This window comes from Camelus bactrianus, chromosome 3 (assembly GCF_048773025.1).
Source record: "Camelus bactrianus isolate YW-2024 breed Bactrian camel chromosome 3, ASM4877302v1, whole genome shotgun sequence".
NCBI lineage: Eukaryota > Metazoa > Chordata > Mammalia > Artiodactyla > Camelidae > Camelus > Camelus bactrianus.
In genome coordinates, this window is record NC_133541.1 from 137,305,722 (window position 1) to 137,449,900 (window position 144,179).

Here is a 144,179-nt window from a genome sequence, read left to right on the forward strand (position 1 = left end):
ATGCTCGTATATGCTTTGCAGAATTGTGAGAATTAGAAATTATGTAAATTGTTTAGCACAGTGGGAATGTCAAAGGGCTCATAAAGCTTAGCTCCTGTTTTGTATGAAGCCATCATTTTACAGTCTTTGGCAATTACTAAGAAACAGGAAAATAAGAAAAGCTGGTTTTATGATGAAAGATATTTGAGGAGGTTCCATAGTTCCTATACCCATAATTTAGCATCAGCAAAGTCAGGACCGTTACACAGTCGCCCTGAACCAACGTTAAGCCACAGAATTTTTTGGTACTTCATATATATTGGGGCTTAAGTGGACCCAATACTTATACACATGTTTTCTCCAGCAGCCAACTGAGAGATGACACAGAAGAACAGACAGGCGATAAATGTCTCCTTTATTACTGATGAAGCCACGTTCTCCATGAAATTCAGGGCTGTGGGAAAATGCATGTCATGATACTGTGTCCCAGAATTAGAGACTCACGCAGTCCCAGGTAACTCTGGGCCACAGCGAGCCTTCCCTTAAGATGATCTGCCCCATCCTGCACAGGGCTGCCCTGCCATGGAGCTGAGCATCCCGGGTGCTTCCCAAGGGTGGCCAACACTGGAGGGAAAGGAAAGGTTTCATAAGCCCTGCTTGTCTCTCCGGACTCACACCTCAATCTGTTATTGTGAAGAGTGCTAGCCGTTGGCCAGGGGTCAGGGGTGTGAAGGGGGAAGCACTCTCCATGGACCAGAGGAGTGTGGAGGAGGCATCCCTTCTCTCAGTTTAAACAGGTGGTGAGATGCAAGAGAAGGGTGCTCTCCAAGAGTTTATAAGAGGGGAAATAAGGATTTCCTTTGGGACTCAGACTAGCCATGAAACACAGAAGATGATTAGTAGGGAGACTTGTAAATCACTTTCTTATTAAATTCACATTTGTTGAGCACCAAAAATGTGCTACATTCTTTTCTGAGCGTTTTACAGAAATGAATCCTTCAATCTTCACAACAAGTGAGTAAGGGAGATTTGATTGTTATCCCAGGTTTACAATGTGGAAATTGAGGCACGGAGAGAGTAAGTAAGTTGGCCAAGGTCACAGAGCTAGTAAGTGGCAGAGCTGGTATTTAAACCCTGGCTGTCTGGTTTCCAGGCTCCCAGGGATGGGCTTTGGGTGTTTAGAGGTATCTGCATCCCTGGATCTCTGTACCTCTGTGCATCACTTAGCCCAGAAAGGACAGGGAAAGGAGAGTTACACAGGTGCTCACAGTCGTGTCTCAGCCACTGTCCACGGACAGTGCACCGTGATTGGCGTTAAATGTCTTCTGGGCAGCAGATCTGTTCGTATAACAGAAATTTAGTCCATTGAGTTAATCTAGAAACCCTTCCTGCTCTGCTTCTGTCCATGGTTTCCATGTGACTGCCTGCCCGTGATTGGGCCGTTGAGGAGAATCTGTACTCATAGTTGAACTCTGATATTTCAGTCTGGTTCGTAGTTTCACATCTCCTGTTACATTAATAAATTCAATTTCTGGTGTCTTTGCATCAGTCTCTCATGAGTTTGGTTAATGTGACATCAGTCCATGGGAGCCTAGTGTTGCTGACGGTATATTTTCTGAGCACGTTGTGGCACTTCTACCCGTGTGGACCTGGGTGGAAGATTTCCGCCTTCCGCACTTATTTTCCCGAACAGCAGGGTCCTCTCCCACCCCCGGATGTGAGGCTGGGAGCTCTCAGAGTAGGCCAGTCAGAGGCCAAGTCCACAAATCAGAAAATAATGAAGTCCTTGGAAGTGGGTTTAATAGAAAAAAAGGGCTTCCAGGTATTCCGATGGGCTGTTCGAGTCCATTTGGTGAAAAGCTATCCACTGTTACTGGTTGAGCTGCTTCTTTGCTGTTGAAAAGTCTGGATTACATGGAGGGATTTTAAAAAGCAGAAAGGTGTGATTTCATGTGGTACATCCACACCGGTGAGTAGTGATGGATGACCGCCTGTGTGAGGCATAGACAGAGTCTTACAAACTTCATAAAACAGCTTTAAAAGCTCTGCCATCTGAGTGCACTTCATATGGGGTCCAATTCATGACTGGGCATGCTGAGAGGGCAAATAATTGATAATGGCAGAAAGGACACAGAGGCATCAAAAAGGTCTCAGTCATGTTCCCTGTTTAAAGGATGTGGCACAATGTAATATATTTGAGCTGGTTCTTCACTGAACAGTTTTGAGTGTTTTCTGGGACTCCCCAGTGCACCAAGGTTCCGTGCAGCTGGGTGTCCCCTCAGTGCAGCTCTGTCAGCGCTCATCCTGGGCTGACGTGGTGTCACGGGGAGCAGGACAGTCAGCGTCCCCGGCTCCTCCGAGCTCCGTTTCTTCATCCGCAATGCTGGGTTTCTCTTCGGTGTCTACTTAGTAGGGTTGCTGAGAATCACACGTGATGGTTGTCAGGGGCGATTTGTGGTTGTCTCTGTGATTGTCATATAGTGAATATTTGATAGAAACTCTTGTTTTTTATTAAAATTATGGCTCCTAGATTGCAGTGGTTTTTAGTCTGCATTTACTCTTTTTATAAATTTATTCTTATTTTTAAATAAGCACTTATTTTTATTTATTTTTATGAAGGAACTGGGGACTGAAGCCAGCACATTGTGCATGCTAAGCAGGTGTTCTACAACTGAGTAATACAGACCCTCCTTGTCTGAACTTAAAAATAAATATTTCAGTACACAAAATAGCTCTTAAACCCCATCATGGGCCTATTTTCTGTATAGACAATTGAATACATATGCTAATTCAATAAGAATAAATGTTGTTGGGACATAATTTCTGAATCTGTTTATGTGTTTAAAAACGATCATAGGTAGTGATAAACACGAGTCTTGGATCCACTACTTAGGGTCTGTTTTGCCATCATGGGAAATTATATTTTACAGAGAAGGCTAATTGGGTCTCGTTGATATTTGGATGATTTAGCAGATGATGAAGGCTTTCAAAAGCTGACAGTTTTGTATTTTAAACTAACTACAAAGTTATCTTCTATAAATTGGAAGTCCTCAGCTTGTGAATTGCCCAGTAATTCAGTGTGTACATGTCTGTGTCTCTGTGAACGTGTGTGTGTGTGTGTGTGTGTGTGTGTGTGTGTGTGTGTGTGTGTGTGATTTCAGGAAGGTAGAAATAAGTTCCATATAGCCTTCTGATACCTTTCTCTTCCAGTTCAAGGTGTAGGCATATATTTATACAAATAAATTGATACTCTTTTGTCATTTGGCATATTGGTGGGTATAAAAGTTTCTCATACTTGTTTCAGAAGGGTTGGGGAGAATGAGCTTAGAAAATAGGAGGAGATAGAGGCAGGAAGGTTCTTTACACTTTGTGCAGGATGAGAAACAGTAGCTTTTCTTTTTTCTACTAAAGCAAACTGGCACTGAATTGTAACATACTATTACTCAGAATTGCTTTTCTGATCAGATACGAGTGCCTCAGATTTTTCAAGGCAACATGAAAGATGATATGTGTTTTAGCAATTATCTTTAAATGTAGTTTTATTTTTTAAGTAAAAGGCTATAGCCTGTTCTTTCTTCCAGCGTTACAAGAAGTTCCCATTGATCCAGGTACATGATAATTGTGCTTAGTTTCTTCGGGTTATTGTTTTGTTTTTTTTTTTAAGTGCTTGTTTCATTGTGGTGTGAATGAATGTTTAAAATTTCTGGATTTTGATGTTTAGAACATGCTGATTTATCAGAACTGTTAAAAACCTGATTGTTGTTTGGTCCTCGTTTGGTGGGGCAACCTATTGATTTATGTTGTCTGTTAAAGAGGGAAATTCTTCCTCTAGCCTGTAGATCATTAAGTGAATGGTTTGCAGTGTGCCTTTAAAATTCTTTGAATGCATTGAGCATGTTTGTCCAGTGAATTTTGAATTGACTCATAGTAATGACTTTGTTTGATTCTGTGGCTTTTGCTCCTCTCCACATGAATTTGAATTCTCTGTTGCATTTTGTATACGTGTTCTTAACAGGGGAAGAAATTTTGCATTTTTTACATAGGTGGGTTTTCCTATCCCCTCTGAATGCCTTCTGTAATTGATACAGCGAAAATCTGTTATTTCAGTGCTTAATTATTTCATAAACTATTTTTTGGCTTAATCAGAAACAATGACAAAGAATGATAATAAAAAACATGAAAACCTTCCTTCCTTTGAAGAATAGAAATGAGGTGGTCAGGCTCACGCGTGCTTTGTACCTGACACCCGTACTTTCATGTCATTGTATATCATGATTCGGAGATGGAGTTGCTTCAGGTTTGTAGATTTTTGTTTTAACATTTGTGTTGAATTCATTCTCTAGGCTGATGTTTCCTGTTGCGTTTGTGGAAAGTGTAGGTGAAGGGAAACAGATGCTACGTTTTGTATTCAGGAGGCCTGAGTTGCTGAAGAGTATAGAGTAGAGGGTGGGCTGAGGAACAGAGTGACACTCCCTCACCTCCAGGCTGAAATTGATGAACAATGAAATCAATTAGGTGTATCGGTATTTATTTGACCAATAGAAGTCAGAGGGCCCAGACTGTCTAGTTATGCGCAATGGAAAGTACTGAATTCACCTGCAGAATTAGGTGATTTACCAAGTAGAAGCAGCTTAGAGCAATCAGAAAAATCAGTTCTATGATGAGATATAAAAAGAATATAATATCTATTATTTCTGAAACTTTTCTATGTTAAGTTGTGTAGAGCTAAAATTAAGTTCCAAGCACCAGGAGTTAAGAGTCTGGGTGGTTCTGTGGGATCGTTATTCAGGGATGTGTCTAGACCCTGCTGGAATGGCCGAAGCTGGCAGGAAAAGACGCAGAGGCAGGATTTGTCATCCTAGGGTGTCCTCCATAATGGTTCCATGTGATAGCCCATGATTGGGTTAACAAATTTAACAGACACCAGACGCATGTCAACCTTAAGAAGAAAAAGTGTGCTTAGTAACTGCTTTCAAGCAAGCACCTGTGCATCCTCACTCCTGTCTCCTTGCCATAAAAAGCAGAGACAATGCCTTGCTTGCATATTTGAGGTTTTAGATAGCACTCTGTTCATTGCACAGCAATGACCCAGGCCCTCAGCTATAAATGCTGGGCGTGCGTGCTGTTAGATAGTCTATTATCCCCAAAACACGGACCTGGCTGGACTGGTGGTCTGCTTTGTAATGAATATCTAAAGAATTTATCTTGTTCCCCTCTCCCCATGACTCCCCTAAAGGTAAACTAAGCCTTTTTACTCATTGTGGATTCTACAATCTCTGTCTCATCCTGTCTTTCCCCAAGTTCCTGTTTACTATCACACAACTGTTAAAGACTATTTTCTTTGATTATACACAATAAATATGGGAGGATTTGAGAGGCTCTTGGAGTTGGCTCCCTACTCCCTCTCGCTTTCTTTCCTTTTTCCACAGTCTTGAGTCATTCATTCCATGTCGGTAAGACTTCTGCCAGCCAGAACCCACAGTTCCAGGTGAGAAGGATGCAGACTTTATCTCTCCTACCCGAGGGAGAGAGAGAAGAGAATTGAGATCTGCTCCCCCGTGGTCCCTTCCTGCCCCAGGGCCACTCCAGTTCACCTGCAGCCTTCTGGCCTCTGCTCTCAGGGCCTCTGTCCCAAGACTGACATCAGCCTTTTTTTCCCTTGTCAATATTTCCTGTGCCTTTCAGGAGTTGGTCTCTTCTCTGCAATTCCACCCTGGCAGATATGATGGTGGTCAGCGTGCTGGTGGGCAGTCATTTGGGGACTCCCAGGAACCATTCTGATTCTCCTGAGTCTCTCATTCGGGGTTACAAAACTGTCGAGAACCGGAGGAAGCCCATTCACGTGAGGTCAACACAGTATTACATCACTTTCTTTTTATTTTTGAATTTTCAGTGGAGAAATTATTTGTAACAAACTGTTCCAGGTTTTCGGCCGCCTGCTTTCCTCACCACTATTTCCTTGTTGGCTCTGGTGCTTGTTTAAAGAACCAGGTTTCTTCTCTGGTCATTTCTAGCAGCTGGGCTTGCCGAATCCTTGATCTGCATTTGAAGCAGAATGCTTCTTCGTGATGTCAAACTGATTTTCCTTGTCATGTCTTAATATTTTGTGTACACTCAGCAACTGTTTCAAGTGAAATGCTCTTGTCCAATTTCGGTTAACTCACATTTGCTGAACTCCTGCTTTCATGCTGAGGGCAGTTTCTTCTTCCTGTAATAAAATTTAGCAATTTGCATTTACTATGGGAAAGTACTGGCCCGAGGTGCTCTCGTTCTTAACAGTTTTAATAACAATTCACCCATTAAAATGTACAGTGGTTTTTACTCTATGCCCAGAATTGTGCATCCCATTCAATCTTAGAACATTTTCATCCCCCCAACAGGAAGCTCCTTACGCATAAGCAGACATCCCCATCTTCCCCAACCTCCCACAGCCCCAGGGAGCCACTTTTCTCTCTCTGTGGGTTTGCCTCTGCTGGAAATTTCATGTAAATCGAGTTACTTCATGTAAGTGGAAGCATCTATTGTGACTGACTTCTTTCACACTGAGTAACGTTTTCAATATTTGTCCACGTTGTGGCCTGGGTCAGTACTCAATGCTTTGCTATTGCTGAATAATATTCCTCTGTATGGCTGGGCCCCTCTGTTTACCCATTCATCACGTGATAGGCATTTGTGTTGTTTCTGCTTTTTGGCTGTGATGAGTAATGGCTCCGTGAATATTCCTGTAGGAGTTTTTATGTGAACATTTGTTTTCAGTTCTCTTACGTGTGTGCCCAGGAAGCAAAATTGCCTGGTTATTCAGAAACCAAATGTTCAACTCTCTAAGGACCTGCCAGGCGTTTTTCCAAAGTGGCCAGGCTGTGTTACATCCTCACCAGCAACGGCTGCGTCCTCTGCATCTTCTGTGTCCTCATTAGTGCTTTTTACTCTTTTTTTGATTATAACCTATTGTAGTGAGTGTGAAGCGGTTTCTCCTAGTGGTTTTGACTTGATTTCCCTTACAGCTAATGATATTGAACATCGTTTCGTTGTGCTTATTGGTCATTTGTATATTTTCCTTGATAAATGTTTTTCAGATCCTCTATTCATTTTTTAATTGAGTTGCCTTTTTATTGTTGAGTTGTAGGAGGTTCTTTTTGTTTTTGTTTTGTTGTTTTTTTTTTTTTTTGGTAGATACAAATTCCTTATCAGATAAATGATTTGAAAAAATTTCTGCTGTGTGTTGTTTTTTCACTTTCTGGATGGTGTCCTTTGAAGCAAAGTTTTTAAAATTTGATGAACTCCAATTTATCTCTGTTTTCTTTTTCCTTGTCCTTTTGGGGTAATATTTAATATCTGAGGTATTTTATTTAAACTTTTATATATAAAATAACTTAATTATTAGGACCGTTCTAGGAGACGGGTGCTGTTGTTGTCCCCAGTCTATGGATAGGAGACTGGGTTGCAGAAAATTTCACTGATTTATCAGTGTCAAAGCTACCCAGTGCTGTGGGAGTTCAGACCCTCATGTTTGTCCCCAGCATCTGTGCTCTTCACCACCATGCTCCACTCCTTCCTGGAATCGTTAATGAAAAAGTCTTTACTTTTTTGATTTCTTGTTAGTTTTTGTTTTTCTCATTGGGGCCTCATCTCCTCATTTTCCTTAAAGAGATCAGTGTAGGTTTATTTTAGGTCTCATGTAGGCAGAAGCATTTTTATCAGTTAACTTTTTATTACTCACTCCCCAGTGATGGCTGTTGCTAATTGACCTAATGAAGTCTTGCTTTAGTCTTTCCTTCTCATGACACTAACAACAGAGTCATGACTTACAGAATGCTTAAAGAAGAAAGTACTTGATTGATTTTATTTTGCTACCCAATCAAACCAATCAAATAAAAACCCCAGAGTTGACACAGACGGTAAGCCCTCCAGAATAGGGTCACTGTCTTCCTTGTGTTTCATTTGTTTGGTCACAGTGTCTGGATAGTGCCTTGCTGTCCAGCAGTTTTGTTAGGATACAGTGTTCGTGAATCATTGTAAGGACAGAATTTTGACAACAGACTGTGCTGTTCATTTCACGAGGGAAAATTTAATATAGAAATACTGCTCAGATCTATTTTAAAATTAAGCTTGGAATTTTGAGAAGAGTTCAAGAAACCATACAAAGATCTTTTTCACTAATTTTAGATCTATCTTAGACACATTATGGTTACATAGCAGAGTACCTTATCAAGTAGATTTGACAAGAGGTGTGTATTATTGATTATTTGTTTTAGTTGAAATATTCTACCTGGGATAAAATATTCAGTGCCCATAAATGAACAAATATGTTTGTATTTCTATGCAACATGGGAGCAGACTTCATATGTTTCTATATAATATATATGACTGTGTGTTTTAATCTGTCTTTCAGTGTTTTTATAGTTTTTCAGCAATGTTGTAACTTTAGAATTCTTCTAAGAAAATCACCCCAGATTCTAGTGCAGTTTGTACTGTGTATCCTGTCTTATGCATGGGATTCCACTGTCCCCACAGGGAGGAATTTCCTCTTATATTGAGTTAGTATCAGAGTTAAAGGAACTGTGATTTCTAGGACTTTGCTCTCCATGTGTTTGCAGTTGGCTGTCAATCGCGATTTTCCCTTTCTTGAGTTTTCATTGTTCAATTAGAATTTTTGAAAATAACTATTAATATGTTGCATCGATCTCCCTAGAAACTTGATGTGTTTGTGCTTTTCAGTTTTCAATTTATGAAAAATGTAAATACACACTTGTTTTTAAGTAGTCTTTTTTCACTAGATATTTGGTTACCTCTTTATAGTTAAAATATTTTTTTCCCAATGTATGAATCGGTGTGCATGTTTTAAAAGATACCTTACTTTTTATTTTTCTTATTGTAACAGTTATATTCATTGTAGAGAATTTAGAAAATACGGATAAACACATTAATAACTTAAAATGGCCTCTAATCTCACCTAGACATACAGTTGTAAGGTTTGAAATTGAGAATTACAAGTCCTCTCACATTGTTCTTCTTTTTCAAGTACGTTTTGGTTACTGAGACCCTCGAATTCCCATATGAATTGTAGCAGCAGCTAGTCAGTTTCTGCAGAGGAGACCGCAGGGATTGTGATCGAGACCACGTTGAATATACGGATCGTTCTGGGGAGCACTGCCATTCCAAAAGCGCTGTCTTCTGATCCAGCAATGTGCGTGGTTTGTCCAGGTATTTAGGTATTGTTTAATTTTTTTTTAACAATGCTTTGAGTTTACAGAGTTATTATACTTTTTTTTTTTTTTGCCTTTATACTGAGGACAATTGTGCCAGGTACCGGGATCAGAAGTGTATTTGAGCCCCGCCACTTGCTGCCACCATGGTCACTGCACTCTTTCTTCACCCGCTCTACAATCTTGCACAGAATAGGACCTCAGTAACTCTCTCTCTCGAATGATTATATGCTTGTTGGATGATGCTTGAGAGTCCGTGTGATGATTTTTTTCCCCAGCCTTTCCCCACTTCTTTACTATGCCCTTTCTCTTCCTTTCCTCCAGCCTGGGTTTCAGTTTACCTGTGGCATTGATTTTTCTTGTCTGTAGACACTTCCTTTCACTGGTTCACGATAATTTTACCTGTGGGCTGTGGAAACTTGCTAGATGTCAAGAAAGAGCCAATCCATTGCATGCTAGTATTTTTAAAGTGCATTATTGTTTTATCGATTGAAATTAAATCAGGGTGACCCCCTGAGCCCTCCTGTGAGCTGTTTTTGCCATCCTACAGGTGATAATGCTCTGGCTGCTGAATGTGCCCTTTCCCCAGACTTGGTTTTGGAGTTAAGTCACCATCAGTGGAGCCCTCTCTTTAAAAGATGAAGAAAACATTTGCTCCTTCTCCCTGGTTGGGGACTTGGATGAGATGAGGTAACAGATAAAGAATGGAGCCCCACCTCATTCTAACACCCGCTCGTTCCGTTCCTTTCTCCACGGAAAAAGAGTACAATTCAACACTATAAAGATTGATTGTGAGCAAATGAGATAGACAGGACAACCGATCATTTATTAAATATACTTTCATGCCAGAAACAAATGTATTATTCACACAAAAAGCACACAAAGCACGGTAGTACCGTGATTACCAACCTGGGTCCAAGTTCGAGTCCTGCTCTGGAGTGACCAGTCCTGTGAGATGGAGAACTGGTAGGTCGGCTTAGCCTCTCCCGGGCTTGTTTTCTGTCCTGCAGAGATGGGGCTCGCTAGGCGTCCCTCCCCCATAGAGATGCTGTAGGGTGCAAATGATGCGCATGGGCAGCCCGAGCATAGCTGCTCATTCCTCGTAAGTGAAGGAGAGCATAGCTTTTGTGGTGAAGGCTTTATAACAGCCCCGTGTGGACTTTCAGTGCTCCGAAGGAATGCCTTGTGGTTTGGAGATGGGATTCTCATTTCTGTAAATACCCAAGGATTGTGTAATTGGGCCCTGCTGATTTGAATCTATTCTTTAGAAAGTACATATTGTAGATATATTTTTCAAGCATGCATGCTTTTTTCTTTTATCATTTATTGTTCTACCCTCTCTCTTGGTGGGACTTTTCATGGAATCCAGGAAACAGCCCTAAGCCACCTGCCTCTTCACACGTCTCCGTGGCGGTTTTCTTCCCTGACTAGAAGAGGGTTCTGCATAGGAAATTTTCTTTGTTCCCCTTTTCTTGGAGTCTCTCTGTCTGTCTGCCCACCTCTCACCTGTCCAACTGTCCATTTCTCTACCCACTCATTCTTCTGACTTGTTCCAAATAGCATTTCAGGCAGCTTACAGAAGAACAGATACCAAATAAACAGGTGAGATAATGGGACCAAGTTCAGACAGTGAGGCTAGGAGGCGAGCCTGTGTGAGGGTGGCAGGCATGAGAGACACGCGTCTGCCCTGTGACTTATAAGATCAACAGCAAGAGTGTGCCTGAGGCTCCCAGCAGACACAGGTTAACAGGGTTTGTGGGAGATGCTCACTGGCTGTGAAATAAATAAGTGGCTGAGGAGAAGCCCAGCCTTTCCAGCTACTAAGGCTTAGGAGAATATTTTGAGTGTCTTCAACATCAGAGTATTTCATCTTTTCTTTTGTCAGAGTTCTACAGATAGATGGTTACATTCTGTACCTGGAAATTTCTACAAAATTTCTTCCCACTTGAGTCCCATGACTCGGGAATGGGGTGGTTCTGCTCATTGACTGGGGTTGGCCAGAAACCAAAAATGACAGCTTCAAAGGAGCCTGGGATTTGTCAGTTATGTTTTGTCAGTACTGTAGAGTTCAAAAAATGCTTTCACAGTATCTCTCCATCTGAGGCGGCAGCGTGCTCTCTTACCAGCATCAGGAGCTCAGGGCCATGGGATGGTGGGGGCTGACTGCTTTGCCGTCAAGACAGCTGAGCTAGTCACTGCAGGTTTGATTCTTTTACGTAAGGCCTTTCATGTTCTTTACTTGAATGTTTCAACAGGGAGTTAATTAACTGAGTTAATTAACATTTAATAAATATGATTCTTTGTTGAAAAGACAGTTATAGACAGAATATAAGCTCTGAAGCCTTTAAAAACGGTTTCATTACTGAAATTTCAGTAGGGGAGATACACAGTTTATCTTATTTATGCCTGTCTTTTAAAGTAACAAAGAAACAAGACAGAAAAGGCAGAGGATTGTTTCTGTTCTTCCTTTCTGCTTGCAGGTGCCCTCACCTCCAGTAGCATCCATCCAGACACCGGAACTGACACTGGCCGTGCTCCGAACTGCCTCAGCCCTGAAGACACAACTGACAAATAGAAGGGGACCACACCCTGTTACAGCAGGTGCTCTCACTTTGTGGATCCTTATGTAACTGAGCGGTGTTAATCAGGATTGCCCGTTCTACATTGTGTGGCGCTGCTGCGGTGTCTCCTAGTTACTTGTTTCTGTAAGTATTCATGTATTATTCCCCACTGAGTGGTACTACACGTCTAAAAATGCTTTTTTCAGATGAAAAATAATGTGCATTTAATATAATATGTCTGAAAAAAGGGGCAAAAGATTCTATCCTGGTCCCTCTACTCAGAGATAATAATTAACAATTTAACATTTATTTTCTGTTCTTTTCGTTAGTGTGTATCATCTCTGTCATAAAAACCAGTGAGCACTCTGTCCCTGTTTACTGTTCGGAGATCTCCATTTTCCATTCGGCTTATTACATGTTTTTCTACAATATTCTATCTCCCCTGGCATGAGTTTTAAAGACCAGTGTAGCATTCTGTCTTATGGAGGCATGGTCCATTTTACTTCGGACTTAAATAAACTTTTAAATTCCAAGTGTACTTAACTGAAATACTGAAAAGAGAACTGTGGTGGTACAGGAAGGCCCCTAACTCCCTTCTCATTATTTCCTGAGAGTAAAAGCTGTTGAAAATTTGGTATATATATTTCATGACCTTTATGCCTATGAGATACATATATATACACATATGAGAAATCAATATATAGGTGTGTGTATATATGCTTTATTTAAAAATGAGACCATACTATATGTTTTTCTGCAGCTCGCTTTATTCACTCAGGGGTATATCATGGACGTCCTCCCACTCCAGACTCACCCGGCCCTTTCAGATAGATTGGAGGGGTCTCCTGATGTGCGGGTGTCGTCTCTTGTCCACGGAAACATTTGGTGGGAGACTGCTGTGGACAAGGCCCTGGACCACGGCGAAACGCCGGCTCCCTCAGCGCCCGCAGCTCGCCTTGATTTACCGCATCATTGTCTTGATGGTGGACAGTTAAGTTTTCTCCATTTTCCACTGTCAGAAAGAATGTTTGAGTTGCATCCTTCTTGTACAGAACTTCCTGTGATCTTGTATGTGTATTCCTTTAGTTAAGGCTTCTGGAAATTTAGTCCCTGGATGTGACATTTACATTCATCACAGACTCCTTTCAAGTGACTAGAAATTCCTTCTCCATTGGGGAATGAAAAAATGCACAATTACTTATGTAACCAATTCTCTATCGCTGGATATGATTTCACTTCAGTTTTTCTTCCCACCTTTGTAAACAGTGCTGTGTAAATGCCCTGATGGGTACATCTTTTTGGACTGATTTTTTTTTTCCTAAAGGAAACGATTCCTAGAAGTGGAGTTGAGTCAGTGTGTATGTACGTTTTTCAGAGCTTACAAATCCATTGATATGTCATCCTCTGAAAAAGTCGCTCATGATTTGTTCTCCCACAGATTGACACTAGCTAGATTATCTTAAAAATATTTGCCAATATGATAAGCAAAAGTGCTTTTTCATTGTTTTTTTTGCATTTGATGACCAGTGACGTTTTGAGCATTTTTCACTCATTAGTCATTTGACTTTTTTAAAATGAATGATTCCTTTTGTCCTTTGCCCACATTTAAGTGAGGGAGCTTCTTGTTGCTTTGTGACAGCTTTTTGTATGTTATGAAAATTAACTTCGTGAATTCATCAACATGTATCACAGAGCTTTTTCTTGTCATTTCTTTCCTTTCATTTTGTTCAGGAAGTTTTCTGATTTTTGTTGTGGCTCAAACTATTCTTAGGATAGTAAATGTCTTCCTTATGGGTTTTATCTTTGACATTATTCTTAGAAATACTCTCTTATAATGGAATAAATCTCTTCTGTAGGTATTTTTTAATCTCTAAGATGGAGATTATAATAGTACATGTTATAGTGAGGAGAAGTTGAGTTAATAAGAGCAAAGAGTTGTATTTGCTGTTACTAGTACTTTTTAATATTTACATCGCTATCTGCAATTTATCTTGTGGTCATTATGACAGGAGTAGAATTTATTCTTTCCAGGTGATTCTCTGTCCCAGGACAATTATCGAATTCATAATTTTCTCTTTGATTTGAAATCCCACCTGTACAAAATACTTACATACACTAGAGTCTTTTTTGAGCTCATGGTTCCCTTCTGTCAATCTCCTTTCCTTACTCCAGCACCATATCTTACATGTTGTAAAAATTTATTTAATAACTGGCAGTCTGATTTTTTTTGATTCTTTTCTTCCATCCCAAATTTTCTTGTCAAGTATTATGACTTTATTATTCCTGAAGAATTCCAAAATATTTTGTTCAAGTTAAAAAAAATCAGATTGGAATTTTCATGGGATTTTTTAGTAAGTTTTGAATTATTCTTAGGAGAACTTACATCTTTACAAAACTGCTTTTCTCCATGCAATATGTTTATGTCTCTACATTCATACCTCTTACTTTAACCCTCAGTACAGTCCTGAAGTTTCTCCATTTAGAATATGGGCATTATTTTTGAATTTATTCCAGATTATTGTTTATGTTTTTGTTAATTTTGTAAGTGAGAATTTTTTGGTATTATATTTTTAAATGTTTAAAACTGACATTTAGAAAGGAAGATTTGGTTTGTCAATACTCACTTTGTAACTTGTCATTTAAAATTGTAAGTATTAAGTACTTGTTCCAGAATCCTTTCTTTTCTGTTTTTTAAAATTTGTTTCCAAGATTCTCAAAATGTTCATAGCTAAGTAGTATAGGTGGGGACACAGATGGAGAGAGGAAGTGTGGCTCACGAACAAACTGTGAGCAATTTCATGGCTGCCTTTAGGCTGGAGAAGCCACAGAAGAGCCCAGGTTAGACCAAGGGTGGCTTTGTATGCACTTGAAAGCCAGCTTTCCTGCCTGTATGGTGAAGCCTGGTGGGCGTGGCAGGTAGATGATCAAGGTCTGATCAAGGTCATTGGCTGCACAGAGCACTGTGTCTGTGAGAACTGGAGACCATTACCATGGGAAATGCTTGGCGCCAGGAACACTGCAGGGGAGCTGGGGAGCCTGTGTGTTAAGGATTTTCCAGCCCTGGGAGTGGGAAGATGAGACTCTGCATTCAGATCTGAGTTTGAATTCATCCTCTCTTGTTTACTGGTCCTCTGACTTTTGTTAAGTTATCTACCCGCTTTGAACTCCTGTTTTCTTGTCTCTCAAAACAGGAGTATTACAGCCTGCTGCTAGAGTGTTTGATCAGGGTAAATGATTTGTGTCTATAAGATGCCACGTACAGTCACAATCTCAGTGAGAAATGGGCTGTCGCCTCTTCTTCTGCAACTCAGTGCTCGATAAGACATCGGGGGAAAGCCAGTCCCTAATTTGTATGTGATGCAATGAGGAACAAAATTAACATCTTGCCTTTCCCTAGCAGGATTCTTATTTCTTTGCTTCATTTACCTCTTTCCTCCTTTACTCTCCCCTTTCACCTCCTCCACCAAAAGAGACTGAGTCTGTCTCAGAACACTACATTCAAATTACTTTAAATGTTGGCTCATCCCCATGAAATTACAGTGAAATTAAAAATAATCTGTACACGTCCCAGACATGATTATATTTGATTTACACACACACACACACACACACACACACACACACACACACACACACACACACAATCAGGCTACCTCCCATTTGCTGAGGGAGAAGGACCAGTTTTTCTGAGTTTTCATTCACTGAGCGTGAGAGCAAAGTCTCTTAAGCAGAAATTCGCCTGGCTTCTTGCATGGTTTTTTAAATTGGATTTCTGCTTTGTGTCCACAGAAATAGACTCCTATTAGAAGAGGGGAAGTGGAGACATAGATATTCTGCTGAGATATTGGTGTCATCATATTTGAGTTGGAAAGGACTTACGACAGCATAGAGTCGTACATTTTTATGGGTGAGAATCCATGATAGTGTAACTTGGACAAGAACCCGGGTCTTCTGTCTTCATGTCCACGCGGATGAAGAGGCAACTGGGTGGGGGATGGCAGGGATCCTTACTTGAGTTCCGGGGTCTTGCTAGTTTCCATTGTTCAGCTGCCTTTAGTTTATGTCCATGTGGCCTCTCATGGGAAGGTCACTCTATCCTGATAGATTGAGTTTCTAATCAGCAAAGAGGTCTGGACCCACTCATGTTTCCCAGAGATTTTCTGCTGACCTGCTGACAGTTTATATACATGAGATCTTAGAAACTGCTGGATATAAAATCCTTATTGTTATCATTTGCCCTCGAGTTCCACAGGAATGGGGTGCTGTCTCAGGCTGTCTAAGGCCAGCTCTGAAAAAAGATAGGGTGATAGGCTGTGCAGCTGGACACTCCCCAGTCGAATGGGATTTCCACCTTAGTTTTTAGAATCAGGCAGATGAGTTCAAATCTTACCTTTACCAGTTATTAGCTTTGTGACCTTGAGGAAGAAACTTTACTTTTTTGGGGACAAATTTTCTTTATCCGTAAATAAGTTCAGTATTTATTTTAGGGTTTTTGTTTTAGAATTGAATGAGCTAATTCCCTCATTTATTCCTAAAATACTGATCACATGGTTCTATGCTGGTGACCTAGTGGTTGATTACTAAGGGACTCAGTAGTGAGAATGTGGGTGAGGCTCCCTGGATAATAGAGCTTATATTCCATGATATGCTTGTAAAAGACTGGATTGCAGTGGATTTTTAGTAAATGTCCATTCTTTTCCTAATCCCCATTGATTGTGTATATATCTTTATACTAATATATGAACAATTTTTTATTGCAATATAAGTCTTTTTGTAGTATTTAAAGTATGTAGCTATAACAAAAATACGTGAAATAAAATGATTTGACTTTTATTTTCTTTTCAATAAACAAAACAAAATAAAATAGAAAAGAAAAGAAAAAGTTTTGAAGGAGTAGAAATAATTTTATTTCCGTGTAATCGACTCCCTATGTTAGGTTTTTCGGTTGTGTTCTTAAACAGCATATAAAATTGACAGGTTTTGACTTCAGTGTTGATAGCTGGGTGAGTATAGTTTCTTTTTGTGGTTGTCTTTGATGAATTATTTGCACTAGATCATAAATAATGTGCATGTTACATATTGGAAACGAGGAAAGAGTGGAGACATACTACCTCCAATGCAGTCATTTTGTTACCGAGTCCAAACTCATTCTGCTCACCAAATGACAGGCCAATAAACTGGGAGATGAGGTGTTGGAGCAAGGAATAGTGACTTTATTTGCAAAGCTGGCAGACCCAGAAGATGGCAGACTGATGTCCTGAAGAACCATCTTCCCCAAGTCAGAATTGAGTCTCCTTTTATACTAAAAAGGGGTGGGGCTGCAGTTGGTTGTTGGAAACTTCTTGTTGTATGAATTGCTTGTCCTTTGAATCCGCTGTTCTTGCAGCTGTCCATGTGGATCAAATCATGTTGCCATTGTAATACCTCCAAAAGTAAAACAAAGTTATTCTCTATTTTGCAACTTGCCATCTCTACATAAGTGCAGATTAGTTAGCATCCTTCAAGATCACGGCCAGGAGAAGAGGCTGTCCTGGATATTTCAGTCTAAAGGCAACTTTCTTTTACAAATGGTGCAGAGATAGCAAGTCTGAGCCTAGAAAACAGGGCACAGGTTTAAAGCCAAAGGAACAGACCTAACATGGGGTCAAAATTGTTCTTTTCTCTTACAATTCCCTTTTCTGCTTCATAGATAATTTTAGTAAGAAACATGAGCAATTTTGTATTTTTGCTTCTTAATAACCGATAAGTGGGCCAACTATATTTTTGTGAGCAGGGATGCTGTGCGGGCATAGGGGTCACAGCAAACTCTTGTTGGGGGTGGCCGACCCTGGAACATGTCTGATGCCCCGTGAGTGTTGGTGAGGGTCCCCTAGCCAGCGGCTCTCTTCAGGAGGCAGCATATGGGCATTGATATCTGGAGACCTCATTTTCGGCTGCAGGAAATTTTTTAGATACTGCGATTGAAAAATCACTCCAGCTGGGGATAATTAGGGAAAAAAGGAAAAGTAAAAGGGTTTGGAGTAGAGTAGAAGAGAAGGACATCAGATCACGGAGCCTGAGTGCTTGGCAGCGGGGCTTCGGGGGAGAGGGGAGCAGACGTGGGGAGGGGCCTGGCACCGGAACCAGCTCCTGCACCTGTCAACATGCCCAAGCCACATAGCTTTTAATTGGGCCACCTCTCTGGGCTGGATGTCACCCTGTGCAGAACCTTGAGAATCGAAGGTAAGGGGTGGGCAGCACTCACCTAGGGGTCACTGTAGATTTCGGTCAAGTCCACAGTGCCTTTTCTGTTCATGTGTCTTCACTTGTCCTTTATCTCAGGATCTGAGGAGGAGGAGAAAAGAACTCAGATAGAGATCCAGGAAGATATCCGACTGTGTTAAGAGAGGACAGACACAGTGACACGGGGAGCGAGGACACTTGCAGCAAAGTAAAATGACTTCACAACTATTGCTTCAGAGCTGCAGGTGTGAGAGAGCCTAAGCCTGTTTCAGAGTGCAGGGGACAAGCGGAAAGGAATGGCAAAATTTCCACTGAAAATTGAAATTTTGTTAAATAGCCTGCTACTGTTGCTTGTATCACTTGAATGAATGCAGGCATATTTCTGTGGGCATTTATAGGTTCACTCAACCCCACCAGCCCCTCTTGCCCCCATCGGGGATGGGATTTCTCAAGCACAGTGCACCTCCTGCTTCGGTGGGCCACGCTTCGGGTCCTCGCCTGGGGCCGGGCTGCTGCAAGGCACTGAGTCCCTGAGGCACGGCCTGTGATACACGACAGGAACATCTCTGCTATCGACTGAGGGCCTCCTTTTCCCCCTGCAGTGTAAGAATTCCGGTGACTGAGTTAGAAGCATGCTTCCAAGCTGTCCGTGTCCTCGGCATCCAGAAGCGGAGCCTGGAAGCTTCCGAATTTCTCCAGAATGCAGTCTACATTCACCTTCGGCAGGTGAGTGTATGTCCTTACACAAGTGGAGGAATTACTGCAGTTTTCCTGGAACTTACTCACCACTAGTCCATCTGATTTTTCTGTGCTAGGACTCAGTATGGCCTGCTAAAAAATCTGGAGTCAGATTTTGAAACCCTGATGAAGAGGATTATTTATTTTATTTCACTATATGATAATCTTTTACTTTCAAAATTCAGAATTTTTGGTTCTTTCAGGCATTTTTGGGGGGGTTGGCAAAACAAATTTGCTCTTACCGTCTTTGCGACCTGTTGCTTTGTGCCTCTCACCTGTCTTCTGTCACTTGTGAGGCAGTTCCATTTGTGACCCTGTCCGTGTTGTTCATGTTATACAACATAAAGTCTGTAAAAGTACAGTCCCTTTTACTCCGAAGACATTCCACAAATAACTCCTTAAATCTGGGTGTTGTTTTAAGAAGACAGAATCATTAGAACATGTAATTGCAGGTTGCTAGTGCAAAATCCCCAGATCAATAGTCTAGCTCAACATCTAAAATCTTTCTAATCTACCTTGGATTTGTATGGATAAGTGAAGCAATTTGCTAAGAATTGAACACCAGGGTTAGAATACAGGATGGTGTAGCTCAGCAGGTCCTCCTGAGCCAGCGCTGTGCCAGAGGGCGGGGCCGAGGGAGAGGGCGGGGCTTAGGGAAAGAGGAGGGCCAAGGAGGAGGGGGGTCCTGCCCTCCCTGAGCTGACAGTTTCATGGCAAACACCTTCACCATGTGAAGAACTTGGAGTTTCTTCTAAGAACACTAGGTTTGAAAAGAGTCATAAAAGAATGGGAGTGACAAAATCCAATTTGTGTCAAGTAGGGGAGAGCAGCTGGAAGGCCACTTGGGAGACTCGTGAGTCCAGGTGGGCAGTGTTGGTGGCTTCTACCTGAGCGGTGGGACAGTCAGTGGGACAGTCACCGGGAAAAAACGAACAGATTTTAGGCATGTTTAGATGGTAAAAAGGAAAGGATGAATGATGTCTGTGAAGGTAGGATGGAGTAAGGCCCAGGTTTCTGGGTGGATTAATGAGGTAAATGATGGTCCTGCTGTGCTCTGAGCAGGGAAAGCTGCAGAGGGAGCTTTGGGGGAACCCTGATGAGTTCAGCTGTGGATAAAGTGAAAGGCTGTTAAATGTGTGGTCTGGGAGCTCAGGTGAGAGCCAGTAGCGAGTAGGGGGAGGGGAGAGAGACGTTCAAATCATTTTGTCTTGTGAGCATACAAATAATTATGAGTAATGATACACTTACGCCTCTATATTCTGGATTTAACACCCATTAACATTTTGTTATATTGACTGCAGAGGTTCCTAATATTTTTTAATAGAAATAAAATAAATAGAAACAAAATAGTGGAGTTAATAAACATCTTAGAGTTGATGTGTGTCCTTCTATGTATTTTGATACCTCATCTGTTTATAAACATAATCTAAAAAAAGTTAACTAGTTTAGCATAAGTGTTAAACAGAGGGACGTGACACACAGTTTTGGGGCTTGAAGCTGATCTTCTCGGGCAAATTATGTAGCCTCTCTGTACCTTTGTTCCATTTTCTGTGACTGCCCCCGGGCCCCTCATCACAGATGATTTCCTAGACTAGATGATGGGAGGGAGGCTGCTGAAGGGAGTAAGAAGTGGCAACTGCTAGGGACACTTAAGAGAGAGACAAAAAGAGATTGAAGTCAATAAACTCAGTACAAACAAATACTCTCAAAAGAGAAAGAATCCTGCAGTGTTTTGAGCCACTTAGCATAAGGGAAACAAAATCACGTGGACCCAAAACTCTTGAGCATGTGAGTATTGTGGGTGGGAATGTCTCATCAGAAAAGGGTTGAGAAAAGGTCTTTTGGTTTCCCTTGACGTTTCCATTAAGGATGGGGAGCAGAAGTGAAAACCCTCAGCTTCAGTGGAAGCTGCTGTTTTGTGTGAAACTGACCAAACTTTGGAGATCAGTCATCAGCGGTGCTGGCAAATGAAGAGATTTCGGGATTGGGTGGGGCACTTGCTGTGACTTCCAGGTGACCTACTGGCTGGGGGCTGTGAGGCGGGCAGTAGGTTTGCAGGGAGACCCGGGCATAATCCCTGGCTCTGAGGCTGCTGCTCTGACTAGCAGACCTGGGCACAGGCAGACCTAATGGGGCAGCTCGGGATGTGGCCTGGGACACCTGCCGTGCTGAGGGGGAGAAGAGCGCTTCCCTGAGGGGGTGTCCCTGCGGAGAGTGGAAACGTCCTCCTGCAGGGGAGGAAGAGCCTCTGAGCAGGGTGCTGGTTGCACAGGCAAGACCACCCTGAGCACTGAGGGTTTGGGGAGCCGGAAGTCACACAGTGGCCCGAGCAGCCTTGTTCCTGAGAAACTAGAGGGAGAAGAGGCTGAAAAGTCAGGCTAGGGTCAGACACTGTGGTGGGTTATGAGTGACAGTAAAGGACTGGTCAGGCAGGCACGAGAGAACCCTGTGGGTGTCCCAGCTGGAGCGTCACGCCAGAGGATGGAGCTGAGTTATAGACTTTGCCACTTATTAGCTGTGTGACTTTGAGCAAGTTCACCCCACCTCTCTATATATACATTCATCTGTAAAATGACACAGTGACAAGCTCGTGTCATAAGAAGGCTTAGTTTAGCTCTGATCCTCTGTGTCCAGTCCTGTCAGTGCTGCCCTGCAAGTTTCTGCAGTGGCTGCTCTTACCCTGAGATGGGAGGGCATAGAGGGATTTTGTAGCGCCCGAGGGCAGGAAGGGGTTGCTTTAAAAACAGACATGTAGCCGCCTGCAGCTGCAGGCTTGCAGGCAGTTTGGTTGATGGTCCTGGAGAGGACTTTGGAGGCCTTAGCATCATCATAAGACTTGTTTTCCCTTGGGGGCCGGAATTGCCTATGCAGATTAATGTGGAAAATTTGGGCTTCTGGCAAAGCTGTTTTCAGAGATGGTAATATACATAACATATCGTAGAAAATATAATGCTTTTATTTAATCTGTGGGACTTTGCAGCTGTTGGGAACACCTCTGTTGGCCTGGTTTCCACGGAGGACACTAGGGGTCGGCAGAGCGTGCGGGAGGGCAGGTAGCCTGCAGTGCTGCTGCGGGGTGTTCTCCCGAGTAGAGCACTCTGCTGAGTTGACTCTTCTCTGAGTTTGGTTGCCAGATGAGCAGACAGCAAATTAATGAGTTCTGGTGGGATTGTATAATGACAGAAAGAAAGAGGGACCTGTAGTTTTTCTGGACTAGAACACGCTTTTGGTTCCTGATCCAGTGTGTTCCATTACAGAATTGATGAGTTGTGTCTATTCTGGGACTTGTCGACTGAAAAAAATGTGTAGCCTGAAAGTTTAGAGTTACACTTTATTAGGCGGGAGGACTCGAGGCGGGATGACAGCCTTCAAATCTGTCTGAGGGACTGCTCCCAAGAAGTAGGGGAGGAACTAGGATTATATGGCAGCTTTACAACAAAGACCAGGGAGTTGGAACAATAAAAGATTGCTTGTTATCTAAAGAAATCCAGGCATCTCAAGTTAAAGAATTTAGTGCCTTTGTATGTATCATTTGACCTCACTGGATTCATTCTTTAGACAAGCACCTAGCTATCTAGGGCAATTATCCTGTCTTCTTATTCTCAGTCTGTTCAGAGGGCAGCATTGTGAGGGGCTGTAGAGGCTGGGCTTCAGGTCTGTCCGCACTGGGGGGTGGCGGCAGCCTTGATGACTTGGTTTCAGCATTCTTTGTTTACTGACATGGTTGTAGTATTTTAATTCACATTGTAGTATTTTCATTCACAGACTGATTGTGGATAATCTGGAAACTTGCAAAGGAAACGAGATGGAATTACTGCAGGTACCTTCTACTTTAATAAGCCGTGTGCAAACATAAACATGGAGGAAGCATACATTTGAATTTGGTGGTGTAGGGAAGGGTTTCTGCACATTACAGGAGAACGCAAGGCAGAATATCTCTTCTTTGTTGGCAGGGATGTGGGTCAACCTGTCATTTCTGTAGCGGTTTCTGAGAGCACTTTATGGTAATTAACAAACACTGACAAACGGTGGCACACTTTGCATTTAAGAGCTGACCTGTACAAACGTGTATTGGACAGGTGGATTTCATAGGCAAGTGGTGAGGTGGATTGGAGAGAGGTGTAGCCCAGGCCTGGGCTCAGATTCAGGTTTAAATCGCCATTTCCTCACCAAAGGACCTTGGACTAGAGTGTAACCTCCATTAAACTGTTGGTGAATCTGTGAAATATGCATTATAATATTCGTTTCTTCCTGGGTTTGTTGTAAGTTTTAAACAGTATTATAACACACATGAAACACTTAACAGACACTTAGCAGTGTTCACTGTGTCCTACCGCCCCGCTTAGCGTGTGTTACAGCCGTAAAGGTAGCATGTGCCTGTTGAGGACGTACTGGCAGCCCCTTGAATAGGTTGTGAATTTGGTGATTTCCTTTAATCCTTGAAACTCTACGTGCCATGGGCAGTTATTTTCATGAACAGATGAGGAATCTTAGGGTAAAGAAGACGGTGTAATTTGCCCAAAGTCAGACCATAATTTTGGGTGCAGGGGCCTCTGTTCAGCATGGGCCCCTGGGCTTTCTGCCCTCTCTGTTCAGCACCAGAGCCAGACGTGGAGTCGCCTGTCTCCCAGCCCAGAATATCCGGCAGGCAGCAACACAAACCTGGACCTGTTCTGCTTAAGCAAAAACTCCGGAGGGGAGGCAGGTACTAAAGGGATAAATGTAAAAACAGACGACTGCAAACTGTTATCAGCTCAGAGAAGGAAAGGAACACGCCTCGCCGTGCAGAGCTGGGAGCTTTCCCTTCAGGGCTGCTCTGGGGGCGTTCATTTCAGCTAAACAATCTCTGCTCCTGCACCAAGGCATGAAGGCATGGTGCATGTAACCAGGCTGACTGTGCCTCGTTGATCATATTCATTCCTAATCCAGTGTCAGCTGTCACGGGCACTTACCTAGTAAACAGATGTCGGCCATAATCATCACGCACTTTGCTTGGTAGTTTTATTGGCCCCACTTTTGAGATGAGGTAATTGAAGCTGGGGAGTTTGCTGCATGCCCGTGATTACCTTGGAAATACCCCTACTGGTCTTTCAACATAGACTGGTGTGGCTGTTACATCCCAGCCCTGTGAATGGCATCGTGTAGCTTCTACCAAGTGGCCCAAATGACTGACATTGATTTTCTTAATCCGTAGGAAATGGTATGTGACAATAAGAGAAAAGGTGGTAAGAAATTCTTTGGAAAACTAGAACAAAATCCAATACTTCCCCAGCTGGGGTAGCGTACCCAGTGTCACTCATCCCACTCACAGCCTGGCACCTCCTCCCTCCCGACTCCGTGTTCAGAAGCCACTCTGAGCCTTCGAAGAACATTTTGCCTCGTGACACTTTTGACTAAGACCTATGAACTCTCTGTCCCTGGTTTACTCTCTCTTCAAGGTCATTTAAATTTTATGCAGGCTCCTCAACTCCGATGTAAGAAAAGACTCTTTAAACTTCTTGATGAAGCTCCTTAATGAAGATCTTGTGAAGGAAACCTAGTCAAAACCTGGGAGGTATGCACACAGTGAGTGCATGCAACCTCAGCACTTTGTGAAGTTCAGAATCAGAGGGGTGGGAGACTCAGGAAAGGCTTTTTAAGGTAGAAAGGGGAAAGTGAAAGGATGCAGGCTGTGTGAGACTGAAACATCTCGGTCCCAGCCAGCAAGGCACCTGCGTTCAGGATGGTGTATGGGGAGTACAGAGTTCTCACAAAGAAAGAAGTGGTGGGATGGGAGGGAGGACAGATAGATTCTTTACTAGGGAAGGAAAAAGTGGGCTGAAAATTTACTGGTTGAATAAGAGGACTGTGACATGATGTGCTTGCATTTTGGAGATAAGGGTTTTGTGGGGACAGGCCTAGGAGAACGCTCTCTGGCTGGGGAGTCAGCACAACAGAGAACCACAGAGAACCGGGCTGACCTCAAGGCCCCTGCTGGGGGAGGGGCTGCCCGCCATTTTGGTCCTGGGGGCTACTTCTGTCCCTTAGCTGGGGCCTCAGAACTCCCTTCACATCCCAGTCCTGTTGATACAAGAAAACATATGTGGGGCATGGGAAGGGCTGTGTCCCAGGCTTTGGTTGAGCCCCTGGAATGTGCCCCACCAGACGTGGGTCCTTGGCTTCATGCAGGAAAGGTTTCAAGAGCAAGCCACTGTTGAGTAAAGGTAGATTTATTCACAGAGACACATTGAAAGGCAGGAGAAATGCCACGAGGTTTGGGGGTTGGGTGCTCAGATTAAAAGTAGGTACACACTCCACAGACAAAGTGTGGGCCTTCTCCGAAGAGGGAGAGAGAGTGATGACCGCGAGGTGGCGCTGTGTTGCTGGTTTTCATGGGCTTGGTTGTTTTATATGCTAATAATTAGAAGGAGCAGCCTAAGGGCAAGGGGCTGGGATTCCCTGGGATTTGGCCATTTCCCACCGTTTGATCTTTTGTGGCTAGCCTTGGGATGGCCATGGTGCCTTGGGGCGTGTTATTCACCATGTTACTATTACAACGGGTGTATAATGAAGCTCAAGATCTGCTAGAAGTAAAATCTCTTCATCCTAAGCCTCAAGGCCTACTGGGGGTTGAATCCTTCACCATTTTGATGTTAATTGCTGTGGCCTTCATTGAATGGCTGTGCTCTGGCCCCTTCCATCCTGTCTCACTGTGTTGACACAGAGAGAGCAAAGGCCGGGCCCCGCCTGTGCTCCTGCATTTAACAGGAAGAGGGGTGGGGTGGGCTGATGATGACTCTGAGTGGTGAGAAGGATGTTTCAGATTTTCCCACGTGGGACATGGGGAAGTGCCAGCAGCCACCGCAGATTTATCTCACGGGCATTATCACTTGTGTCACTCATATTTTTCTATTTTTCTTTCTTTTTTTTTCAATTATTTAATCTAAATTTAACATCAGGTTTTCTTAGGAAAGAAATTTCTCTTTTTCTTTTCATTGGGGCTCTTTTGGGGGGGTAGGTAATTAGGTGTATTTATCTGTTAGAGGAGGCCCTGGCGGTTGAACCCGGGACCCCGTGCACGCTAAGAACACGCTCTACCACTGAGCTCTACCACCCGCCCCATCATCTTTTACTTTTTGCTTTAGCTGCCAAGAATCTTACGGCTGAATTTCTAGTCGGCCTTTAACACTTACCCTGACTTCATGGCATTCGTTTTTATGAGTTTACTTCCCCCTGGTTTCATTTAAGTATTGAATCTCCATTTTCTCTACACTCTAACTTTTGTCTTTTTGTTGTTATGGTTGTTAAGCTGTGTTAAAAATTGTTTAATTCCTCTTTTAGCAGGAGGCTGAAAGTAAATAAATATGTAAACAAACTTATCACACTTAAATGTTTTATACATTCTAAGCTGTTTATTAGTTACTTAAAAACCGAATTGAATACTGAAGTGATAACATTTTAAAATTATTTTTTAACATTTTATAAAAGTATAGCTGATTTACAATATGATATGTTTCAGGTGTACAATAATTGCACAATTTTTATTGTTATGCTCCATTTATAGTTATTGTAAAACATTGGCTATATTCCCTGTGTCGTAAGATACATCCCTGTAGCGTGTTTATGTTACATGTAGCAGTTTGTATAAGAAACTTGGGTAATACAAAGTCTGGGGCGTGGCTCTGTCTAACCCATGTTCCCGGTCAGCCTTCCTGTCAGAGCCCAGGCCCTCACTCCTGTCTGCAGGGGAGCAACTGGAGGCAGCCCTCATCAGCGCTGGCACCACCCTCTGAGTGGCAGTGACAGCAGTGACTGTGTGTGGACGTGTAAATTGTTGTTCCAGGAGCTTTACATGCATTTCTGCATTTAATAATTAAAGCCCTCCTGTGAGGAATCATTTTAGGTTTTTAATGAATAATACATTTTATTTTGATTTTGAGAGTTCAAACTTCCAGAAAATTTACTGGAATAGTACAATAAAGGCTTAGATACAGTTCACCTAAAAGGGCACTGTTTGCCCTTTTGTGTCTGGCTTATTTTAGTATAAACTTTCAAGGTCCATCCATGTTGTATCCTCAGTCAGTACTTTATTCTTTTGGTTTTATAATATCCTTTTTCTTTTTTTTTTCGTTTTTTCTCTATTTAAAAATATTTTCATTGAAATCTAGTCAGTTTATAATGTTGCGTCAGTTTATAATTTTGCATCAGTTTCTTGTGTACAGCACAACACTTCATTTATATAGGAACATACATGTATTCATTTTCATATTCTTTTTCAACATAAGTTACTATAAGTTATTAAATATATTCTCCTGTGCTATACAGTATAAACTTGCTGTTTACTCTATACATATTCAGTATCTGCAAATCTTGAACTCCCAATTTATTTCTTCCCACACCCTCTCCCCTCTGGTAACCATAGTTTGGTTTCTATGTCTGTGTGTCTGTTTCTGTTCTGTAGATAAGTTTATCTTTTTGTTTGTTTGTTTTTTTAGATTCCACATGTGAGCGATCTCATATGGTATTTTTCTTTCTCTTTCTGGCTTACTTCACTTAGAATGACATTCTCCAAGTCCATTCATGTTTCTACAAATGGCATTATTTTATTATTTTTTTATGGCTGAATAGTAGTCTATTGTACAAATATACTACAACCTCTTTATCCAGTCATCTGTCAGTGGACATTTAGGTTGTTTCCATGTCTTGCTATTGTAAATAGTGCTGCTCTGAATATTGGGGTGTAGGTATCTTTTTGAATTACGGTTCCTTCTGCATATATGCCCAGGAGTGGGATTGCTGGGTCATATGGGAGGTCAATGTTTTGTCTTTTGAGGAACCTCTGTACTGTTTTCCACAATGGCTCCACCAAACTGCAACCACAGTGTAGGAGGGTTCCCTATTCTCCACAGCCTCTCCAGCATTTATTGTTTGTGAACTTCTGAATGATGCCTATTCTGACTGGTGAGATGTGATATTTGATTGCAGTTTTGATTTGCATTTCTCTGATAATGATATTGAGCATTTTTTCATGTGCCTATTGGCCATTTGTATGTCTTCATTGGAGAAAAGCTTCTTTAGGCCTTCTGCCCATTTTTGAATTGAATTGTTTGTTTTTCTTTCTTATCAAGTGTAAAAGGTGTTATATATTCTGGGAATTAAGCCCTTGTCAGTCTCATTTATTGCAACTATTTTCTCCCATTCCATAGGTTTTCTTTTAGTTTTGCTTACTGTTTCCTTTGCTGTGCAAAACCTTGTAAGTTTAATTACATCCCACTTGTATATTTTTGCTTGTATTTCTATTGCTTGAGTAGACTGCTCTAGGAGAACATTGCTGAGATGTATGTCAGATATTTTGCCTATGTTTTCTTCTAAGAGGTTTATAGTGTCTTGTCTACATGTTTAAGTCTTTAAGCCATTTTGAATTTATTTTTGTGTATGCTGTGAGGGAGTAGTCTAACTTCATTCATTTACATGCAGCTGTCCAGTTATCCCTACACCATTTGCTGAAGAGGCTGTCTTTACTCCATTGTATGTTCTCACCTCATTTGTCAAAGATTCAATGACCAAAAGTTTGTGGGCCTATTCTTGGTAATTTTGTTTATCCGTTCATTGATGGATGGATATTGTTTGTAACCTTTGGCTACTCTGAATGATACTGCCATGAATATTGATGTGCAAGTTTTTGTGAGAATATGTTTTCATTCTGTTGGCTGTACAGTTGGCCCGCCATATCTGTAATTTCCACTTCATGGATCCAGATGGCTGATTGTAAAGGGACTCGAACATCCTTGGATTATGGTATCCAGGGTGGGGGGTTCCTGAAACCAACCCCCTGAGGATACTGAGGGATGACTCTACATGTAGGAGTGGAATTGCTGAGCCATATAACTCTAACCTTTTGAGGAAACACCAGACTTCTCCAAAGAAGCTGCACCATTGTCCCTTTCCATTGGCCGCAAATGAGGTATCTCTGCCTCCTGAACGACACTTGTTATTGTCCATGTTTTGATTAAAACCGTCCTAGTGGGTGTAAAATGAGAACTCATTTTGATTTTGATTTGGCTAGTGATGCTGAGCTTCTTTTCATGTGCTTATCGGGCATTTGTGTATTTATTTAAATCCTTGGCAAATTTAAACATTGGGTCGATTTTCTTTGTATTGTTCAGTTGTAAGCATATTTTATATATCCTGAATACTAGTCTCTTCTTAGATACATGCTTTGCAAAATTTTTCTCCTATTCTGCAGATTGTCCTTTCACTTTAGTTTTTTTAAGCATTAAAACAATTTCTTTACAGGGGAGGTAATTAGATGTATTGATTTATTTTATTTTTCTTGCTAAGCATGCACTCTGTCACTTGATATACCCACTTCCCCTGTCATTTCACTTTCTTGATGATGTAATTTGTAACAAAAAGGTTTTAACTTTGATGAAGTCCAGTTTATCTGCTTTTTTCTTCTATCACTTGTGCTCTTCGTATTGTATCTAGGAAACCAAAGCCTATCCTAAGACCACAAAGATTTATACTGTGTCTTCTTTTAGAAAGTTTATAGGTTTAGTTTTTACGTTTCTGTCTGTGATCAATTTTGAATTAATTTTTATTTATTTAAAATATGGGGGTCCAGATTCCAGATTCATTCTTTTGCCTGCAGATACTCAGCACTCCCTGCACCATTTGTTGAATAGACTATTCTTTCAATGGAGTGTTGTTGACACCCTTGTGGAAAACTGACTGTAAATGTAAGTTTTTCCCCCTGGGTTTTTATTATGTCTCATAGATTTATTTATCCAAACTTATGCCAGTACCATTCTGACTTAGTACTATAGCTTTTTAGTACCCTTTAAAGTGAGTCCTCCAACTTTGCTCTGCTTTTTCAAGATTGTTTTGGCTGACCTGGGCCCCTTGCACTTCCATATGAATTTTGGGATCACTTTTTCAATTTTTGCAAAGAATTCAGCTGGAATATTGATAAGGATTCCACTGAATTTGTAACTCACTTTGGGGAGTCTTAACATTTTTAACAATATTGTCTACCATTCCATGAACATGGGATGTGTTCCATATATGTAGGTCTTTTAAGTATTATTTCGGTGATACATCAAAATATTCAATGTACAAATCTTGTAAATTTTTGTTAAATGTATCTCTCATTTTATTTTTAATGCTGTTGTAAATGGAAAGGCTGAGCTTCTTGAGGGTAGGACTATATATTAATTTGTTTATTTCTAGGATTTCTACACAGCAAATACTCTAGGTTTATATTTGCTACATAAATCTATCCACAACTCTTCCCACCCCCGTGTTATAAGAAACCAAGACCCAGGTTAAGCTACCTGAACACGTATGTGGAAGTGAGAAATGAGACCCTTGGGTGGGGCTTTGTGAAGATGATACTGAGAGCTTATTTAGGATGGCTTCATCTTAAATTCCTTTAAACAACACTTTTGGTGTAGTCAGATACATTAAGATCATGCCCTTTTGATGTGCAGAGGAGCTAAGACTATCATTTTCAAATAATTTCTAGTGAGAGTGTTGTACTTGAAATCAAATTTGCATCAATCTTTGAAGATATATGTTTCAGGAATTTTGACTAAAGAACACCTGTCTTTATTCATTAATGACAACTAAATTCTCAAGCAACATGTAAGAGTTTGAGCAAACTGCCCCAGCCCCGTAGTGCTGGTTGGCTGCAGCTGTAACTGGAGTCAGTGCTTACCTCTCCCAGCACGCTTGGGCTGATCTGCTCAAAGGTGTTCGTCCAAATGTTTGTCTGTAGTCTGTTGGACAAAGCCATAAAACATTGAGTTAAGGTTGCTGGAATGCAATATATTCCTATTAATATTAACTAAGCACATATTGAGTGCTTACTGTATGTTGGGAATTGTCCCTCAGCCTCACATGTATATTATTTCACTTAAAACTTCATATATTTCCTTGTTATTCTCACTTTACAGATAAGGAGACTGAGAATTAGGTCTTCTGTATTTTGGATGGAGCTCATTATCAATGACAGGAAGTTGTAAGGAAAAAGATACTGATTCATCCTGAGAAAATATTTTTCTGACCGTCAGCAGTGAAGAGGGTGAACACTGAAGAAGGTGATCATTGTTTGAGTGAGACGAGCCCCGGGTTGTACGGAGTCAGCATCCCTGTCTTGGACACGGCACGTGTAGATCTGTGTGGTGGGTGAGGCGGCGAGGCCGCGCAGGGAACGCGGATGCCGGGCCATTGGGCTGTGCTCAGGCCCAGTGGGGCTTTCTCCTAAGGGCAGTGGGCCGTCATTGACAGATCTTAAGTAGGGGAGTGGGGTGCTCTCGTAGATCACTTTTGTCTTGTAGAATGCTTAGAAACATTTAGAAGGCTCTGCAGGAGGTGATGTGATGAGTCAGATTAGGGTGGCTGCCAGGTGTAGAAGTGTAGAATTTTCAAGTGGTTTTCAGTCCCAGTTTTGTGGCTGAGTAGCTGTGTCACTTTGGATGATGCACTCAAGGAAGTAAACAATTTATCTAATCAATTGAAGAAGTGATGTACCGACCTCCCAGGACTGCTGTGGCAATCCAGTGAGATAACGTGTGCACAGTGTGCAGCGTGGTCCCCAGCACACAGTCAGTGCTGAGTGAGTGCCAGTGAGTACCTGGTAGGTCAGGTGTGGGTGGTGGGACTCGGTGACTGAGGAAATCTGGGCCCTGAAGGTGGGGTCCAGTCACATCTGTGAGTGATGGGCCTGAGCTGGGAGAGGCAGGGAGACCTTGCCCCCCGACCAGGGGCCCTGGGTAGGACGGCTATGGGAGGAGCACCATGAAGTCAGCTCTTTGCAGGTGGAGCTCGAATTGCCTTTGAGACATCTAAGTGCATTGTCATGAGCTCAAAGAGGAGGTCTGGGCCCGGGCTGTGAATTTTCCTATAATCTTAATCCCTGAGGACGCCGAGGTATTGAACACTGAACGTGAAGACATACTTTACAGGACAAGTGAATAGTAGTATCATCTCTGTCATCAAAGCTCACATCTCTTTATTCATCACAAGTTTGCTATTGGGTACTTACAGAGCTCACTTCACCGCCATCCCCTGGGCTCAGGCTCCACAGTAAAGAGCTGGTGAGCCTCCCTCTTTTCCAGAAGAAGACACATTTAGCTGGTAGAATTCTGTACCTCGCCAGACTTAGAATTTTAGTTTGTTGTTTTAATTCTATTTTCTGTTAGCCATCTCCTGACAGGAGAGACGTTTTACCTCATGGACATATTTCAATTAGCTGTTACTGAGAATTGCTGATCTGATCCATAGTGTAAGTATTATATTAAACTTGTAGAGTATATATCATTTTTCTGTCTTTGCCCTTTAATTTTGTATGCCCCTTCAAGTCTCTATCCTATTTGGGGCCTTATTTTTTTAAATTAAAAAATGTCTATTTGCAGTTAAGAAAACAAAAGAAAAGAAAAAATACACATGATAGCTAAACTTAGAAAATATCTAGTGTGTTTTCTGTCTCGGCAACGGAGGGTTCTAGAAACTCGTGAAAACCTTCATTACACAAGTTTCTTAAAATGCTGATTAAGAAATAAAACCTTCCTTCTTCATCTTTCAAGCTGCACAGCTAATTGTGAAGAAAGTGGGGGGAAATCCTCAGAAGCCAAGACAAACCAGAAAGCAGGAATTCTGGGTGATACACGAGCCTTAGAAGCCCTGGGGTGCCTGTTGGCTCCTGTACTGAGTTTCAGTTGCCTTGACAGGAGGGTAGGAGCTGAGCCCGAGTCTTCTCACACTGGGAGTTGGATGACTGATCATATGTAAGGCCAAGCCCATTCCGAGAAGCATGGTTTACTAAAGGGTTAACTATGAAAAAAAAATTCCTCAAGGTAAGACAGTAAGGAAAGTCAATTTTTTTGGAAGAGGGGAAAAATAACAAATCCAAAGTAAGGATATAGTTTAAAGCTCTTCTGGCATGAGAGTAACCACAAACTCCTGGCAGAGAATCACAGCTACTCCTGGAATGAGAAGCTGTGGTTTGAATGAATCAGTGAGCAGCCATTCCGAAAAAGGCCTCCAGAGTCTTGAGGATCAAGATACTTGACTGCAAACACCTGTCTTCCAAGGTCTCTATCAAATAACCAGAAAGGTTTTAAAGGAAAGAAGCCATAATCATCGTTTTATTTCTTAACATTACTTTATGCTAGGAATTCAGAGGTGACTATGGAGTTGTCTCCTCTTTTATGGACCTTACCTTCTCTTTGGGGAGACAAACTGACATAGTTGGGGAGCTTGGTGGAGGGAGGTGATAGTCTGTTGCAATTAGCCAGGAGAGGAGATTAAGAAAGCAGTGAAGGGTGGGTGAACTTTTTAGCTAAGGACATTCTTGTTCTGCTGGCCCTTAATTGCAGGCTCAATGAGTAGTCACTGGAGGGAATAGATCTTACGGAGGATGGACTTAGCTCAGGCCTCTTTAGAATGGACAAGTGAACCTGGAGAAAGACAGTCAAATCTGTGCAGACATTAAAGTTCACTTGAACGTGCTCCATCCCTGAGCCAAAGATAGGACAAATATGCAGCACTTCTTAAGGACAGAGGAGTGGTTTTTAAGGTTCTCCAAGAATGAAGCCCAGGGAACCGAGATGGCCAGTTGTCAAACTGTGACTTTGCACTTAGGACGGTGTACCCACCAAGGGTATTGGCCTTTTATACATTTCCATTTCTCTTTAATACATGTCAGGTGATGAGGACGTGGGCACAAGTGTTTGACATCTTGTCGAGGCGACTTTGGGTACCTGCCTAGAAACGCGGGCACGGCTACAGCTGCGTCACACATGTTGCCGCCCATCCCACTCCCCGGCTCCGTGATCACGGCAGAGTGGTTCCTTGTTGACCTGTCCATCTCCTCTGTGACATCATAACCCATGAAAAGACCGGAGAGTATTAACTTGGCTTTGTTAAAGTCAAAGGAACAGATCTAATATGGAGTCAGATTTGTTCTTTCCTATTTCAGTATTGCCATGGAGAAGACAGTTTGGGCAGCTTTTTATAGGGTCCTCGAGGCTTTCTCTCTCAGCCTCTGGGCACCTTTATTGAAAACCCTTCATAGCTGTCTGGAGTGCTGGAAAACCACTCCGACTGTTTTGCCCTGAAGATGTGTTCAGTTTATAACTCATCTCTACTCCTTGGAAAACAACTCAATAAAAACTCAGTTGGTTTTCCACCAGCCATGGGCAGGGGTGAGGGATACCTTGTTATTATTTCATAAAATAATAATAATAATAAAAATAGTAATAATAAAAATAATAAAAATAATAAAAATAATAATAATAATAATAATAATAATAATAATAATAATAATAAAAAAAAAAGAAGTCTTAAAACAGCACTGGGCACATAGTTGAGAGTCAATAAATGCTTCCTGGCTTAAATCAAAAGTGATGACTCAGTGATTCCATGGCTGCTGTATTTGCTGAGCTAGTTACTCCTTTGCTCCATTACACATTTTTTTAACTGAAAAAGAAATACATGCAAATGGTTAAAAAAAATTCAAACAGCACAAAAATACACAAGTGAAAGAAGTTTTCCCTCATCCTCTGTTCTTCCGGCCCTCCCTGGAGATGCCACTGTTTACTATCCTTTGGGTGCTTTTCCAGATATGCTATGCACATTCCCACCTATGTATGTAAATTCCTTTAAAGTTTTAGTTATTTTTAACTTAAAGGGATTTAAATCCTCAAGTGGCTTCTGCCTGGGTAATAGAACAGAACAAATCTGACTCCATATTAGATCTTTTCCTTTGACTTTAACCCTATGCTCTGTCTCCTAGGCTTCATCTTGCTTGTAAAACAATGTTGCTTAGAGCCTGAAATATACAGGAGAACCTATTCTGAAGGCTCTGATCTTTAAGTATATTTAACACATTTTCATTCATAAAAAGATTAGAAATTGCAGAATAGAAAATAACGTTTGTTTTGTTAGAGGTTTACAGAGATTTGACCCAGGCAGATAGCTGCAAGAACAAAGGATTCTAACAAGAAGGAATTCCTACACCAAGAAGATTGCAACAACCAAGCACGTAGGAAAAGAGCCTGAATTCTGACTTGGGGAGATGGTTTTCCAGGACATTAGTTTGCCATCTAGGTCTACAGAAACTTGCTATTCCATACCCCAACACCTGGTCTCCCAACTTATTGGCCTGTCCTGCACTGAAGAGAATGAATTTGGATTTGGTAGCACTCCTATATACCTAGCAAGCTGGGCACTGGAACTGAGTGTTATGGAAACAACAGGCCAGCCAAGGAACAATCACCACTCGGAGTGTTGGCGTACTCAGATTTATTATGCCGGCGGGCTCAGAGGGGCTTCTGCTCCGAATTTCTGAGCACCCACCTCCAAGACATACACATGAAGTTTTAAAGGGTTAATTACAAGTAAGGGTGTATTAGCCAATAAGGCTCAAGCAACAAAAAGCAAGGAATCAGCACACTGGTGCTTGTCAACTTGTAATAGACACTTGTTGAGCTTCGATTTACGGCTTAGCTTGTTAGCCCAGTAAACTGACACTAAACTTCAGATTTACGAGTTAGCCCAGCAGAATTTAGATCAGTAAACTGACACATCACACTTAGATTTGTGACTTAGCTTGTTAGCCCAGCTGGGCTTTTCCTTCACATGAGGACAGCTCTCCCACACCCAGGGAACTACTGTGAGCCCTTGATGGTTCCACTAGGGTGGAGTGTGGTTTACCCAGGACGGATGGGGACTATGCACCAACACTCAGGCAGTCTGCTCTGTCTGGGGCTCTGATCTTGAACCACCCCGCTCCCTGCCAGCCCAACACCTGGGACAGTGGAGCTAAGGCAAAGATCGTGCCTGCCTGTTTCCCAGCGTGTAAAAGGGGAATATGTACTCTTCCCAAGGTAGTTCTGAGCGACAACACCTGCGGGTGCTTGGTTCCCAGACCAACAGAAAACCCTGCTCCGCGTGGGGGCAACAGGTGTGATACCCGTAGGGGTTCTGCAGCAGCATCGGATGGAGGGCTGGATCAGGGAGGTAAAACTTGAGCTGCGGGCCTTGAAGTGTTACAGAAGGGTACAGAGGCAGGACTGCCGCCTTCTTCAGGGTGCCACCAGAGGTAAAGCTTTTTCTCTCCATCCTCGCTAGGACCTTACCCTTTCAGGATCCCTCCATTCTCTCTGCTATTCCTGTCCATCTGTCTCCCTCCACTTTTTCCCTCCTCTCCTCCCCCTCCCATCTTTTCCCTCCCTCACTGCCCCACCTTCTCTCGCAGAACCCAGAGCGGATTGCTGGCCCTCCTGCGCATGGGCGGTCGGTGTCAGCTGGACCGCGGGTTGGAAGCTCCAGCTCGGAGCCGGGGATTAGCCCCAAAGGCTTCTCAGCTCTGTCGCCCGGCAGGCCTTTAGCTCCTGCCCGGGGCCGGTGCCTCTGGCTGTGGAAGTGCAATGTGGGGTCTCCCGGGAAAGGGGTCAGGTGGCTGCGGGAGGGCGGTCCGCGTGTCACAGACCACGAGGGCGCGAGTCAGCCTGTGTTCAGCTGAATTGCTCTGGCCAGACCCCTCTGCCCGCGCCACCTGCCCCAGTGCCCCAGTGCCACAGCTTCCCGGGGCCAGGTGTGCACCTGCCGCCACTCACCCAGCCGGGCTCCCCTCAGTCCGCTGCTGGCGTCCCCTTCCCCTCTCTCGCCCGCGAGTCCTCTCCTCCCGGGCTTCCTCTCCTCGGCCACCGGCCCGTTCCCACAACTGGGCGGGCTGCGTCCCAGGCGGGCGGGGTCTGCGGACCCGGACGGGGCAGCTGGGGCTGGGGCTGGGGATGGCCTCCGAGCGGGGCTGCAGCCCGCGTTTCCACCCATTTCCCTGCCCCGCGACTCCGGGGCTGCCCTGGTCTTCCTTTCCCGCTCCCTGAGGAACAGCTCAGTGGCGTCTGCACTGCTCCCTGGGCTGAGAGCCTCCGGCTGTAAAGCCCAGCTACTGGTGGAGTCGGGAAAAGGGATCCTCAGTGCCAAGCGAGCTTCTGTCTCCTCCCTCAGTGTTTCTGCCCCAGGTAAGTACCTTGAACACTTTCAGGTGTTATGATGGCGGTGCTTGTTGGTGTCATGTGTTTTTATAGTGAGAGGGATTACAGTGTTGAAAGCAGGGCTTGGTTCAGTTAAAAATGAGCTGAAGGCATAAGGCTGTGTCATCCTCCTTCCTTCCCTCTCCCAGGGTGAAAAGTGTGACCATCGATTTTAAAAAGACAGTTACATTCCCTAACTAGCCCAGCCCAGCTTGGTGTGTTAACAGGAAGAGCACCACCAGAGGCGTTGGAGACCCAGGGACATTGCAGTCCTAAAGAGCTCCTGGCACAGTTTGGTTTGTTTTGGTTTTTTGTTTTTCTTAAATTGTGGGGCAGACTAAGTAGTATAGAGGGAAAAATAATTGTCAAGAAATATTTTTTCATATAACAGCTTTATTGTGATATTGTTCACACACCATGAAGTCCACCCATTTAAATGGTACAATTCAGCAGCTTTTAGCATATTTACAGTTGTGCAACAATTATTATTCCAGAACGTTTTCATCACATCAGAAAGACCAGTGGAAATGAATGACCAATCCACCCCTCCCCAGTGGTGGTTCTAAAGAAGTTTCTTGGCTATTCTTGACCATAAATTAACTTGTTACATTCCATGAAAAATCTGGTAGGAATTCTAATCAGAATTGCAATGAATCTGTCTATCAAAATAGGAAGACTTAATGTCTTTATGGCATAAACTTCTTCTACTCATGAATATAACTGGGACCCTATATTTTCATCTCTCCAGAGCCTGGCCCATGGGAAGTCCTCACTAATTGTTGGGCTTGTGAATGATGAGATTCTATACATCATTAGTTGCAACTGTAGCCTTTCACAGAAGAGAAAATTAACCTCAGTGAAGCCAAGTGACTCTCTGATGGTCAGAAAGAGTGACAGCCAGTGCTGGAGTGATCCAGTGGACTTGGTGCTTGCAACTAAAAATATTCAGCAGCTACAGCTAAGGGGATTAGAGTGTTCTTTTATTTTTCCTTAATGGCGTTGCTTTTATTTTTACTTATTTTTTTAAATTAATTTTTTTGAAGTGTAGTCAATTTACAATGTTAGTTTCATGTGTACAGCAGAGATTCAGTTATGAACATATGCATATGTGTATAAATATGTTTTAGATTGTTTTTAGTACAACTCATTACAAGAAATTGAATATAGTTCCCTGTGCTATATAGTAGGTCCTTGTCATTTATTTTATATTTATTAACGTGTATCTGTTAATCCCCCCTTTCCTGCCTGCTAACCACAGTTGGCTTTCTATGTCCATGAGTCCATTTCTAGGAGCACCATTTTTCTTAGTAATATATGCTGGTTGGCTGCTTTCAGTTTCAGTAATTCCATCTGTGGGTGCTTTTCTTCTGGTGGCCTTTATGTGGTTTGTACACGTGGTAATAGAGGTCTGTATTTGGGAGAACTCCAGGCCTCGTGTAGTCCCTGGTACAGAGTTCCCACTGAGTTGATGCTTGAACTGGGAAAAAAACATAGTAAATGTTGGAATTTCCAATATGGTTGAGACTTCCAGGTTTCTATAACCTGCTTAGCCCACCTTAATATTGGCTGCACCCTTACTTGGTAATTTGGTGGAATTCCATGGTATGGTGGTGTAGAGACAGGGCCTTTTATGCTTATTCTCTTTCCTTTTTCTAACACTCATTCTCCTGGGTCTCCCAGATCCTCCCCCAGCAGTGCCCAGGGCTGGCTTGGTGCTGCACTGAGGATATATTTATTAATAAGGACCTTTCCTCATCTCTTCTGAGCCTCCATTTTTTTCTCTGCACAATGAGGGCTTAGACTAGATATGTGCTTTTCAGTTTCTTTTAAAGCCATGTTTCCTTTGAGAAACAGAAAATGCAAATCACTCCTCCCATCCCAACCCTTTAGATTTTGATACAGCCTCCAAGGAGTGACATAGCACTTTGTGGAAAATTGATGTGATTGTGATTCCAGGTGGCACAGAAAAGACTCTTCAGAGATTTATTGCAGGGAGAGGGCAGGAAAGGTGCAGTATGTCACACTTTCTAGTGTGAGCACTGGAGCAGTGGCTTGGATTTAAATACGGTGTCTGACGTGGCCTCTCTCTAATCATGTACAATGTGATAAACTTCTCTACCTCAGTTTTTCTTGATGTGTCAAGTTGGCGTGATAATATTTTAGGGCTTTTGTGAAACATTATACACATAATCCATTTGTGTTTCGGTAGAAATAAGACCTGCTAGGGATTCAGGGATTTGTTTAAAAAAAAAAAATTCTTGTCCATAGCAATCTGTCAGTGTGTATTTTGAATTTCCTGGAGGGTGAGGGTTGAGTCTAAAGTCCATCGTGGGACAGGTGGCCCATAGTTTTCTGTGCGCCTGATTGCCCCCTCCTCCCCAGTCCTCTTCCTCAGTCCAGGATTAAGTTCCCTAGTAGATTTACACAGAGGTCTTGTGGAAATGGATTTTCATTTTATTGTTTCACCAAGAAGGGCTGCCATCATGATCTCTGTGGTCAGGTTTTGAAGGGCTGCCATCATGATGTCTAGTCAGGTGAAGGCTATGCAATTGGGAGTTTCTATTTAATAAAAAGAAAAAAATTACAAATAGAAAATTAGAACAAGGGTGATGACAGGAGCTCTTGGAAGTGGGCACCATTAGTTTTGTTAGCTTCAGGTGCAGTGGCCTCTTGCCACGAGGACCCATCCTCTTGCTCTGAAGTTGGAGGGACCAATGGGTTGAGTGGGAATGTTAACTGAGTGTATCTCATGTGCTGGGCATTGTCCTATTTGTGCTTTGTGTTCCTTATTTGAGACAGTGAGCTCATTTAACCTCAATAGCCTCTTTAAAAAATTAGAGTTTTTATTTTGAGATATAATGTAGATTCCCATGTAGTTGTAAGAGATAATATGGAGAGGGCCTATGGACCCTTTGTATAGTTTTCCTTAATGGTTCCAACTTGAAAGTTTGGGGTACAATTCATTACTGACTCACTAACAATTTGAGGTTTGTTTTATTGCCCTAATTTTATTCACGATTAAACTGGGGCTTAGAGAATCACACAGGCCTGACCAGGTCACCCACATGGTTAGTGTCGAGACGGGTGGAACGTGGGCTTGGGATTTCCAGGCAGTACCATTATGATGGTCTGTGGCAGGGAGCAGCATTCACTTTGCTGGTTTATTCGTTCATTCAACAAATATTATTGAGTAACCTCTGTGGGTCAGATGCTTTCATAGGGTTATCTGATTCTTCAGCAGTCCTGAGAATCAGGTAATGTTTATATTTTTTAATCTGAGAAAATTAGCTCTAAGAAGTTATAACCCCCCCAAAGGAAATATAGCTCATAAAGGAGCGATACTAAATTTTACAGTCACCCCTTTTTTTGCAGGTGGTACCCTAGGCATTTTACATTTGCAAACTTCTGTAATCCAGATATTTTCATGTAAGACAAAGATTTTTTTTTAATTGAAGTATAGTAAAGTTTACAATGTTGTGTCAATTGCAAGGTTTTTTTTTGAATTTTGAATTAAAAAATATTTTTTCAGGAGGGTAATTAGGTTTATTTATTTGTTTCATTTTTTAAAATGAGGTACTGGTGTTTGAACCCAGGACCTCGTACATGCTAAGCACGTGCTCTACCACTGAACTGTACCCTTCTCCCCAAGGCAAGTTTTCTTATCCATTATTCTGAAGCTTAGGAGTTCAAATAAATTGGATAGAAAACCAGATCTTTTGATCCCACTGTAGTCCTTTTCTTTATATTCTGCTGAAGGAGGTTGGGGAAAGCACTTCCTTTGTTCACTTCCTTATTCAGCATTTTTCAGCAGTGACTTTGCATCAGGGCCTTGGTAGGTGCTTGGAAACAGAAAACAAGAAATGACCCTTCTCTGCAGGGCAGGAAGCCTAGACCAAAAGCTGGGTAATGTGATCCGAGCTACGGTAGCCATTTGAAGACTCTGAGGACAAACTGTACCTCCGGATTTACTTGAGCTTCCCTTGCCTTCTGGTTGGTACACACCAGGTCATCGCAACCCAGATGGACCTGCAGCCCACAGTACAGTATGTACCTCGATCTCCTCTCCCCTCTCGTCAGGGCCTGCAGCATGAGCATCCCTGACTACGTGCAGTGTGCTGAGGACCACCAGACTTTCCCCGTGGTGGTCGAACACGTGGGGATCATCTCAGAGGAGAATTTCTTTTGCATCTATAAGTGAATCACCTTGGTGAGTCAGATCAGTCCGTGCAGCTCCCAGTGGGCAAACTGTATCCACTACAGGCACCACTATGCGCCCAAGAATGGGTGGAGCGACTTCCAGACCCACCGCAAGGTCTTGGGCCTTGTCATCATTACTGAATGCCTCTCGGCCAAGGCTTCGAAAAGCTCCACGTGCAGAGGAGCTGTATGGCACCACGCTCTATGACTCTCAGCTCTTTGACTTTCTGCTGCATGGGGAGGTGGCCGAGCAGCCGCGCACCGAAGTGGCCTTCAATTTACGAGGACTGCAGGGTGGTGGAGAAGAGGATCGACGACTTCACTGAGTCACTCTTCATCTTGCCCAAGTCCAAGTGGCTGGACGGTGCATCCGAAAATTCTGGGGACAAGATCCTCCTTCTCTGCATCCCATTTGAGAAGGAGGACATCATGGGACTGGGCACAGAAAGCAGGTAAGTTTACCTGGAGGCCAGTCCACCCTGGCTGTGTGCCGGGTTTCTTCCCTACATCCAGAAAGTGATCAGCAAGGAAGAGGACTCTCTTGTAGCCAAGGGTGGAGGGAGGTGCAGCCCGCCGCTTTACAGACATTTAAAAGTGAATCCGCCTTTGTTTCAGAGAGATCCTTTTAGGGTTATTGTGGACACTTACTGCAGCTTTTCAGCCAGGACCCTGGTGGGACCCCTGGAGTTGCTGACCAATAGAGTAGCCACAGCCACTGATGCTAGGAGAGCTGGGGAGGAGGCTGCTCTGAGCTGAGATTTGCTGTAGGTCAAATGAACATCAGACGCTGAGACTTGTCTAGTAAAAAGAATGTAAACTATCTTATCACTTCCTATATTGATTACATGTCAAAATGATAGTATTTTACATACAGTAGGTTAAGATTTGTTCTTAAAATCATTTTCTAGTATTTGTTTTTTGTTTGTTGGTTTGTTTCTTTGTTTACCGTTTTAAATGTGGCAACTGGGAAACTTTCTTTACATGGCTCTCATTTCATTTATGTTGGGCAGCCTGTCTTTAGATAGTCTCATCCCTTTGCTTGTAGATGAGATGCTGAATCCCGAGAGGCAGAACGAGGCGCTGGTTGAGCTGGGGCTGGAGCCGGTGTCTCCTGCCTCCCAGGCCCAGCACCTGTTCGGCTCAGGCCCTCTCTTCCTGCCCGACAGCCAGCATGCCATGTTAGGACATCAGAATCACCGCCAGGGACCTCCGAATGAACTCCTTATGCAGGGAAAGGCGTATCACGGAGTATGGGAAAGAGCAGGGAAATGTTCATCCTCACTTTGTCCCTGTGATTAAGTCAACGGCCCCACTTTGTCTCGGAATTACAGACGAGCTCTTCTGGGCTGCCTAACCCCCCACCATCTGCTCTGTTTCCCCGTGTATCTATAGTGCTGTCCTTCGTGCAGAAGAGGGTGACATGCCTTTGCCGAGAGGTGGTCCCCCTTTGCTGGGGAGAGTGAGGGAAGCTGTGTGCCCACGGCCTACGGCCTCAGGCCTTGAGTCTGGAGAGTACTCATGGCGGTCTGACAGGTGACGGTCGGAGGACCTGGCACGGCTGCCGGGCCCACTGTGGAGGCGGTGCTCTGTGATTCTTGAAATTAACTAAGATCAGATTCTACTTTCTGGTTATTGGTAAGTTGGAGGAGAAGATGCCAGAGAATTGATAAAAAGAATGTCCAGACCAGCCCTGTGAGTGATAGGCACAGGGGACCCGAGTCCCCCACGTGTGTGAGGTGCCTAGCGGGCTCTGGATGAATTTTCTGTTCCTCCCGGACATAACTCTATGGCTTAAGGAAGGGGCAAGTCATGTCATGGCCTGTACTTGTCCTCACAGGGCCCTGTGATCTTCATGCCCGCACTCCCCTTCTGCTCCTTGGAGATGAGGTGTCAGGTTTAGGAGCCTGGGCACTGCTGAGGGCATAGCTGCCAGCACTGTGCTACACCGAGGCTGGCTCCGTTCACCTCACATGTCACCACCTGCTGAGCCCCCAGGCGTCAGTCAAGGTAGGTGCATAGGTGCAACATACGCAGAGACCACGTTCTCCCCCTGGACAGATTGATTGGTGAGCAGTGGAAGCCTAGAGCCCTGCCCCAGCCCCAGGCCAGTGCCTCCTCTTTTGTCATAGGAGGCACTGGTGACATTTTTGCTCAGCAAATGCTTGGCTCTGACTCTGCAGACGCACCAGAGAATGCCAACTTGTTTTTGCCTTTTGAAGTCTGCCCTTGGGATTTGGCGGAGTAGCTGGATGTGTGCTTAACCCATAGTGGTTGACACTGTCACCATTGTTTACCCAGAACCTCGTGTACCAGGCATGGCTCTCGGCATCAAAATACAGCAGCGCATTAAACCTCCCTCCTGGTGGGTCTGTCTGTTTTGCTACCATAAGGGCTCAGCCAGCATCTTAACGTCAGTGAGATAACGTGGCCAGTGAGCTCGGGTCAAGCACATTCTCCTCCAGTCACTTTTACTCAATTTTTTCTTTTACTATTCCACAGTCATTAATTTTTTAAACAATGCTTTGGTACAGGAACAGCCTAATTCTCTCCTGCTACTCTTGGTGGAAGTGAGTAAAACTGTCCAGCCTGAAATGCGACCACAATTTGTAGCTCAAAAGCTGCCTAGACGCATATAGGTGGAGTTTTGGTTAGGGGCGCTGATCACGTTGGGGTCCTCCGGCAGCACCGCTCCCCTCAGGCCCCTGCCTTCCCTGGAGCAGGAGGTGAGTGTGGGTCTCACCGTCCCAGCATCCCTGGCCTCACACACTCACATAAATTCTTGTACATGCTGTCAAAATCATTTTTGTTCTTGTGTGTTTCTAATTTTCTCTTGTTCCTCTTTTCCTTTTTCTTTATTCTTTTTCTCTTGTACTGCCCAGTGAGCATGTTGTTGCGTCTGAAAATGTGGGCTGTGCACACCCTGCATTGGAAATATCCAGATTGCCCTCCGTACAGTCTCCATCGCTTTAAAGAGCAAAAACTTAACAGTTGCCTTGATCCATGTATTATCCTAGTCATTTTTTATTTTCTAATTTTTTGGAATATTTGCTTTGTTAGCACATCACCCACTGGTGTTTGATACCTGTTAAAATCCTTGCTTTGAGGAACCTGTTTGGTCCTCCTTATATTTGGTGACAAATGCGCCCTTATTAAATTTGTTTGATTGTTTTGAAGAAGTGAGATGCGAATTGATTTAGGCGGCTGCTGAGGGATTCTTTTCATGGAGTATTTAAACTTGTAAAGTCAAATTCTGCAGCATCTTGCTCGATTCCTGCTTTTACACAAACGTGCTCTTCACGCGGTTCCTGGCTGTCACAGTGTGACGTGCGTGATGGCACTTCCTGGCCAGCGGTCACTGGTGAGAAAGTGGCAGGCTCATGGGTGTGCAGCTGCAGGGGACGCTGTTGGAGGAAGCAGTCACCGTTTACTTATTTAATTTTTTTTTTTGCATTCAACATCCCTGTGCCATTTACTTTACTTTGCCTTCATAAAGGGGCAGAAGTGGGTCTAAAATCCATGCCACTCTTGTGTTCCCTTTACGAGGCTGGTTTTTCTGAGTATCAGGAAAACATGGCCTTCTCCTAAGTAGCTGGCTCACCTGGATCTTGTTGACACAGCGACCGCTAAAGGGGACCGTAGCTTCCTCTCTTCTCCAGCCAGTGGGCATTCAGAGCCGGGTCTGTGCTTTGCCTCAGCAGCCGTGCAGGCCTCCCTGCCCCGGCCTTTACTTTTAACCCATGTTGGGATAAATATCTGACTCCGTGTCTGTTGCAGCTGATGTCCACCACTGACGGCCGTGTAGTTAGTTTGCGGTAGGGAGTCTGCAACACCCCAGCCAACCTTGAAGGAAGATGTTTTGGCCGACCTAGGACCTTGGATTCTCACCCCCATCATGGTTCATCTCACTCGGTGGAAGGGTTTGGCCACCACCATCATGCTGAACATGAGGCCTTGTTTCTCCTTTCATGCTCTGGTCCAAATGTGGACACTTCATTTATCACTGAATTTGTATCGCTTGAGACAGGCCATAATATCTGAATGAGTCCATCACATTCTGGGTGGGGAACAGAACAGAAGTAATTGTCACAATTAGATGGAGACTAGGCTGTCCGTGTTGGCTAATGCTGGCTGGGATCTGTGATGGCCGGGCTGTGCCCTGGACACAGGCCTTTCCCGTGGCTCCCGAGAGCCCAGGGCTTGGAGTGAGAACAGCCTTGCCTGGGTTCCTCCATCCTCATCTGCTCACTGGCAAGTGTGTCTGCTAATTAGGAGCTCCCCCAGACCTCGGGCCCTTCAAAGCTCAGACCACGGGAGAACCTTGATTCCCTTCTCCTGGGCCTCCTTTGTGAGAATCCAGTGCCTTCTGAGGTGACCAGCGGCAGGAGATGCCTCCCCCTCCAGGGAGCACCCTACGGAGGACTGTTAGTCAGTGTACCATGCTGTGAACTTGGGGGGTTACGGCCATGGTCCCTGTAGAACCACATTTGAGATGGGCTTAGCGACGGAAATAATAGGACTGATTCCAGGCCAGGGATTAGGGGAGGGAACATTGGAAATTGAATGTGACCTCAAACACATAGTTGGGTGCTGGGGCTGTTACTAAAATGGGGAGTCTGGGAGGTACCTGCCAGGAATCGAATTCCAGAGTAAATGGTTAACATGAGGCATTTTTAAGATGCCATTTGTCATCCAAGTTAGGACTTCAAAGAGGCACTCGTGTCTATGAGATTGTGGCTCAGGTGAAGGAGCCGGACTATAGATACACGTTGGGAGTCGTCATTCTTAGCTGGTGTTCATAGCCTTGCATGTGAATTAGATCATCTCGAGAGCTGCAGACTGAGGCTGAGGGGGGGCAGGGCCCTGCCTGTGTTGGAGGAAAGCCCAGACCATGCAGCTTTGGTGTGTCAGTCAGCGGCATTTGCGATTTTCAGCCTAATGCCATTTATCTTTAAGGGGCCGGGGGGTGTGCAGAGCCAGCCAGGAAGAAATCTGAAGGGAGGGTCGTGGCCACGTGTGTGTCTTGGGAAGATGCAGAGTCTGCAGGGTCCTGGAGGGTAGACTTCTTAGAAGCTGGAGTTGGAGTGAGGAGTGGGCAGAAGGTAGTCACACTCACCTGTGAGGGAGGGGGGAGTCCTTGGGAGTCCCCACCCTACCGGACTCGCTTTCCCATGAACAGACGGCAATCATACAGAGTATCTGAAGTGAGAAAGGATGGGTGCTGGGAGGGGAGCCAACCTGGAGAATGGTGCTTGGAAAGTTCTGGAATAGTCTCCCTGGAAAATAGAGTTAAAAATACCCAGAATCTTAAGAACGTTGATAGTGACTGGGGAGGAAGCAGTTTTTCTGGCCTCCTAAGGGTAAGTCATGTATCCGGGGATACACAGAAAAATCGGGCATTCTGTTCCGTGGTCTTGATCCTTACCGGGGGAACAGTGCAAGTTTAAAGGGGGAGAAGGGCAGCGGAGGGAAGCTAGTCAGGCCCCGTGTCAGGTACCAGTCGGCAGCCCTACTTGCGTGTTGCGTTCTCATCCATGACTCCCAGGTGGGCGGTGGCAGCCCCCTTTTGCGGATTGGGAAGCCTTCTCAGAGGGGTTAAGGAATTGGTCCGTTTAGTGGCTAGTAAATGCTGCAGCAGAATTCAAGCAAGGCCTTGTCAGACTTCAAGGGCATGTTTTCTCTACTAAATCCGGTACCTCCCTGTTGAACCTGGAATGGTGAATTGGGTCAGTTTTGGAGCCTTTCAGAAAAAGTACGATTTAAGTGCCTCAGGACTGTTTCACAAAGCTCAGCGTTCTTTGATTTTTCTGAAGCACCTCAGTGCTTTTCGCCCCACAGTTGTTAGGTTTTCTCCATTCTCGATGACGTGGTTGCAAATCACGTACAGGTGCAAAACCAGACTTAGCAGCTTCTGAAGGGAAACTCTCCAGTTCTCCCTTGATCGGCTTTCTTCCACGGAATGTAACTGCTGCAGCGTAGGCCTGAGTTTTACTTATGGAGTGAGGGTTTAATATCCAAAGTTAGCATAAAATGGTCAGATGAATAAAATCGACGTTGACAATTTATTTTTGGGTTTCATTAGACAAGATATACTATCAATTAATGACCCATATAGCAAATGAAATTGACTACAGGACATTGCATTTCTTACTTTCTATTTAGAGTTCTCTTACAGAATAAGGTTGCCTGCTTTGGAACATCATCTCCACCACCACGGCACCTATCAGTGTGTTGGTGTGATTGCATTTACGCAGTGAATGTAATCTGGTCTTCCTCAGCCCCAAACACTCCAGTGAAGAATCACGGGCTGTAGCCATCTCTTGGTCACGCAAATACTTCTAAAATTATATGATGCCAGAAAAGAAGGAAGAGAGAGAGAGAGATTGCCTTTATCAAAGTTCCTTTCAATTCTAACTGCAAACTGTTTTTGAGCAGCTCTGGTTTCCTTTGGATATGAATATATACATTTCTTTGCATGTAATCTGGGTTTTGGACTAGAACACCAAGTTCTTGCTGTCCACAAGCCACAAAAACAGTAGCCAAATTGCACACGTGTGAAATTGTTTATAATTTTTCCTGAGAAAGTATCTTTGAATTTGGGACTTGGGCTGTGATTTTTGCTTTTTGCTTCCCGCACCCCTCTTGTAATCTCTCACTCCTTCCCACGTGGCCCCCAAGAGTTCGTGGTCTCAAAGGAGCGGGCAAACACCCAGTTGGTCACCATGTACTGCTGCTATAGATGAAGCCCAACCAAGACCTAAAGGACATTATTAGAGAGGACTTCCTGGAAGAAATGGACTCTATATTCATTTGTGAGGACAGAGTGTCAGCCAGGAGAAGTAGTCAAGAATGTGGCTCAGGTGGCAGGTGCAGCCCGGGCAGATGCCTGGAGGCTTTTGGCGTGGGGAAACGGGGAGAGTGCCCTGTGTGGTCCAGGGTGGAAGGTGCCCCTGCTGGTGAGGACACTGGAGAGAGTCCGGGATGGAGGGCTTTGGAAGAGCTTGGGTTTTACTAGAACTGACACAGTAGTCAGTGAAGGGTGTCATCAGAAAGTGACCCTCAGTAAAGGTAATTCTGGTTTTTCTTCTGATATTCTACAGACACAAGGGTAGGGACGGGTGAGAGTAGGTATGTCTGTCCCTTTGAGACCCACCCCGTCATTCATTTATTCATAACACGTGCACTTCTGTGTGTCTAGGGGAGAGAGGGTGGACCCACATTAGTAAGCAAAATGTATTTGCTTCTTGTGAGCTTAGCATTGTCAGAAGTTGACTTAGCCTAGAATGTTCTAGGAATAGAGGAACAAATTGTGGTAGTTGGAAGGAGGGAAGGCTTCCTTGGGAAACAGTCAAAATGAGCCTGGAGACAAGTGGGGAGTAGGAGCAAGTCAGGGGGCCCCTGAGGTCACTGGGGACCTGTGTACTGAGGTGAGGCTGGGCAAGCAGTGTCTGGGGTGGGGCTAGAATTCCACCAGGGAGCCTCTGAAGGGTTTGAAGTGGGGGTGATGTAATCAAATTTGTGATTTGGGAAGACTGCTGTGGCTCTGTGTGTGTGTGTGTGTGTGTGTGTAGCAGGGAAGAGGGGAAGGGTGCCACCAACAGGGGGGGTCATTAGAAGAACATTCACAGGCTGGGAGAGAGGCGTCGGGACTGCTTGGGGACGGCAGGGGCAGTGTGGATGCCGGATTTCCTTATGGGGAGGGCTTGTTAGCAGGGCGACCCTAGAGGCGACTTTTGGCTGGAAGTAAACAGATGGAGGCTGCCAGGTGGACTTTCCTCTTCTTTCCTTCCCTGCCTTGTGTGATGATCTTAGCTCAGCCAACTTTTGGAAAAGAAGAGCTAAGTTCCAGGGTAGCCCAGGACTTTGTTGAGCTCGTTCTAGTGAGATCTGATAGGATTTAGGTTTGTGTTCTGATCTGCATGTTCACTTAGCTAGAAACATCCCGTCATTTCAATTTCTATAGGGGTTTTTATTCTTGATAAAGATTGCTTTCTTGGTGAGAGGAAATTTAATACAGCTGTTGGCTTTCTCAAAAAAATCATATCTTTTAAGAACTTTAATATTCAAAACAATAGGAATATATTAAAATGTTAAAGTAAGTCTTTGGTGCAGTTTCTTTGCTTTCTGAGCTAGTGTGGAGTTAGAGCCTTTGCATTACTTAAGAGCACATACTTGTCAGTATTTAAAAAGCTGTTAGTGAGCGCCCCAGGCCCCACCTCTCAAAACATCATTAAAGTTTGCTCTGAAATAGTGAGGTCATAAAGGTCTTATTTGCAGAAACCAAACAGTTGGTTTATAATATGCAGCATAGCTCCCTTTATAAAATAATAATAGGTTCAAAATTAAGAAAGTGGAGGATAATTGATTTTTTTAAAGCTGAAACATAAACTTTCTTGTGCTAATGTTGCAACTGGAAATTTTGAAAAGAAAAATCCTACTGTAATATCATCTACGTGGAATACATATATGACTTTCACGTTTGAAAAGTAACTGCGCGGTGGTTTTTGAAGTCAGGAGAATTCCAGCTCAGATACTGGCAGTGATGGTTGCTGGTTTTCAATGGAAGGGCCTAAATTTGCCTTCTTAGCATTTTTTTTTTTTTTGGAGTGAAAAGTTTGAGTAGTGCTTTGCCAGCATGATTTTGGGGCAATTTGAGGGCAGATGTCGTGTACCAGCAATGAGATATTTCCATGCATTTTATTTTCCGGACATCACCAGGGCACATGTGGGGTTTGTGCCTGCAGGCTGGAATGCTGCTGGACTCCCTGATCCATCACCGTTATGTCCTGGAGCTGCTCCGGTCAGTGAATGATTTTCTGTGGCTTCTAGGTAATGTGGTCTGAGGCAGATGATCAGATGTGCAGTTAAAGTACTATTACTTGAAATAAGAGTAACCTAGAAACATGGCTCTAACAATACAGGGTGAGGGAGAATTGGCTGAGCTGCTTGCAGTGGGGAGTTTTCTCAGGTGACTCCCTCACCGTGATTCTTGCCAGTATCCGCCCCAGCCCTGCACGGTAGTCCTGCCAAAGCAAGCATGCTCTTTGCTCAGAAACGCACTGAATTTCCTTGTGCCTCTGTTTGTTGGCTTGTTTTTTGAAAGCACGTCTTGCCCTTTGCTTAAATGCCATCCATGATAGTCACTTCTTACACTCATTCTACTGGACTTCGTCCAAAAATAGCTGCTGAATGGAAGAACAGAATGTAGTAACTCCATGTTGTGGAACATTATTCACATGTAAGAGTGAATAAAAAAGAAAAAACAAATAAAGAGGAAAATGAAAAAGGCCACCTGTTCTGGGAACTCCTCCCTGACTGTTCAACCCGCACTTTTCCCTTTGAAACCCAATCACTTATGCTCCACCGTACTCTTTTTGATAGTACTTACTACCTTCTAATAAACTTTAACGGTTTCAAAAAAAAAAAAAGAGAGAGAGAGAGATGCTGATACCACTTCAAAATGGACAAGCCTTGAAAACAGCATTTTAAGTGAAAGGAAGCAGACACAAACGGCCACATATTGTTGATTTCAGTGATCTGAAATGCCCAGAAAAGGCACATGCAGAGGCAGAGGGCAGGTGATGGTTGAAAGGGGCTGGGTGGAGGGGGATTAGGGAGTGACTGTTAGTGACAGGAGGTTTCTTCTGGGGTGATGAAGTGTTCAGGAAATAGATGGTGGTGAGGGCTGCACAACTGTGAGTGTGCAGAAGACTGCTGAGCTCTGTCTCTGGGAGTGCCTGTTGTTGGGGCGGCTTTATTTTGTTCTCATCGTGCAATGAGAAGTCTCATCTGCTGCTGTGGCCGTTCTACTCCCGTGAGTGGTGAGGGTCAGAGACTTTGTAGAGTCATGTTTCTTTTTTTTTTTTGCCCCTTGCTGAGTGTAGGCAAAAAAGGTTTAAGCCTGAGAAAGTGCTCCATCTGCAGAAATGTCTTTCAGTTTTGCATGGTGTAAAAATCTTGAGAGTTTTTTAATCGTTGAGGACAGCCTGTGGGGGGAAACAGCCCGTGAATCCTGGGTGAGTCCCGGAAGAGCTGCGAGTCCCTCCCTGACACGGGTGGGGATTTCACCCCCGTTCAGGCAGTGAAGGGCCCAGACCCGTGAGCGGAGTTGACAGTCGTGAATATTTACGTGAATCCGCTGCTTCACCTTGGATATTAATTTCAAGCTGAGTCAGTTTGTGGCGGCAGCCTCATCCTACATCAGGAATTTATAGTATCTGCTCTTTGAGGTGAAGACCTGACAGACTTGACTATTTAACAGTCTCCCTTGAATTGTTATCTCAGATTACTTTGTCAAAAGCAAAACAGCAGAAATACAGACGTCCTTTAATGCCAATGTGACCTGGAAAGGGTTTAGTCTCTGTGCCTCAGTGGCCTTATCTGCAGGTGGGGATGATGATAACAGTGCTTCCCTCAGAGGGGCTGGTGAGGGGAGAGTTAGAAGCACACATGGAGGACTTACACGAGATGCTCATGAATGACCGAATTTAGTGCTCTCAGCCTGGTCAGGCCTCAGGAGCAGAGATGTCAGAACACAGCAGTCCTAGCGGGAGCTCAATCCGTGTTGGCAGGTGTTACGATCAGTATCACCTCTGTGGGTTATCAGGTAGTTTTAAGACTTGGTAATATGAATTCATGAATAATGTTAGAAGACTAGACATCTCAGATACTGTTTACATAGTTCTCAAGATTTCCTCTGAGAAATGGATGTTTTCTCCCCATCTTAAATCTGAGATGAGTCTCTAAAATATTCTGTATTCCTCCATCTTTTTGATTTAATTCTCCATTTCTTAAAAAAGAAAGTTTTTAAATGGAGTTTATGGGGACTGAACTGAGGGCCTCATGCATGCTAAGCACATACTCTCCCAAATGAGGTATAATCTCCCAAATAATTTTTTTTTAATTTACTTTCTTAGTATTCAGAGGTTAGAGGCCTCTAATTCTTTTTCTGGAGACTTGTCCATGAACCTGTAAATCTATAATTAATGGACAAAACTTGGTTTATTAAAAACATCAATAGAACATTCTGCAATCCATCCAAAAGGAAATGCTGATTGAATTAAAATGTTTCTCCTTTAAGGTGATTTCTCCTTTTTGGTCTAGCTTAATTTATTAACAGCCATCCTCATCATCATAATGACCAAACTCGCTCTGAGTGGACACCTCCCTAACACTAAATATGCTTTCCTCATGTTTTCCTTCATAGCAGGTGTTTGAGGGTAGGTATCAGTGTCTCCTTTTTTGCAGCTGAGGGATTGAGAGATGGAGCAGCTTGTCCTAAATCACACCCAGCTGGCCGTGGCTAGCTCGGTGCTGGAACCCAGGCTGCACAGGATGCATTCTTAATTGCTCCTCTAATCAGCCTCCCGTTGAGTGGCTACCTGAACTTCTGTGACTCCATAAATGGCCGATTTTAGTGATCTCAGCCTTATGAGGACTTCAAAGGAGAGACACCAGTGAGAATGTGAGACAGAGTGTCATAAATTAAAATTGTACATTTTCACAAATGTTTAATTCTCAGGTAATTACTTAAAAAGTTAATTTTTTTAATTTAGTGGTCTGTTAGCACAAAAAACAAATCATTAAAAACAATTATAGTGCCAAAGAGAAGTGGGCTTTGAAAGTCCAACCACTGTTAATGATGTTACTTGTTTTTCTCTAGTGGCCCTTATTGACAGAAATACTTACAAAGACTGAATTGGTTTTATGTAGTCTTAATATGGAAGACAAGATTGTCAGTGAATATTATAAGTAAAATCTTTACTCTTTTCTTTCCTGATGGTGAATATGTAAGTTGTTTTCATGGCTTAAGTACATTTCCTCATTTGTGAAATTTGACTAATATCGTTTAACTTGTCTGACTGTGAGAGTTAGACGCCTTGTATACAAAGAACCCAAGAGGTGCTTAATAAAAATGTGCTGTCAGAATGACAGATATTTTAGAAGGATCAACTCTGAATACTAAAGAGTGTCGCTTATTTCTGATGCATATTCAATATTTATAATATTTATATATATGATATATTTGAATATGGTTTAAAGTAACAAGGATTCTTTTTTTTTTTTTTAGTGTAGTATGAAGTTTTAATGAAATCTGTATCATACTAGTGAGACAGGGACTAGTTAAATTGCCTTAATCAGACGACCTTGAATATTATTTACACAGAATATGTATTGTTACAACTCAGAATTCATGTTGCCGTGTAACCATCCACACAGACATTTAAATTCGTGGAATTCTGACCAGATTCATTAAGTTTAGTAAAATCCACATTGATCATTTTCAGGGAATAAGCTTCTCTCTTTTGTGATTAAGCAAAATTTTGATTTTTTTTCCTGCACTCTTAACAGGTTTAAAATATCAAAACATTGATTTAACAAGTCACTTTTTTAATAGAATAAAGCTCATGCTGTTTTATTATGTAAATAAATGTTTTTGTATTTCATCAATCTTGTATGATATCCTGGCTCTTTGAGAATTATTTTGCAAGATACTTAGATAACCTACTGTTGGAAAAATACAAACGTGACTTTTATGAATATAGGCCTAGTACAGATCTGTTGGTTTATGCTACAGTGCAAGACATGAGGCCTGGGAGAGCTTTGCTGCCGATTGCAGGACAGAACCCATGTCTCAGTTTCCCCTCCTGTAAAATGAAGTGGCTGGACTGGATTCTTTCCTCTTCTAAGATGAGTTTCCATGAACCTATGTCTTTTGTTTATATTCAGGAGTATTAGCAATATCAGATTAAATACTGAATACCCTTCCCTTCCCCCGAAGCAAAGTGCAGTATGTGCTACATAAGCTTTTAGTTATCTGATTCTCTTTTCTGATCCTACAGGCAATTTTTGTGTTGCATCTTTCCCGGCAACCTGGAAGGTCTTTTTAGCCATAGGTGGCGCTGTTGCACCTTCTAACAGTCTTAATATTCCTTTTGCAAAAGAAGGCTTAACAAATGTTATTTTGTTTTGATTCCGTTGCTTAGTGCTTCAGAATAGCACAATGTCCATTATGTCTGTCTACCTGGAAAAATTATTCTGCTTATGTCTTAGACTTATTCTGTCATCTCGCTGTGAACATTTCAGACTTGCTGTGCAAACAATGGCAAAATCGGTCTTTTCTTCCAGTGTTAGAAGTCAGTGAGCCGGGATTTTATAAAACAGCTAGAAGCGGCCTCTGGAGCACCTTAAAGCTGAAAAGTGTATTGAGTTCCCTGAGTATTGACTCCGCCGCTGTGTGTTAATTGGTGGTAGGAGGTTTGGTACATATACGAAGGGGTGTAGATTTTTGAGTTGGGTTTGCGTGCACGTGCTGCCACTGAGCCACGTGAGCCTGAGTCAGTTTGCTCTGAGTTTTTCCCCTGTCTGTGAGATGGGGACATTCATATCTGCTTTGTAGAATTGTGAGAATTAGAAATTATGTAAAGTGTTTACCACAGTGGGTATGTCAAGAGGGCTCATAAACTTTAGCTGCTTTTTTGTGTGAAGCCATCATTTGAGAGTCTTTGGCAATTACTAAGAAACAGGAAAATAAGAAAAGCTGGTTTTATGCTGAAAGATATTTGAGGAGGTTCCTTAGTTCCTATACCCATAATTAAGCATCAGCAGAGTCAGAACTGTTACACAGTCGCCCTGAACCAACGTTAAGCCACAGAATTCTTTGTTACTTCATATATTTTGGGGCTTAAAGGGATCCAATACTTATACACATGTTGTCTCCAGCAGCCAACTGAGAGATGACACAAAAGAGTAGGCAGGCGATAAATGTCTTATTTGTTACTGATGAAGCCACGTTCTCCATGAACTTCAGGGCTGTGGGAAAATGCGTGTCATGATACTGTGTCCCAGAATTAGAGACTCACCCTGTCCCATGTAGCTCTGTGACATAGCGAGCCTTCCCTTGAGAGGACCTGCCCGTTCATGCACAAAGCTGTCCTGTCATGAAGCCGAGCATCCCAAGTGCTTCCCAATGGTGATCAACACTGGAGGGAAAGGAAGGGTTTCAAATGCCCTGCTTGTCTCCCCGGACTCACACCTCACTCTGTTAGTGTGACGAGGGCTAGCTGTTGGCCAGGGGCCAGGGGTGTGAATGGAGAAGCACTCTCCATGGCCCAGAGGAGTGGTTAGGAGGCATTCCCTCCCTCGGTTTAAACAGGTGGTGGGATGGAAGAGAAGGGTCCTCCCCAAGAGTTTATAAAAGGAGTAATAAGGATTTTCTTTGGGACTTATACTAGCCAGGAAACACATAAGATGATTAGAAGGGAGACTTGTAAATCACTTTGATATTAAGTTGACATTTGTTGAACACCCAAAATGTGCTACATTCTTTTCTGAGAGTTTTACAGAAATGAATCCTTCAATCTTCTCAACAAGCGAGTAAGGAAGGTTTGATTGTTATCCCAATTTTACAGTGTGGAAATTGAGGCACACAGAGGGTACGTTGGCCAAAATCACAGAAATAGTAAGTGGCAGAGCTGGTATCTAAACCCTGGCTTACTGGTTTGAGGCTCCCAGAGATGGGCTTTGGGTGTTTAGTGTTATCTGCATCCCTGAATCTTTGTACCTCTGTGCATATTTTAGCCCAGAAAGGACAGGGAAAAGAGAGTTACACAGATGCTCATAGTCATGTATTGGCCACTGTCCACAGAGAGTGAATCGTGATTGGCATTATTTGTTTTCCAGGCAGTAGATCAGTTCTTATAACAGAAATTTAGTCCATTGAGTTAATCTAGAAACCCTTCCTGCTCTGTTTCTGTCCATGCTTGCCATGTGACTGCCTCCCCGTGATTAGGCCATTGAGAAAATGTACTCATGGTTGAACTCTGATATTTCAGTCTGGTTCATAGTTTCACGTCTTATGTTACATTAATAAGTTAAGTTTCTGGTTTTCTTTCATCAGTGTGTCATGAGTTTGGTTAATGTGAAACAAGTCCATGGGAGCCAAGGGGTGATGACGGTATAATTTCTGAGCACGTTGTGGCAATTCTACCCTTGCAGACCTGGCGGGAGTATGTCCGCCTTCCTCACTGATTTCCCCCAACAGCAGGGTCCTCTCCCACCCCCGCATGTGAGGCTGGGAGCTCTCTGAGTAGGCCAGTCAGAGGCCAAGTCCACCAATCAGAAAATGATGAAGTACCTGGAAGTGGTTTTAATAGAAGAAAAGGGTTTCCAGATAGTACAATGGGCTGTTCGAGTCCGTTTGGTGAAAAGCTGTCCAGTGTCTGTGGTTGAGGTGCTTCTTTGCTGTTGAAAAGCCTGGATTAGATGAAGGGATTTTAAAAAGCAGAAAGGAGTGATTTCAGGTGGTACGTCCACACCGGTGAGAAGTGATGGATGACCACCTGTGTGAGGCATAGACAGGGTCTTACAAACTTCTTAAAATAACTTTAAAAGCTCTTCCATCTGAGTGCATTTCATATGGGGTCCAGTTCTTCACTGGTCACCCTGAGAGGGCAAATAATTGATGATGGCAGAAAGGACACGGAGGCATCAAAAAGGTCTCAGTCATTTTCCCTTTTTAAAGGATGTGGCAAAGTGTAATATATTTGAGCTGGTTTTTCACTGAACAATTTTTAGTGTTTTCTGGGACTCCCCAATGCCCCAAGGTTCCATGCAGCTGGGTGTCCCCTCAGAGCAGGTCTGTCAGAGCTTGCCCTGGGTTGACGTGGTGTCACGGGGAGCAGGACGGTCAGAGTCCCCGGATCTTCCGAGCTCCGTCTCCTCATCCTCAGTGCCGGGTTTCTCATCCGTGTCTACTTAGGGTTGTTGAGAATCACACGTGATGGTTCAGGTGTGATTTGTGATAGTCTCTGTGATTGGCATATAGTCAATATTTGAAAGAAATACTTTTTTTTTAGTATAATTGTAGCATATAGATTGCAGTGCTTTTTAGTCTGCTTTTTTTTATATAACTTTATTCTTATATTTAAATATGCACTTATTTTTATTTATTTTTTGGAGGTACTGGGGACTGAATCCAGGACATTGTTCATGCTAAGCAGGTGCTCTACAACTGAGTAATACACACCCTCCTTGTCTGCACTTGAAAATAAATATTTCAGTGCGCAAAATAGCTCTTAAACACCATCATGGGACCTAGTCACTGTATAGAGAGTTGAACACGTATGCTTTTTCAATAAGAATAAATGTTGTTGAGACATACATTTCTGAATCTGTTAATGTGCTTAAAAACGATCATAGGTAGTGATAAACACGAATCTTTGATCCAGTACTTCTTAGGGTCTGTTTTGCCATCAAGTGAAATTACATTCTACAGAGAAAGCTAATTGGATCTCTTTGATATTTGGATGGTTTAGCAGATGATGAAGGCTTTCAAAAGCTGACAGATTTGTATTTTAAACTAACTACAAAGTTATCTTCTAGAAGTTGGAATTCCTAAACTTGTGAAGTGCCCAGTAATCCAGGGGGTATGTGTCTGTGTCTGTGTGAACGTTTGTGTGTGTGATTTCAGGAATCTAGAAATAAGTTTCATATGGACTTCTGATACCTTTCTCCTACAGTTCAAGGTATAGGCATATATTTACACAAATAAATTGATATTCTTTTGTCATTTTGCATATTGGTGGGAATAAGAGTTTCTCATAATTGTTTCAGAAGGGTTGGGGAGCATGAGCTCAGAAAACGGGAGGAGAAAGAGGGAGGGAGGCACTTCACACTTTGTGCAGGATATGAGAAACAGTAGCTTTTTTTTCTCTTTTCTTCTAAAGCAAACTGGCACTGAATTGTAACCGACTATTACCCAGAATTGCTTTTCTGATCAGATACAAGTGCCTCAGATTTTTCAAGGCAACATGAATGATGAAATGTGTTTTAGCAGTTATCATTAAAAGTAGTTTTATTTTTCAAGTAAAAGGCTATAGCCTGTTCTTCCAGCGGTACATGAAGTCCTCATTGTTCTATGTACATGATCTATGTGCTTAGTTTCTTTGTTTTTTTTTTTTTTTTTAAGTGCTTGTTTCATTGTGGTGTGAATGAATGTTTAAAATTTCTGGATTTTGATCTTTAGAACATGCTGATTTATCAGAGCTGTTAAAAACCTGATTGTTCTTTGGTCCTTGTTTGTTGGGGCACCCTATTGATTTCTGTTGTCTGTTAAAGCAGGAAATGCTTCCTCTAGCCTGCAGATCATAAAGTGAATGGTTTGCAGTGTGCCTTTAAAATTATTTGAATACATTGAGCATGTTTGTCCAGTGAATTCTGAATTAACTCATTCTGTGGACTTTGCTTTGGTTCTGTGGCTTTTGCACCTCTCCACAAGAATTTGAATTCTCTGTTGCATTTTGTATACGTGTTCTTAACAGGGGAAGAAATTTTGCATTTTTTACAGAGGTGGCTTTTCCTATCCCCTCTGAATGCCTTCTATAATTGATACAATAGTAACCTGTTATTGCAGTGCATAATTCTTTCATAAACTATTTTTTGGCATATTCAGAAACAATGACAAAGAATGATAATAAAAAATATGAAAACCTTCCTTCCTTTGAAGAATAGAAATCAGGTGGTCAGGCTCACACATGCTTTGTGCCTGACACACTTACTCTCATGTCATTGTGTATCATGATTCGGAGATGGAGTTGCTCCAGGTTTATAGATTTTTGTTTTAACATTTGTGTTGAATTCTTTCTCCAGGCTGATGTTTCCTGTTGGTTTTGTGGAAAGAGTAGAAGGGAAACAAATCCTTTGTTTTGTTTTCAGGAGGCCTGAGTTGATGAGAAAAGGGTTGAGGGTGGGCTGAGGAAAAGAGTGACACTCCCTCTCCTCCCGGCTGAAATTGATAAACAAAGAAATCAATTAAGTGTATCGGTATTTGACCAATAGAAGTTAGAGAGCCCAAAATGGCTAGATATGCCCAATGGAAATTACTGAATTCACCTGCAGAATTATCTGCTTTACCAAGTAGAAGCAACTTAGAGCAATCAGAAAAATCAGTAATATGATGAGATATAAAAGGAATATTATACCTTTTATTTCTGAAACTTTTCTACGGTAAGTTGTGTAGAGCTAAAATTAAGTTTCAAGCACCAGGAGTTAAGAGTGTGGGTAGTTCTGTAGGATCGTTATTCACGGATGTACCTAGACCCTGCTAGAGTGGCTGAAGATGGCAGGAAAAGACCCAGAGGCAGGATTTGTCATCTTAGGGTGTCCTCCATAATGATTCCATGTGGGAGCCCATGATTGGTTTAACAAATTGTAACACACTCCAGCCGCCTGTGAATTTTAAGAAGAAAAATATATGCTTAAAAACTGCTTTACAAGCAAGTGCCTGTACATCCTCACTCCAGTCTCCTTGCATTAAAAAGCAGAGACAATGCTTTGCTTGCATAGTTGAGGTTTTAGATAGCACTCTGCTGGTTGCAAAGCAAGGACCGAGGCCCTCAGGTATAAACGCTGAGCTTGTGTGCTGTTAGATAGTCTATGATCCACAGAACAAGGACCTGGCTGGTCTGGTGGTCTGCTTTGTAATTCACATGTCTAAAAATGTATCTTGTTCCCCTCACCCCATTACTTCCCTAAAGATACACTAATCCTTTGTACTCATTGTGTATTCTACAATCTCTGCTTCATACTGTCTTTCCCGAAGTTCCTATTACTATCACACAATTGTTAATGAATTTTTCCTTTGATTATACACAATAAATAAGGGTGCAATTTAGAGGCTTGTGGAGTTGGCTCCCTACTCCCTCTCGATTTATTGACTTTTTCCACAGAGACTTGAATAATCATTCCATGTCGGTAAGACTTCTGCCAGCCAACCCACAGTTCCAGGTGAGAAGGATGCAGGTTTACCACTCCTACCCGATGGAGAGAGAGGAGAGAATTGAGATATGCTCCCCCATGGTCGCTTCCTGTCCCACGGCCACTGCAGTTCACCTGCAGCCTTCTGGCCTCTGCTCAGAGGGCCTCTGTCCCAGGACTGACTGCAGCCTTTTCTTCCCTTGTCAACATTTCCTGTGCCTTTCAGAAGTTGGTCTCTTCTCTGCAATTCAACCCTGGCAGATGTGATGGTGGTCAGCGTGCTGGTGGGCAGTCCTTTGGGGACTCCCAGGAGACATGCTGATTCTCCTGAGTCTCTCAATCGGGGTTACAGAACAGTCGAGCACCGAAGGAAGCCCATTCACGTGAGGTCAACAGAGCATTTTATCACTTTCATTTTATTTTTAAATTTTCAGTGGAGAAATTATTTGTAGCAAACTGTTCCAGATAGTCGGCCGCCTGCTTTCCTCACCACCATTTCCTTGTTGGCTCTGGTGCTTGTTTTAAGAACCAGGTTTCTTCTCTGGTCATTTGTAGCAGCTGGGCTTGCTGAATCCTTGATCTGCATTTGAAGCAGAATGCTTCTTCCTGATGTGAAACTGATTTTCCTATTTCTGAATATTTCGTGTACACTCAGCAACTGTTTCAAGTGAAATGCTCTTGTCCAATTTTGGTTAACTCACATTTGCTGATCTCCTACTTTCATGCTGAGGGCAGTTTCTTCTTCCTCTAATAAAAGTTAGCAATTTGCATTTACTAGGGAAGGTACTGGCCCGAGTTGCTTTTTTTCTTACCAGTTTTAATACAATTCACCCATTTAAATATACAGTCGTTTTTACTCTATGCCCAGAATTGTGCATCCCATTTAATCTTAGAATATTTTCATTCCCCCAACAGGAAGCCCCGTATGCATAAGCAGTCATTCCCATCTTCCCCATCCTCCCCCAGCCCCAAGGAGCCACTCTTCTCTCTCTGTGGATTTGCCTGTGCTGGACATTTCATTTAAATCGAGTCACTTCATGTAGGTGGAACCGTCTATTGTGACTGACTTATTTCACACTGAGTAACGTTATCAAAGTTTGTCCACGTTGTGGCCTGGGTCAGTACTCTATGCTTTGCTATTGCTGACTAATATTCCACTGTATGGCTGGGCCCCACTGTTTACCCATTCATCAGGTGATAGGCAATTGGGTTGTTTCTGCTTTTTGGCTGTGATGAGTAGTGTCGCCATGAATATTCCTGTAGGAGTTTTTATGTGGACATTTGTTTTCAGTTCTCTTACGTTTGTGCCCAGACAGCAGAGTTGCTGGGTCATTCAGAAACCAAATGTTCAACTCTCTGAGGACCTGCCAGGCTGTTTTCCAAAGTGGCCACGCTGTGTTACGTCCTCACTAGCAAGGGCTGCGCGCTCCGCTTCCTCTGTGTCCTTATTAGTGCTTGTTACTCTTTTTTTTATTATAACCTATTGTTGTGAGTGTGAAGCGGTTTCTCCTAGTGGGTTTGACTTGATTTCCCTTACAGCTAATGATATTGAACATCGTTTCATTGTGCTTATTGGCCATTTGTATATTTTCCTTGAAAAATACCATTTCAGATCCTTTATTCACCTTTTAATTGAGTTGCCTTTTTATTGTTGATTTGTAGGAGGTACTTTTTTTTTTATAGATACAAATTCCTTATCAGATAAATGATTTGAAAAAATTTCTTCTGTGTGTTGTTTTTTCACTTTCTGGATGGTGCCCTTTGAAGCAAAGTTTTAAATTTTGATGAACTCCAATTTATCTCTGTTTTCTTTGTTCCTTGTGCTTTTGGGGTATTATTTAAAATCTGAGGTATTTTATTTAAAATTTTATATATAAAATAACTTAATTCGTAGGACCGTTCTAGGAGATGGGTGCGGTTGTTGTCCCCAGTGTATGGATAGAAGACTGAGATGCAGAAAATTTCTCTGAAATATCAGTTTCACAGCTACCCAGTGCTGTGGGAGTTCAGGCACTCATGTTCGTCCCAAACATCTGTGATCCTCACCACCATGCTCCACTACTGCCTGGAATCGTTAATGAAAACGTCTTTCCTTTTTTGATTCCTTGTTTGTTTTCTCATTGGGGACCTCATCTCCTCATTTTCCTTTCGGATATCAGTATAGATTTATTTTAGGTCTCATGTAGGCAGAAGCATTTCTATCAGTTAACTTCTTTATTACTCACTCTCCAGTGATGATTGTTGCTAGTTGACCTAATCAAGTCATGCTTAAGTCTTTCCTTCTCATGACACTAAAAACAGTCATGACTTACAGAATGCTAAAAGCAGAAAGTACTTGATTGATTTTATTTTGCTACCCAATCAAACCAATCAAATAAAAACCCGCTGTTGACACAGATTATAAGCCCTCCAGGTTAGGGTCACTGTCTTCCTTGTGTTTCATTTATTTGGTCACAGTGTCTGGATAGTGCCTTGCTGTTCAGCAGTTTTGTTAGGAAATGGTGCTCGTGAATCATTGTAAGGACAGAATTTTGACAACAGACTGTGTTTTTCATTTCACAAGGGAAAAGATAATATAGAAATACTGCTCAGATCTATTTGAAAATTAAGCTTGGAATTTTGAGAACAATTCAAGAAACCATACAAAGATTTTTCACTAATTTTAGATCTATCTTAAACACATTATGGTTACATAGCAGAGTAACTTATCAAGTAGATTTGTCAAGAGGAGTGTATTATTGATTTTTTGTTTTAGTTGAAATATTCTATCTGGGATAAAGTAATCAGTGCCTATAAATGAACAAATATGTTTGTATTTCTATGCAACATGGGAGCAGACTACATATGTTTCAATATAATATATATGACTGTGTGTTTTAATCTGTCTGTCAGTGTTTTTATAGTTTTTCAGCAATGTTGTAACATTAGAATTCTAAGAAATTCACTCCCGATACTACTGCAGTTTGTACTGTGTATCCTGTCTTATGTATGGGATTCCACTGTCCCCTAAGTGAGGAATTTCCTCTCCTATTGAGTTAGAAGCAGATTTAAAGGAACTGTGATTTCTAGGCCTTTGCTCTCCATGTGTTTGCACTTGGGTGTCAATCACAATTTTCCCTTTCTTGAGTTTTCATTGTTCAATTAGAATTTTTGAAAATAACTATTAATATGTTTCACTAGTCTCCCTAGAAACTTGATGTTTTTGTGCTTTTCAGTTTTCAATTTATGAAAATTATAAATGCACACTTGTTTTTAAGTAGTCCTTTTCACTAGATATTTGTTTACCTCTTTATAGTTAAAATAATTTTTTTCCTAATGAATGAATCACTGTGCATGTTTTACAAGATATCTTACTTTTTATTTTTCTTATTCTAACAGGTATATTCATTGTACAGAATTTTGAAAATAAGGATAAACCCAGTAATAACTTAAAAATGGCCTCTAATCTCACCTGGAGATACAGTTGTAAGGTTTGAAATTGAGAATTACAAGTCCTCTCATGTTTTTCTTCTTTTTCAAGTACGTTTTGGTTACTGAGTCCCTCAAATTCCCATATGAATAGTAGCAGCAGCTAGTCAGTTACTGCAGAGGAGCCCGCTGGGATTGTGATCGAGACCACGTTGAGTATACAGATCGCTCTGGGGAGCACTGCCATCCCAAGAGCGCTGTCATCTGATCCAGGAATGTGCGTGGTGTGTCTGTCCAGGTATTTAGGTCTTCTTTAATTTTTTTCAACCATGCGTAGAGTTTACATAGTATTATTTTACCTTATTTTTTTGCCTTTATACTGAGTACAATTGTGCAAGGTACTAGGATCAGAATTGTATTATAGCCCCGCCACTTGCTGCCACCATGGACGCTGCACTCTTGCTTTGCCCTGTGTAAAATCTTGCACAAAATAGGACCTAAGTAACTCTCTCTTGAATGAATGATTATATGATTGCTGGATGATGCTGGAGAGTCCTTGTGATGATGTCTTTTTCCCAGACTTTCCCCTCTTCTTAACTATGCCTTTTCTCTTCCTTTCCTCCAACCTGGGTTTCAGCCTGCCTGTGGCATTGATTTTCCCTGAGTGTGGACTCTTCCTTTCACTAGTTCACGATAATGTTTCATGCGGGCTATGAAAACTTGCTAGATGTCAAGAAATAGCAAATTCACTGCATGCTAGTATTTTTAGTCTGTGGTATTATATTATCCATTGAAATTAAATCAGGCTGACCCCCTGAGCCCTCCCCTGATCTCTTTTCTCCTTCCTACGGGTGATACTTCTCTGGTTGCTGTCTGTGCCCTTCCCCCAGACTTGGTTTTGGAGTTGAGTAAGTCACCATCAGTGGAGCTCTCTCTTTAAAGATGAAGAGAACATTTGCTCCTTCTTCCTGGTTGGGGACTTGGATGAGATGAGGTAACAGATAAAGAATGGAGCCCCAGATCATTCTGACCACTGCTCTTTCCATTCCTTTCTCCAGGGGAAAAGAGTACAATTCAAAAATATAAAGATTGTGAGCTAATGAGATAGACAAGACAACCGAACATTTGTTAAATATCCTTTCATGCCGGACACAAATGTATTATACACACAAAAAGCACACAAATCACGGTAGTACTGCGGTTACAAACGTGGGTCCGAGTTCGAGTCCTGCTCTGGAGTGACCAGTCCTGTGAGATGGAGAACTGGTAGGTCGGCTTAGCCTCTCCTGGACTTGTTTTCTGTCCTGCAGAGATGGGGCTCGCTAGGCGTCCCTCTCCCGTAGAGGTGCTGTGGGGTGTAAATGGCACGCGTGGGCAGCCCGAGCACAGCTGCTCATTCCTCGTAAGGGCAGGATAGCATCGCTTTTGCGGTGACAACTTTATGACCGTCCCGTGTAGACTCTTAGTGCTCCGAAGGGATGCCTTGTGGTTTGGAGATGGGATTCTCACTTCTGTAAATACCCAAGGATTGTGTTATTGGGCCGTGCTGATTTGAATCTATTCTTTAGAAAGTACATATTGTAGATATATTTTTCAAGCATGCATGCTTTTTTCTTTTATTATTTATAGTTCTACCCTCTCATCTCTTGGTGTGACTTTTCATGGAATCCAGGAAACAGTCCTAAGCCACCTGCCTCTTCACACTTCTCCGTGGTGGTTTTCTTCCCTGACTAGAAGAGGGTTCTGCATAGGAAATTTTCTTTGTTCCCCTTTTCTTGGAGTCACTCTGTCTCCCCAACTCTCTCCTGTCCATCTGTCCATTTCTCTACCCACTGATTCTTCTGACATGTTCCAAAAAGCATTTCAGGCAGCTTACAGAAGAACAGATACCAAATAAACAGGTGAGGAAATGGGGCCAAGTTCAGACAGTGAGGCTAGGAGGCGAGCCTGTGTGGGAGATGCAGGCGTGAGACACACGCCTCAGCCCTGTGACTTATAAGATCGACAACAACAGTGTGCCTGAGGCTCCCAGCAGACACAGGGAAACAGGGTTTGTGGGAGATGCTCACTGGCTGTGAAATAAATAAGTGGCTTAGGAGATGCCCAGCCTTTCCAGCTACTAAGGCTTAGGAGAATATTTTGAGTTTCTTCCAAAATCAGAGTATTGCATCTTTTCTTTTTTCAGAGATCTATGTATAGTTTTTTACATTCTATACCTGGAAATTTCTCCAAAACTGCTTCCCACGTGAGTCCCATGGCTCGGGAATGGGGTGGTTCTGCTCATTGACGGGGGTTGGCCAGAAACAGAAAATGACAGCCTCAAAGGAGCCTGGGATTTGTCAGTTATGTTTTGTCAGTGCTGTAGATTTCAGAAAACGCTTTCACCGTTTCTCTCCATCTGAGGTGGCAGCGTGCTCTCTTAGCAGCATCAGGAGCTCAGGGCCGCGGGATGGTGGGGGCTGACTGCACTGCTATCAAGACAGCTGTGCCAGTCACTGCAGGCGTGGTGATTTTACATAGTGCATTTCATGTTCTTTAATAGGTTTCAACAGGTAGTTAATTAACTGAGTTAATTAACATTTAAAAAATATGATGCTTTGTTGAAAAGACAGTTATAGGCAGAATATAAGTTGTGAACACTTTAAAAACGGTTTCATTACTGAAATTTTAGTAGGGAAGATTTAGTTTATCTTATTTACACCTCTCTTCAAAAGTAACAAAGAAACAAGACAGAAAAAGCAGAGGATGATTTCTGTTCTTCCTCTCGGCTTGCAGGTGCCCTCACCTCCAGTGGCATCCATCCAGACACCAGCACTGACACTGGCCGTGCTCAGAACTGCCTCAGCCCTGAAGACACAACTGACAAATAGAAGGGGGACACGCCCTGTGACAGCAGGTGCTCTCACTTTGTGGGTCCTTATGTAACTGCGCAGTGTTATTCAGGATCGCCCGTTCTACACTGTGTGACGCTGCTGCCGTGTCTCCTAGATATTTCTGTAAGTACTCGTGTATTTTTTTCAATGTGTGGTACTAGACATCTAAAAATGCTTTTTTCAGATGAAAAATAATGTGTATTTAATATAATAAGTCTTAAAAAAAGGGACAAAAGGGTCTATCCTGGTCCCACTACTCAGAGATAATAATTAACACTTTAACATCTATTTTCAGTTCTTTTCATCAGTGTGTATTACGTCTGTCATAAAAACGAGCGAGCACTCTGTGCCTGTTTACTTTGTGGAGACCTCCATTTTTCATTCGGCTTATTACACTTTTTTCTACAGTATTCTCTCTCCCCTGGCATGATTTTTAATGACCAGTATAGCATTCTGTCTTGTGGAGGCAACGTCCATTTTACTTCGGACTTAAATAACCTTTTAAATTCCAAGTATATTTAACTGAAATACTGAAAAGAGAACTGTGGTGGTACCGAAAGGCCCCTACATCCCTTCCCCTTTTTTTCCTGAGAGTAAAAACTGCTGACAATGTGGTGTATATATTTCATGACCTTTATGCCTGTCATATATATATACACATACATACATACATGTATATGAGAAATCTATGTATATGTGTGTGTATATATGCTTTATTGAAAAATAAGGCCATACTATATGTTTTGTGCAGCTCGGTTTATTCACTGAGGTGTATATCATAGACGTCCTCCCACTCCAGACTCACCCGGTCCTTTCAGATAGAGTAGAGGGGTCTCCTGATGTGCAGTAGATTTGGTCTCTTGTGTAAGGACACCTTTGGTGGGAGAGTACTGTGGACAAGGCCTTGGACCACGCCAAAACGCCTGCCCCTTAGTGCCCACAGCTCGCCTTCATTTACCGCATCATTGTCTTGATGGTGGATACTTAAGTTTTCTCCATTTTCCACTGTCAGAAAGGGTGTTTGACTGGCGTCCTTCTTGTACAAACATTCCTGTGATCTTGTATGAGTATTCCTTTAGTTAAGGTTTCTGGAAATTTAGTCCCTGGATGTGACAATTACATACATCACAGGCTCCTTTCAAGTGACTCTAGAAATTCCTTCTCCTGCGGGGAATGAAAAGATGTAGAATAACTTATGTAACCAGTTCTCTATCGCTGGATATGATTTCACTTCAGCTTTTCTTCCCACCATTGTAAACAGTGCTGTGTAAATGCTCTGATGAGTACATCTTTTTGAACTGATTTTTTTTCTAAGCGAAACTATTCCTAAAATGGAGTTCAGTCTGTGTGTACACACATTTTTCAGAGTTTACATATCCATTGACACGTCATCCTCCAAAAAGATCGCTCAGTTTGTTCTCTCAAAGATGGACACTACCTAGAATATTTTTTAAAAACATTTGCCAATATGATGAGCAAAATTGCTTTTTCATTGTTTTAGTTTGCACTTGATGACCAGTGAGGTATTGAGCATTTTTCACTCATTAGCCATCTGACTTTTAAAAGGTGAATGATCCCTTTTGTCTTTTGCACACATTTAAGTGAGGGAGCTTCTTGTTGCTTTGTGACAGCTCTTTGTATGTTATGAACATTAACCCCTTGTCTTCATTAACATGTATCACAGAGCTTTTTCTTGTCATTTCTTGCCTTTCATTTTGTTCAGTAGGTTTATTTTTGTTGTGGCCGAAAATAATCTTAAGACAGTAAATGTCTTCTTTTTGGGTTTTATCCTTGATAGTATTCTTAGAAATATTTTCTTATAATGGTATATATCTCCTCTGTAGGATTTTTTAATCTCTATGATGGAGATGATAATACTACTTTTTATAGTGAGGAGAAGTTGAATTACTATAAGCAAAGATTTGTATTTGCTGTTATTAGTACTTTCTAATATTTACATCACTATCTGTAATTTTTCTTGTGGTCATTATGACTGGAATAGAATTTGTTTTTTCCAGGTGATTCTCTGATTGTCCCAAGACAATTATTGAATTCATACTTTGCTCTTTGATTTGAAATCCCAACTGTACAAAATATTTATGTACACTAGAGTCTCTTTTTGAGCTCATGGTTTATTTCTGTCAGTCTTACTTTCTTACTCCAGTGCTATATCTTACATATTGTAAAAATTTATTTAATATCTGACAGTGCGATTTTTTTTATTCTTTTTTCCATCCCCAATTTTCTTGTCTAGTATTATGAGTTTATTATTCCTGAAGAGTTCCAAAATATTTTGTTCAAGTTAAAAAAAAACAGATAAGAGCTCTCATGGGAATTTTTAGTAAGTTTTGAATTATTCTTAGGAGAACGTTCATCTTTACAAAACTGCTTTCCTCCATACAATATGTTGATGTCTCTGCATTCACACTTCTTACTTTACCCCTCAGTACAGTCCTGTGTTTCTCCATGTACAACATGGGCATTGTTTTTGAGTTTATTCCAGATTATTGTTGAAGTTTTTGTTAATTTTGTAAGTGAGAATTTTTTGCTATTATATTTTTTAACTGTTAAAACTGACACCTAGGAAGGCAGATTCAATTTGTAAATACTCACTTTGTAACTTGTCATTTAAAATTGTAAGTATTAAGTACTTGTTACAGAATAGTTTCTTTTCTGTTTTTAAAAATTTGTTTCCAAGATTCTCAAAATGGTCATAGCTAAGTAGTATAGGTGGGGAGACAGATGGAGAGAGGTAGTGTGGCTCATGTACAAACTGTGAGCACTTTCATGGCTGCCTTTATGCTGGAAAAGCCGCTGAAGAGCCCAGGTAAGAACAGGGGTGGCTTTGTACGCACTTGAAAGCCAGCTTTCCTGCCTGTATGGAGAAGCCTGGTGAGTGAGGCAGATATATGATCAAGGTCGAGTGGAGGTTATTGGCTGCACAGAGCACTGTGTCTGTGAGAACAGGATACCATCGCCATGGGAAATGCTTGGTGCCAGGAACAATGCAGGGAGCTGGGAAGCCTGTCTGTTAAGGATTTTCCAGCCCTGGGAGTGGGAAGATCAGACTCTCCATTCAGATCTGAGTTTGAATTCATCCTCTTTAGTTTACTGGTCCTCTGACTTTTCTCAAGTTATACATCCTCTTTGAACTCCTGTTTTCTTGTCTCTCAAAACAGGAGAATTACGGCCTGCTGCTAGAGTGTTTGATCAGGGTAAATAATTTGTGTCTATAAGATGCCATGTACAGTCACAATCTCAGTGAGAAATGGGCTGTCGCCTCTTCTTCTGCAACTCAGTGCTTGATGAGACATGGGGGAAAGCCAGTCCCTAATTTGTGTGTGATGCAAGTAGGAACAAAATTAAAGTCTTGCCTTTCCCTAGTAGTATTCTTACTCCTTTGCTTCATTTACTTCTTTCCTCCTTTCCTTTCCCCTTTCCCCTCCTCCATCAAAAGATCCTGGGACTCTCTCAGAACACTAGATTCAAGTTACTTTAAAGGTTGGCTCATCCTCATGAAATGACAGTAACATAAAAAAAATCTGTACACATCCCAGAATGCATTGTATTTGATTTACACACACACACGCGTGCACAAAAACACACACACAATCAGGCTACCTCCCACTTGCAGAGGGTGAAGGAACACTTTTTCTGAGTTTTCATTCACTGAGCGTGAGAACAAAGTCTCTTACGCAGACTTTCACCAGCCTTCGTGCATGGTGTTTTTAATTGGATTTCTGCTTTTTGGCCATAGATATAGTATCCTAATAGAAGAGAGAAAGTGAAGACATAGACATTCTGCTGAGATATTGGTGTCATCATATTTGAGTTGGAAAGGGCTTAAGACAGCATAGAGTCATAACTTTTTATGGGTGAGAATCCATGATGGTGTAACTTGGACAAGAACCTGGGTCTTCTGCCATCTTGTCCATGTGGGTGAAAAGGCAACTGGGTGGGGGATGGCAGGGATCTTTCTTGCTTGAGTTCCATGGTCTTGCTAGTTTTCATTGCTCAGCTGCCTTTAGTTTATGTCCATGAGGCCTCTCATGGGAAGGTCACTCTGTCCTGATAGATTGTTTCTTATCAGCAAAAAGCTCTGGACCCACTCATATTTCCCAGAGTTTTCTGCTGACCTGCTGACACTTTATATAAATGAGACCAAGAAACTACTGAATATAAAATCCTTATTGTTATCGTTTGCCCTCGAGTTCCATAGGAATGGGGTGCTGTCTCAGGCTGTCTAATGCTAGATCTGAACAAAGATAGGGTGATAGGCTGTGCTGCTGGACCTCCACAGTCGAAGGGGATTTCCACCTTAGTTTTTAGAATCAGGCAGATGAGTTCAAATATTGCCTTTACCAGTAATTATCTTTGTGACTTGGGGGAGAAACTGTACTTTTTTGTGTCCAATTTTCTTTGTTTGTAAATAAGTTCAGTATTTATTTTAAGGTTTCAGTTTTAGAATTGAATGAGCTAATTCCCTCATTTATACCTAAAATAGTGATCGCGTGGTTCTATGCTGGTGCTTTGGAGGTTGATTACTATGGGACTCGGCAGTGAGAATGGGGGTGGTGGACCCCTGGATAATAGAGCTTATATTCCAGGATATGCTTGTAAAAGACTGGATGTGCAGTGGATTTTTAGTAAATATCCACTCCTTTCCTACTCTGCTTTGATTGTGTATATATCTTTATACTAATATATGAACAATTTTTATTGCAATTTAAATATCTTTGTAGTATTTACAATATGTAGCTATAAAAAATACGTGAAATAAAATGATTTGACTTTTATTTTCTTTTCAATAAGCAAAACAAAATAAAATAGAAAAGAACAAAGTTTTGAAGGAGTAGAAATAATTTTATTTCCATGGAATCAATTCCGAATAATAGGTTTTTTGGTCGTGTTCTTAAACAGCATATAAAATTGATTGGTTGTGACATACTGGAAATGAGGAAACAGTGGAGACATACTACCTCTAATGCAGTCATTTATTTACCAAGTCCAAACTCGTTCTGCTTGCTGCATGACAGGCCAATAAATCAGGAGATGAGCTTTTGGAGTAAGGAGTAGTGACTTTATTTGAAAAGCTGGCAGACTCAGAAGATGGCATACTGATATCCAGGAGAACTCTCTTCCCCAAGTCAGAATTCAGTCTCCTTTTATACTAAAAAGTGGTGGGGGTGTGGTTGGTTGTTGCAAACTTCTTGCTGTACGAATTGATTTCCTTGGAATCCTTTGTTCTTGCAGGTGTCCATGTGGGTCAAATCATGGCGCCCCTGTAAAACCTCAAAAAAAAACAAAGTTTATTTTTATTTTGCAACTTGCCATCTCTACATAAGTGTAGAAGAGCTAACATCCTTAAAGATCAGAGCCCGCAGAATAGGCCCTCCTGGATATTTCAGGCTAAAGGCAACTTTCTTTTACAAAAGGTGCAGAGATAACAAGTCTTAGCCTAGAAAACAGGGTACAGGTTTAAAGCCAAATGAACACATCTAACATGGAGTCAAATTTGTTCTTTTCTATTACAATTTCTTTTTCCACCTCATAGATAATTTTAGTAAGAAACATGAGCAATTTTTTTACTTTTGCTTCTTAATAACGGATAAGTGGCCCAACTACAGTTTTGTGAACAGGGATGCTGTGCGGGCATAGGGGTCACAGCAAACTCTTGTTGGGGGTGGTCGACCCTGCAACATGTCTGATGCCCTGTGAGTGTTGGTGAGGGTCCCCCTAACCAGGGGCTCTCTTCAGGAACCACCATGTGGGTATTGACCTCTGGAGACTTCTTTTTCAGCTGTAGGAAATTTTTTTAGATGCTGTGATGAAAAAATCACTACAGCTGGGGATAATCAGGGAATAAAGGAAGGGGAAAAGGGCTTGGAGTAGTGTAGAAGAGGACAGAAGATCAGGGAGCCTGGGGGCTTGTGGGCAGGGCCACGGGAGAGAGAGTAGCAGAGGTGGGGAGGGGCCCGGCTCCAGAACCAGCTCCTGCACCTTTCCCTGCACCCAAGCCTCACAGCTTTTAATTGGGCCCAAGACTCTTTCCTGTCTGGATGTCACCCTGGGCAGAACGTTGAGAATCGAAGGTAAGGGGTGGGCAGCACTCACCTAGGGGGTCACTGAGGACTTTGGTCAAGTCCACAGTGCCTTTTCTAGTCATGTGTCTTCACTTGTTCTTTATCTCAGGATCTGAGAAGCAGGAGCAGGGAAATCAGGGAGAGATCCAGGAAGACATTTGACTCTGTTAAGAGACGACAGTCACAGCGACACGGGGAGCGAGGACACTTGCAGCAAAGTAAAATGACTTCACAAATATTGCATCAGAGCTGCAGGTGTGAGAGAGCCTAAGCCTGTCTCAGAGTGCAGGGGACAAGAGGAAAGGAATGGTAAAATTAACACTGACAATTGAAATTTTGTTAAATAGCCTGCTAATATTAATTGTATCAAATGAATGTATGCAGGTGTATTTCTATGATCATTTATAGGTACACACAACCCCACCAGCCCCTCTTTCTCCCATCGGGGATGGGCTTTCTCAAGCACAGTGCCCCTCCTGGTTGAGTGGGCCACGCTGCGGGTCCTCGCCTGGGGCCAGGCTGCTGCAGGGCACTGAGTCCCCGAGGCACGGCCTGGGAGACATGACAGGAACATCTCTGCTCATAACTGAGAGCCTCCGTTTCCCCCTGCAGTGTAAGAATGCCGGTGACTCAGTTAGAAGCATGCATCCAACCCGTCCTTCCGTGTCATCACCATCTAGAATCGGTGCCTGAATCTCCTGAATTTCTCCAGAATGTGGTTTAAAATCACCTTCGACAATTGAGTGTGTGTCCTCTTACAAGTGGAGGAATTGCTGCCGTTTCCCTGGAAATTACTCACCACTAGTCCATCTGATTTTTCTGTGCTAGGATTCAGTATGGCCTGCTAAAAATTCTGCAGTCAGATCTTGAAACACTGATGAAGAGGATTATTTATTTTATTTCTTTATATGATAGTGTTTTACTTTCAAAATTCAGAGTTTTCGGTTCTTTCAAAAATTTTTTGGGGGTTTGGAGAATCAACGTTTCTCTTACCATCTTTGTGACTTGTTGCTATATGCCTCTCACCTGTCTTCTGTCACTTGTGAGGCAGTTCCATTTGTGACCCTGTCCGGTTTGTTCATGTTATAAAATATAAAGTCTGTAAAAGTACAGTCCCTTTTACTCCGAAGACATTCCACAAGTACTACTTAAATCTGGGTGTGGTTTTTAGAAGACAGAATCATTAGAACATGTACTTGCAGGTTGCTAGTGCAAAATCCCCAAATCAATATTCTAGCTCAACATCTAAAATCTTTCTAATCTACCTTGGATTTGTATGGATAAGTGAAGCAGTTTGCTAAGAAATCAAGACCAGGTTTAGAATACAGGCTGGTGTAGCTCAGCAGGTCCTCCCATGCTGATGCTCTGCCAGAGGGTGGGGCCAAGGGGAGAGGGCGTGTCCTGCCCTTCCTGAGCTGACAGTTTGACGGCAAAGACCTTCACCAGGTGAAGAACTGGGAGTTTCTTCTAAGAAGAGTGGGTTTGAAAAGAGTCCTAAAAGCGCGGGAGTGACACAATCCCATTTGTCTCAAGTAGGGGAGAGCGGCTTTAGGGCCACTTGGGAGACTCGTGAGTCCAGGAGTGCAGTGTTGGTGGCTTCCACTTGAGTGGTGAGACGGTTAGTGTGTTAAAGCGAACAGATTGAAGACATGTTTCGATGGTAAATAAGAAAGGATGAATGCTGTCTGTGAAGTTAGAATGGAGTAAGGCCCAGGTTTCTGGGTGGATTAATGAGGTAAATGATAGTCCTGCTGTGCTGTGATGAGGGAAACCTGCAGAGGGAATTCTGGGGAAAATCTGATGAGTTCAGCTGTGGGTAAATGAAAGGCTGTTAGATGTGTGGACTGGGAGCTCTGGTGAGATCCAGTAGTGAGTAGGGGGAGGGGAGAGAGTCTTTCAAATCATTTTGTCTTGTGAACATACAAATAAGGATGAGCAATGACACACTTAACACCTCTATATTTTGGATTTAAAACCCAGTAACATTTTGCATTATTGACTGCAGAGGTTCTTAATTTTTTTAAGAGAAATAAAATAAATAGAAACAAAATAGTGGAGTTAATCAACATCTTAGATTTGATGTGTGTCCTTGTGTATATTTTGATACCTCATCTGTTTATAACTATAATCTACAAAAAGTTAACTTGCTTAGCATAAGAGTTAAACAGAGGGACGTGACACACACTGTTAGGGGTTGAAGCTGATCACCTTGGGCAAATTATGTCGCCTCTCTGTGCCTTAGTTGCATCTTCTGTGACTGCCCCTGGGCCCCTCATCACAGCTGATTTCCTAGACTTGATGTTGGGAGGGAGGCTGCTGAAGGGAGTAAGAAGTGGCAACTGCTAGGGATACTGAAGAGTGAGACAAAAGCAGATTAAAGCCTATAAACTTAGTACAAATACCCTCAAAAGAGAAAGAAACCTGCAGTGTTTTGAGCCACAGCGTAAGGAAAACAAAATCACGTGGACCCAATTCTCTTGAACATTTGAGTATTGTGGGTGGGAGGTTGTCATCAAAAAATTGTCGAGAAAAGGCCTTTTGGTTTCCCTTGACGTTTCCAGTAAGGGTGAGTTGCATAAGCAAACCCCCCCCCCGGTTCACAGTGGAAGGTGCCTTTTTGTGCAAAACTGACCAAAGGTTGGAAACCAGTCTTCAGCGGTGCTGGTAAATGAAGAGACTTCTGGATTGGGTGGGGCACTTGCTGTGACTTCCAGGTGACCTGTTGGCTGGGGACTGTTAGGCGGGCAGTAGGTTTGCAGGGAGACCCGGGCATAATCCCTTGCTCTGAGGCTTCTGGTCTGACTGGCAAACCTGGGCACCCACAGTCCTAATGGGGCAGCTCGTGATGTGGCCTGGGACACCTGCTGTGCTGAGGGCGAGAAGAGGGTTTCCCTGAGGGGGTGTCCCTACAGAGAGTGGAAACGTCCTCCTGCAGGGGAGGAAGAGCCTCTGAGCAGGGTGCTGGATGCACAGGCAAGACCACCCTGAGCACGGAGGGTTTGGGAAGCCGGAAGTCATACAGTGGCACGAGCAGCCTTGTTCCTGAGAGACTGGAGGTAAAAGATGCTGAAAAGGCAGGCTAGGTTCAGACCCTGTGGTGGGTTATGAGTGACAGGAAAGGACTGTTCAGGCAGGCACGAGAGAACCCTGTGGGCATCCCAGCTGGGGCGTCACGCCAGAGGGAGGAGCAGAGTTATAGACTTTGCCACTTATTAGCTGTGTGACTTTGAGCAAGATCACCCCAGTTCTCTCTATATATATCTTCATCTGTAAAGTGACACAGTGACAAGCTAGTGTCATCAGAAGGCTTAGTTTAGCTCTGATCCTCTGTGTCCAGTCCTGTCAGTGCTGCCCTGTGAGGTTCTGCAGCGGCTGCTCTTACCCTGAGATGGGAGGGCGTAGAGGGACATTGTAGCACCCGAGGGCAGGATGGGTTTGCTTTAAAAGCAGACATGTTGCCGCCTGCAGCTGCAGACCTGCAGGCAGTTTGATTGATGGTCGTGGAGAGAACTTTGGAGGCCTTAGCATCGTCTTAAAACTTGTATTCACTTAGGGACCGGATTTGCCTTTGCTGATTAATGTTGAAGATTTGGGCTTCTGGCAAAGCTGTTTTCAGAGATGGGTATATACGTAACATATCGTATAAAATAAAATGATTTTCTTAACGTGTGGGACTTTGCAGTTGTTGGGAACAGCTCTGTTGCTCTGGTCTCCACGGAGGACACTAGGGGTCAGCAGAGCGTGCGGGAGGGCAGGCAACCCACAGTGCTTTTGCCGGCTGTTCTCCCCAGTAGGGCAGTCTGCTGAGTTGACTCTTCTCTGAGTTTGGTTACCAGATGAGCAGACAGCAAAGTAATGAGTTCTGGTGGGACTGTATAATGACAGGAAGAAAGAGGAACCAGTAGTTTTTCAGGACTAGAACACGCTTTTGGTTCCTGATCCAGTGTATTCCATTACAGAAGTGATGAGTTGTGTCTATTCTGGGAGTTGATTGAAATAAACGTTCAGCCTAAAATTAAGAGTTGTGTTTCATTTGGCGGGAGGACTCAAGCCGGGATGACAGCCTCTCAGATCACTCTGAGGAACTGCTCCCAAGAGGTATGGGAAGAGCTAGGATATACAGGAGCTTTACAACAAAGACCAGGTAGTTGGAACAATAAAAGATTGCTTGTTATCTAAAGAAAGCCAGGTATCTCAAGTTCAAGTATTTAGTGGTTTTCTATGTATGGGAGGAAGCAAACATTTGGACTCACTGAATTCATACTTTAACAAGCACCTAGCTATATAGGGCAAGTATCCTGTCCTTTCTTATTCTGAGTCTGCTCAGAGGGCACCAATATGAGTGGCTGAGAGGCTGGGCTGCAGGCCTGTACTCGCTGGGGTGTGGCAGTGTCTGCTGATGGCTTGGCTTCAGGATTCTTTGTTTACTGACATGGTTGCAGTATTTTCTTTCACATTGTAGTACTTTCATTCACAGTGCTCCCCCTTGGTCCTAAATTCGACCAATATTTTGAGAGACGTTTCATGACCAATTTTGTCCCAGGGTGCTAGGATGGCTCATTCCTAGTTCAGGTGAAGTATCTTCTGAGCTGCCATTCAAGGTGTTAGTTTTTTATCAGACCCTGTTGATACTAAAAGTTCTCTGGATCGCCTGTCTTACTAGTCTATTATGATCCAGGAATTGTTTACCCTTCGTTGCTCATTACCATAACTAGAATCACACTATTACAATTATTTTACACAGAGTTATAAATTTTATCTATTCCTTCAAGATGTTTAGCCATCATCAATTTTGTAGGCCTAGTTACACTTGGGAAATGTAACAGACAACAATTTTATTATATAGATAGAATATAAGTAATTCAGCTAGTAACGTTTATAAAGTCATGAGTAAGAATTTAATAGTCGAGAAGTTATATTTTTGGGTTAAAATTTTCCTTGTGTTCCTGATTGAGTTTGAGTGATCTTATGCAAAATTTCATATTTATGGTCAGGGTCAGAGCAGGTATTAATTGGCCAGGTGAGGTCTCCCACCTTGTAAGATCAATAGTGGCCTAAACAGAACTATAATTTCTTTTTAGAATAACGTTTCTGAGGGCTATCTAGTTAGAGCCTTGGAGTAGGGAAACCCACCAAGGTAACACAGAAGTACTAGACATAGGTAATTTACCATAAACTTAGCAGCTGGAGTAGTTCATAATCAAAGGTAGGAGAAATTATCAAAGTAATTGGCATACAGGCCTGGTTCTGTGTCTTGGGTCTGCAGTCTTCTTCAGATGTTGACTTCTTCTCATCCTGACCTGGTAGATTCTTCTCCATTTGGGCATTGTTTTAAGGTGAGCAGTGCTCTATAGGCCAGTGCACTGCAGGGGCTGTTTCTGATAGGAAATGAATCTGAAAGTCCATTTCCTTCAGCTTTGGTGTGTATGGTCTTGTTAAGAGTACCTGATAAAAGGTCCTTCCATTCAGGTTGGAGACAGTTCTTTAAGTCATGCCTGTACCAGTATGTATATTCCCCTGGCTTCTGGTCATGGGGCATTGGATCTTTACCAAGGATAGATTACTGAGCCTCAGAAACAAACCTAGAGTGTTCTTTTCATAATTCAATTAAACTTTACAGCAATGTGACATAACAGCAAGGAATGATCTGGGAAATGTCTAAGTAAATATAGACCTCAATCAACAAAACTAGAAATTAATATCCACTAAAATATAATCTTTTTTCTCTCTAAAGTTACCCTCAGTTTTCTCAAATATAGTCAAATCAAGATTAATTTATTTACAAGCTAAGTCTGATTATTTGATTATATAGGCTTTTTTTAAATTGGCTGTGTTGGAACTTTTAATAAGGACTCTCAGGGTAGAATGTTAATAAGGTTTTCTTAGGCCCAGAATGCCTCGTCAAGGGCTTGTCATGGATTTCTGCCTTACAGATTTAGGTAAATTCTTTTCTCTTTAAAATCCTTAAAATACTTTGAGATTGCTATATCTGTTAGGAGATGATCTTCCTCATTTGTCTGATAGAGCCACTGGGGACCTTAGAGTTTTTAGTCTCTTAAGGGATCAGATAGAGAGAAAAGATAACTGTTCCAAGTCTGCGTACATAAGTATAATTTATCAAATTTCTGTGAAACATAACTAGCTTGAGGAGAAGAGTTTCTTTATGTCTGGGAAACAGGTTAAAAGCCAGTAGTATTTCAGACAAAATCAAAAATTATAACCATATTCACCAGTTTACTCAGTCCCATGTAACTAATTCTTTTACTCAGAGTATCCATTAGACCTTTAAAATTACTTACCCAGTTTAGTTCAGTGCTATAATTTGAAATTCATTTGAAATCAATAAATCTCCTTGAAGAGAAAGCAATTTGCAAAATCATCAGAAGGAAACAATTAACTGTATATAAATGACAAGTAATTTAAAAGCATGGTTAAACAACGTTACACTATAATCGATAAAGAAAGCTGGTCACTATAACTAGAATTATGACTGGTAACATTTCAGATATACCAGAATTTTAGGGAATCCATATAATTTCTAGAATATCTATATTAATAATATTTTCTCATACAATATAACCTAGGAAGATCTATTATTCATTTGACAATACCATGTTATTTAACATGTCAAATGAAACTTACTACTTTAAAATCTCTCTTTGGGATGTTTCAGGGGCCCTCTGTAGCATCCCAAACTTAACTGGAGATTAAAAGAACTTTAATTAGAAATTGATATTTGGGGAGCTTTTTAAAAGTTTTCAGAACACTTGGTCAGATAAACATATAGATCACTGTAAAGTAGTTCTTTTTCATTAACAAGAAAATACGTTAAAGGTAAAAGCAGAACAGGTCAGTTATGTGGTATAAGAAGCTTTACAATTTGTTATTGAAAGTGGATTAACATTTTTAGAAAATTTTGTCATCTTAACAGAGAGAAAACCAAATCTAGTCTTCTACCAGATTACTTCTAAGATTCATTTACTTTGCCCAAGTTGATTCTAAACTTAGACAATTCCGACAACGTACAAAACCCTTTCCTCAGGGTTCCTCTTCCACAAGCGTTCCACAGCTTACTATACTCACATTAGTGTGTCCTTTATTTTCTCTTCCATTCAGAAGTAACCAGCTTCAGAAGAAAGTCACTATTTTTTATTAACAAAATATAATTACATTCATATATCTTCCTTTACACATTTATCTTACTTTCCTAGGATACTGAGATTATACCCTTAATAATAGAGATTATTTCAGGGTAGCACCAACCATTTATTAATATTTCTAAACACCTTTACTTTCTCTGTAAGGGTAAGTTAAATGTTAAATAATTCATATTACAATCTTATTTTATCTGAAAGTGTCATAGCTATTTAATAAACTCCTATCATTTAACTCAATTTAGCACAACTCTAGAATTTAAAGATACCAAACATTTAGAGAGTATCTTAACCATACATTTTAAAAATATATTTTAAAAATTTACCCAAAGCTCTCATCTCATTTGCATTTAATTTACTTAAAATTTTACTACACCACATTACTATTTTTTTCTTGACAATTCTGCAACAGATATAACAGGATCTTATTTGACTTTCATTAAAACTAGGTACAGTAAAGGTATTGTACTTAATATTGATGACTTTAAAGATGTCTATATTAATTAGAACATACTTAAACTAAACAATACCAAGTGTAATCCTAATATTGAATATTTTCCAGTTCACGTAACGCTGAAAGTCAATTTGGTCAGTTTTTATTTTAAAAATACTTAATTTGTAAGCTCTTATTTTTTTTACGTCAAATAAGCAGAGATCTTTGACTTTGATTTTTTTTTTCAGCTGTAGAAATATCTCACATCTATAATGTGTACGCAGGCTTATAAACAGACAAAAGCTAGAGATCTCATAGGTTCACTTTAAAACTTACTTATAAGATAGGTATAATAATAGTTGGAGTAAGCTGAATTTGCTTGCTCAAATCACTAAGGCTTACTATTTATGAAACCGACATTTAAGATTTCTTGACAAATGCTGAAGGACACGTCAGAGTTATGAGTTCTAAAATGCCAAAAATTTCTTGGCCTTAAGTATTATCTCGTTGAGCTAATTAGGCTCATTCTAGGTCACTGTTTGCTGTATTTATATTTCTGATCTGCAAGACAAAGACAGACGCTTCCAGTTCCCCAGAGAACTGCTCTGTCACGCAGATCCAATTGTATCTCCTTAATTGGCTTTTTTTTTGTATCAGTGAGAAGAGCTGTAAACAAAGAATTCCATGTTTTAAAACTTTAAGATTTACTTTAGCATGTCTTCCAAAGCTTGCATAAGTTATTTAGTGAGGTCTCTTTTCCTTGGGTTATAAGTTAAACCCAGGGTAAACCTCTTACTTTATTGTCTATTAGCCACTGAATATTAGTTTTTAATTTTACGTTATATTGGAAGGCTCACGAAACTCTATTGGTTTCCTTTACTTTGTTCAATTAATATTTTCTAAGGGACAGATATGTGCCCAGCCTTATAATACCAAGAAGGGGAAGCGTTTTTCCATTGAAATATATCTATCCCACAATATAATTAAGCAAATGTTTTATATAAAGCCCATTTAATATACCAATTTTACAAACTTTATCTCAATTTTATTAAATCTCGTACCTTTAATTTTTATATTTATTAGGTTTAATCAGTAATTCCTATTTCTAGAAGGAGTGTCAGAAGCTTTTTTTTTGTGTGTGTGCATTGTATCTAATTATATAGAAAAGTCTCTGGGATTCCCAAGTTTCAGCCAAAGAGCTTAGGCCCTTCTCAATTTTCAATTTGATTAATAGGTCTGTTGTCCCAATCATTGATCAAGTATTTCAGTCTATAAATATGTATTTTTTTAGCTCTATAAATACATATATTTTAAACTGTGCTAAAGCGGACTTGTTTGAACTTTAATGTTGGGGGGGAGTAGGTGATCTCTTTGGCCCTTTTTTTTTTACTTTACATAGTGTAGTATCAAAACCTTGTATCTAAATCCAAAAATGTCCATTTTATTTATCTCATTCAAAATAACCATATAAAAATATTTATCCATTTGGGATAAGCCCCTTATCTTTATCTTTTTTGACATTTTTACAATCCTTTTTCCAGTTATTCAGCCTAATTAACATTAATTATTCTAAGTATTTATTAGCATCCCTAAAACCATTGATCGGAAAGGAAAAACACAAATGTAGGTTTTCAAACCAGTTTTTTTTTTTTTAACTAATTTCTTAGGTTAACCATTAGATATATTTTTCTACCTTTAAACTTGATTTTAATAGGTACCAATAAAACGGCTGTTTATAATGAGAGCTCTTTCAACTTTCACCAATTTAAAAGTTTTCCCAAATTAAAGGATCCATCATATGGCCATCAATTTATATATATATATATAAAGTGATTTTAAACCAATAAGATGAAGAGGCTTTTCCACATGACAGTGGGGGTGTTGCTTAAATAAAATTCAAAAGTTTACTTTCCAAAAGCTAAAAGCCTTTGTGGTCCAGGCTGATGGAACAACGGTTAAGATGGCAAAATATCTGAAAATTGGTACAATCAAAGGATTTTTGAGAATCCCAATTTATTTGCGTGGCCACAATATGTACACAATACTTGTACCTTTTGTATGACAGAGTCCAAGGTGTCGTTTAAAAAAAAAGAAACACATATATACATACATACACACACATAAAACACCCAGAGAAAGATAAAACATTTACATTTCAAGGACACAGGAAGAGAAATCCAAGTTCCCCCTAAATGGGATTTTGTTCTTATAAGTTCAGAATTCCAAAAAATATTTTATCAGGCCTGGTTAGTTACTTTCAGGGTGAGTTATTTTTTCTAATTCCTAATGAATGTTGTGAGTTTTGTACGTATATAAACCTGGCTAGTGTATTAGTTGGAGGCTGGCAATCTGTCATTTCTTTTTCTTTTCTGTTCTGTGTTTTTTTTTTTTAATTTTTTTTTTGAAAGTTCTATTTCCCATTGTAAGGTCGGGTTCTCAGAATAAAATTGCTGGTAAGATTTCCCACAGGGACAACACTATGGCATGAAGTCTTTGCCTCTACCATTCCTGTAATTTTCTCCATCACCCAAGAAAGCTGTTACCAGCCAGGAGGAGGGTCCCATTTTTGGAGTTGAAAGGTTCCTCATAAGAGTTTTACTTCTATTCCGAAAAATTCAATGGAGGTAACCAAATCGAGGACAACATTAGACCAGCCTCTTACCTAACCACTTAGTCCTGAACCCAGTGTCTTACAACTGGGACCCACTCAGGACGTTTTCACTGGGTGAGTATTTTCCTGGTATGTTTCCACCAGCCCCACTTCAGACGTCTCCTCAAGGTGGGTGTTTCCTGTTATCTTTCAACCAGGCCCCACCCAGTATGTCTCCACTGGGTGGGTTATTCCCCCCCAGTATCTTTCAACTGGAGGGCCAGGTACCTGGATACACCACAAAATAAAACTCAGGATCATCAACCAATTTGGGAGATCCGAGAACCAGGAGAGACTCACCCAAATTCATCTGGATTCCCCAAGGAGGCAGATGGGCACAAAGTGCCAATGCTGGTACCAAGGCTCCGGTAACTCTGAGAGTTCAGCTGGAGAGAAGTCTGCTCTGGGTCCCTTCCTGGTGTCCAAAACTTTTGACTGAAATACATGTGCAGCCTAAAAGTTAAGAGTTATGTTTTATTTGGCGGGAGGACTCGAGCCGGGATGACAGACTCTCAGATCGCTCGGAGGGACTGTTCCCAAGTGGTTGAGGAGGAGCTAGGATATATAGGAGCTTTACAACAAAGACAAGGTTGTTGGAACAATAAAAGATTGCTTGTTATCTAAAGAAAGCCAGGTATCTCAAGTTCAAGAATTTAGTGCTTTTCCATGTATGGGAGGAAGCAAACATTTTGACTCACTGAATTCATTCTTTAGACAAGCACCTAGCTATCTAGGGCAAGTATCCTGTCCTTTCTTATTCTGAGTCTGCTCAGAGGGCACCGTTGTGAGTGGCTGTAGTGGCTGGGCTGCAGGCCTGTCTTCACTGGGGTGTGTTGGCAGCCACTGATGATTTGGTTTCAGCATTCTTTGTTTACTTACATGGTTGCAGTATTTTCATTCACACTGTAGTATTTTCGGTCACAGAATGATTATGGATAATCTGCAAACTTGGAAAGCAACCGAGATGGAATTACTTCAGGTACCTTCTAATTTAATAAGCCGTGTGCAAACATAAACATGGAGGAAGCATACAAAAGGATTTGGTGGTGTAGGGAAGGTGTTCTGCACATTACAGGAGAAGGCAGAATTCCTTTTCTTTGTGGGCAGGGACGTAAGCCCACCTTTCTTTTCTGTAGTGGTTCCTGAGAACAGTATATGGTAATTAATGAACATTGAGAAACTGTGGCAAACATTGCATTCAAGAGCTGGCTGGCTGCAAACTTGTGTATTGGACAGGTGGATTTCATAGGCAAGTGGTCAGGTGGATGGGAGAGAGATGGATCCCAGGCCTGGGCCCAGATTCAGGTTTAAATCGCCATTTCCTCACCATGGGGCCTTGGACTAGAATGTAACCTCTCCTAACCTGTTGGTGAATCTGTGAAATATTGGTTTCTACCTGGGATTGTTGTAAGTTGTAAAGAGTATTATAGCACACATGAAGCACTTAACACACTGGCACTTAGCAGTGTTCACTGTGTGTGGACGTCCCCTTCGCGTGTGTCAGAGTCGTAAAGGCAGCATTTGTCTGTTGAGGATGCACTGGTAGCCCCTTGAATAGGTTGTGAATTTGGTTATTTCCTTTTGGTAAATCTGTGTGCCATGGGCAGTTATTTTCATGGACAGATGAGGAATCTCAGGGTAAAGAAGACTGTGTAATTTGCCCAAAGTCAGACCATAATTTTGGGTGCAGGGGCCTCAGTTCAGCATAGGCCCCTGGGCCTTCTGCCCTCTCCTTTCAGCACCTGAGCCAGATGTGTGCTCGGCTGTCTCCCAGCCCAGAATATCCAGCAGGGAGGAAGACATACCTGGCCCTGTGCTGCTTGAGCAAAACTCCGGGGTGGAGGCAGTTACAAAATGGATAAACATAAAAACAGATGACTGCAAACTGTGATCAGCTCTGAGAAGGAAAGGAACAGACCTCACCGTGCAGCGCTGGGAGCTTACCCGTCGGGGCTGCTCTGGGGGCGTTCATCTCAGCTAAACAAGCTCTGCTGCTGCACAAAGGCAGGAAGGCAGGGCACGTGTGACCAGGTAGACTGGGCCTCGTTAGTCATACTCATTCCCCATTAAGCGGCAGCTGTCATGGGCACTTACCTAGTAAACAGATGTTGGCCATAATCATCACGCACTTTGCTTGGTAGTTTTATTGGCCCCAACTTTGAGATGAGGTCATTGAAGCTGGGGAGTTTGCTGCATGCCCGTGATTACCGTGAAAATACCCCCACTGGTCTTTCAACCTAGACTGGCGTGGCTGTCATGCCCCAGCCCTGTGAATGGCATCGTGTAGCTTCTCCCAAGTGGCCCAAATGACTGATATTGATTTTCTTAATTCGTAGGAAATGGTATGTGACAGTAGGAGAAAAAGGTAGTAAGAAATTGTTTGGAAAACTAGAAAAAAATTCAATTCTTCCCCAGCTGGGGGAGCGTAAGCTCTGTCACACACTCCACTCACTGCCTGTCACCTCCTCCCTGCCGACTCCGTGTTCAGAAGCCACTCTGAGCCTTTGAAGAACATTTTGCCTCATGACACTGTTGACTAGGACCTGCGACCTCTCTGTCCCTGGTTAACAGTCTATTCAAAGCCATTTAAATTTTATGCAGGCTCCTCCGCTCAGATGTAAGAATAGCCTCTTTAAACTTCTTGATGCAGCTCCTTAATGAGGATCTTGTGAAGGAAACCTAGTCAAAACCTGGGATGTATGCACATAGTGACCGTAAACTCAGCACTTTGTGAAGTTCAGAATCAGATGGGTGGGAGACTCAGGAAAGGCTTTTTAAGGTAGAAAGGGGAAAGTGAAAGGACGCAGGCTGTGTAAGACTGAAACATCTCGGTCCCAGCCAGCAAGGCACCTGCGTTCAGGATGGTGGGTGGAGAGTGCAGAGTTGTCACAAAGAAAGAAGTGGTGGGATGGGAGGGAGGACAGTTAGGTACTTTACTGGGGAGGGAAATAGTGGGCTGAACATTTCCTGGTTGAACAAGAGGACTGTGACATGATGTGCTTGTATTTTGGAGAGAAGGGTTTTGTGGGGACAGGCCTAGGGAGAACGCTCTGTGGCTGGGGAGTCAGCACAGCAAAGAAACATAGAGAACCGGGCAGACCCCAGGGCCCCTGCTGGGGGAGAGGCTGCCCACCAATTCGAGCCCTTGGGGCTGCTTCTGTCCCTTAGCCGGGGCCTTAGAGCTCCCTTCACAACCCAGTCCTGTTGATACTAGAAAAAATAAGTGGGGCATGAGAAGGGCTGTGTCCCAGGCTTTGGTTGAGCCCCTTGGGTGTGCCCTGCCAGATGTGGGTACTTGGCTTCATGCAGGAAAGTATTCAAGGGCAAGCCACTGTTGAGTAAAGGTAGATTTATTCAGAGAGATTTGTTGAAAGGCAAGAGATATTCCACGATGTGTGGGGGTTTGATGCTCAGATTAAAAGTAGGTACACACTCCACAGAGTGTGGGCCTTCTCTGAAACGGGAGAGAGAGGTGTGACCCCTAGGCAGTGCTGTGTTGCTTGTATTCATGGGCTTGGTGGTTTCATATGCTAATAAGTAGAAGGACCAGCCTAAGGGCAAGGGGCTGGAATTCACAGGGAGTTGGCCATTTCCCACCCTTTGACCATTTTTGTCTAGCCTTGGGACTGCCATGGTGCCTGGGGGCTTGTTATTCACCATGTTACTATTACAACGGGTGTGTAATGAAGCTCAAGATCTGCTAGAACTTAAATCTCTTCATCCTGAGCCTCAAGGCCTTTTGGGGGTTGAATCCTTCACCATTTTGATGTTAATTGCTTTGGCCTTCCTTGAATGGCTGTGCTCTGCCCCCTTCCATCCTGTCTCACTGTGATGACACAGAGAGAACAAAGGCCCGGCCCTGGCTGTGCTCCTGCATTTAACAGGGGGAGGGGTGGGGTAGGCTGAGGATGACTCTGGGTGGTGTGAAAGATGTTTCAGATTTTCCCACGTGGGACATGGGGACCTGCCAGCTGCACCGCAGATTTATCTCACGGGCATTATCGCTTGTGTCACTCATTTGTTTCTATTTTTCTTTTTTTTTTTTAAGTATTTAATCTAAATTTAATATCAGGGTTTTTTAGGAAACAAATTTCTCTTTTTATTTTCTTTGGGGCTCTTTTTGGGGGGGTAGGTAATTAGGTGTATTTATCTGTTAGTGGAGGCCCTGGGGCTTGAACCCAGACCCTGTGTATGCTATACACACGCTCTAACACTGAGCTCTACCACCCGCCCCTTCATCTTTTTCTTTTTGCTTTAGCTGCCAAAAATCTTACAGCTGAATTTCTAGTCAGCCTTTAACACTTACCCTGACTTCATGGCATCCATTTTTATGACTTTACCTCCCCCTGGTTTCATTTAAGTATTGAATCTCCATTTTCTTTTCACTCTCACTTTTGTCTTTTTGTTGTTATTGTTGTTAAGCTGTGTTTAAAAAATTGTTTAAATTCTCTTTTAGCAGGAGGCTGAAATTAAATAAATATGTAAATAAACATCACACTTAAATGCTTTTATACATTCTAAGCTGTTTAGTAGTTACTTAAAAACTGGACTGATATTAAAGTTATAATATTTTTACATTATTTTTTAATTTTTTCAAAAGGTATAGCTGATTTACAATATATGTTTCAGGTGTACAATAGTTGCTCCATTTATAGTTATTGTAAAACATTGACTGTATTGCCTATGTTGTAAGATACATCCCTCTAGCGTGTTTATGTTACATGTAGCAGCTTGTATAAGAAAGTTGGGTAACACAGAGTCTGGGGCATTGCTGTGTCTGACTCAGGTTCCAGGTCACCCTGCCTGTCAGACCCCAGGCCCTCACAACTGTCTGCAGGGCAGCGAGTGGAGGCAGCTCTCATCAGCGCTGGTACCAACCTCTGAGTGGCAGTGACAGCAGTGACTGTCTGTGGACGTGCAAAGTGTTGTTCCAGGAGATTTACATGCATTTCTTCATTTATTATTTAAAGCCCTCCTGTGAGGGATCGTTTTAGGTTTTTAATGAATAATACACTTTATTTTTAATTTAATAGACTTCAAACTTCCGGAAAATTTACAGGAGTAGTACAATGAACACTTAGATACACTTCACCTAAAAGGGCAGTATTTGTCCTTTTGTGTCTGGCTTACTTCAGCATACTTTTTTAAGGTTCATCCATGTTGTAGCCTGAAACAGTAATTTATTCTTTTGGTTTAATAATATCTTTTTTCTTTTTCTTTTTTTTGTTTTTGGTCTATTTAAAAATAGTTTCATTGAAGTCTAGTCAGTTTATAATGTTGCATCAGTTTCTTGTTTACAGCACAACACTTCAGTTATATAGGAATATACATGTATTCATTTTCATATTCTTTTTCAACATAAGTTACTATAAGATATTAAACATATTTCCCTGTACTATACAGTATAAACTTGCTGTTTATTCTATACATAATCAGTATCTGCAAACCTTGAACTCACAAGTTATCCCTTCCCACACCGTCTCCCCTCTGGTAACCATAGTCTGGTTTCTATGTCTCTGTGTCTGTTTCTGCTCTGTAGATAAGTTTCTCTTTCTTTTTTTTTTTAAGATTCCACATATGAGCGATCTCATATGGTATTTTTCTTTCTCTTTCTGGCTTACTTCTCTTAGAATGACATTCTCCAGGTCCATTCATGTTACTGCAAATGGCATTATTTTATTTTTTTTTATGCCTACGTAGTAGTCTATGGTATAAATATACTGCAACCTCTTTATCCAGTCATCTGTCAGTGGACATTTAGGTTGTTTCCATGTCTTGGCTATTGTAAATAGTGCTGCTGTGAATATTTGGGGGAAGGTGTCTTTTTGAATTAGGGTTACTTCTGGATATATGCCCAGGAGTGGGATTGCTGGGTCATAGGGGAAGTAAATTTTTTGTCTTTTGGTGAATCTCCATACAGTTTTCCACAATGGCTCCACCAAACTTCATTCCTAGCACAGTGTAGGAGGGTTCCATTTTCTCCACAGCCTCTTCAGCATTTATTGTTTGTGAACTTCTGAATGATGGCTATTCTGACTGGTGTGAGATGATACTTGATTGTAGTTTTGATTTGCATTTCTCTGATAATGATATTGAACATTTTTTCATGTGCCTATTGGCCATTTGTATGTTTTCATTGGAGAAAAGTTTCTTTAGCACTTCTGCCCATTTTTGGATTGAATTGTTTATTTTTCTTTCTTATGAAGTGTAAAAGCTGTTTATATATTCTGGGAATTAACCCCTTGACAGTCTCATTGAATGTAAATATTTTCTCCCATTCCATAGGCTGTCTTTTTGTTTTGCTTACTGTTTCCTTTGCTGTGAAAAAGCTTGAAAGTTTAATTAGACCCCACTTGTATATTTTTGCTTGTATTTCTATTGCTTGAGTAGACTGCTCTAGGAGAACATTGCTGAGATGCATGTCAGATGTTTTGCCTACGTTTTCTTCTAAGAGGTTTGTAGTGTCTTGTCTACATGTTTAAGTCTTTAAGCCATTTTGAATTTATTTTTGTGTGTGCTGTGAGGGAGTAGTCTAACTTCATTGATTTACATGCAGCTGTCCAGTTTTCCCTACACCATTTTCTGAAGAGGCTGTCTTTACTCCATTGTATGTTCTCACCTCCTTTGTCAAAGATTCAATGACCAAAAGTTTTTGGGACTATTCTTGATAATTTTTTTACCCATTCATTGATGGATGGACATTGTTTGTAACTTTTGGCTACTCTGAATGATACTGCTATGAATATTGATGTGCAAATTTTTGTGAGAATATGTTTTCATTCTGTTGGCTGTACAGTTGGCCCTCCATATCTGTAGTTTCCACTTCATGGATCCAGATGGCTGGTTGTAAAGGGACTCGAACATCCTTGGATTATGGAATCCAGGGTGGTGGGTTCCTGAAACCAATCCCCCGAGGATACTGAGGGATGACCCTATATGTAGGAGTAGAATTGCTGAGCCATATGATAACACTAAACTTTTGAGGAAACACCAGACTTTTCCAAAGAAGCTGCACCATTGCCCATTTCCAATGGCTGCATATTGAGGGTTCCCATTCCTCTGCCTCCTGACCGACAATTGTTATTGTCCGTGTTTTGATTATAACCATCCTAGTGGGTGTAAAATGAGATCTCATTTTGATTTTGATTTGACTAGTGATGCTGAGCATCTTTTCATATGCTTATTGGCCATTTGTGTATCTATTTAATTCCTTGGTAAATTTAAAAATTGGGTCGATTTTCTTTGTATTGGTCAGTTGTAAACATTTTTTTTATATCCTGGATACTAGTCTCTTATTAGATATATGCTTTGCAAATTTTTTCTACTATTCTGCAGATTGTCATTCCACTTGACTTTTTTTAAATATTAAGACAATTCCTTTATAGGGGAGGTAATTAGATTTATTCATTTATTTTATTTATTTATTTATTTTTTGCCAAGCATGCACTCTATCACTTGAGCTACCCACTTCCCCTTTCATTTCATTTTCTTGATGATGTCTTTTGTAACAAGTGGTTTTAATTTTGATGAAGTCCAGTTTATCTGGTTTTTTTTTTTTTATCACTTCTGCTCTTGGTATTGTATCTAGGAAACCATAACCTATCCTAGGACCACAAAGATTTATACTATGTCTTCTTTTAGAAAGTTTATAGGTTTAGATTTTACGTTTCTGTCTGTGATCCATTTTCAATTAATTTTTATTTGTTATATACAATAGGGGGTTTCAGATTCTAAATTCATTCTTTTGCCTGCAGATACCCAGCCTTCCCTGCACCATTCGTTGAATAGACTATTCTTTCAATGCAGTGTTGTTGGCACACTTGTTGAAAACTGATTGTAAATATAAGTTTCCCCCCTGGAATTTTTACTGTGTCTCATAGATTTATGTACCCAAACTTATGACACTACCATAATGACTTCAGTACTATAGATTTGTAGTAACATTTAAAGTGAGTCCTCCCACTTTGCTCTGCTTCTTCAAGATAGCTTTGGCTGTCCTGGGCCCCTTGCACTTCCATATGAATTTTGGGATCAGTTTTTCAATTTTTGCAAAGAAGTCAGCTGGAATTTTGATAGCGATTCCACTGAATTTGTAGATCACTTTGGGGAGTCTTAACATTTTTAACAATATTGTCTACTATTCCATGAACATGGGATGTCTTCCGTATATGTAGATCTTCTAAAATTTTTTCAGTGATACTTCAAATTGTTCAATGTACAAATCTTGTAAATTTTTGTTAAATGTATCTCCCATTTTATTTTTAATGCTGTTGTAAATGGAAAGGCTGAGCTTCTTAAGGGTGGGACTATATATCAATTTGTTTATTTCTAGGATTCCTACACATCAAATACACTAGGTTTATATTTGCTTCATAAATCTATCCACAATTCTTCCCTCCCCTGTGTTTTAAAAAACCAAGACCCAGGTTAAACTACCTGAACACCTATGTGGAAGTGAGAAATGAGACCCCTGGGTGGGGCTTTGTGCAGATGATACTGAGAACTTATTTAGGATGGCTTCATCTTAATTTCTTTTAAACAATCCTTTCAGTGTATATAGTCAGATACATTAAGAACATGCCCTTTTGATGTACAGAGGAGCTAAGACTATCATTTTCAAATAATTTCTAGTGAGAATGTTGTACTTGAAACCTAATTTGTATCTATCTTTGAAGATTTACGTTTCAGGAGCTTTGACTAAAGAACACCTGTCTTTATTCAATAACGACAACTAAATGCTCAAACAACATGTAAGAGTTTGAGCTGTAACTGGAGGCAGCGCTTACCTCTCCCAATACACTTGTGCTGATCTGCTCAAAAGGGTTCGTCCAACTGTTTGTCAGTAGTCTGTTGGACAAAGCCATAAATCATTGATTTAAGGTTGCTGGAATGCAACATATTCTTATTAATACTAAGTAAGCCCATATTGAGTGCTTACTGTATGTTGGGAATTGTCCCTCAGACTCACATGAGTTTTATTTCTCTGAAAACCTTACATATTTCCTTGTTATTCCCACTTTACAGATAAGGAGACTGAGGATTAAGTCTTCTCTCTTTTTGGGGGAGCTCATTATCAATGACTGGAAGTTGTAAGGAAAAAGATATTGATTCATCCTGAGAAAATATTTTTCTGAGAGTCAGCATTTTAGAGGGTGACCACTGAAGAGGGTGATCATTGTTAGAGTGAGACGAGCCCCGTGTTGTACAGAGACAGCATCCCAGTCCTGGACATGGCACTGTGCTGCTTGGTGGGTGAGGCGGCGTGGCCGCGCAGGGAACGAGGATGCCGGGCCGTTGGGCTGTGCTCAGGCCTGGTGAGGCTTTCTCTGAAGAGCAGTGGACCATCATTGACAGATTTTAATTAGGGGAGTGGGGTGCTCTCGTAGATCACTTTTGTGTTTGTAGAATGCTTGCAAACATTCAGTAGGCTCGGCAGAAAGTGATGTGACGAATCAGAGTAGGGTGGCTGCGAGGTGTAGCAGTGTTCAATTTTCAAGTGGTTTTCAGTCCCATGTTTGTGGCTCAGTAGACGTGTCACTTTGGATGATGCACTCAAGGAAGTGAAACAATTTATTTAATCAATTGAAGCAGTGATGTACCCAATTCCCAGGACTGTTGTGGAGATCCAGTGAGATAACATTCGCACAGTGTGCAGCGTGGTCCCCAGCCCAAAGTCAGTGCTGAGGGAGTGCCTGTGAATACCTGGTAGGTCAGGTGTCGGTGGTGGGTCTCGGTGACTGAGGAAATCTGAGCCCTGAAGGAGGGGTCCAGTCACATCTGTGAGTGATGGGCCTGAGCTGGGAGGGGCAGAGAGACCTTCCCTCCCAACCAGGGGCCCTGGGCAGGACCGCTATGGGAGGAGCACCGTGAAGTCAGCTCTTTTCAGGTGGAGTTGGAGTTGCTCTTGAGACATCTAAGTGCAGTGTCACGAGCTCACAGAGGAGGTCTGGGCCCGGGCTGTGCATTTTCCTATAATCTCAATCCCTGAGGACGCCGAGGTATTGATCGCTGAACGTGAAGTATTCTTTACAGGACAAGTGAATAGTAGTATCATCTCTGTCATCAAAGCTCACGTCTCTTTATTCATAATCCACTTTGTTAATTGGATACTTACAGGGCGGTTCTTCACCGCCCTCCCCTAGGCTCAGGCTCCACAGTAAAGAGCTGGTGAGCCTCCCTCTTTTCCAGAAGTAGACACATTTAGCTGGTAGCCTTCTATACCTCGCCAGACTTAGAATTTTAATTTGTTGTTTTAATTCTATTATCTGTTGGTCATCTCCTGACAGGAGAGACGTTTTACCTCATGGTCATGTTTCAATTAGCTGTTACTGAGAATTGCTGATCTGATCCATAGTGTATGTATTATATTAACTTTGTAGAGTACTTATCATTTTTCTTTCTTTGCCCTTAAATTTTGTTTGCCCCTTCAAGTTTCTATCCTATTTCGGGCCTTATTTTTTTTAATTAAAAAATGTGTGTTAGTAGTTAAGAAAACAAAAGCAAAGAAACAATGCACATGATACCTAAGTTTAGAAAATATCTATTGTGTTTTCTGTCTCGGCAATGGAGTGTTCTAGAAACTCGTGAAAACGTTCATTACACAAGTTCCTTAAAATGCTGATTAAGAAATAAATCCTTCCTTCCTCATCTTTCAAGCTGCACAGCTAATTTTCAAGAAAGTGAGGGGAAATCCTCAGAATCCAAGTCATATCAGAAAGCAGGGATTCTGGGAGGTACGTGAGACTTAGAATCCCTGGGGTGCCGGTTGGCTCCTGAACTGAGTGTTAGTTGCCCTGGCAGGAGGGCGGGAGGTGAGCCCCGGGCCTCTCACACTGGGAGTTGGATGGCTCATCCTATGTAAGGCCAAGCACATCCTGAGAATCCTGTTTAATAAAGGGTGAATTAGAAAGAAAGAAAAATATCATTCCTCAAGGCAAGAAATTAAGGAAAGTCAATTTTTGGGGATGCAGGGAAAAATAACAAATCCAAAGTAAGGATTTAGTTTAAAGCTGTTCTGGCATGAGAGTGACCACAATCTCCTGGCAGAAAATCACAGCTCCTCCCGGAATGAGAAGTTGTGTTTTGAATGAAACAGTGAACAGCCATTCCTAAAAAGGCCTCCTGAGTCTTCTGGATCAAGATACTAGACCCAAACAGCTCTCTTCCAAGGTCTCATTTAAATAACCAGAAAGGTTTTAAAGGAAAGAAGCCATAATCATAGTTCTATTTATTGACATTAGTATATGCTAGGAATTCAGAGGTGACTATGGAGTTGTCTCCTCTTTTATGGACCTTACTTTCTGTTTGACATAGTTGGGGAGCTGGGTGGAGGGAGGTTTTAGTCTGTTGCAATTAGCTAGGAAAGGAAATTAAGAAAGCAGTGAAGGGTGGGTGAACTTTTTAGCTGAGGACAGTCCTGTTCATTTGGCTTTTAATTGCAGGCTCGATGAGTTTTCACTGGAGGGAATTGATCTTACAGAAAATGGACTTAACTCAGGCCTCTTCAGAATGGACAAATGAACCTGGAGAAAGACAGTCAAATCTGTGCAGACATTGAAGTTCACGTGAACGTGCTGTATCCCTGAGCCAAAGATAGGACAAGAAGGCAGCACTTCTTGAGGACAGAGGGGTGGTTTTTAAGGTTCTCCAAGAATGAATCCCAGGGAACCGGGATGGCCAGTTGTCAAACTGTGACTTTGCTTTTTGGACGGTGTGCCCACCAAAGGTATTTTCCATTTATTAGTTTTCATTTCTCTTAAATACATCTCAGGTGATGAGGACGTGGGCACAAGCATTGGACGCCATGTCGAGGAGACTTTGGATACCTGCCTAGAAGCGCGGGCACAGCTGCGGCTGCGTCATACATCTTGCCGCCCACCCCGTTGCCCGGCTCCGTGATCACGGCAGGGTGGTTCCTTGATGACCTGTCCATCTCCTTTGTGACATTGTAACCCACCAAAAACCGGAGCGTATTAGCTTGGCTTTGTTCTTTTCCATCCTTCTCTTTGAATGGACTGATAGTGGACCCAGTTATGTTAGCAGATGTTTTACAAGTAGGGCTCTCAGTACAAACCTTGTAATCCCCGCTGTGTGATCTAGAGAAGAAAGTTACATTCTTTCCAAATTGTTTTGATGCACTTATGTGGGAAAATGGTGTACGTTTGAATATGTATTTCCTCTCTGAATCATCATGGCTAGAGATGAATGTGGGCAGACATGGAATGTGTTTTCTGTATTTGAACTGTATGGTCCCCTAAATTCTCCCCAGCTTTTTAAAGTCATCACTGGAGTGTTACCTCCAGAGTGTCCCAAAGCATCCACCACTGCCTGTTCTTCAGACACTGTGAGTTTCCAAGTTGGAGAAGGCTGCTAGCTGGTGAGGCATTCTCTGGCACATCTCTGGCTGGCTGATGTGGGCTTAGCACCCAAGACTTGGCAGACAGTAACTAACCACGATCACTTCCATTTCTGGGACACTCATGAAGGATTTTATACGTATGCTAGTGGCATACGTTATTTCAATTAGTTTTCCCAACAATCATAATTAGATTTTTTCACCTCTATTAATAAGTAAACTGTCAAAGCGAGTGACGTGCAGACTTTGGACTGGAACACGGGTCTTTCTGATCCCAGTCTCTGTTCCCTCCCCGACCTATCCTTCCAGATGGCCAGGAGACTCTTCCTCAGTCTTGAGTTTCCTGCTGATATTACCACTCTCTTTGTTTCTAGGAGAGGAAAAGAAGTCTAAACTTACTTTCCAGTTGAAAATGGAATGGAGAGTTAACGTTGGAAGCCGGGAGAGTCTGTCCTGTGATGAAGCGGCCTCCTAGCCACTTCCACTGGGACGTCACGTCACTGTCTGGGCCCCTTGCTCAGCCTGTGCACAGGTGACAGCGCAGATGTGCCGAGCAGTCCTCCCGGACAGGGCAGTGGGTTGGAAAGGAGTTTGGGGATTTGGTTTCATTTCATAGGTTTCTGAGGGCCTTGGCCTGGCACTTCGAGTGGGACCATTCCCTGTCCCACATACTCGTGCTCTGGGCCCGTGCAGGCCTGATGTGGCCTCAGCCTGAGGCTCAGGGCCCGTGGTGAAGTGGAGAATTTTAGTCCAGGGTCTGTGGAGGCTCTGACAATTCTGGGTCGTGGGACATTGTCCAGGATGATAATAATTCTTCCCCGAGTTTCAGATTTCCTTGCCTGTGAGACGGGGTAGTAATAGTTTCTGAGATGATTGTAATGATTCAGTAAGGGGCGCAGCGTGTGCTGGCAGGTAGCTGGTGCTTAAGGAGCAGAAGTCGCAGTCACTCTGTCAGCCTCTCACTGTGTGCTCTGTGCTTTGAGAAGATGTGTATTTGGTGAAAGTCCTGCCCAAATACTAGGGTCTAGATGAAACGTTGTTCCTTTACTTTCCCTTTCTTTTGCTCCTTCCTTTCTCTGCGTCTGATGTGTAGGGAGCAGATTCCTCTGTTTCAGGGAATACAGGCCTTTCTAGGAAAAGGACAGGATGAACGTGGATAGGTGGGGCCGGAGGGGGTCTGGAGCATCTGCACAGTGCTGCTTCCCTGCATTTCTGCATCCGGTCCCATCAGTGCACGAAGTCAGCCTTCCTCTTCCTTCCTGTGTCATCAGGTCTCTGTTTTATGGGAAAACATTTTTTACGTGTCTTTTTTCACTTACATGTTTCGTTCAGATGCTTGTTGCTTTTTTCCCTGTGCTTCAGCGTTCCTAGGAGAGAATTCAGCAGTGCAGCATCCTCTCCGAGCTCTATGAGTTGATCGGCTTCCACTGCAAGTCCGTCTTCTTCAAGTGGGTGGCCCCCGTGCAGCGCGTGGCCCCCGGCATCCCGGAGCCTGGCGGGAAGGCCTGCTACCGACTCCTTCTGCAGACGCTTCCTGGCTACAGTCTGTCACTGATTCTGCAGGACTTCAACAAAGGTTTTGGGACTAAAACATTGCTTCAGTCCGATTAACCATGCCTTGTTTGGGCCCTGCTCTCCTGTCTCAACAGGGTGAATTGTGATTCGTGTAGAGCAGGACACAGCAGACTTTTTTCTGTCAAGGGCTTGGGAGTCAATATTTCAGGATCTGCAAACCTCCTGATCTCTGGTGCAGCTGCTCAGCTCTGCTGTTCAGACGCCAGAGCAGCCGGAGAGTCCACACACCCACAGAGCTTTATTCACAGCAGTGGCTGGGGCTGGATTGGGTGTATGAACAGCAGTTTGTCCCCACAGCCTCCTCACTATTGACGCCTGTACCTGAGCGTGCATTTGCGACAATGGGTGAACCTACACTGACACGTCATCATCACCAAGAGCCCATACTTGACACTAGGATTTACACTTGGTGGTGTGCACTCTGTGGGTTTGGACAGATGTACAATGACACGTTTCTACCATCACAGCATCATACAGAGTAGTCTGTCTTAGTGACCCTAAAAATGCTCCTTGCTGCACCTCATTCATTACTCCTTCCCCTCTAGCCTCTGACAGTAACTGATCTTTTAGTCTCTGTGGTTTTGCCTTTCCCAGAACACCATACAGTTGGAATCAGACAGTTGCAGAATCTTCCCAGATTGGCTTCTTTCACTTAGTAATATGCATTTAAGGTTCCTCCATGTCTTTCCATGCCTTGATAACTCATTTTATTTTAACACCATAAATAGTCCATTTTCTGCCTGGACCACAGTTTATTTATCCATTCACCTACTGAAGAACAGCTTAGTTGTTTCTGAGTTCTGGTGATTATGAATAAAGCTGCTATTAACATCTGTATGCAGATTTGTGTGTGGACGTAATTTTCCATTTTGTTCAGTAAACACCAAGGAGCACAGTTGCCAGATCATATGGTAGGAGTACGTTTAGTTTTGTAAAAAATTGCCAGACCGTCTTCCAAAGTATCTGGGCCATTTTTCATTCCCACCAGCAATGCAAGAAAATTCCTGACGCTCCACATCCTCACCAGCATTTGGTGCTGTCAGTGTTCTGAGTTTTGGCAGTTCTGACTGGTGTGCAGTGATAACTCACTGTTTCAGTCTGCAGCCCCTTGATGACAGATGCTGTGGAGCATGTTTCCATAGATTTCTTTGGCATCTAGTTTCCATGTTGAGGTGTGTGTTGAGGCATTTTGCTCATTTTTTAAGCAGGTTATTCATTCTTCTTGTTGAGTTTAAAGAGATTTTGGTGTATTCTGGATATCAGCCCTTTATCAATGTGTCCCTGCCCTTCACCTGCAGCACCGGAGTTGTCCTTTGGGTCTCAGTGGAGTGTCAGCTCTTCAAAGAGGTTCCCTGTCTTCCCTCACCTAAATACTGTCCTTGAACTTTTCACTTTCATTGACTCACTTTGTTCTTTTTAAATAGCATTTCCCATAATTTGTAAGTACATTAAAAAAAAAGGCAATGATTGAACACTGCCTCCCCCACCAGGCTGTGTGCCCTGTGAGAGCAGAGACCCTGTCCCCACTCACCATGTCCCATGACAGCACATGTCACATGTCCATGTAAATGTGTGTAACGTGGGGCCAAACCTGATGAGCAGCTATGACGACATGTGTTGGCTACCATTCATTGAATAGAGTTTGTTTCTTGATCTTAATTTTAAATCACATGAATGAAACATGTTTCTTTTGAAAAATAAAACAACAAAGCACACCTCCATGTGATTGGTACTTTCTACTTAGCCTTCTGACCCAGGAGGGGACGTTCACCATCATTTTGTGGAGGAGGTTGGGGAGGTAAAGTAGGAGAGTGAGATCAAATAAAGTAAAAATGATAACAATCAGCTGGCTTTATTTTCACTAAGACAAATGTTACTTTAAACCATACCTCAGCTGTTGTTCTGTTGTTTTAAACACTTCTCATAGAATTAAATGGAAGCCCACTAAACCCTGAAAGGGAAATTATGTGCTCAGGTCCTGAAAAGTGTTTATGTCTATTTCTTGAAATGCACATTTTCCCTGCTGGTTACAGAATGTCATGGCGGGAACACAGCCGTGAGCTGTGTGTGTCTGCCAGCTTCACGGGCTGCTCACTGTCATTTTCATTTTCTTGTGTTGCAGTGTATGAAGGTTTTCCATCAGACTGTTTGCTCAGCCCCTTCCTGAATGAGGGATTGAATTTTCCACAGGAAATCTTATGGAAGAGAGTGACAAGGCACATGGGTTTCCCAAAAAGCAATAGTTGTTGTAATAAACTCTCACATTGGTGAACTTTTTGAATACAAGCGAGTTGAAAATTTTATCACTAGGTCATATGCCACAAATCTGTCTTAAGAATAAAAAGATTCAGATTTTATAGAAGAAGCAGTTTGAATCAAGTATAAATTACAATTTGTACACTAGTTGGTGTTAGAACATGTACTCACTCTTACCATAATTGCCTGTGGTAGGAACTGAATCATTATTTATTTATTTAAAAAAAATCCTCAAGGTTCTACTTGCCTCATTCTTGATGCGGCAGTGCTGAGGTTAGTTAAGTTGGGACATTTAGAATTCTTGGCTAGGTTTTCAGGACATTGATTTCAGCCTCTTTATCTTTTTTAGAATCTCTTCTTTGTGTCGGTCTTTGGTCATTTGACAATGTGGAAATACTGCACAGATCAGTCTTTCCCTTTTTCCTGTCTTTATGGGAAAAGATTTCTGTAAGACACACTACTAGGACATTAAGCATTTTGTGTGGGGTAAGTTTGGTCGGCTCAAAGGATTTCAATTAATACGTATTAATACTTGCTATTCAGCTAATGATAAGAAAATTATAAAATAACTTAATTATACATCAATAAATATAGTACAATAAGCCCATCACCCAGATTAAGGAATTCACAAACATTTCCATATTTCCTTTATTCAGACCTTTGTTCTTTTACTTGTCCTTTGTTGAAGTATTTGACAGCAAATTCAAGAAAACATGTCATTTTACCCTATGTCCTCAAGTAGGCATGTCTGAAAAATGAGGGCCATTTCTTTGATCAGGTTTTTCCATTTGACTTATGTGCTCGTTAAGTACCAGCTGTATCAGGCATCTCACTAGGCATTAGGAATCCTTGGGGCAATGAGACAGTCCTGGCTCCCAAGGAAGTTAAGGGCTGATGGAAGAAACCAACACAGGAGCTTGGGTGCCTCACCTAAGGTCCCTGCGGGATGACACCAATTGGAAAAAATTTGTGCACAATACAGTGGGATTCACAGAAGGGACTGGTCAGACTAGTAGGGCAGGCCGTGAGAGAGGCGGTCAGCAGGGCTACAAGAGGAGGAATCATTTGATCAGAATCTGAAATCTTTTCTGCCAACCTTCCTACCAAGCCCTAGGGCCCATCACACACAACCCTGTGCTGTAACTGTTTTTGATTCCTGTTACCACGTCTCCTTCAGGAAGGATTTTAAGGTGGAAAATATTTAAAATCAGTAATTGTTGCCAGAAGGGACATAGAACAAAGAACATGGAAACAACACAAATGTCCATCAGCACATGACTGGATAAAGACAAGGTGATACATATCTACAATGGAATACTACTCAGCCATAACAGATGCAATTTGCAGCAACATGGATGGACCTGAAGACTGTCATTCTAAGTGAAGTGGGGTGAAAAGAGAAAGAAAAATGCCATAAGACTTCATTTATGAGGAATCTAAAATTAATAGCAATAATAATAAGACCACAAATGAACTAATTGTTATTTTGATTTCTTGAATATGCTTAAGCACATATGACTGTCCTTTGTGATTGGATTACCATATTCTGTTTATTATTCTTTTGTAGTTGGCTTTATTCCTCTGGTAACTATGTAAGTTTAAAAATCTGAAACTCTAATCTGTTCTTAGAAACAATAATTAGTACATATATGTAACTAAAAAAATGCAGTATACTCTATACATGTATTTACATGCAATGTGTATGTGGAGTTGAACTGTAATAATTATACCTAATAATACTGAAAAAGGAAAAAAATAAAATAATATATAAAAAAACTAATCACCCCTCTTTAAATATTAAAACATTCAGTTCTGAGATTCTGTGAAAGACAGCATTGAAGTAGGTTTTTAAGATTTTCTCCTTGCTCCTCGGTGAGCAGCCTGGGCTGCAGAGCTTGGCCGCCACAGGCACCCAGGACTTGCCGGCTTGCTCCTCACTTGTTGGGAGGAAGATTAGATGATTCAGGAATATTTATGCTCTTAGAAGTTGCTGAAAACCCCACAGAGCTTCTGTTTACATGGAGTGTATCTGTCAATATACCCCATTTTAGAAATTTGAACAGAAAATTTAAACCCAAGAACTGACAAGCACACGCTGCCCCAGCACGTGGTCAAAGCAGTGCTGTCACGGTGGCGTGTGTTGGTTCTAGAAAAAATGCACCATACACTCAAGAATGAGGGTGAACCCACAGATCTCATCTCAGCAATGCTATGAAGAGGTGGGACCCAAAGCCCCTAAAACAGTGCTGAAGTCCCCAGATGTCCCAGAACACACAGAGCCATGGGACCAAGAATCCAGTGTCTCATGGATCATCAGCCGTGGAGACCGCGTCCTGGGTCAGGAGAAGCAAAAGTAGGGATACCAGGCACACAGTCCTATTACAGCAAAGCTTTAAAGGTGTTGAATTGACTAAAAGAGTGGCAAAGATTTGCATTTAGAATACTACATTTCCTCTCCTGGAGACGTTAGAATGATAACACTGATTAACAGAGGATGATTGTAATGGATTAACTATGATACTGATGACATGAGCTGCTCACACTAACCCTGCACTCAATGTAGACTAAGCCTTTTATGTACACACTTCATTAGGTCTCCACATCCCTGCAAGGTGGCATTAAGCACTCATACAACCATGAAATCAGTGACTATAAAACAGTCACAAGGCTTTCTCTGCAGCATGAGGTAGCAAAACCAGCAAGGATTTTCAATGACAAAATCCAAAATCATATATATTTGGGAAAGAAAGCAAACAAAACACAGAAGGACAATAAAACAAAAGAGCAGATGGAATGGAAACTTTTATTGAAGAAAGCAATGATTGATTCAATTACAACAGGTAATGTCCCTGGTATAATTGAACCATCAATCCAAATTTTTGGAATAGTGAGTTGTGAAATTACTGTCTCATTTAATATTGGAATTCCTAGTTGGACCAATTTGATATACATCACTGGTGTGATGTTATCTATTTAGGTAAATAACAATATTCATATTTTTTAAGGTAACAGGAATCATAACACAGGACTCCAGATTTAGAGAGAGAATTCAAACAACTACTATCATACTCCATCCAGTAAGGACAAGTGTCCCTGCGTCACCAAAACAATGAGAATTTGCACACAGAAAACACATTTCTCAAGTTGTGACAAATACAAGACCGTGAACCATGAATTACGAGAAGAAGCAACTGTTTAAATGCCATGGGCAAAATTTTTTATCATCTTGAAAACATCACTGATGCACTAAGTAAGAAAAAAAATTGTTTTACTAGCAAATCTAACTGACACAGGGGATTTTCCAAGTGAGAAGGTAATTCCAAAAATTGCAGTAAAATGAGTTAAGATGATCTGTGCAGTGACGGAGCTGATATTAGACTGACCAGCATCACGATTTCCGGTTTTACACTTGCTCTCTTCTTGTCACCTCTGACACAAGAATGCATCATATGATTTTTTTCTTTAGGGAAAAAAAGATAAATAAAAACTAACTAGAAGATGTGGTATGGAAAGCAGTAATGAAGTTGTCTAACCTAATAATGCAGCCAGTGTAATGTAGCACTTATTCGGGCACTAGAATTTTTTAAATCATGATTTATTTTATATCCTATTTCTATCCTAAAGGAGGCACTTAAAGTTTTCTACTTTATTCAACATATCTTGTGGGGGTTGTGATATACACTGGTATGGCAGTTTTCAGAGATTCAAAATCGCCTCTGTGGTTGTGGTCAGGAAAGGCAAGGCTCCCTCAGAGCTGAGACGGAGAAGGAATCCCCGGAGTCAGCCCCCGGGCAGCTTCCAAACCGCATCTGCTTGCACTTGGCACAGGACACCATCAGCAAGTGTAACTCTGACAAGGAGATTTCCCCGGGGACCTGGGAGGTGCTCTAACATTCTGAAGCCACTTGTTTCCCATTTAGGTAAGGCTTGGAAAAACAGTTTATTAGAAGTGACTCCCTTTGTATGTGCCTTTTGTCCTGAGAGGTCACTAATTAGCAAAAATATAAAATACCCCATAATATAAGAATTTAGGTACCCCATTTTTCCATCTACCTGTCTATTTGTTTATCATATTTATACTTAGGTTACACTTTCCATGATGTTCAATTCCGGGCACCAAAAAAGAAAGGTTGCAAAATATTTTTTATAAAAAGCGGGAATGGGTCTAAGGTTTAAAAACCACTACTGCTAACAATAAAAGCCAGATAATATTTTTAACCTCAATTGCATCAGACCTTCCCGAATTCCTCCCTTAAGTTCACTGTTAAAACAATAATGGAATCTCTGTCCTTCCAAGACTCGGGCCTGATCGCCACCCATCCAGATATCTTTCTGTGGGTCCCTACTTGTCCTCGAGGCCCCCAAACACAACTTACGGGTTGAAATTTCTTCAGTGTTCCTACTGTAGGGGAAACCTGGAAGTCCCAGGCACTGTCCAGGAGTCACACCTACCTGCAAAAATCAAAGTCATGTGACTGAAATGGGACAACCCAGGTTGTGTGGTAGGGCTGAAAGCTTACCAAAAACAGGTTTGGGGGCCTTACCCAAGCCCTCCAGCTCCTAACATGAAGAAGTACAGGGAGGCCAAATTAACCACGAGACTGTGTGGCTTAATTACCCCATGAATAAAGGATTTGTGCCAGTGCCACCTTTAGACAGGGAACCCCAGAACCCAGACTTGGAAGCACCCTGTCCCCTACCCTCTGAACAAATATTCTCTCAAGACACATAGTGAGAGATGGGAGCCCCGGTGAGCTCTGGAATAAGATGCGACCTGAAAGACTGCTGGTAACAAATGGTGTGCAGCTCGGGCAACCCCCAGGACCACCAGCCATTCTGGTACCACTGATGCCCACACTTCCATCCACAACAGTTTCTTCAGGACACTTATGCACATATAACCATCACACAAAAATGATTGCTTAGACATATTTTAAGAGAAATAACATTATGAGAATGCCAAATTCATGACATGTCAGAGTCAAGACCCCAGAGTATTTACTGGATGAGATCTCACGTGTGCCCCGCAGTGAGCTTTAAACCCTTAGGACACAGTCATGGAACAGTAGGCATTTTCTTTCTTTCCTCCAAGTTGGCTTTACTGGAGAACTCCGTAGACACAGGAAGACTCTGTTTCCCACCTCTACTACTTACACAAAGGGCTCATCACGTGGTGAGGGATCAGCGCTTGTGCGACCGGCTCCAATGTGAGCACTCCAGTGCCCAGCTCCTCCAGGAGCAGAGCTCCCCCCACAGGAGCAGAGACCCCCCCAGGAGCAGAGCACCCCCCACGGGCACTGCAGTGCCTGCAAGAATCAGGAGTCTGATGAGTGAGCCTGGGGCGGGCAAGTCAGGAAGCAAGCACCGCTCCCTCAAGCTCTGCAGGTGATCTCTGTGTCATCTTGAATAAATACAGTCAGCATTAAGATGTTTGACAAGAGGGTAAAAGGTAAGGCCTCTCCAAATCTCCTCGCATTCCTTTAGTTGGAGACCTGGTAGAACACATGGCGACGAGAGAAGCTGGCTTTTCATGCCCACGTTGGCCTCAGGGCTACAGGGGAGGCCACGGTGCTGCCTCCGCCCCACTTCCTGCCTTCGTCCTGCAGACCTCACAGGGGCCGCTGACTCGTTTCTCTGACTTTCTCTCCTTGGTTGTGCTACACTTCCAGCTTTTAAAAGCTCACAAAATCCTCACTGGAAAATCTTTAACAATGAACCCAAGTCAAATGAAATCAACCAAAAAGACACACTGCCTTCTTCATTACTTTATATTTTAGGATGAAATTCTTGAAGACGACTCCCTGAACTGAAGGGGTAGATGGAGGAGAAAAGAAAACAAGACAAGCATTTTTGGGCCCATAAAAAATGAGAGGTAACCAGATGGTGTCTAGTCTTCATTGCAACTCTCTGCCTGCCCCAATTTCACATGCCCCTCCCAACTGAACCCATCAGAACTCGACTGAAGGAGACGGCTGTGCAAATTTATTGGAAACCAAATAAATCACTATGGAAACAGTCTCCCAAACCCAGTGAGAACACTGTAAGCTGACCAGTGCCAGGATCTGAATACGTGCAGATCAAAATTCCGACCCCCTCCCTGGTAGGTGTACTTACAGTGGGGGTTGTCGCCGTGCAGTTTGTCTGCATCCAACATATAAAAATGAAAGGGACTCCAGTTTTCAACATCACAGTCCCTCTGAAACAACTGGTGGTCAATTAGCGTTTGTCTCCAGCAAAACTCGATTTTCTCCCCTGCACGTGGAGGTGAACACACAGAAGAGACTGATGATCCCCGCTGCGAGTGTAGCTAAGTGTGTCTAAGCAAGCTGGCTCCATCAGCATCCTGATGAGCAGGGGAGTGTGTGAGCCGCGGGGCTCTGCAGACTAATGGCCAGGCAAGGAGGGCGCTTTCTTACATTGGGGAGAAAAAGGCTGGAGCAGCACTCGCTGGAAATAAATTCTAATTAAACCTTCAGGTGCGGTTCCTGCAGCAGAACCCACGCCAATAGATGAGGCTCCCTCCGTGCTGTCCAGTCATGTGAACCAGGCTCATTAATATACATGTGTGTTTGGTTTAGCAAGTGAATCATGTCTGTTTTCTGGAAATTACATGAGGGTAGAAAACCTTCCAAACATGTTCATTTATTTGCTGTGGACTTTGTTTAATCCTCTTAAGAGCATTTAGAATGACAAACTTCTTAAATTAGCATGTTTGCCTGAGTGACCTTTCCAGGCACATGGGCCGAAACCTAGGACAGCCCAGAAGCAAATTCAAAACCGTTCCAGCTGCACAGCACTGCAGAATGTGTCCAGTTTGAGAATAAGGATTTTTTCTCCACACACTTTTCCTCCTCTGCCCAAATTAATCAGCCTCTGCTGCTCTTGTGTAATGAGTATTGTATGACTCATCTTCTCTGCCTGTAAAATGGAAATGGGAAATACTTCTGCCCAATAAAATGACATAGAACTAAGCCCCAAAATTATATATATTTAAAAAAAACAGGGCTTTACGCTGTCCAGGGATATGAATCATTTATTTAATATATCAATTGTTACTAGAATAATCTTTTTAAAATGTAACCCCTCCTCAGAAAACTTCAACTACTATTCGATAAAAATATCACAGAAAATTTCTGAAAAGAATTTAAAGGAAAATTATTTTTAACTGAATCATGTTCTAGGCACACTGAATAAATTCTTTTTAGAGAACTACTTGTTTTTAATAAATGACCTATAAAAATACACCCAGCATTAACCAGTAAATCTTCATTCCTTATTTTAAAATTCTTAAGGCATGCTATATTTCTTAAATCAAATGAGGAGATATTTGCAAGCCAATGGACAACGGAATTACCTAAGAAGACATTATAAAGCAGCAAGAGCAACTAGCACTTTGCCAAGCATTCTGCCTAAGAGTCACTCGTACCATCTTATTTTGACCTGACTGCTTAGAGGTGAGCTCCATCAGCCCATTTAACACATGAAGAAACTGAGGCTATGTGTGGTCATGTTTCCAGTACTTGGTGGAGCCAGGATCCAAACCCGGATCTTTGTCTATAGAGCCTGTGCCTTTACCAGATCACACTAAATTTCTCACTCTTCAAATGCACTCAGTCCCCGAGGTAACACACCTTCCTTGCATTTCTAGGAGTTTTAGGAATTACTGAATTACAAGGACTAATCAGACATTTGTGTGAGCTAATTTTATATTTTCTGATTTTCCTGAATCAGTTCAGGCTGAATTCATTCTACTTACGAGAAGTCCTGAGGCAGAGGAGAGAGGGGAATATAAGCCAGACATAAACAATTTCAAGAGATCCACTTCATCAAGGAAGCAAAGTATTAAGTAAGCCATTCTGCAACATGCTTGTCAATAAACCTTGGTGTCTCTCTCTCAGCCTGAAGGAGGGTAAGCCCTCCAGCCCATCTGCCTTCCAGCCACATACCCTGGATGACCTTGGTTCCCTCACCGGTGACACATGTGTTCTCCTGGGACTCTTTGTAGAGATTAAATGATAAAACTGTATGCAAAGGGGCTACTTCATTGCCAGACAGTAGGCACTAAACAAATAATAAAATTATTTTGTTTCATGAAAATGGGAGGCAAGTCTCCCAATTAAACATTCCTGATAGAATCCCAACAAGCACTTTAATTTGTCTACAAGAAATTGTAAAATAGCATTTCTTTTTTGAAGGCCATATCCATTCTCCCTACTTTTTACAAATCCTGGCTGTTATCCTGAAAATCTATTCCCAGAACGTGGCATCCATCTCCCATATTTAAATCCTTTAAGTTTGAAATTATGATGAAGCTTGGGCACATAAAGATTCACACCATAATTCACAGAATAAACAAAGACCACAGGAACAGGGCCACCTCCAGACCCCATGTGCTCAGGACAGGCTCCAAACTTCACAAAATCAGAAGCATACTGTTTGAAGAGAAAGAAAATTGAATGTGATCAAGGAGGCTGACATAGAGCACTGGCCGGCTCACGAGATGACCCCGTCGCCCCCTCGTCTGACCTAAGTCATCGAACACAGTTATCCGTTGATCTCTAACTAAAACTAGAACACGGGTAGGGTTGGAAAGTAACATTTTTTCCTACAATATATACATATTGTCAACTAAAAATTGGCACTTGTCATCTGCCTCTGATTTGGTTAAGTCATGAGCCACTGCAGCTGCTGACTTTCAACACCCTCTGAAAGTAGTTAAGTGTGGAGATCAGGAATGGGGTGCTCTGTGCTCTGGGAAAATGGGCAGAAGAGTCTTCAGATAGTTAGACATTTTCAGGAAATTTTATGCGCCCAAATTCTTACATCCCCTCCTATCTAGAAAAGCGCTAAAATCATTAACAGAGACACCTGCTTCTTGACTAGCAGCAGCCTCTGCCTAAACTTGTATTGGACCGCACGTCCCCCTTCACTGAAATCTTATATAATTCTGAGCTCCACCTCCTCTTCAGAGCAGTTCCTCTGAGCTCTCTGAGATGCTGTCACCTGGGCTCTGGTCCTTATTTTGCCCCAGATAAACTTTAACCAACAACTCTCACGTTTTGTGGTTTATCGACAGTACCACAAAAATTAAGCTTACATACTTGAACTCAGAGTAAACATTCAGTATCAAATATTTCTTGACTTAAATTCCTATTTAAATGTAAATAATTATTCCATTTCTTAAATATAACATCTTTAAATATAAATTAACAGATATTTGTGAATCTTTGAAAAATATAGTCTAGAAAAAAATTTTAGCAATTAAAAAAGCTATTGTGTGGAGCTTTAGAATTTCAAAAGTGGAAGAGAATAGTATTGTAACTCAAGTTCTTGTTTTAAATGCAGAGATCCTGAGGCCTCAAAAGACATATCAATTTGCCTGATTTTATACACTGTCCTTTAACAGAAAACCTTGAACTAAGTTCCTGGTCTTTGAGAAACCAAGACTTGCTCTGCTGGTGCAGGGCTGAAATTTATGAAAATGGGTCGTGAGAAAGAACCAGAATGCGGGGGCCTGGGCGAGGCAGCGGAGGAAAGGAGGGTCTCACCTTGTCGTGGGTGAGAAATAGTCTCCCGCAGTGCTGGTGTGATGGGCATCCCTCAAGTGCCTGAAAACTACTATTTAGCACACCTGCCACCAAAACGCACACAAGCTGTTTAACTAGAAGGCTGACCAGGAGGCTTTCTCAGTGACACAACAAGCTATTTTCAAGTTAACTCTACAACTACAGGAAGAGAAAGAATAGAAAGCTGGTATTAATTATTAAAAATTTACACCAAGAACCATGGAAATTCCAGGAGAAATATAAAGACGTTGGAAGTTTCATTATGCTAACTTACTGCCAATTCATTTGTCTTAAAAGCTGTGCTATAAAATATATTGTTCTTTGTTGTTCCAAATCACATTTGAAAGAAATAATGTTTCTTAAGGGTGTTTCTGGAAATTTCTTCTATTTCCTAACACCAAATCTCAGACCCTTAAAGAAATGGGGGGTTGGCATTTCGTCCACTGTTCTCTAGGCAATTTGTTTTTCCTTCAAAGAACAAGGGGGGAATCACACAGAAAAGCATTTGAGCATCAGGCTGCTTACATTTCCTCCGGGAGTCTTGGAAAATAAGGTGGAAATGAACAGTAGGACAGAAACATGGCGGGAGAGTCACTGGCTAGAAGGTGAGAACAAATGTGTTCTCCAACGTGCTCTGGTAGCCACTAGTTTAAATGAACTGAGCAATTGTTCGAGCATACACGCACTTCTACGGGAAAATCTCAACCGTTACCAAACGATCAGTGCAGCCCGAAGCAATGGACGGACTGCGGAGGCCCCCGGCGTCTCATCGTGTTGTCTTACACCATGTGCAGGTTGAGCAGTGCCTCCCCGCCCCCTCCCTCCCCTCCCCTCGATGGAGATGGCTGGTCCTGAGCTGAGCTTACCTCATAGCAAGCTGTCTCTCAGCCCTCTGTCTAAAGCAAGATAAAAGCAGGAAAGCTACCTGGGACTTTACAGAACCAACCCAAAAGGGAACTGAAGCACCTTTCTTCCCTCCTTTCTGCTGCCTGGAATGTGGGCCTGATTTTTGACCCTCAGGCAGACACTTTGGGCCATCAAGTTGACGGGCTGAAAATAAGAGGCATCTGGTTCTCTGACCCTGGGACCTTCATGCAAACCAGCCCTGTGGTACCGATTGCTTGACTTCTTTATGTAAGAGGGAAATACAAGTTTAGCATGTGTAAGCTACCGCTGTTATCTGGGGAAGTAGGTGTTGTACATTGCCACGGTAAGTCCTAATAATAAAGTTAAAGATTCACCAAAAACTATTTACCAAATAGTTAATAAATGATAAAGAGTTCCTGATTTTTGTTTTAATGCTATGAAATGTAAATCAAGTTTCAGCATATGCTAGTAAAACAAGACACTGTGGAGAAAAAGCAAAACAGAGATTATAGAACAGAGACACAAAGCCTCCTCTTCTCCAAGGCACAGGAGGACAGCCGTGACTCTACGTGCCAAGGTTGGAGTCTCATGGGCTCCCTGTTTTCCTTGCCTTGGGTTGTCTTTTCTTTCCAGCCTTGGGAAAAATGGATGACTGCTGGTCAAATCATTTCAGGAGCAGCTTCCATCGTGTAGAACCCCTGTCTCTTCCTTTCCTCTGCCTCCTGGAATGTTCTGACACAATTAATCAGTCCAGCCTTCTAAATTGAGCAAATGGAGCTCAATCAATCTGCTTTTAGACAGAGTTAGGAAACAGACATTAAAAAGCATAACTAGGAAATCTTATCTTCCAGAGGTCATTGCACAGATGAAATAGGAGAATATCTGTGAATCACTCTGTAAACACTAAGTACAATACAAACAATATTAGTACTGATTCTATGTCACATTCTTCAAAAAACGAAAACAGAATAGTTTTCTACCAGAAGGAGAAGGTGCTTTACAATTTTCTGTCACTTTAATTCTTCAAAAGTTTCTATAAAATTGATGTCTTTAAAAAAATCAATGCACATTAGGGACTAAATTTAATTCCTTCATCTTCCCCTGTTTAACAGATATCAAGAATGATACCATTTCTAGACATTTTATCTAGGAAAGCCTTTGGTATACATGAGGCACAGAGCATGACAAATTGTCAGTATCACTCAGGATAGGAAACCCATGTTTGATACCCGAACTTGAAGACATGAAGAAGATGCCTGGCATGTCCCACTGACCTTTCAAGCTGTTATTTTTGAAACACTTGTTTCTTCTTGGTCCAGAACAGACCCGCATTTGTTGATGTGAGACTCTTTAAGTGAAAAGGTAAACCCATCATTACACTTTAGAGACTGAAGCCTTACCCTCCTCATCCATGTGGACATAGCATCCTTACTGATTCCTAACATGAAAAATGACCACCAATGACATCTCAGGATGCTCCAATGCAGAGGTTCTCTGCTGCAGTGAAGAGGAAAGAGCCGTGTGCTTCAAGATGTACTTACTGTCTGTAGCTCACTTGGCAAGACACGGCAACTTGTCTAAGCTAAAGCTTAAAAGTGGAAAATAGAGACAACATCCATGGCAAAGGGCATTCGGAGGCTAATTCCTTGGCCCCACTTCATCGCTTCTCAAGAGCCGTGGGCAATACCTTGAGAAAGGCAGCAATACGTTACCCAACTCATCAAAAAGCTGTGCCTCCTACTAATTGACAGTAAAGCAAGTGTCATCTGGCTCAACAGTTCTCCCTGTGTCTCTAAAGTGGTCGTCTACTTTTTCTTTATTTTGTCGGTTGGGGGACACTCCTTTTTTGAAAATCCTCCTCCCTGCAGTAGAAGTTCTTATTTTCCCAACCAGAATGCAGGCTTGAAGGGGGGCAACAGAGCTGAGAACACATAAATCAGTATTTATTCCTTGATATATTTTTTACACATGGACTAAAAATCATTGGGTCAGTTGGACATCAATATCATATCTAATTTACACTATTGTCAACTTTCATTTTACTACCAGCTCCTGAAACAGTCACGTGGTCACTAGGTTTTTTTTCCTTCCCTTGACCCATGGGTTCGATGATTTCTAACCAGACACAATAGCTTTTTGAAAAGAAGTCTGTTTCACCTTTTGCTTTTAAACTAAACTTGTGTGCTTGACCCTGATTTCATTCTAACATTCACAAAAATCTATCCAAGGACAACCACATTTAACATCATCTCTAGATGTCTTGAATACAATGGTGAGTGATTCTTCCAGATCATTAAACTATATATGCACATTATGCTGTGGTCCTATTCAATTTGTGGTGTTTACAGGAATCGTTACCTCTTTGGATACTTTATTACATATTTAGCATTTCTTTATCCAATTCAGTTACATTAATATATAAGATTTCAAAAGATCTGCTTTCTCAAAATGATGATGTTTAACATCTATAGTCTATTTTAAATCAAGTAATTCAATAAGGTTGTCAAGGACAGCAGTGAAGGTTGTGTGTGGTGATTGCTGCTTCAGAGTCTCCGGTCCTGTCCCTTGATCTTACAGGTGTTTACGCATCCTTGTCAATGTCATCACATCAGTCTATTAGGAGCTGAAATTAAACTACCTGGATGCTAATTTTTTTTAAAAAAACAATATACTCAATTTCCCCTTCTAATACTTTATTGTTTCTCATACTGAGGCTCACCAGTTTTCCTAATATATATATTTGGTGGGGAGGGGGGCACAGCTCTGAATGCCTGCAGACAGCACCAACTCTATAAGATTAACCAGAGGTGGCCGTGGATGTTCTGTGACTTCAGCCACTGAGCACGAGCACCTGCTGTCCTTCCAACTGTTCTGCCTCCATTATTGACAGCTCTGAAGGTCACTGCCTCTTGTAAAATTCTACAACATTACAGTTCATATATTTTTAAAAGTTATAAATTTGTGAAAGTCGTCTGCTGTTTGTGTAAAAAGAGGGGTACTTCCTTTTGCTCATTTCAGGCTAAACTAAGTCCAGAAGGACACACACACACACACACACACACACACACACACACACACAGAGAGAGACACACGCAGTTCTGAGTGCCCCCAAGGAAAAGTTTGAAAGGCTTCGGGACAGTGGTGGCACTCAAACCTTTGGAATTTTGAGCTCTATGAAAGCATCACTTATTCAGAAATTAAGCATTATAATTCTAGACGAAGAGAATCAGAATCACCCACAAGATACTTACCAGAATTTTTTTAAAGAATGTATCTTCCCTAAAATCCAATGATAATTCAAATATCCATGGAAAGAAAGTAGATCAGTAATATCAAGCAATAATTTCTACACTATTGCTGATTAGACTTCAGCCTCAACCAAAGAACATAGAAATAAGATACCTGGAGATAAAGAGATGGAAATGAGGTATTAAAAAGCAAGAATATAAAAGAAGTAGCGGCCTTACGGAAACCTGTTCATTTTCTTTGAAATAATTTCTTGGTTACAGGAACTCACTCGTGAGGATCTGGAAATGCATCAAGAGGAAATCTAGCAGGGAAAAGAAGCAGAAGCAGAAGCAGGTCTCAGTTTTCTCCGAGGCTGATCCTAAATGAAAAAACTTTCCTTGGCTTCCAGAATAGACAACCTGCATGGTTCCCTTAGCAGAAGAGTGAGGAGGAGAGAAAACCGAATATGTTTGCAAATCATCCTTCACCAACCCTGTTGGAACACAGAATTTTGGTGTTAGGGGCACTGCCCGACCTATAAATATAAGAGAAGGAACAAGCTCTAATAAGGTTTTTGAGCGAAAAATGCTTTTAGCTTTAAACCTACTCTAGAAATCATGCTGAGAAATCATGGTAAGTGCTTGAGGTGTAGCCTTGCTCTTTACGTTACATAAAGGAATGCGTCCCCACATGTACCATTTTGGGAACGGAATATGTGTTGCAGCCTCCTTCACTTAGGTTTTTGGAAACCCAGAGTTTCTGGCCACGGGGAAATAGGCTAGTTACATATCAAAGGGGAGGCAAAAACTCCAGCGCGCTTTTCCATTGCAAACCGATTTTACTACAGACCGGCTTTAAGAATCATGCTGAGAAAAGAGAGTAAGTGTTTCTACATGTCACTCTACCTTTTATGACGGATGTAAAAAGCCTCTCCACATGATCACTTCTGACATCTCAATCTGTGTGGAAGCTGTTGTAAAACTAGATTTTTGGGTACACAGAGCTTCTGTCTTAGAGCATCTACACTAATTATATATGTAAAGGGAGGCACAATCTCCAAAACGGTTATCCAGAGGAAACGGCTTTAACTTAGAAACCGGCATCAGGAAACATTCTGAGAAATCAGAGAATGTGTCTCTAGAAGTCACCTTGTACATTATGCTGGATGACATAATGCCTATATACATGCAAAATTTTTAGGTCTGTATGCGTATGGAAGCCGCGTTTCCACTGGCTTGTTGGGAAACCAGAGTTTTTGGGAGGGGAAACTACACTGTTTTCATATATATGGCAATGTATTAGGACCAAATCGGTTTTCCAGTGCAAAAAACTTTTATTGGAAACCGGCTTTGAGAAACAAACAGAGAAAACAGAGTAAGTGTTTCTGTATTACTTAACTTAAATACTGGATGATAGAATGGCTCAACACATGGAGAATTCCTACAACAGTATGTGTGTTGGAAAAGTCCTTCACATAAATCCTTGGAAAACCAGAGTTACTGGTCTAGAGAAAATACATTAATTACATATCCCAGGGCAAGCACTACTGCAAAAACATTTTAAAGAGCAAACAAGATTTACATGAAAACCGACCGTTGAATCCTTACAAAGAAATGAGAAGGTGTTATTAAAATACACGTTACCTATTAACTGGATAAAAGAACGTACCACCACATGATGAAATATGAAAGAAAGTCTCTCCACATGCTCAAATCTTAGAGAGAAGTGTGTGTGAAAGCTGTCCTTCAACTAGCTTGTTGGGAACACAAAGATTCTTTTCAGTTGCAAACTACACTCCATAAATATATAAGGGGAGGTACTAGCCCCAACTCGGTTTTACAGTGAAAACTGCAGGAACTTCAAACCGGCACTAGGAAAAAGACAAACAAACCAGAGTAAAACTTGCTCCTGCAACACGTTCCATTTCTGCTAGATGAAAGAACGTCTCTCCACATGTTCATTTCTGAGAGAATAGTGTGTGTGAAAGCCGTCCTTCAATTAGCTTCTTGGGAACACAAAGTTTCTTTTCAGTTGCAAACTACACTCCATAAATATATAACGGGAGGTACTAGACCCAACTCGGTTTTACAATGAAAACTGCAGGAACTTCAAACCGGCACTAGGAAAAAGACAAACAAACCAGAGTAAAACTTGCTCCTGCAACACGTTCCATTTCTGCTAGATGAACGAACGTCTCTCCACATGCTCATTTCTGAGAGAATAGTGTGTGTGAAAGCCGTCCTTCAATTAGCTTCTTGGGAACACAAAGTTTCTTTTCAGTTGCAAACTCCACTCCATAAATATATATGGGGAGATACTTGTTCCAATTCGGTTTTACAGTGAAAACTGCAGGAACTTCAAACCGGCACTAGGAAACAGACTGAGAAAGCAGAGAAAAAGTGTCTCCTGCAACCCGTTCCTTTTGTGCTAGATGAACGAACGTCTCTCCACAATCTCAGTTCTGAGATATATGTGTGTGTGAAAGCCGTCCTTCACTTAGCTTGTTGGGAACACAAAGTTTCTTTTCAGTTGCAAACTCCACTCCATACATATATATGGGTTGGTACTAGCTCCAACTTTGTTTTACAGTGAAAAATGAAGGAACTACAAACTGGCACTAGGAAACAGACTGAGAAAGCAGAGAAAAAGTGTCTCCTGCAACCCGTTCCCTTGGTTCTAGATGAACGAACGTCTCTCCACTTGCTCAGTTCTGAGAGATAAGTGTGTGTGAAAGCCGTCCTTCACCTAGCTTGTTGGGAACACAAAGTTTCTTTTCAGTTGCAAACTCCATTCCATACATATATATGGGGAGGTACAAGCTCCAACTCGGTTTTACAGTGAAAACTGCAGGAACTTCAAACCGGCACTAGGAAACAGACTGAGAAAGCAGAGAAAAAGTGTCTCCTGCAACCCGTTCCCTTGGTGCTAGATGAACGAAAGTCTCTCCACTTGCTCAGTTCTGGGAGATAAGTGTGTGTGAATGCCGTACTTCACCTAGCTTGTTGGGAACACAAAGTTTCTTTTCAGTTGCAAACTTCATTCCATAAATATATATGGGGAGCTACAAGCTCCAACACTGTTTTACAGTGAAAACTGCAGGAACTTCAAAGCGGCACTAGGAAACAGACTGAGAAACCAGAGAAAAAGTGTCTAATGCAACCCGATCCCTTGGTGCTAGATGAACGAACGTCTCTCCACTTGCTCAGTTCTGAGAGATAAGTGTGTGTGAAAGCCGTCCTTCAACTAGCTTGTTGGGAACACAAAGTTTCTTTTCAGTTGCAAACTCCATTCCATACATATATATGGGGAGGTAATAGCTCCAACTCGGTTTTATAGTGAAAACTGCAGGAACTTCAAACCGACACTAGGAAACAGACTGAGAAAGCAGAGAAAAAGTGTCTCCTGCAACCCGTTCCCTTGGTGCTAGATGAACGAACGTCTCTCCACTTGCTCAGTTCTGAGAGATAAGTGTGTGTGAAAGCCGTCCTTCACATAGCTTGTTGGGAACACAAAGTTTCTTTTCAGATGCAAACTCCATTCCCTACATATATATGGGTAGGTTCTAGCTCCAACTCGGTTTTACAGTGAAAACTGCAGGAACTTCAAACCGGCACTAGGAAACAGATTGAGAAAGCAGAGAAAAAGTGTCTCCTGCAACCCGATCCCTTGGTGTTAGATGAACGAACGTCTCTCCACTTGCTCAGTTCTGAGAGATAAGTGTGTGTGAAATCCGTCCTTCAACTAGATTGTTGGGAACACAAAGTTTCTTTTCAGTTGCAAACTCCATTCCATACATATATATGGGGAGGTACTACCTCCAACTCGGTTTTACAGTGAAAACTGCAGGAACTTCAAACCGACACTAGGAAACAGACTGAGAAAGCAGAGAAAAAGTGTCTCCTGCAAACCGTTCCCTTGGTGCTAGATGAACGAACGTCTCTCCACTTGCTCAGTTCTGAGAGATAAGTTTGTGTGAGGGCCGTCCTTCACCTAGCTTGTTGGGAACACAAAGTTTCTTTTCAGTTGCAAACTCCATTCCATACATATACATGGGGAGGTTATAGCTCCAACTCGATTTTACAGTGAAAACTGCAGGAACTTCAAACCGGCACTAGGAAACAGACTGAGAAAGCAGAGAAAAGTGTCTCCTGCAACCCGTTCCCTTGGTGCTAAACGAACGAACGTCTCTCCACTTGCTCAGTTCTGAGAGATAAATGTGTGTGAAAGCCGTCCTTCACATAGCTTGTTGGGAACACAAAGTTTCTTTTCAGTTGCAAACTCCATTCCATACATATATATGGGGAGGTACAAGCTCCAACTAGGTTTTACAGTGAAAACTGCAGGAACTTCAAACCGGCACTAGGAAACAGACTGAGAAAGCAGAGGAAAAGTGTCTCCTGCAAACCGTTCCCTTGGTGCTCGATGAACGAACGTCTCTCCACTTGCTCAGTTCTGAGAGATAAGTGTGTGTGAAAGCATTCCTTCACCTAGCTTGTTGGGAACACACAGTTTATTTTCAGTTGCAAACTCCACTCCATATATATATATGGGGAGGTACAAGCTCCAACTCGGTTTTACAGTGAAAACTGCAGGAAATTCAAACCGACACTAGGAAACAGACTGAGAAAGCAGACAAAAAGTGTCTCCTGCAACCCGTTCCCTTGGTGCTAGATGAACGAACGTCTCTCCACTTGCTAAGTTCTGAGAGATAATTGTGTGTGAAAGCCGTCCTTCACCTAGCTTGTTGGGAACACAAAGTTTCTTTTCAGTTGCAAACTCCATTCCATACATATATATGGGGAGGTACTAGCTCCAACACGGTTTTACAGTGAAAACTGTAGGAACTTCAAACCGGCAGTAGGAAACAGACTGAGAAAACACAGAAAAAGGGCCTCCTGCAACCCGTTCCCTTGCTGATAGATGAACGAACGTCTCTCCACTTGCTCAGTTCTGAGAGATAAGTGTGTGTGAAAGCCGTCCTTCACCTAGCTTCTTGGGAACACAAAGTTTCTTTTCAGTTGCAAACTCCACTCCATAAATATATATGGGGAGATACTTGTTCCAACTAGGTTTTACAGTGAAAACTGCAGGAACTTCAAACCGGCACTAGGAAACAGACTGAGAAAGCAGAGAAAAAGTGTCTCCTGCAACCCGTTCCTTTTGTGCTAGATGAACGAACGTCTCTCCACAATCTCAGTTCTGAGATATATGTGTGTGTGAAAGCCGTCCTTCACTTAGCTTGTTGGGAACACAGAGTTTCTTTTCAGTTGCAAACTCCATTCCATACATATATATGGGTTGGTACTAGCTCCAACTTTGTTTTACAGTGAAAAATGAAGGAACTACAAACTGGCACTAGGAAACAGACTGAGAAAGCAGAGAAAAAGTGTCTCCTGCAAACCGTTCCCTTGGTGCTAGATGAACGAACGTCTCTCCACTTGCTCAGTTCTGAGAGATAAGTGTGTGTGAAAGCCGTCCTTCACCTAGCTTGTTGGGAACACAAAGTTTCTTTTCAGTTTCAAACTCCATTCCATACATATATATGGGGAGGTACTAGCTCCAACTCGGTTTTACAGTGAAAACTGCAGGAACTTCAAACCGGCACTAGGAAACAGACTGAGAAAGCAGAGAAAAAGTGTCTCCTGCAACCCGATCCCTTGGTACTAGATGAACGAAAGTCTCTCCACTTGCTCAGTTCTGGGAGATAAGTGTGTGTGAATGCCGTACTTCACATAGCCTGTTGGGAACACAAAGTTTCTTTTCAGATGCAAACTCCATTCCATACATATATATGGGTAGGTTCTAGCTCCAACTCGGTTTTACAGTGAAAACTGCAGGAACTTCAAACCGGCACTAGGAAACAGACTGAGAAAGCAGAGAAAAAGTGTCTCCTGCAACCCGATCCCTTGGTGCTAGATGAACGAACGTCTCTCCACTTGCTCAGTTCTGAGAGATAAGTGTGTGTGAAATCCGTCCTTCAACTAGATTGTTGGGAACACAAAGTTTCTTTTCAGTTGCAAACTCCATTCCATACATATATATGGGGAGGTACTAGCTCCAACTCGGTTTTACAGTGAAAACTGCAGGAACTTCAAACCGACACTAGGAAACAGACTGAGAAAGCAGAGAAAAAGTGTCTCCTGCAAACCGTTCCCTTGGTGCTAGATGAACGAACGTCTCTCCACTTGCTCAGTTCTGAGAGATAAGTTTGTGTGAGGGCCGTCCTTCACCTAGCTTGTTGGGAACACAAAGTTTCTTTTCAGTTGCAAACTCCATTCCATACATATACATGGGGAGGTTATAGCTCCAACTCGATTTTACAGTGAAAACTGCAGGAACTTCAAACCGGCACTAGGAAACAGACTGAGAAAGCAGAGAAAAGTGTCTCCTGCAACCCGTTCCCTTGGTGCTAAATGAACGAACGTCTCTCCACTTGCTCAGTTCTGAGAGATAAATGTGTGTGAAAGCCGTTCTTCACATAGCTTGTTGGGAACACAAAGTTTCTTTTCAGTTGCAAACTCCATTCCATACATATATATGGGGAGGTACAAGCTCCAACTAGGTTTTACAGTGAAAACTGCAGGAACTTCAAACCGGCACTAGGAAACAGACTGAGAAAGCAGAGGAAAAGTGTCTCCTGCAAACCGTTCCCTTGGTGCTCGATGAACGAACGTCTCTCCACTTGCTCAGTTCTGAGAGATAAGTGTGTGTGAAAGCATTCCTTCACCTAGCTTGTTGGGAACACACAGTTTATTTTCAGTTGCAAAATCCACTCCATACATATATATGGGGAGGTAATAGCTCCAACTCGGTTTTACAGTGAAAACTGCAGGAAATTCAAACCGGCACTAGGAAACAGACTGAGAAAGCAGAGAATAAGTGTCTCCTGCAACCCATTCCCTTGGTGCTGGGTGAACGAACGTCTCTCCACTTTCTCAGTTCTGAGAGATAAGTGTGTGTGAAAGCCGTCCTTCACCTAGCTTGTTGGGAACACAAAGTTTCTTTTCAGTTGCAAACTCCATTCCATACATATATAAGGGGATGTACTAGCTCCAACTCGGTTTTACAGTGAAAACTGCAGGAACTTCAAACTTGCACTAGGAAACAGATTGAGAAAGCAGAGAAAAAGTTTCTCCTGCAACCCGTTCCCTTGGTAATAGATGAACGAAGGTCTCTCCACTTGCTCAGTTCTGAGAGATAAGTGTCTGTGAAAGCCGTCCTTCACCAAGCTTGTTGGGAACACAAAGTTTCTTTTCAGTTGCAAACTCCACTCCATACATATATATGGGGAGGTACAAGCTCCAACTCGGTTTTGCAGTGAAAACTGCAGGAAATTCAAACCGACACTAGGAAACAGACTGAGAAAGCAGAAAAAAAGTGTCTCCTGCAACCCGTTCCCTTGGTGCTAGATGAACGAACGTCTCTCTACTTGCTAAGTTCTGAGAGATAATTGTGTGTGAAAGCCGTCCTTCACCTAGCTTGTTGGGAACACAAAGATTCTTTTCAGTTGCAAACTCCATTCCATATATATATATGGGGAGGTACTAGCTCCAACACGGTTTTACAGTGAAAACTGTAGGAACTTCAAACCGGCAGTAGGAAACAGACTGAGAAAACACAGAAAAAGTGCCTCCTGCAACCCGTTCCCTTGCTGATAGATGAACGAACGTCTCTCCACTTGCTCAGTTCTGAGAGATAAGTGTGTGTGAAAGCCGTCCTTCACCTAGCTTTTTGGGAACACAAAGTTTCTTTTCAGTTGCAAACCCCACTCCATACATATATATGGGGAGGTACTAGCTCCAACTCGGTTTTACAGTGAAAACTGCAGGAACATCAAACCGGCACTAGGAAACAGACTGAGAAAGCAAAGAAATAGTGTCCCCTGCAACCCGTTCCCTTGGTGCTCGATGAACGAACTTCTCTCCACTTGCTCAGTTCTGAGAAATAAGTATGTGTGAAAGCCGTCCTTCAACTAGCTTGTTGGGAACACGAAGTTTCTTTTCAGTTGCAAACTCCATTCCATACATATATATGGGGAGGTACAAGCTCCAACTCGGTTTGACAGTGAAAACTGCAGGAACTTCAAACCGGCACTAGGAAACAGACTGAGAAAGCAGAGAAAAAGTGTCTCCTGCAACCCGATCCCTTGCTGCTAGATGAACGAACGTCTCTCCACTTGCTCAGTTCTGAGAGATAAGTGTGTGTGAAATCCGTCCTTCAACTAGCTTGTTGGGAACACAAAATTTCTTTTCAGTTGCAAATTCCATTCCATACATATATATGGGGAGGTACTAGCTCCAACTCGGTTTTACAGTGAAAACTGCAGGAACTTCAAACCGACACTAGGAAACAGACTGAGAAAGCAGAGAAAAAGTGTCTCGCTCAAACAGTTCCCTTGGTGCTAGATGAACGAACGTCTCTCCACTTGCTCAGTTCTGAGAGATAAGTGTGTGTGAAAGCCATCCTTCACCTAGCTTGTTGGGAACACAAAGTTTCTTTTCAGTTGCAAACTCCAATCCTTACATATACATGGGGAGATACTAGCTCCAACTCGTTTTTACAGTGAAAACTGCAGGAACTTCAAACCGGCACTAGGAAACAGACTGAGAAAGCAGAGAAAAAGTGTCTCCTGCAACCCGTTCCCTTGGTGCTAGATGAACGAACGTCTCTCCACTTGCTCAGTTCTGAGAGATAATTGTGTGTGAAAGCCGTCCTTCACCGAGCTTGTTGGGAACACAAAGTTTCTATTCAGTTGCAGACTCCATTCCATAAATATATATGGGGAGGTACTAGCTCCAACTCGGTTTTACAGTGAAAACTGCAGGAACTTCAAACTTGCACTAGGAAACAGACTGAGAAAGCAGAGAAATAGTTTCTCCTGCAACCCGATCCCTTGGTGCTAGATGAACGAACGTCTCTCCACTTGCTCAGTTCTGAGAGATAAGTGTGTGTGAAATCCGTCCTTCAACTAGCTTGTTGGGAACACAATGTTTCTTTTCAGTTGCAAACTCCATTCCATACATATATATGGGGAGGTACTAGCTCCAACTCGGTTTTAGAGTTAAAACTGCAGGAACTTCAAACCGGCACTAGGAAACAGACTGAGAAAGCAGAGAAAAAGTGTCTCCTGCAACCCGTTCCCTTGGTGCTAGATGAACGAACTTCTCTCCACTTGCTCAGTTCTGAGAGATAAATGTGTGTGAAAGCCGTCCTTCACATTGCTTGTTGGGAACACAAAGTTTCTTTTCAGTTGCAAACTCCATTCCATACATATATATGGGGAGGTACAAGCTCCAACTATGTTTTACAGTGAAAACTTCAGGAACTTCAAAACGGCACTAAGAAACAGACTGAGAAAGCAGAGGAGAAGTGTCTCCTGCAACCCGTTCCCCTGGAGCTCGATGAACGAACGTCTCTCCACTTGCTCAGTTCTGAGATATAATTGTGTGTGAAACCCATCCTTCACCTAGATTGTTGGGAACACAAAGTTTCTTTTCAGTTGCAAACTCCATTCCATACATATATATGGGGAGGTACTAGCTTCAACTCGGTTTGACAGTGAAAACTGCAGGAACTTCAAACCGGCACTAGGAAACAGACTGAGAAAGCAGAGAAAAAGTGTCTCCTGCAAACCGTTCCCTTGGTGCTAGATGAACGAACGTCTCTCCACTTGCTCAGTTCTGAGAGATAATTGTGTGAGAAAGCCGTCATTCACCTAGCTTGTTGGGAACACAAAGTTTCTTTTCAGTTGCAAACTCCATTCCATACATATACATGGGGAGGTACTAGCTCCAACTCGGTTTTACAGTGAAAACTGCAGGAACTTCAAACCGGCACTAGGAAACAGACTGAGAAAGCAGAGAAAAAGTGTCTCCGGCAAACCGTTCCCTTGGTGCTAGGTGAACGAACGTCTCTCCACTTGCTCAGTTCTGAGAGATAAGTGTGTGTGAAAGCCGTCTTTCACCTAGCTTGTTGGGAACACAAAGTTTCTTTTCAGTTGCAAACTCCATTCCATACATATATATGGGGAGGTACTAGCTCCAACTCGGTTTTACAGTGAAAACTGCAGGAACTTCTAACTTGCACTAGGAAACAGACTGAGAAAGCAGAGAAAAAGTTTCCCCTGCAACCCGATCCCTTGGTGCTAGATGAACGAACGTCTCTCCACTTGCTCAGTTCTGAGAGATATGTGTGTGTGAAATCCGTCCTTCAAATAGCTTGTTGGGAACACAAAGTTTCTTTTCAGTTGCAAACTCCATTCCATACATATATAAAGGGGAGGTACTAGCTCCAACTTGGTTTTACAGTGAAAACTGCAGGAACTTCAAACCGGCACTAGGAAACAGACTGAGAAAGCTGAGAAAAAGTGTCTCCTGCAAACCGTTCCCTTGGTGCTAGATGAACGAACGTCTCTCCACTTGCTCAGTTCTGAGAGATAAATGTGTGTGAAAGCCGTCCTTCACATAGCTTGTTGGGAACACAAAGTTTCTTTTCAGTTGCAAACTCCATTCCATACATATATATGGGGAGGTACAAGCTCCAAGTAGGTTTTACAGTGAAAACTGCAGGAACTTCAAACCGGCACTAGGAAACAGACTGAGAAAGCAGAGGAAAAGTGTCTCCTGCAACCCGTTCCCTTGGTGCTCGATGAAAGAACGTCTCTCCACTTGTTCAGTTCTGAGAGAAAAGTGTGTGTGAAAGCCGTCCTTCACCTAGCTTGTTGGGAACACAAAGTTTCTTTTCAGTTGCAAACTCCACTCCATACATATATATGGGGAGGTACTAGCTCCAACTCGGTTTTACAGTGAAAACTGCAGGAACTTCAAACCGGCACTAGGAAACAGACTGAGAAAGCAGAGAAAAAGTGTCTCCTGCAACCCGTTCCCTTGGTGCTAGGTGAACGAACGTCTCTCCACTTGCTCAGTTCTGAGAGATAAGTGTGTGTGAAAGCCGCTCTTCACCTAGCTTGTTGGGAACACAAAGTTTCTTTTCAGTTGCAAACTCCATTCCATACATATATATGGGGAGGTACTAGCTCCAACTCGGTTTTACAGTGAAAACTGCAGGAACTTCTAACTTGCACTAGGAAACAGACTGAGAAACAGAGAAAAAGTTTCCCCTGCAACCCGATCCCTTGGTGCTAGATGAACGAACGTCTCTCCACTTGCTCAGTTCTGAGAGATAAGTGTGTGTGAAATCCGTCCTTCAACTAGCTTGTTGGGAACACAAAGTTTCTTTTCAGTTGCAAACTCCATTCCATACATATATATGGGGAGGAACTAGCTCCAACTTGGTTTTACAGTGAAAACTGCAGGAACTTCAAACCGGCACTAGGAAACAGACTGAGAAAGCTGAGAAAAAGTGTCTCCTGCAAACCGTTCCCTTGGTGCTAGATGAACGAACGTCTCTCCACTTGCTCAGTTCTGAGAGATAATTGTGTGTGAAAGCCGTCCTTCACCTAGCTTGTTGGGAACACAAAGTTTCTTTTCAGTTGCAAACTCCATTCCATACATATATATGGGGAGGTACAAGCTCCAACTAGGTTTTACAGTGAAAACTGCAGGAACTTCAAACCGGCACTAGGAAACAGACTGAGAAAGCAGAGGAAAAGTGTCTCCTGCAACCCGTTCCCTTGGTGCTCGATGAACGAACGTCTCTCCACTTGCTCAGTTCTGAGAGAAAAGTGTGTGTGAAAGCCGTCCTTCACCTAGAGTTTTGGGAACACAAAGTTTCTTTTCAGTTCCAAACTCCACTCCATAAATATATATGGGGAGTTTCTAGCTCCAACTCGGTTTTACAGTGAAAACTGCAAGAACTTCAAACTTGCACTAGGAAACAGATTGAGAAAGCAGAGAAAAAGTTTCTCCTGCAACCCGTTCCCTTGGTACTAGATGAACGAACGTCTCTCCACTTGCTCAGTTCTGAGAGATAAGTGTTTGTGAAAGCCGTCCTTCACATAGCTTGTTGGGAACACAAAGTTTCTTTTCAGTTGCAAACTCCACTCCATCCATATATATGGGGAGGTACAAGCTCCAACTCGGTTTTACAGTGAAAACTGCAGGAAATTCAAACCGGCACTAGGAAACAGACTGAGAAAGCAGAGAAAAAGTGTCTCCTGCAACCCGTTCCCTTGGTGCTAGATGAACGAACGTCTCTCCACTTGCTCAGTTCTGAGAGATAATTGTGTGTGAAAGCCGTCCTTCACCTAGCTTGTTGGGAACACAAAGTTTCTTTTCAGTTGCAAACTCCATTCCATACATATATATGGGGAGGTACTAGCTCCAACTCGGTTTTACAGTGAAAACTGCAGGAACTTCAAACCAGCAGTAGGAAACAGACTGAGAAAGCACAGAAAATGTGCCTCCTGCAACCCGTTCCCTTGCTGCTAGATGAACGAACGTCTCTCCACTTGCTCAGTTCTGAGAGTTAAGTGTGTGTGAAAGCCGTCCTTCACCTAGCTTGTTGAGAACACAAAGTTTCTTTTCAGTTGCAAACCCCACTCCATACATTTATATGGGGAGGTACTAGCTCCAACTCCGTTTGACAGTGAAAACTGCAGGAACTTCAAACCGGCACTAGGAAACAGACTGCGAAAGCAGAGAAAAAGTGACTCCTGCAACCCGTTCCATTGGTGCTAAATGAACGAACGTCTCTCCACTTACTCAGTTCTGAGAGATAAGTGTGTGTGAAAGCCGTCCTTCACCTAGCTTGTTGGGAACACAAAGTTTCTTTTCAGTTGCAAACTCCATTCCATACATATATATGGGGAGGTACTAACTCCAACTCGGTATTACAGTGAAAATTGCAGGAACTTCAAACCGGCAGTAGGAAACAGACTGAGAAAGCAGAGAAAAAGTGTCTCCTGCAACCCGTTCCCTTGGTGCTAGATGAACGAACGTCTCTCCACTTGCTCAGTTCTGAGAGATAATTGTGTGTGAAAGCCGACCTTCATCTAGCTTGATGGGAACACAAAGTTTCTTTTCAGTTGCAAACTCCACACCATACATATATATGGGGAGGTACAAGCTCCAACTCGGTTTTACAGTGAAAACTGCAGGAACTTCAAACCGGCACTAGGAAACAGACTGAGAAAGCAGAGAAAAAGTGTCTCCTGCAACCCGTTCCCTTGGTGCTAGATGAACGAACGTCTCTCCACTTGCTCAGTTCCTAGAGATAAGTGTGTGTGAAAGCCGACCTTCAACTAGCTTGTTGGGAACACAAAGTTTCTTTTCAGTTGCAAACTCCATTCCATACTTATATATGGGGAGGTTCTAGCTCCAACTCGGTATTACAGTGAAAACTGCAGGAACTTCAAACCGGCAGTAGGAAACAGACTGAGAAAGCAGAGAAAAAGTGTCTCCTGCAACCCGTTCCCTTGGTGCTAGATGAACGAACGTCTCTCCACTTGCTCAGTTCTGAGAGATAATTGTGTGTGAAAGCCGACCTTCATCTAGCTTGATGGGAACACAAAGTTCTTTTCAGTTGCAAACTCCACTCCATACATATATATGGGGAGGTACAAGCTCCAACTCGGTTTTACAGTGAAAACTGCAGGAACTTCAAACCGGCACTAGTAAACAGACTGAGAAAGCAGAGAAAAAGTGTCTCCTGCAACCCGTTCCCTTGGTGCCAGATCAACGAACGTCTCTCCACTTGCTCAGTTCCTAGAGATAAGTGTGTGTGAAAGCCGACCTTCAACTAGCTTGTTGGGAACACAAAGTTTCTTTTCAGTTGCAAACTCCATTCCATACATATATATGGTGAGGTACTAGCTCCAACTCGGTTTTACAGTGAAAACTGCAGGAACTTCTAACTTGCACTAGGAAACAGACTGAGAAAGCAGAGAAAAAGTTTCCCCTGCAACCCGATCCCTTGGTGCTAGATGAACGAACGTCTCTCCACTTGCTCAGTTCTGAGAGATATGTGTGTTTGAAATCCGTCCTTCAAATAGCTTGTTGGGAACACAAAGTTTCTTTTCAGTTGCAAACTCCATTCCATACATATATATAGGGGTGGTACTAGCTCCAACTTGTTTTTACAGTGAAAACTGCAGGAACTTCAAACCGGCACTAGGAAACAGACTGAGAAAGCTGAGAAAAAGTGTCTCCTGCAAACCGTTCCCTTGGTGCTAGATGAACGAAAGTCTCTCCACTTGCTCAGTTCTGAGAGATAAATGTGTGTGAAAGCCGTCCTTCACATAGCTTGTTGGGAACACAAAGTTTCTTTTCAGTTGCAAACTCCATTCCATACATATATATGGGGAGGTACAAGCTCCAAGTAGGTTTTACAGTGAAAACTGCAGGAACTTCAAACCGGCACTAGGAAACAGACTGAGAAAGCAGAGGAAAAGTGTCTCCTGCAACCCGTTCCCTTGGTGCTCGATGAAAGAACGTCTCTCCACTTGCTCAGTTCTGAGAGAAAAGTGTGTGTGAAAGCCGTCCTTCACCTAGCTTGTTGGGAACACAAAGTTTCTTTTCAGTTGCAAACTCCACTCCATAAATATATATGGGGAGGTACTAGCTCCAACTCGGTTTTACAGTGAAAACTGCAGGAACTTCAAACCGGCACTACGAAACAGACTGAGAAAGCAGAGAAAAAGTGTCTCCTGCAACCCGTTCCCTTGGTACTAGGTGAACGAACGTCTCTCCACTTGCTCAGTTCTGAGAGATAAGTGTGTGTGAAAGCCGCTCTTCACCTAGCTTGTTGGGAACACAAAGTTTCTTTTCAGTTGCAAACTCCATTCCATACATATATATGGGGAGGTACTAGCTCCAACTCGGTTTTACAGTGAAAACTGCAGGAACTTCTAACTTGCACTAGGAAACAGACTGAGAAAGCAGAGAAAAAGTTTCCCCTGCAACCCGATCCCTTGGTGCTAGATGAACGAACGTCTCTCCACTTGCTCAGTTCTGAGAGATAAATGTGTGTGAAATCCGTCCTTCAACTAGCTTGTTGGGAACACAAAGTTTCTTTTCAGTTGCAAACTCCATTCCATACATATATATGGGGAGGAACTAGCTCCAACTTGGTTTTACAGTGAAAACTGCAGGAAATTCAAACCGGCACTAGGAAACAGACTGAGAAAGCTGAGAAAAGTGTCTCCTGCAAACCGTTCCCTTGGTGCTAGATGAACGAACGTCTCTTCACTTGCTCAGTTCTGAGAGATAAATATGTGTGAAAGCCGTCCTTCACCGAGCTTGTTGGGAACACAAAGTTTCTTTTCAGTTGCAAACTCCATTCCATACATATATATGGGGAGGTACAAGCTCCAACTAGGTTTTACAGTGAAAACTGCAGGAACTTCAAACCGGCACTAGGAAACAGACTGAGAAAGCAGAGGAAAAGTGTCTCCTGCAACCCGTTCCCTTGGTGCTCGATGAACGAACGTCTCTCCACTTGCTCAGTTCTGAGAGAAATGTGTGTGTGAAAGCCGTCCTTCACCTAGAGTTTTGGGAACACAAAGTTTCTATTCAGTTCCAAACTGCACTCCATAAATATATATGGGGAGGATCTAGCTCCAACTCGGTTTTACAGTGAAAACTGCAAGAACTTCAAACTTGCACTAGGAAACAGATTGAGAAAGTAGAGAAAAAGTTTCTCCTGCAACCCGTTCCCTTGGTACTAGATGAACGAACGTCTCTCCACTTGCTCAGTTCTGAGAGATAAGTGTTTGTGAAAGCCGTCCTTCACATAGCTTGTTGGGAACACAAAGTTTCTTTTCAGTTGCAAACTCCACTCCATCCATATATATGGGGAGGTACAAGCTCCAACTCGGTTTTACAGTGAAATTTGCAGGAAATTCAAACCGGCACTAGGAAACAGACTGAGAAAGCAGAGAAAAAGTGTCTCCTGCAACCCGTTCCCTTGGTGCTAGATGAACGAACGTCTCTCCACTTGCTCAGTTCTGAAAGATAAGTGTGTGTGAAAGCCGTCCTTCACCTAGCTTTTTGGGAACACAAAGTTTCTTTTCAGTTGCAAACTCCATTCCATACATATATATGGTGTGGTACTAGCTCCAACTCGGTTTTACAGTGAAAACTGCAGGAACTTCAAACTTGCACTAGGAAACAGACTGAGAAAGCAGAGAAAAAGTTTCCCCTGCAATCCGATCCCTTGGTGCTAGATGAACGAACGTCTCTCCACTTGCTCAGTTCTGAGAGATAAGTGTGTGTGAAATCCGTCCTTCAACAAGCTTGTTGGGAACACAAAGTTTCTTTTCAGTTGCAAACTCCATTCCATACATATATATGGGAAGGTACTAGCTCCAACTCGGTTTTACAGTGAAAACTGAAGGAATTTCAAACCGGCACTAGGAAACAGACTGAGAAAGCAGAGAAAAAGTGTCTCCTGTAACCCGTTCCCTTGGTGCTCGATGAACGAACGTCTCTCCACTTGCTCAGTTCTGAGAGAAAAGTGTGTGTGAAAGCCATCCTTCACCTAGATTGTTGGGAACACAAAGTTTCTTTTCAGTTGCAAACTCCACTCCATACATATATATGGGGAGGTACAAGCTCCAACTCGGTTTTAAAGTGAAAACTGCAGGAAATTCAAACCGCCACTAGGAAACAGACTGAGAAAGCAGAGAAAAAGTGTCTCCTGCAAACCGTTCCCTTGGTGCTAGATGAACGAAAGTCTCTCCACTTGCTCAGTTCTGAGAGATAATTGTGTGTGAAAGCCGTCCTTCACCTAGCTTGTTGGGAACACAAAGTTTCTTTTCAGTTGCAAACTCCATTCCATACATATATATGGGGAGGTACTAGCTCCAACTCGGTTTTACAGTGAAAACTGCAGGAACTTCAAACCAGCAGTAGGAAACACACTGAGAAAGCACAGAAAATGTGCTTCCTGCAATCCGTTCCCTTGCTGCTAGATGAACGAACGTCTCTCCACTTGCTCAGTTCTGAGAGTTAAGTGTGTGTGAAAGCCGTCCTTCACCTAGCTTGTTGGGAACACAAAGTTTCTTTTCAGTTGCAAACTCCATTCCATACATATATATGGGGAGGTACTAGCTCCAACTCGGTTTGACAGTGAAAGCTGCAGGAACTTCAAACCGGCACTAGGAAACAGACTGAGAAAGCAGAGAAAAATTGTCTCCTGCAACCCGTTCCCTTGGTGCTAGATGAACGAACGTCTCTCCACTTACTCAATTCTGAGAGATAAGTGTGTGTGAAAGCCGTCCTTCACCTAGCTTGTTGGGAACACAAAGTTTCTTTTCAGTTGCAAACTCCATTCCATACATATATATGGGGAGGTACTTGCTCCAACTCGGTTTTACAGTGAAAACTGCAGGAACTTCAAACCGGCAGTAGGAAACAGACTGAGAAAGCAGAGAAAAAGTGTCTCCTGCAACCCGTTCCCTTGGTGCTAGATGAACGAACGTCTCTCCACTTGCTCAGTTCTGAGAGATAATTGTGTGTGAAAGCCATCCTTCACCTAGCTTGATGGGAACACAAAGTTTCTTTTCAGTTGCAAACTCCACTCCATACATATATATGGGGAGGTACTAGCTCCAACTCGGTTTTACAGTGAAAACTGCATTGAATTCAAACCGGCACTAGGAAACAGACTGAGAAAGCAGAGAAAAAGTGTCTCCTGCAACCCGTTCCCTTGGTGCTAGATGAACGAACGTCTCTCCACTTGCTCAGTTCTGAGAGATAATTGTGTGTGAAAGCCGTCCTTCACCTAGCTTGTTGGGAACACAAAGTTTCTTTTCAGTTGCAAACTGCATTCCATAGATATATATGGGAAGGTACTAGCTCCAACTCGGTTTTAGAGTGAAAACTGCAGGAACTTCAAACCGGCAGTAGGAAACATACTGAGAAAGCAGAGAAAAAGTGTCTCCTGCAACCCGTTCCCTTGGTGCTAGATGAACGAACGTCTCTCCACTTGCTCAGTTCCGAGAGATAAGTGTGTGTGAAAGCCGTCCTTCACCTAGCTTTTTGGGATCACAAAGTTTCTTTTCAGTTGCAAACTCCACTCCATACATATATATGGGGAGGTACTAGCTCCAACTCGGTTTTACGGTGAAAACTGCAGGAACTTCAAACCGGCACTAGGAAACAGACTGAGAAAGCAGAGAAAAAGTGTCTCCTGCATCCCGTTCCCTTGGTGCTAGGTGAACGAAAGTCTCTCCACTTGCTCAGTTCTGAGAGATAAGTGTGTGTGAAAGCCGTCCTTCACCTAGCTTGTTGGGAACACAAAGTTTCTTTTCAGTTGGAAACTCCACTCCATACATATATATGGGGGGGTACAAGCTCCAACTCGGTTTTACAGTGAAAACTGCAGGGAATTCAAACCGGCAGTAGGAAACAGACTGAGAAAGCAGAGAAATAGTGTCCCCTGCAACCCTTTCCATTGGTGCTAGATGAACGAACGTCTCTCCACTTGCTCAGTTCTGAAAGATAAGTGTGTGTGAAAGCCGTACTTCACCTAGCGTGTTGGGAACACAAAGTTTCTTTTCAGTTGCAAACTCCACTCCATACATATATATGGGGAGGTACAAGCTCCAAATCGGTTTTACAGTGAAATCAGCAGGAACTTCAAACCGGCACTAGGAAACAGACTGAGAAAGCAGAGAAAAAGTGTCTCCTGCAAACCGTTCCCTTGGTGCTAGATGAACGAACGTCTCTCCACTTGCTCAGTTCTGAGAGATAAATGTGTGTGAAAGCCGTCCTTCACATAGCTTGTTGGGAACACAAAGTTTCTTTTCAGTTGCAAACTCCATTCCATACATATATATGGGGAGGTACTATCTCCAACTCGGTTTTACAGTGAAAACTGCAGGAACTTCAAACCGGCACTAGGAAACAGACTGAGAAAGCAGAGGAAAAGTGTCTCCTGCAACCCGTTCCCTTGGTGCTCGATGAACGAACGTCTCTCCACTTGCTCAGTTCTGAGAGATAAGTGTGTGTGAAAGCCGTCCTTCACCTAGCTTGTTGGGAACACAAAGTTTCTTTTCAGTTGCAAACTCCACTCCATACATATATATGGGGAGGTACTAGCTCCAACTCGGTTTTACAGTGAAAACTGCATTGAATTCAAACCGGCACTAGGAAACAGACTGAGAAAGCAGAGAAAAAGTGTCTCCTGCAACCCGTTCCCTTGGTGCTAGATGAACGAACGTCTCTCCACTTGCTCAGTTCTGAGAGATAATTGTGTGTGAAAGCCGTCCTTCACCTAGCTTGTTGGGAACACAAAGTTTCTTTTCAGTTGCAAACTGCATTCCATAGATATATATGGGAAGGTACTAGCTCCAACTCGGTTTTAGAGTGAAAACTGCAGGAACTTCAAACCGGCAGTAGGAAACATACTGAGAAAGCAGAGAAAAAGTGTCTCCTGCAACCCGTTCCCTTGGTGCTAGATGAACGAAAGTCTCTCCACTTGCTCAGTTCCGAGAGATAAGTGTGTGTGAAAGCCGTCATTCACCTAGCTTTTTGGGATCACAAAGTTTCTTTTCAGTTGCAAACTCCACTCCATACATATATATGGGGAGGTACTAGCTCCAACTCGGTTTTACGGTGAAAACTGCAGGAACTTCAAACCGGCACTAGGAAACAGACTGAGAAAGCAGAGAAAAAGTGTCTCCTGCATCCCGTTCCCTTGGTGCTAGGTGAACGAAAGTCTCTCCACTTGCTCAGATCTGAGAGATAAGTGTGTGTGAAAGCCGTCCTTCACCTAGCTTGTTGGGAACACAAAGTTTCTTTTCAGTTGGAAACTCCACTCCATACATATATATGGGGGGGTACAAGCTCCAACTCGGTTTTACAGTGAAAACTGCAGGGAATTCAAACCGGCAGTAGGAAACAGACTGAGAAAGCAGAGAAATAGTGTCCCCTGCAACCCTTTCCATTGGTGCTAGATGAACGAACGTCCCTCCACTTGCTCAGTTCTGAAAGATAAGTGTGTGTGAAAGCCGTACTTCACCTAGCGTGTTGGGAACACAAAGTTTCTTTTCAGTTGCAAACTCCACTCCATACATATATATAGGGAGGTACAAGCTCCAACTCGGTTTTACAGTGAAATCAGCAGGAACTTCAAACCGGCACTAGGAAACAGACTGAGAAAGCAGAGAAAAAGTGTCTCCTGCAAACCGTTCCCTTGGTGCTAGATGAACGAACGTCTCTCCACTTGCTCAGTTCTGAGAGATAAATGTGTGTGAAAGCCGTCCTTCACATAGCTTGTTGGGAACACAAAGTTTCTTTTCAGTTGCAAACTCCATTCCATACATATATATGGGGAGGTACTAGCTCCAACTCGGTTTTACAGTGAAAACTGCAGGAACTTCAAACCGGCACTAGGAAACAGACTGAGAAAGCAGAGGAAAAGTTTCTCCTGCAACCCGATCACTTGGTGCTCGATGAACGAACGTCTCTCCACTTGCTCAGTTCTGAGAGATACGTGTGTGTGAAAGCCGTCCTTCACCTAGCTTGTTGGGAACACAAAGTTTCTTTTCAGTTGCAAACTCCACTCCATACATATATATGGGGAGGTACTAGCTCCAACTCGGTTTTACAGTGAAAACTGCAGGAACTTCAAACCGGCACTAGGAAACAGACTGAGAAAGCAGAGAAAAAGTGTCTCCTGCAAACCGTTCCCTTGGTGCTAGGTGAACGAAAGTCTCTCCACTTGCTCAGTTCTGAGAGATAATTGTGTGTGAAAGCCGTCCTTCACCTAGCTTGTTGGGAACACAAAGTTTCTTTTCAGTTGCAAACTCCACTCCATACATATATATGGGGGGGTACAAGCTCCAACTCGGTTTTACAGTGAAAACTGCAGGGAATTCAAACCGGCACTAGGAAACAGACTGAGAAAGCAGAGAAAAAGTTTCTCCTGCAAACAGTTCCCTTGGTGCTAGATGAACGAACGTCTCTCCACTTGCTCAGTTCTGAGAGATATGTGTGTGTGAAAGCCGTTCTTCACCTAGCTTGTTGGGAACACAAAGTTTCTTTTCAGTTGCAAACTCCATTCCTTAGATATATATGGGAAGGTACTAGCTCCAACTCGGTTTTACAGTGAAAACTGCAGGAAATTCAAACCGGCAATAGGAAACAGACTGAGAAAGCAGAGAAAAAGTGTCTCCTGCAACCCGTTCCCTTTGTGCTAGATGAACGAACGTCTCTCCACTTGCTCAGTTCTGAGAGATAAGTGTGTGTGAAAGCCGTCCTTCACCTAGCTTGTTGGGAACACAAAGTTTCTTTTCAGTTGCAAACCCCAGTCCATACATATATATGGGGAGGTACTAGCTCCAACTCGGTTTTACAGTGAAAACTGCAGGAACTTCATACCGGCAGTAGGTAACAGACTGAGAAAGCAGAGAAAAAGTGTCTCCTGCAACCCGTTCCCTTGGTGCTAGATGAACGAACGTCTCTCCACTTGCTCAGTTCTGAGAGATATGTGTGTGTGAAAGCCGTCCTTCACCTAGCTTGTTGGGAACACAAAGTTTTTTTTCTGTTGCAAACTCCATTCCATACATATATATGGGGAGGTACTAGCTCCAACTCGGTTTTACAGTGAAAACTGCAGGAACTTCAAACCGGCACTAGGAAACAGACTGAGATAGCAGAGAAAATGTGTCTCCTGCAACCCGTTCCATTGGTGCTAGATGAACGAACGTCTCTCCACTTGCTCAGTTCTGAAAGATAAGTGTGTGTGAAAGCCGTTCTTCACCTAGCGTGTTGGGAACACAAAGTTCCTTTTCAGTTGCAAACTCCACTCCATACATATATATAGGGAGGTACAAGCTCCAACTCGGTTTTACAGTGAAATCAGCAGGAACTTCAAACCGGCACTAGGAAACAGACTGAGAAAGCAGAGAAAAAGTGTCACCTGCAACCCGTTCCCTTGGTGCTAGATGAACGAACGTCTCTCCACTTGCTCAGTTCTGAGAGATAATTGTGTGTGAATGCCGTCCTTCACCTAGCTTGTTGGAAACACAAAGTTTCTTTTCAGTTGCAAACTGCATTCCATACATATATATGGGGAGGTACTAGCTCCAACTCGGTTTGACAGTGAAAACAGCAGGAACTTCAAACCGGCACTAGGAAACAGACTGAGAAAGCAGAGAAAAAGTGTCTCCTGCAACCCGTTCCGTTGGTGCAAGGTGAACGAAATTCTCTCCACTTGCTCAGTTCTGAGAGATAATTGTGTGTGAGGGCCGTCCTTCACCTAGCTTGTTGGGAACACAAAGTTTCTTTTCAGTTGCAAACTCCATTCCATACATATTCATGGGTAGGTTATAGCTCCAACTGGGTTTTACAGTGAAAACTGCAGGAACTTCAAACCGGCACTAGGAAACAGACTGAGAAAGCAGAGAAATAGTGTCTCCTGCAACCCTTTCCATTGGTGCTAGATGAACGAACGTCTCTCCACTTGCTCAGTTCTGAAAGATAAGTGTGTGTGAAAGCCGTTCTTCACCTAGCGTGTTGGGAACACAAAGTTTCTTTTCAGTTGCAAACTCCACTCCATACATATATATAGGGAGGTACAAGCTCCAACTCGGTTTTACAGTGAAATCAGCAGGAACTTCAAACCGGCACTAGGAAACAGACTGAGAAAGCAGAGGAAAAGTGTCTCCTGCAACCAGTTCCCTTGGTGCTCGATGAACGAACGTCTCTCCACTTGCTCAGTTCTGAGAGATAAGTGTGTGTGAAAGCCGTCCTTCACATAGCTTGTTGGGAACACAAAGTTTCTTTTCAGTTGGAAACTCCATTCCATACATATATATGGGGAGGTACTAGCTCCAACTCGGTTTTACAGTGAAAACTGCAGGAACTTCAAACCGGCACTAGGAAACAGACTGAGAAAGCAGAGGAAAAGTGTCTCCTGCAACCCGATCCCTTGGTGCTCAATGAACGAACGTCTCTCCACTTGCTCAGTTCTGAGAGATAAGTGTGTGTGAAAGCCGTCCTTCACCTAGCTTGTTGGGAACACAAAGTTTCTTTTCAGTTGCAAACTCCACTCCATACATATATATGGGGAGGTACTAGCTCCAACTCGGTTTTACAGTGAAAACTGCAGGAACTTCAAACCGGCACTAGGAAACAGACTGAGAAAGCAGAGAAAAAGTGTCTCCTGCAAACCGTTCCCTTTGTGCTAGGTGAACGAAAGTCTCTCCACTTGCTCAGTTCTGAGAGATAATTGTGTGTGAAAGCCGTCCTTCACCTAGCTTGTTGGGAACACAAAGTTTCTTTTCAGTTGCAAACTCCATTCCATACATAAATATGGGGAGGTACTAGCTCCAACTCGGTTTTACGGTGAAAACTGCAGGAACTTCAAACCGGCACTAGGAAACAGACTGAGAAAGCAGAGAAAAGTGTCTCCTGCATCCCGTTCCCTTGGTTCTAGGTGAACGAAAGTCTCTCCACTTGCTCAGATCTGAGAGATAAGTGTGTGTGAAAGCCGTCCTTCACCTAGCTTGTTGGGAACACAAAGTTTCTTTTCAGTTGGAAACTCCACTCCATACATATATATGGGGGGGTACAAGCTCCAACTCGGTTTTACAGTGAAAACTGCAGGGAATTCAAACCGGCAGTAGGAAACAGACTGAGAAAGCAGAGAAATAGTGTCCCCTGCAACCCTTTCCATTGGTGCTAGATGAACGAACGTCTCTCCACTTGCTCAGTTCTGAAAGATAAGTGTGTGTGAAAGCCGTACTTCACCTAGCGTGTTGGGAACACAAAGTTTCTTTTCAGTTGCAAACTCCACTCCATACATATATATAGGGAGGTACAAGCTCCAACTCGGTTTTACAGTGAAATCAGCAGGAACTTCAAACCGGCACTAGGAAACAGACTGAGAAAGCAGAGAAAAAGTGTCTCCTGCAAACCGTTCCCTTGGTGCTAGATGAACGAACGTCTCTCCACTTGCTCAGTTCTGAGAGATAAATGTGTGTGAAAGCCGTCCTTCACATAGCTTGTTGGGAACACAAAGTTTCTTTTCAGTTGCAAACTCCATTCCATACATATATATGGGGAGGTACTAGCTCCAACTCGGTTTTACAGTGAAAACTGCAGGAACTTCAAACCGGCACTAGGAAACAGACTGAGAAAGCAGAGGAAAAGTGTCTCCTGCAACCCGATCCCTTGGTGCTCGATGAACGAACGTCTCTCCACTTGCTCAGTTCTGAGAGATACGTGTGTGTGAAAGCCGTCCTTCACCTAGCTTGTTGGGAACACAAAGTTTCTTTTCAGTTGCAAACTCCACTCCATACATATATATGGGGAGGTACTAGCTCCAACTCGGTTTTACAGTGAAAACTGCAGGAACTTCAAACCGGCACTAGGAAACAGACTGAGAAAGCAGAGAAAAAGTGTCTCCTGCAAACCGTTCCCTTGGTGCTAGGTGAACGAAAGTCTCTCCACTTGCTCAGTTCTGAGAGATAATTGTGTGTGAAAGCCGTCCTTCACCTAGCTTGTTGGGAACACAAAGTTTCTTTTCAGTTGCAAACTCCACTCCATACATATATATGGGGGGGTACAAGCTCCAACTCGGTTTTACAGTGAAAACTGCAGGGAATTCAAACCGGCACTAGGAAACAGACTGAGAAAGCAGAGAAAAAGTGTCTCCTGCAAACAGTTCCCTTGGTGCTAGATGAACGAACGTCTCTCCACTTGCTCAGTTCTGAGCGATATGTGTGTGTGAAAGCCGTTCTTCACCTAGCTTGTTGGGAACACAAAGTTTCTTTTCAGTTGCAAACTCCATTCCTTAGATATATATGGGAAGGTACTAGCTCCAACTCGGTTTTACAGTGAAAACTGCAGGAAATTCAAACCGGCAATAGGAAACAGACTGAGAAAGCAGAGAAAAAGTGTCTCCTGCAACCCGTTCCCTTTGTGCTAGATGAACGAACGTCTCTCCACTTGCTCAGTTCTGAGAGATAAGTGTGTGTGAAAGCCGTCCTTCACCTAGCTTGTTGGGAACACAAAGTTTCTTTTCAGTTGCAAACCCCAGTCCATACATATATATGGGGAGGTACTAGCTCCAACTCGGTTTTACAGTGAAAACTGCAGGAACTTCATACCAGCAGTAGGTAACAGACTGAGAAAGCAGAGAAAAAGTGTCTCCTGCAACCCGTTCCCTTGGTGCTAGATGAACGAACGTCTCTCCACTTGCTCAGTTCTGAGAGATATGTGTGTGTGAAAGCCGTCCTTCACCTAGCTTGTTGGGAACACAAAGTTTTTTTTCTGTTGCAAACTCCATTCCATACATATATATGGGGAGGTACTAGCTCCAACTCGGTTTTACAGTGAAAACTGCAGGAACTTCAAACCGGCACTAGGAAACAGACTGAGATAGCAGAGAAAATGTGTCTCCTGCAACCCGTTCCATTGGTGCTAGATGAACGAACGTCTCTCCACTTGCTCAGTTCTGAAAGATAAGTGTGTGTGAAAGCCGTTCTTCAACTAGCGTGTTGGGAACACAAAGTTCCTTTTCAGTTGCAAACTCCACTCCATACATATATATAGGGAGGTACAAGCTCCAACTCGGTTTTACAGTGAAATCAGCAGGAACTTCAAACCGGCACTAGGAAACAGACTGAGAAAGCAGAGAAAAAGTGTCACCTGCAACCCGTTCCCTTGGTGCTAGATGAACGAACGTCTCTCCACTTGCTCAGTTCTGAGAGATAATTGTGTGTGAATGCCGTCCTTCACCTAGCTTGTTGGAAACACAAAGTTTCTTTTCAGTTGCAAACTGCATTCCATACATATATATGGGGAGGTACTAGCTCCAACTCGGTTTTACAGTGAAAACTGCAGGAACTTCAAACCGGCACTAGGAAACAGACTGAGAAAGCAGAGAAATAGTGTCTCCTGCAACCCTTTCCATTGGTGCTAGATGAACGAACGTCTCTCCACTTGCTCAGTTCTGAAAGATAAGTGTGTGTGAAAGCCGTTCTTCACCTAGCGTGTTGGGAACACAAAGTTTCTTTTCAGTTGCAAACTCCACTCCATACATATATATAGGGAGGTACAAGCTCCAACTCGGTTTTACAGTGAAATCAGCAGGAACTTCAAACCGGCACTAGGAAACAGACTGAGAAAGCAGAGGAAAAGTGTCTCCTGCAACCAGTTCCCTTGGTGCTCGATGAACGAACGTCTCTCCACTTGCTCAGTTCTGAGAGATAAGTGTGTGTGAAAGCCGTCCTTCACATAGCTTGTTGGGAACACAAAGTTTCTTTTCAGTTGCAAACTCCATTCCATACATATATATGGGGAGGTACTAGCTCCAACTCGGTTTTACAGTGAAAACTGCAGGAACTTCAAACCGGCACTAGGAAACAGACTGAGAAAGCAGAGGAAAAGTGTCTCCTGCAACCCGATCCCTTGGTGCTCGATGAACGAACGTCTCTCGACTTGCTCAGTTCTGAGAGATAAGTGTGTGTGAAAGCCGTCCTTCACCTAGCTTGTTGGGAACACAAAGTTTCTTTTCAGTTGCAAACTCCACTCCATACATATATATGGGGAGGTACTAGCTCCAACTCGGTTTTACAGTGAAAACTGCAGGAACTTCAAACCGGCACTAGGAAACAGACTGAGAAAGCAGAGAAAAAGTGTCTCCTGCAACCCGTTCCCTTGGTGCTAGATGAACGAAAGTCTCTCCACTTGCTCAGTTCTGAGAGATAATTGTGTGTGAAAGCCTACCTTCACCTAGCTTGATGGGAACACAAAGTTTCATTTCAGTTGCAAACTCCACTCCATACATATATATGGGGAGGTACAAGCTCCAACTCGGTTTTACAGTGAAAACTGCAGGAACTTCAAACCGGCACTAGGAAACAGACTGAGAAAGCAGAGAAAAAGTGTTTCCTGCAACCCGTTCCCTTGGTGCTAGATGAACGAACGTCTCTCCACTTGCTCAGTTCCTAGAGATAAGTGTGTGTGAAAGCCGAACTTCACCTAGCTTGTTGGGAACACAAAGGTTCTTTTCAGTTGCAAACTCCATTCCATACTTATATATGGGGAGGTACTAGCTCCAACTCGATTTTACAGTGAAAACTGCAGGAACATCAAACCGGCACTAGGAAAAAGACTGAGAAAACAGAGAAAAAGTGTCTCCTGCAATCCGTTCCCTTGGTGCTAGATGAACGAACGTCTCTCCACTTGCTCAGTTCTGAGAGATAAATGTGTGTGAAAGCCGTCCTTCACCTAGCTGGTTGGGAACACAAAGTTTCTTTTCAGTTGCAAACTCCATTCCATACATATATATGGGGAGGTACTAGCTCCAACTCGGTTTTACAGTGAAAACTGCAGGAACTTCAAACCGGCAGTAGGAAACAGACAGAGAAAGCAGAGGAAATGTGTCTCCTGCAATCCGATCCCTTGGTGCTCGATGAACGAACGTCTCTCCACTTGCTCAGTTCTGAGAGATAAGTGTGTGTGAAAGCCGTACTTCACCTAGCTTGTTGGGAACACAAAGTTTCTTTTCAGTTGCAAACTCCATTCCATACATATATATGGGGAGGTACTTGCTCCAACTCGGTTTTACAGTGAAAACTGCAGGAACTTCAAACCGGCAGTAGGAAACAGACTGAGAAAGCAGAGAAAAAGTGTCTCCTTCAACCCGTTCCATTGGTGCTAGATGAACGAACGTCTCTCCACTTGCTCAGTTCTGAGAGATAATTGTGTGTGAAAGCCTACCTTCACCTAGCTTGATGGGAACACAAAGTTTCTTTTCAGTTGCAAACTCCACTCCATACATATATATGGGGAGGTACAAGCTCCAACTCGGTTTTACAGTGAAAACTGCAGGAACTTCAAACCGGCACTAGGAAACAGAATGAGAAAGCAGAGAAAAAGTGTTTCCTGCAACCCGTTCCCTTGGTGCTAGATGAACGAACGTCTCTCCACTTGCTCAGTTCCTAGAGATAAGTGTGTGTGAAAGCCGAACTTCACCTAGCTTGTTGGGAACACAAAGTTTCTTTTCAGTTGCAAACTCCATTCCATACATATATATGGGGAGGTACTTGCTCCAACTCGGTTTTACAGTGAAAACTGCAGGAACTTCAAACCGGCAGTAGGAAACAGACTGAGAAAGCTGAGAAAAAGTGTCTCCTGCAACCCGTTCCCTTGGTGCTAGATGAACGAACGTCTCTCCACTTGCTCAGTTCCTAGAGATAAGTGTGTGTGAAAGCCGAACTTCACCTAGCTTGTTGGGAACACAAAGTTTCTTTTCAGTTGCAAACTCCATTCCATAATTATATATGGGGAGGTACTAGCTCCAACTCGATTTTACAGTGAAAACTGCAGGAACTTCAAACCGGCACTAGGAAACAGACTGAGAAAGCAGAGAAAAAGTGTCTCCTGCAAACCGTTCCCTTGGTACTAGATGAACGAACGTCTCTCCACTTGCTCAGTTCTGAGAGAAAAATGTGTGTGAAAGCCGTCCTTCACCTAGCTGGTTGGGAACACAAAGTTTCTTTTCAGTTGCAAACTCCTTTCCATACATATATATGGGGAGGTACTAGCTCCAACTCGGTTTTACAGTGAAAACTGCAGGAACTTCAAACCGGCAGTAGGAAACAGACTGAGAAAGCAGAGGAAAGGTGTCTCCTGCAACCCGATCCCTTGGTGCTCGATGAACGAACGTCTCTCCACTTGCTCAGTTCTGAGAGATAAGTGTGTGTGAAAGCCGTCCTTCACCTAGCTTGTTGGGAACACAAAGTTTCTTTTCAGTTGCAAACTCCACTCCATACATATATATGGGGAGGTACAAGCTCCAACTCGGTTTTACAGTGAAAACTGCAGGAACTTCAAACTTGCACTAGGAAACAGACTGAGAAAACAGAGAAAAAGTGTCTCCTGCAAACCGTTCCCTTGGTGCTAGGTGAACGAAAGTCTCTCCACTTGCTCAGTTCTGAGAGATAATTGTGTGTGAAAGCCGTCCTTCACCTAGCTTGTTGGGAACACAAAGTTTCTTTTCAGTTGCAAACTCCATTCCATACATATATATGGGGAGGTACTTGCTCCAACTCGGTTTTACAGTGAAAACTGCAGGAACTTCAAACCGGCAGTAGGAAACAGACTGAGAAAGCAGAGAAAAAGTGTCTCCTGCAACCCGTTCCCTTGGTGCTAGATGAACGAACGTCTCTCCACTTGCTCAGTTCTGAGAGATAATTGTGTGTGAAAGCCTACCTTCACCTAGCTTGATGGGAACACAAAGTTTCTTTTCAGTTGCAAACTCCACTCCATACATATATATGGGGAGGTACAAGCTCCAACTCGGTTTTACAGTGAAAACTGCAGGAACTTCAAACCGGCACTAGGAAACAGACTGAGAAAGCAGAGAAAAAGTGTTTCCTGCAACCCGTTCCCTTGGTGCTAGATGAACGAACGTCTCTCCACTTGCTCAGTTCCTAGAGATAAGTGTGTGTGAAAGCCGACCTTCACCTAGCTTGTTGGGAACACAAAGTTTCTTTTCAGTTGCAAACTCCATTCCATACTTATATATGGGGAGGTACTAGCTCCAAATCGATTTTACAGTGAAAACTGCAGGAACTTCAAACCGGCAGTAGGAAACAGACTGAGAAAGCAGAGAAATAGTGTCCCCTGCAACTCTTTCCATTGGTGCTAGATGAACGAACGTCTCTCCACTTGCTCAGTTCTGAAAGATAAGTGTGTGTGAAAGCCGTACTTCACCTAGCGTGTTGGGAACACAAAGTTTCTTTTCAGTTGCAAACTCCACTCCATACATATATAAAGGGAGGTACAAGCTCCAACTCGGTTTTACAGTGAAATCAGCAGGAACTTCAAACCGGCACTAGGAAACAGACTGAGAAAGCAGAGAAAAAGTGTCTCCTGCAAACCGTTCCCTTGATGCTAGATGAACGAACGTCTCTCCACTTGCTCAGTTCTGAGAGATAAATGTGTTTGAAAGCCGTCCTTCACATAGCTTGTTGGGAACACAAAGTTTCTTTTCAGTTTCAAACTCCATTCCATACATATATATGGGGAGGTACTAGCTCCAACTCGGTTTTACAGTGAAAACTGCAGGAACTTCAAACCGGCACTAGGAAACAGACTGAGAAAGCAGAGGAAAAGTGTCTCCTGCAACCCGATCCCTTGGTGCTCGATGAACGAACGTCTCTCCACTTGCTCAGTTCTGAGAGATAAGTGTGTGTGAAAGCCGTTCTTCACCTAGCTTGTTGGGAACACAAAGTTTCTTTTCAGTTGCAAACTCCACTCCATACATATATATGGGGAGGTACTAGCTCCAACTCGGTTTTACAGTGAAAACTGCAGGAACTTCAAACCGGCACTAGGAAACAGACTGAGAAAGCAGAGAAATAGTGTCTCCTGCAACCCTTTCCATTGGTGCTAGATGAACGAACGTCTCTCCACTTGCTCAGTTCTGAAAGATAAGTGTGTGTGAAAGCCGTTCTTCACCTAGCGTGTTGGGAACACAAAGTTTCTTTTCAGTTGCAAACTCCACTCCATACATATATATAGGGAGGTACAAGCTCCAACTCGGTTTTACAGTGAAATCAGCAGGAACTTCAAACCGGCACTAGGAAACAGACTGAGAAAGCAGAGGAAAAGTGTCTCCTGCAACCAGTTCCCTTGGTGCTCGATGAACGAACGTCTCTCCACTTGCTCAGTTCTGAGAGATAAGTGTGTGTGAAAGCCGTCCTTCACATAGCTTGTTGGGAACACAAAGTTTCTTTTCAGTTGCAAACTCCATTCCATACATATATATGGGGAGGTACTAGCTCCAACACGGTTTTACAGTGAAAACTGCAGGAACTTCAAACCGGCACTAGGAAACAGACTGAGAAAGCAGAGGAAAAGTGTCTCCTGCAACCCGATCCCTTGGTGCTCGATGAACGAACGTCTCTCCACTTGCTCAGTTCTGAGAGATAAGTGTGTGTGAAAGCCGTCCTTCACCTAGCTTGTTGGGAACACAAAGTTTCTTTTCAGTTGCAAACTCCACTCCATACATATATATGGGGAGGTACTAGCTCCAACTCGGTTTTACAGTGAAAACTGCAGGAACTTCAAACCGGCACTAGGAAACAGACTGAGAAAGCAGAGAAAAAGTGTCTCCTGCAACCCGTTCCCTTGGTGCTAGATGAACGAAAGTCTCTCCACTTGCTCAGTTCTGAGAGATAATTGTGTGTGAAAGCCTACCTTCACCTAGCTTGATGGGAACACAAAGTTTCATTTCAGTTGCAAACTCCACTCCATACATATATATGGGGAGGTACAAGCTCCAACTCGGTTTTACAGTGAAAACTGCAGGAACTTCAAACCGGCACTAGGAAACAGACTGAGAAAGCAGAGAAAAAGTGTTTCCTGCAACCCGTTCCCTTGGTGCTAGATGAACGAACGTCTCTCCACTTGCTCAGTTCCTAGAGATAAGTGTGCGTGAAAGCCGAACTTCACCTAGCTTGTTGGGAACACAAAGGTTCTTTTCAGTTGCAAACTCCATTCCATACTTATATATGGGGAGGTACTAGCTCCAACTCGATTTTACAGTGAAAACTGCAGGAACATCAAACCGGCACTAGGAAAAAGACTGAGAAAACAGAGAAAAAGTGTCTCCTGCAATCCGTTCCCTTGGTGCTAGATGAACGAACGTCTCTCCACTTGCTCAGTTCTGAGAGATAAATGTGTGTGAAAGCCGTCCTTCACCTAGCTGGTTGGGAACACAAAGTTTCTTTTCAGTTGCAAACTCCATTCCATACATATATATGGGGAGGTACTAGCTCCAACTCGGTTTTACAGTGAAAACTGCAGGAACTTCAAACCGGCAGTAGGAAACAGACTGAGAAAGCAGAGGAAATGTGTCTCCTGCAACCCGATCCCTTGGTGCTCGATGAACGAACGTCTCTCCACTTGCTCAGTTCTGAGAGATAAGTGTGTGTGAAAGCCGTACTTCACCTAGCTTGTTGGGAACACAAAGTTTCTTTTCAGTTGCAAACTCCATTCCATACATATATATGGGGAGGTACTTGCTCCAACTCGGTTTTACAGTGAAAACTGCAGGAACTTCAAACCGGCAGTAGGAAACAGACTGAGAAAGCAGAGAAAAAGTGTCTCCTTCAACCCGTTCCCTTGGTGC

At 42.5% G+C, this 144,179-nt stretch overlaps 1 long non-coding RNA gene across 5 annotated transcripts; it reads left to right on the forward strand.

Moving 5' to 3' along the window:
* The first annotated feature begins 8,797 nt into the window (after positions 1-8,797).
* LOC141577157 (uncharacterized) lies at positions 8,798-97,926 on the forward strand. 5 transcript variants are annotated; one of them, XR_012505811.1, is made up of 9 exons: positions 8,808-9,183; positions 9,736-9,875; positions 11,666-11,890; positions 12,507-18,694; positions 63,197-63,382; positions 64,143-64,350; positions 65,270-65,329; positions 65,860-66,080; positions 95,995-97,926. It is a non-coding gene; the product is annotated as an uncharacterized LOC141577157 (long non-coding RNA). The 5 variants fall into 5 exon arrangements; XR_012505814.1 differs by lacking the exon at positions 9,736-9,875 and having other exon boundaries at positions 8,798-9,183; positions 18,571-18,694; XR_012505810.1 differs by lacking the exon at positions 9,736-9,875 and having other exon boundaries at positions 8,809-9,183.
* Positions 97,927-144,179: the final 46,253 nt, after the last annotated feature.